The following is a 101,658-nucleotide window of genomic DNA, read 5'->3' as shown; positions in this document are numbered from 1 at the left end:
GAGGAGGGCAGATGACTGAGGGATATTGTCTGATGATTTGCCCACCTGCATAGAAGAGAATATATCAGAACAGTGAAAAAAAAAAAAAAAACAAAGTTGAGAGAGAAACCTGACAAGCTCATCTGAGACCCTGGATGTGTCATCCTGAAACCAGCCCTACCCTGAATTTACCAGTTACACAAGCCAATAAACTCTCGTATGCTCGGACTACTTTGAGTTGGTTTCTGTCACTAGCCACAGGAAGTGTGCTGGCTAATACGCTAGAGTCAGGGAGTATAGACACAGTGTTAACCTATTCCATATTGGAAATATTTTAATTTTCAAATCTACAACTATTTTGGTAATACCAAAGGGCTTATCTAAAATTACATTTTCGTACTACGTCATACCTTAAACATTGTGTAACTTGTTAAAGTAATTTGGCCTTTTTATGATGTTGGTCCATAAACTTGCATTTTTTTTTTTTTTTTGAGCCCAAGCCATTATTTCCATCTGTCACCAGTAATCCATGACACTTTTGTTGCCTCGCAGCTGGCAGCTGCCACAGAAAATATCAATTCTAAACTGCCGCCTCCTTTGGGAGTTTGCTCACTTGGAAAGAAACTCAACAGGGCAAACCTTGGCAGCTCTCTTTCCTGCGTTTGGCTTAACCATAAGGAAAACCCTAACACATAGGAAGCACTCAATAATTATTTATTGAATAAATGAGATGAAACCCAGGAGACAATTAAAAAAAAAAACAACAATGAGGATTTTATTTCAGCAGCTAAATTCAGCATCCATCCATGAATTTAGGGAATTTATTCAGTTTGGCAAATCTTAAGTACTGTGGGTGAAGTGTGTGGTTACAGTAACAGAGGTCAGATCCCGGAATGTTTAAGCCTTAGGCAGGCACAGCCGGGACACCTGAGTTGCACACACCCCCACCCGTGGGCTTTGTCAGGTGGTAGGTGAGCTATGAATGTTCAGCCAGGGCTACTTATCTCTGACCCAACTTTACCTCCTCAGCTGTCCAAGTGGATTAGTGTATGTATTGTCTTGGCTCCTAGCCGAAGCTGGCTTAGATGTGTATTTCTGAAATGTTTATGGCCAGTGAGATTCCTGCCTGAGTGGTGCTAAGCACATTATTTTGCTGAGATATCCCTAATGGAATATGAATTCCCATGAAAAATAAGCTCAGGGAGACCTGTTCATTCCAGTAGGAATACTAGAAGAATCCCTTCATACATTGTGGTTTTCTTTGTGTTTCTGGCTTTTTTTTTAAATTGGCCTTGTTAAGAAGGAAATAATTAGTCTCCTGGTAGATTCATCTCCCCCCCCCCCCCCCCACAAGCAAACTTATTTAACCTGCAAATACAAGTGTCCTTCGGCTACCTGAGTCTAAAAAGTATATACTTTCAAGAATGAACCCTTCGGGGAAAAAAATCCATAAAATTGCAAATTTTGTATATTCCAGCTATAGCTTGCGAATCCTTTCTGGTCATTCTGGGCATTCATAGAACTGAAAAGTATGTCTCGTGCTTTGAATCAATAATCTATTTTTGAGGAATTTTGGTGAATTGATACTGTAAGAAGGTCACAACACCTTAAATAGTCTGCTTTTTTTGTTGTTCTGTTTCCTTTGGGTAATTCCTTTAAATATCCTAAGGTTCTGATGCTCAGCAGACTTGATGAAGTAACTAAGTCTCTCAATGTCTAGAAACGTGAAACATATCCTATACTCTTTTGGAGTTTTTATTGAGTGACATAGGTGTAATGATTCATATAGTAAACCCTCAATATCTGTAGTTAGTCCTAGTTCTTTACTCAAGCAGATTAGACAAGTGGCCATGTTAGAGGGATTTTCTGTAAATACCACACCAACACAACCAAACTCACGTAGCTCTCTGCTGACATTTATAACAAAAGATAATCCTGCAGATCTGTTTCTGCACATTGGATTTTTGTGTGAGTTTTGGAAGAACACAATTTCACCTCCCTTTAAGCGGTTGAGAAATAAACAGAATCACATTGCTTATTATGGAAACACACAAGTTCCAGTTTGCCAAAATAAAGTGTCTATGACACATACCTGGGAGGTTTTGGCATGCCCTAAAGACGCTGTTTGCCTTCTGTCATTATACATTTACCAAATGATTGTGAGTTTTGAATAATGCAGCGGGCACTCCCATTTGGGCATGGAAAGCTTTGGGAATGTAAACTAAAAAAACAAAAGTAGTATTTTATATTGATATGACTATTACAAGATAGAAGTCAGTTCCTTTTTAAAACCTAAAGTCACATAATACCAAGGATGATGACGAAAAAAAGTTCAAAGTGTTTAAGAGCAAAAAAAAAAAAACCCAAAAACCTTTAGGGGCACACAGGTGGGTCAGTCGGTTAAGCATCTCAGCTAGTGAGACTAGCTCAAACTCAGCTAGTGAGTTTGAGCCCTGCATTGGACTCTGTGCTGAGTCTGGAGCCTGCTTCAGATTCTGGCTCCTTGTCTCTCTGCCCCTCCTTGACTCATGTACTGTCTCTCTCTCTCAAATATAAACATTTAAAAATTAAAAAAAAAAAAATAGCACTTACCTTAACATTTTTTTTAATAAATAAAACTATATAAAAAATATTTTTCAAAACCTGTTAGAAGTTGCTGACTCAATCAGCTCTCCCGAATAACTGAATCAAATCTGAGGCGTGGGGGATTGTCAAAGCCCTCTGCTTCCCTCCTCTCAGCCGTATTCTGGGTTTTGTGTCATTGACCCAAACCCTCTTTTAAACTTTCTTGTTCCTTCCATGTGTTCCGTTCTGGAAAAATCCAAACCATCCAGTCTGACCAAGCAACGCTCTATTAGTAGAATGTAAAGCTCCACCTTAGGCAGTAACTAAAGCCTCTGAAATTGTGGTTCCTCTGCCCTTTTGGACATTCCTTATTCTTACCTTCCTTGACCTGCCTCGGGCCAGTGGCTCACTCCGGACAATTCATTTTAGACACGCCTCCCTGGCTGGTGCTCCCTAGGATAGGTTGGAGCTGTGCACAGTGTCTGAAGGTGAGAGATGTTCTGGTCCCCAACCTGACCCCGAGGACCAGCAGGACCAGAAGGTCAGCCACTAGTGGTCGGCAGGCCAGTCCTGCCTAGCTCTTTTGGAAATTCCACTTCTGCTCTTAGTGGTTTCTGAATGAGCCCTTTCAGGCTCTCCGCGAGGGATAGATTCAGACCCTCCCTTGTGAACGGAAGGCCAAAGAAATCTCCGTATTTAACAACAACAAAAAACAAAATAAATAGAAATGTCTTTAAAATATTCTTAATGTGTCAGAAAGAGCTAAACACTATTCCAACTGGCGTTTAGTATAGGTTGATGAAACTCACTTAAAAATTGTTTAATCACTGAATTTCTTTATAATTTTTTATTCGCCACGCTCTTATAAAGCACCAAATGGCAAAAGAGACTTTGTCCTGTGCACGCACACCCTCATTATTCCTCTCCCCCAGTTTTTTAATATGATAAGGCCTTAGAAGTTATGTCATCCAAAGCAAACCTTCTTAGTAAGAGAAAATGCATTTTCTGCTCGTGGATGTGTCTGCAAGCCAAGGAGAGAGACCTGAGAAGACACCAAACTTGCCAATACCTTAATTTCAGCTTCCTAGTCTCCAAACTGAGAAAATAAGTGTCTGTTGTTGAAGCCACCTGATCTGTGGTGTTTTATTATGTCAGCTCTGGCAAGCTAGTACAGTATGTATACCAATAATTGGACTCCTATGTATGTAAACACGAGAATTGAAAGTATATAACCGCACAAAAGATGTGCACATAAATGTTCAAAGCAGCATTATTCATAACAGACCAAACCCCAAATATCCATCACGTGATGAATAGATAAAATGCGTCATCTATATACAAGGAAATATTATTCAGTAATTAAAAAGAATGTAATACCGGTAAGCGTTACAACATGGATGAATCTTAAAAACAGTATGCTAAATGAAAGAAACAAGACGCGAAAAGCCGCATATAGCATGATTCCATGTAAATGCAATGTCCAGAAAAGGCACAACTATGGTAACAGAAGGCCATTGTCAGAGATTGGAAATAGGAAGAAATGAAAAGTGATAGCTGATGAATTCTTTTAAGGGTGTTGAACACGGTTTGGAATTAGCAGTGATGGTTGCATCACTAAAACCCACTGAATTATATGTTTAAAAAGATAATTTTATGGCATGTGAGTTATATTGCAGTAAAAAATCCAAAATGTCTCATCTAATTATAAGTTTATTATAAATCTTATTTATTATCCATCCAATATGTCACACAGAAAGGAGGTAAATAGGCAAAGTTCAAAAACATGGTCAAATACAGGGTTTGCATTTTAGCAACAGGAAGCTCAACTTCTTTTTTTTTTTTTTCCCTTTTTATTGTGGTGTAAAATCAGAATTACAAATAAGTTTCAGCAATAGCACACAGATTCCCCACAAACATCTTTCACCCAGATTTCACAAATGTTAACATTGTATCGTATTTGTTTTATTCTTTTTTCTTTGCATTTATATATATAGTAGTATAATATAATGATAGCTAACATAAACAAAAATATAACATATATAACATACTGTATAATAATATTACACACACACACACACACTTTTTCTAAATTGTTTGAGAATAAGTTGTAGATATGATGCCCCTTTATTCCTAACTACTTCAGTGTATATTTCCTAAAAATAAGAGCATTCTTTTTTTTTTTTTAATTTTTAATGTTTATTTATTTTCGAGAGAGAGACAGAGCATGAGCAGGGGAGGGGCAGAGAGAGAGGGAGACACAGAATCTGAAGCAGGCTTCAGGCTCTGAGCTGTCAGCACAGGGCCTGATGCGGGGCTTGAACATGAATTGTGAGATCATAACCTGAGTTGAAGTTGGACACTCAACCAACTGAGCCACCCAGGCACCCCACTTTTAGATAACTACAAAGTCAGGAAATTATCATCGATACAATATTACTGTCTAATCAACAGATGTTATTCAGATCTTTCTGATTATCTGCATAATGTCCTTTACAGTGAGAGAAGATCCTAGAACATGTACTGCCTTTGGTTCCATCTTTTCAGTCTCCATCAGTGGGGACACAGTTCCTCTGTCTTTTTCGTGTTTCCTTCGCGATTAAATTGAGATTAGGCATTTGTGGCACAGAAGTCTCAGCGTATTATATCAGGAAACACTTTATATCAATTCGTTATCTATCTGATGACTTTAGCATTGATCCCTGGCTAGAGAGGTCTGCCAGTTTCCTCCACGGTAGGGTAACTACTTTTCCCTTGGTAGTGAAGAACATTGTAAGGAGCTACATATCACAAGCCACCTCACCTTCCAGGTGAGGGTGAGGGTGCTGAGGAGCTGTTTCTGCTCTCGCCAGCTTCCTTCTCCTCTGCACTGTCCCAGCCTTTGCCTGAGCTCTCTGCCCTGTGGGTGGGTCATCCTCAGGATCCAGCTGCTTCCCAGCCCTGATCACTAAGGACACTTCCTGGACTGTGTTGTGATTGGTCCTTTTCTAAATGCTTACACGATGGTCAGCAGGCTGCATACTTCTTGGGGGCAGGATTGGGTTTTACACACATTTGTGTCTTGGAATGTGTTAAAGTGTGGGGTTTTTTTCAATGAAGGAGCTCCTAGGTGAGAAGAGATCCAGTGAAAATGATTTGCTTAGGTTTTAACGGTTTTGTCACTTCACTGGGCCTTTAGACTTAACTGGGTAAATGACATGTAAAAAGAAGCCCTTTTGAAAGATAAAAATAAAGATGTAAATCCGTCTTGCTTCAAAATCAAACAATTTACTTCTGGAAGAGACCTAGGTAACCAGATATTCCAATCCTGGTAATTTATAAGAGAAATTTGAGGCCTCCTGCACAGCTTAGTTAAGCGTCTGACTCTTGATTTCAGCTCAGGTCCTGATCTCATGGTTTGTGAGCTCGAGCTCTGAGTCGGGTTCTGTGCTAAGGATGTGGAATCTGCTTGGGATTCTCTCTCTCTCTGTCACTCTCTCTGTGCCCTTTCCCAGCTCTCTCTCTCTCTCTCTCTCAAAATAAATAAACTTAAAAATATTTTTTAAAGATTCCCCAAGATGAAGGTGAGCTGGGACCAAAACTCAGATCCCTGCCCAGGACTCCTTCAGAGGGCTAAATTACTTTTAGTCTTGGTCTAGTGCTTACACACACAAAGTAGAGTGAACAAATTTCCTGACCTTGGCAAATTAAGTGTGCTCCATTCATTTCTTTTTTAAAAAAAATTTTTTTTAAATGTTTTTTATTTATTTTTGGGACAGACAGAGACAGAGCATGAACGGGGGAGGGGCAGAGAGAGAGGGAGACACAGAATCAGAAACAGGCTCCAGGCTCCGAGCCATCAGCCCAGAGCCTGATGCGGGGCTCGAACTCACGGACCGCGAGATCGTGACCTGGCTGAAGTCGGACGCTTAACCGACTGCGCCACCCAGGCGCCCCCATTCATTTCTTTTTATTGAGGTAAAATTCATATAACATAAAATTAACTATTAATCATTTTATTTATTTATTTATTTATTTATTTAATTTTATTTGAGAGAGATAGAGAGTGAGGGAGAGGGACAGAGGGAGAAAGAGAGAGAATCTCAAGCAGTCTCCACACTCAGTGCCGAGGCTGACACAGGGCTCCCTCCAAGTCCCTGAGATCATGACCTGAGCTGAAATCAAGTCAGACAGTCAACCGACTTGAGCTACTTAGGTGCCCCACTATTAACCGTTTTAAAGTATACAATTCAACAGCTTTTGTCGCATTAGATTTTGTCGCATTTAAAAAGTTTTAATCTCACATGCGATATTCCGTGTAAATCCTCCTCTTAAACTCCAGACAGAGTTATTTTCAGAGGCAGGGTGGGTGAAAGTTTGTGCAGAGAAGGATAAAAGCAGTCCTTCCCGACTTCACCTCCTGTCCCCCCACCCCCACCCCGTCCCCCGACCCAAAAACTCCAGCAAGGGAGATGCTTAGTGAACTTTTTAGTGGAAACTTGCCAAGGGCAACAAATAAATCACTCCTTCAAGTGTCCTATGTGATGGCCAAAGTTTTTGCTGTCTTTTTATTTTCCCTGTTATGCTTTGGGTACAAAACAAACAAACAAACAAGAATCAAAAATCAAAAAACGGGGCGAAAAAGTCCAGCAGCTGTGATGCCAATTTTGGTTTGACTCATCATCCCACTGAAAAGAGCAAGGTCATGACTATTTAGGAACCCCTGCAGAGGTTGGGGTGGTGGGCTTGTCACGGGTCTGACTCTCACCCAACCTTTGCAGCCTGAGTGGCTCCACCTCTCACATGGGTCTTTCCCCACATTTCCAGCCCACTGTGCGTCCTCTATTCTGGAGCTTGCTTTGGGGGGCAACTCATCTGGCTTCAAGGCAAAGCCTTGAGTTTCTTGAGTGGTCTTTTTATAAACCTTGTTCGGTCTCTTCAATCTGACTGAAGACCCTTTATATATAAAATCTCTATGTATTGTGCCTGGGTGGCTCAGTCGGTCTGTCCGACTTTGGCTCAAGTCATGATCCCGAGATTTTGAGCCCCGTGTGGGGCTCCGTGCTGACAGCTCGGAGCCTGGAGCCAGCTTCAGATTCGGTGTCTCCCTCTGGCTCTCTGCCCCTCCCCACTCGCACTCTGTCCCTCTTTCAAAAATAAACGTTAAAAAATTTGACATCTCTTTTGTATTTACTGCTTTTCTTTAATTTGAGAAATACGTGTTAGGATACATCTGAAGTTCTTTCCCCATGCATGCCATTTGTCAGTCCCGTGTGGCACCTGAAGTTTAAATCCACATGGCTCTCCCTCCCTCTGAGGAGTAAATCTGAATAGGAAAGATAAATAAGATACATTTATTTGACAAATGTTTTTTTTTGAGCTTGCCTGAGGGTGCGTGCAGGGATCCAAAGGCAAATTAGACAAGCTTTTGGCACTCAGGGACTTACAGTGTGGTGAGAATTGTTACTTTGGGCTCACAGTAGCGCTCATTCACTGAATTTAACTGAGCGATCCCTAGGAGATGTTTGAAATTCTCATTTAGATCAGGGGAAGTGTGGTCTTATAAGACATCCTCAGGAAAAGGTAAACCTAAGAATTATTTCAGTGTCTTCTCTTATGAACAATTCCTTGAAGGATAAAAAAAACCAACACTAATTAATTGGTGGAAGGGGGTAGGAGTCAATAAAAGGATGTTTTAGTTACATACAGATTGGAACTCTAATCCAAATGAACACATCTAGGGGCACCTGGATGGCTCAGTTACTTAAGTGTCTGGCTCTTGATTTTAGCTCAGGTCATGATCTTAGGGTTGTGAGATCAAGAAGAAGTCATGAAAATAAAATATGAGGAAAGAACACATCATTTAATGTGTTCATCACTCTACTATGGAATATTAGCAAGGCTTGCCTTTAACCGTAATATGTGGTTATAGTATTAAAGTCAAAGTGTGGGTGGCACTGGGCTGCCCCCTTCTCTCCAAGAACTTCCCACCGAGCCCACAAGGGTAGATTCTTGATTCTTCTAAGTCTTGTTTCTGTTTTTTGGTGCTACCCTATCATCAAGGCTGACTGGTCCAGAGCTGAATCCTGAGGGAAGAAGGGACAGTCAGTTTCTCGTTGATCTAGAACCATTTGAGGCAGCAAGCACTTTATGCAGAAAATCTCTGCCTGTGTTTGTGCTCAGCGAGGTTCCCAGAGATGCTCTGTCTCTGCCCTCTCAAAGCCTGGTGTCCCTCTTTCCCTGCATTTAGCAGATGCTCCTGGGTTCTCCCACAAGTGCCTCCACCCTTTGGTTTTTTTGCTTAAACTCTCTCTGTCTTCTCCCCCCCCCCAGCTCCCCACCGCCCCCCCGCCCCGGCCTTTTTTTTTGGTCACTTGCAACCAGAGGAAACTCAATTTAACATAAAACAACACACATGTCTAATGCGATGTTAGTTTAGTGCTAACGTGGAATTTATGGTTTATGGTAAAATGAAGATCACAGAGTCATGTTCTGCCTAATTCTGTCCTTTCTGGAGTACAAAAACTCTAAATAGCTACAACCGAAGTATTTAGAATTACTCGAAGGTGAAGTTGAAGCAGTGTGTTAGAAAATGATTTAAGGAATTTGTAAGAAAATGTAGGACCTGTTAAATACTAAACTTTTTTTTTTTTTTTGGTAAAGAATGTCTGTCTTTCTGTTAGACTTCCTTCCTTTTAGAAGCCCAGCATCACACGGGAGACTATTTTGAACCGTCCCTGCAAGTTACCATTCAGTTTCTTCTAACCCAATAAGAGCCTTCTTTTTGATTAAGCACCAGATAAGAGTGTTATGCTGACCCACTCAGGATGTAAAAGTCCTAAGTCATTAGATGGCAGTGAGGTTTTAAAAACATTTGAACAGCAGGAAATAGAGCAGAACTCTCACCAACACATGCAGACTACAGTAGCAGCCGCAAAGTATGTGGTATCCTGCTCTGCCACTTTCGTTGGGCTGGATGATGTTGTCTCACAGACCCACTTGTCTCTGGAAGAACTTAATAGGTGCAAATTGTTTAGTATGGAGGAGGGCAGCGTAATTATCCCCAGGGACTCTACAACGTCTCAAGTACAGATGAAAGCGACAATCTCGGTTTGGTCTAACACTCAGGGTGTTTCCCATTAAACTAAAATCTTAGTAAGCACCTCTGGTTTCTTCTTCATGATTTCTCTCATGAAAACAAACTGAACGGTTCTGTCCTTCCCTTTCTTTTGGAAACAGCAATATCTCGCTGTACCTGAAAATCTCCATTCAGATTTGTCTGATCTCTTTCGTGCCCCTAAAGAAACGGCCTAAAAGTGGGGGCAGTGTTGGTTAAGTTAGATGTGAGTGTTTTCTTTCCTTTTTTTTTTTTTTTTTTTTTTTGAGAATGAGAGAGAGAAAGAGGAGAGGGGAGGGGCAGAAAGAGAGGGGGATCTACACAGGGTTCAATCCCACGACCCTGGGATCATGACCAGAGCTGAAATCAAGAGGTGGACACTTAACTGACTGAGCCACCCAGGCACCCTGGCTTCTGGTCTTGCATGTGTGTATCTGTGTAGACACATGCATGTGTATTTTGATATCATCGTACCTTATCACATCCAAAAATTATGCTATCTACAGTCTTTCTAAATATGTAGATGGGAAACCATAATTAACCATGTCTAAATTATGTATATGTAGTTATAACTGTTGGAGTCACTATTTTGGTATTCTTTCTTTGAAGTCCCATTTCTTTTTCTCACACTAATGTCCTAAGTCCCCATGACATATATTGGACATCATATATCTAATGAAAGAACCAAGGTGGAAAGACGGTGGAAATGCCGTTCTGAAAATCCAGAGAACCACTCGGTATGCCCGCGATGACCCGAGTAGACAAACACTTCATTACTAGGAAGGGGATTATGTCCGTCCCTCCTTATCCTCAGCCTGTGGTTCTGTCAGAAACTGCGAAATGTAAGCCAAGCATACTAGATTAGCTTTCTGCCTGGTTAATACATTATCTTCATTTCTAGAGAAGCATGTAAGCAAATGTGTCTCCCTCTTCCGGAACTTAATATATATGGATAGCCTGAAAATTCTCATTCCGGACTGCAACAAACATTTACATTTCATATGAATAAATGAAGATGTCATCTCTTGAGCTATTTATCTCCTTATCATCCCCATAAACCAGGATTTTTCCAAAGGGTTTTGTAAAAAATAAACTCTTGGGGATCTTTTCCTTCTTTCCATTATTTAGGAATGGAAAAGGTACCTATCTTACTCTTTCTGTCAGCCTCAACCCACAGACTGTGAAAACACATCAGTCACTTAATTTACACTTCTAAAGGAAAACAAGACACACACACACACACACACACACACATACATAACCTAACAAAGCAAACTCTATGGTTCTCAGATCATCGTACTTTTCTAAATAAAGTTTACGGGTTTGTATCTCAACTGCTATACTGAAATCCCTAAAACCCCAAGGTGACAAAGCAAAAGAAAGGGACCTGTGCTCTTGGAATCTGCAGCGTTCATGGGGGAGCCTGGTCGTGGCTCTGCAAGGAACATTTCCACGTTCCCCAAAGAGCAAAGTTAACTTCTTGAGCAGCCCTTATTTCTGCCCCTTCTTCTTGAAATATGTCCCACAAAGGCATAGGAAGAGATTGTGGTTTGCAGTCAAGCAGGCCTGGATTCCGCTTGTTCCTCAGAACCTTGCCCGTGAGGCCTTGACCAGTTCTGTCCGCATATGCTTCTTCCTTAGATGGATATAGCTCCCCGGATGGTGGCAGAATGGTCAGCAATCGTGACTGTTCCTGGTGGAACAGAGATTACCAAAGTGACATCCTGAGAAATTTAACATTGACTCTCCCTCATTCCACACAATCCTGAGACTTGAGTCATTTTTTTTCAGAAGATAGTAGCAGTGGGGAGGGCATCCTACCCCAGCAATCCTCATCTGTGTTGTGACACAGAGAAATGCCTTGTGATGTGAATGGGTATTCTGTCTCAGGGAGGCTGGAGGGCCTCAGGCTGCCCAAGGGCAGGGCCTATTTTTCTTATCTTTTCACTCTGGTGTCTGTATCAATATTCTCATTTCCATGCCAGGTGTGGCTGTGGTTGTGGGCCTGTAGGAAATGCTACACACAGCTCTTAGACTAGGGTAGACAGCAGTCTGGAGAGTAGTAGACAGTACTTATTCACGACGAATATCTGTAACCCCTGTGATTCAAAAATCCTTCTCAGGTCCATAAGGGGACACGTACGAGGGCAATCGCCAGGGCAGGTGCGATACAGGTGCCCACCCCTGGGGGTGGGTGCTAGGCGTGGGAGGTGTCCACCGTGAAGTCCAACGTAACAGCTTAGATGTAGACACAGCAAGACCGTGCTCAGGGAATAAAGGAAGAAAACAAATGAGATCTACATGATGTCACTTACACAAACTGAACATTCAGGAGTACGAAATAACTATACATTTTATAATAACACAGGAGACAAAATAATACACATTAAACACTCAGAACTGTTGTCTGTGGGAAGTGGGAATAGGAGAGGAGAGTGAAGGAAAAAGGAAGGGATGGATGAATGGATGGAGGATAGGGAATAGATTGGTAGATGGATGAATGAATGAAGGAGATAGATGGATGAATGAATGAATGAATGAATGAGTTGGGGCCCTGCGCAGAGGAATTGGGGATATGATTGCCTTAGCCCTTTGCTTTTGTATTCCTAAATAAAAAATAATTATCATTTTCTAGTGTGTGACTTTTTTCTTTTTTTTGATGTTTATTTTTTTTTTTTGAGAGAGAGACAGAGACAGAACATGAGTGGGGAAGGAGCAGAGAAAGAGGCAGGCACAAAATCCGAGGCAGGCTCCAAGCTCTGAGCTGTCAGCACAGACCCGTACACGGGGCTCAGACTCATGAATGGCCAGATCATGACCTCAGCCGAAGTCAGATGCTTAACTGACTAAGCCACCCAGGCACCCCTATCATTTTCTACGTGTGTAACTTTTGAAAACTTGGGAAGCAACTGTTCTGGGCAGTGCAAACATTTCCTTAGAAGCCCCCAAAAGTAGCAATTAATAGGAATTTAACAAAAGCTAGATGTCAAAACTTGGAGAGAAAAAATGTGCACATAACCTGTTTTTCCCATTATAATTACAGAAGGATGATTTGTAAAGACAGGCCATTACACTGAATTAACATGTAAAGTCACTAAATATATTATATGTATAGTTTTAAAGAAATGCAAATGATATTGAAAGAAGATCATTAGGTAACCTAGGGGGTGTAAACTTGGAGGATTCACACCACTTCCTGAGAATTGTAGGGAATAGTAGGGGCAGTATTTTCCCTTAGCCCTGTTCTGCTTGCCTTACCCCTGCCAAAAATGAGAGCCTGTTAGACCCTTCTGATTTCCACGCCCCCCCCCCCCCCCCCCCCCGTCCCCTGCCTGGTCAAAAGTATCTGGGAACTGTGTCTACAATGATTTTGAAACCAGTTTGGTTTGTCTTGAAGGTGGCTCTCCAGCTGGACGCTAGGGAAGAAGGGGGTTGGGTAGGATTCAGAGAAACGCTGATAAGTGGGAAGGACTTTGCAGGTGTAGGGAGCAGCGTGATTGAGGGCATGGAGGTAGGAATGGGGAGGACCAACACAGGAGCCTGTCTAGACATGGAGAAACTGTGCCCTGATCCCTGCACAGCTGTGAGGTTCACCAGGCCCAGGCCTCCCATTGCAGCTCAGACCCGACAGCTACAGGTGATCCCATGAGGGGAGCTGTCTTGTGCTGGGTGGGCCTGGAGCCAGTAGCTGCTCACTGAAATCTCATAGATTAAAATAAAAAGCCCATCACTGCCAAGGGTGGTTTTCATTTCCACTGGATACTTCTTAACTTCCCTCTGGCAGTGCTACCCATCTCTAGGTGAGAGCCTGTCTCTGCCAGGTTCTACTTATTTGTTCCCTTCTGGTTCTTTCTTTCTTTCTAAGATTTTATTTTTAAGTAATCTCCACACCCAGTGTGGGGTTCAAGCTCACAACCCGAGATCAAAAGTTGCACACTCTACCGACTGAGCCAGCCAGTTAGGCGCCCCTGTTCCCTTCCATTTCTTTTCAAAAATGAACCTCTGATGTGTTTCAAAATTTTTTTTAACTTTATTTATTTTTGATAGAGAGAGACACAGAGCATGAGTGGGAGAGGGGCAGAGAGAGAGGGAGACACAGAATCTGAAGCAGGCTCCAGGCTCTGAGCTGTCAGCACAGAGCCCGACACGGGGCTCGAACTCATAAAGTGCCAAGATCCGTGACCTGAGCCCAAGTCGGCCGCTCAACCGACTGAGCCACCCAGGTGCGCCCCTCTGGTGTGTTTCAAACCTGGGGACCTTTGTGTTTCTGTGGTCTCTAATATACCCGTCTAATGTGCTGCGAAAGGAAGTGACTAGTTGTCAGACAGGAGGAGCAATTTCTCAGTTCCCAAAAGATTGCGATGGATAGCACCAAATGCCAATGGTTTAAATAAAAATCCTAAATACTTTGAATAATTTTCATCAGTTTTGTTGAGACATAACTCACGTACCATACAATTCACCCATCTTAAGTGTGTAATTCCAATGGTTTTTAGTGTATGTCATTTTTAATATTTTTAAATTGTGGTAAAAATATATATATGACAAACCTTGGCATTCTTTTCTATTTTTTATTAAAATTCCAGTTAAAAACATACAGTGTACTATTAGTTTCCGGGTGTAGAATTTAGTGGTTCATCACTTAAATATAATACCCAGTGCTCATCACAAGTACCCTCCTTAATTCCCATCCTCTTTTTCATCTATCCCCCCACCCTCCTCTGGTAACCATCAGTTTGTTTAAAGTTAAGAGCCTGTTTCTTGGTTTGCCTCTCTGTCTTTCTTTTCCCTTTGCTCATTTGTTGTTGTTGTTGTTGTTTTTTTTAAATTTCACATCTGAGCGAGATCAGTGATGTTTGTCTCTCTCTCACCGACTTACTTTGCTTAGCGTAATATTCTCTAGCTCCATCCGTGTCATTGCAAATGGCAAGAGTTCATACGTTTTGATGGCTGAGTCGTATTCTATCGTATATGTATACCACAACTTCTTTACCCATTCGTCAGTCGATGAACATTTGGGCTCTTTCCAGTATTTGGCTATGGTTAATAATGCTGCTGTAAACATCAAGGTGCATGTACCCCTTCGAATTAGTACTTTTGTATCCTTTGAGTAAATACTTACTAGTGCAATTGCTGGATCGGAGAGTAGTTTTGTTTTTAACTTTTTAAGGAACTTCCATGCTTACAAACCTTGGCATTTTAAGGATACAATTCAGGGCCATTAGTTACATTCGTGATGTTATTGCAATCCTCACCTCAATCTATTTCCAAACTCTTTCACTGCCCCCAAACATGACTCTATAGAATATCACTGTACTATAGTTAGGCATAGATGGAAAGAGTTTTGTTGGTAAAAGAGGGTGTTGGACATCATCATCCTCTGCTGGTGGATCCCCGTGGCAGGTATCCTGACCACCCACTGCTGTCTGTTTTCACCTGGGTGGGGAGCTGGCAGCTTGGTGGTTCAATCCCATTGTTACCTCAGGCTCCCCGCTGCTTTGCTCATCTCCAAGCCTGAAGGTTGGTCAGCTGGAGAGTTTTGTTTTCTCTTTCGGAGAGATCTCAGGGACTGAGGAAATGTCACCAGGCCTGTGGGCCAGAGGACTTCAGACATAAGCCTTGCATTTTGCACATGTTTGTGCAACCATGTCCTTCAACTCCATTCCCCACTCCTATGTCCACCTCCCCCAGGCGGACTATTTTCATGTGTTTAGTATACTCTATTTTGTTTTATGTATTTTTGTTTTATGTAATTGTAGAATGCCTACAGTTATTTTGTACTCCTGCATTTTTAACTGTGTAAGTTAGATATCTAAGTCTGGACCTAGATAAAGGGATAAGGTTTCCCTTCATTGTTTCTAGATTATCACTGAAACTGGCCTTTCCCCCACATATCCTCCCGGACACACCTCCTTGACTTACATGAAGGAAAAATATACACGTGTCTCTTTGCTGATACTCTGACCTTCAACTGGATGTCTTTTGTGCACAGTATGTAGCTTCTAAGAGAAACTGCATTCCCTGGTTCCTGTCTTTTTAATTCTAAGTCACTATTCCAGAAGTTCTGTGTCCCTTTAGGGTTCCTAGTTGTAAGCACAGAGGCTGATTCTGACGGCAGAAAATGAAGGTACTGAAGACGTACCAATCGCTCACAGAATCGTGGGATGGCTAGGGGTCAAAAGAAGCTACATGCCAAGGGCCCCGGAACATGTCTGGGAAGGTCATTATTGCTGCCAAGAAAGAGTTGATGTTGTAGCTGCCGTCCCCCACCAACACTGTGTATAAGCTGATGCTCTGTCCCAGCTGCCTTCGGAAATTGGGTAGAACTACTAGAACAAATCTGCCACATTTCTATTGCTTTGGGTCAAATTCTGGGCCAGCGCATCTGCTTGGCCAAACCTAGGCCTGCAAAAGAAATGGCTGGCTGGCTTTTTTAGCATCTATAGAGTGGAAGGCAGACCCTGTGTCTTGCTGAGACTTCAATGGTGAGTTCTCCAAACATAAGAAGACAGTTCAGAGGGTGAGTGGGAAAAAAGTTACAGGTGTTCCCTACCGGCAGGAAACCTCTGGCGTTCTGTACGGGTCTGAGTCACAGCTTAATTTTACACAGTTTCGAAGAATAATGTAGACTGGAGTTTGTCGGTCTCCCTTTCCTCCTGTTCTGAAAATGAAAAGATATCCTCGGGCACTTTCTTTTAGAAAGTTTGTTTATTGAGGCAGAAATTCTCACTGCAAAACTTCACGGTATTTTTTTTTTTTTCAAATTTACACTGTTGTGGTTGGAATATATCTATGTATTTCATAGGTGCAAGTGTTTTTCATAGTAAGCTTAACTGAAGCTTCTCTCCAAGATTCTAATCATCTTTTTATTCTGAGCTAATATTTACAGCTTTGTAATTCTTTTTTTTTTTTTTTTTTTTTACTTATTTTGAGAGAGAGAGAGAGGGAACGCGTGTGCGTGGGCAGGTGGGGGAGGGGCAGAGAGCGAGGGAGAGAAAGAGAGAGAGAATCCCAAGCAGGCTCTGCACCAACAGTGTGGGGCTTGAACTCAAGGACCACAAGATCATGACCTGAGCTGTCATCAAGAGTTGGACCCTTAACTAACTGAGCCACCCAGGTGCCCCACCTTTGTAATTTTCAAAGTTTGTTTTCTATTGCCATTCGTTTTTTAAGCTGGCACTGTTACATTTTTTTTTTAAGTTTATTTATTTATTTTGAGAGAGAGGGAGCACAAACAGGGAAGGGGCAGAGAGAGAGGGAGAGAGAGGATCCCAGGCAGCTCTGAGCTGTCAATGAGGAGGCTCAATCCCATGAACTGTGAAATCACAACCTGAGCTGAAATCAAGAGTCAGATGTTTAACCGACTGAGTCACCTAGGCACTCCTAGATTTTCTTTTAAAAAGTGTATAGCTTATATTACTATAAGGTAGAAAAAGAGAAAAAATAAGTCATCGCAAGAACAAAATACAGAAAAAAAATATACTGTTGTTTTTGTAATGAAATCCTAGTAACCTAGTAACAAGGAGTTTTGTTAGTGAAACCTCAGTGTATTTAGATTGTTTTATGTCCCAGGTAAATAGGAAAATCATAATTCTTGTCTGTTAATAGCTAGTCTATATTTGATTACTAGTTGGAAGTTTCACTCTTTTTATTCTGTGAATTTTCAAAATGTTAGTTGACTTCACTGATACCCTATTTTTCTGGCATCTTTAATAAGTAATGGCCTTTGAGCTGTCATTGCTGCTTCATACCAAAGGTACCTCTCACTATTTCCTGTGGCTTTATGCTGAAAGGTACTATATTTACTTAATGATTTTATATCCTATTGCTGTCCCCCAAGTCCCAGTCAAATCGGTGAGAGAGACTCAGTGTAGGAACTAGGTGCTTACCTTTCACGAGACAATTGTCAATTACAAAGCAGATTGGATTCCAGACCTAAAGATTGTCTTAGAGTAGATGTTTTCAGTAAGATAACAGGCACCAGTGAAAGAGAACACTGTTGGGGGGAAGGGGGAGGAGGTGATTTGTGCAATTTCCTTTAAAATTTTTAGAAATTCATGGTCTAGGGTGCTGCTGAAGCCTGTTCTTGTCTCTTGCTAGGATAGGCAAACATCTGTGACCTCTCCAAGTCAGAGGATGCAGAAAGAAGCCAGAGCAGTAGGGGAAGGGAAGGCCAGCCAGATGGTGGAGGCATGGAAAGGAGGGTCAGAGTAAGGGTGAGGGTTGGGGTGCTAATTAGCTTTTCTTGCCTTGCCAGCAGTCTGTGGCAAGCAGATGACTGCACCCTTAATACTACCCTTTTTCTGGCCAGCAGGCAGCAGGGGTTGATACTGTGGTTACGCAGAGAGTGTGTTTTTTTTTTTCCCTCTTCAAAACGTGGAAGTGGTGGAGAGACATACAAAGCGAAAATCTTGGTTTAAGTATTGTAAGATCTCAGGATAAGAGATCTTGTCTCTTTCCATCTTTTGCAAGATGCCCATTAACCGCGTGCCCATTCCTATTTTGATAATATTAACTGGAAGCGATGTATTCTTTATATTATAAAAATCAATGCGAACCAAACTGTGCTTGGATATCTAAAAAACAATCAATAAAATGACAAAAACGGGCTATGACATCTAAACGCAACTCAACCCTAGAGAGAGGTCGGCTTACAGATAATTATAAAAATACTCAGTAGAGGGGCGCCTGGGTGGCGCAGTCGGTTAAGCGTCCGACTTCAGCCAGGTCACGATCTCGCGGTCCGTGAGTTCGAGCCCCGCGTCAGGCTCTGGGCTGACGGCTCGGAGCCTGGAGCCTGTTTCCGATTCTGTGTCTCCCTCTCTCTCTGCCCCTCCCCCGTTCATGCTCTGTCTCTCTCTGTCCCAAAAATAAAAAAAAAAAAAAAAAAAAATGTTGAAAAAAAATACTCAGTAGAGCACATGTCAGAAGTACATTGGCCTTTCTTTACACACGCTGTCAGTTTCTGTGGGGTGGGAACTGTGTCTGATTATTTTGTAATGTCTCTAGAGCTGGCCATACTGGTATTCACTGAAAGTTTACGAAATGGAGTCAGATTCTAGTAAGGCAGTCACTACACGTACTATGCAATATTTGTACGGTTATTGACTCTATGCCAAGATAAATATTAGTATGCATGACAATGGAAAACAGTTAACATTTTGAAAATGCAGTGTTGTTACAGGCACACATTTTTCTCAGTACTGGTATGATGTTTTATATGCTAAGTTGATGGGAAGCTTTTAAAGTTGGGAAGTAAAAATTCTAATTATCTGTTTTTGTAGAGGAAGGGAAGGGGATAAATATTTCCTTAGCACCGAATATGTACCAGATACACTGTGTGCACATTAACGTATTGAATTCTATCAACAACCCTGTAAGGCAGTTCTTTCTCTGGGTTTTACAAATGAGGAAATGGAGGTTCACAGATGTTAAGTAACTCGCTAGAGGTCACATAGTGTATGACTGTGCAGGATTCACACTTGGGTATTCCTGATTCTAAAGCCTGTGCTGTCCTGACTTTATGTTACCTGAACCCTAATAGATCTCCATTGGTCCCCCAAATATTTTCAGTTTTATTTGTCCAGTGATCGGTCAAATCGGCCTCTGAAGCATTCTCCGTGCTCTTTCTCTCCTCCAGTTCCAATGAAAGAAAGAGATTTGCCATTCAGGTCTTTGACTGGTCAGTCTCCTAACTCAGATCATTTGGGGAGCATTAAGAGACAAATGGGAAGTGAAATGGTGTGTTTCTGGTGATCTAGAACAGAGCACTAATTCTGATTATGACATACAGTGCTGTGATTCCCTTCCACCAAATTTCCAAACTGTCACATTCACTTGTACTTGTTAATATATGACACATGTATCTTATTCTTGTATTTGATTTTTGCCCTATTGGCTGAACGTCTTTTAGATGTAGCAACATGTCTGATATTAACCAGAGTCCACTTGGGGTGGGTTATGTATCTATGGTTCTCTTTCTCAATGCTTAGCATGCAACTCTCAATTTTTAAAATATGCATTTTTGATCAAGTAGTTCATTTCCTGCAATTTCTTCATCAACAATCGTAACCAAATTTGGAGGAAGCATTTGAGATGACATAGTAAACCTGAAACTGAAATAGGCCGTTGGTATTGAAAGAGAAAAAGCTTTCCATTATATGTTATTATTTATCACATAGCACTATTTTACCAATAATGGATAGTCATTTAAATAGATGTTAGGATCACATTCTTACTTTCAGACAAGAATAATAAAAAACTAAGTTTTCCAAATAGAATTCTTATAAAGTCTTCAAATAATTGTTTTGAGAAGTTTTATGAGTATCTCTTGACTCATGACTATGAAAGTCCTTTGCTCAAAGGAAGTATACAGAAGTATCTCTTAGATAAGGTGGACTCATGAAGTATAAGAGAGTGGTGAAGGCCAGGGTCCTAAGAGCATCCTTATCGTATGTCTCTACTCCACTATGGATGCCCGTGGACAGGAAAGTAACAGTATTTCCTCATCTGCAGTGTCCCCCAAGGACATTCTTCTGCTTTAAAGAGTCTTACGATTTGGTTGAAATGACAAACCAAAAAGCAATATGCTAGGTTCCAAATGAGTGCTGTAGGGATAATGCCACAGGAGTTCATAGGAGGAATGACATTTTCAATATTTTAGGGTGAAGCAGACATTTTGGATTCATTTTACTTGTAAAAATAAAATTGCTGGGCTCACCCCCTGTGACTTGCCGTTTCCCTGTGACAGTTGAGACCTCTTTTCTCCATTCCTCACTTTGAGATCAACGCAGATGAAATCCCTTAAAGGAAGTGTAAATGACAAAAACGAAGAGGTTAAGATTAGAGAAGTGAAACCAATTTCTTTTGAATGACAACAGGTTTCTGAAAACCTCGTGAGGTAGCTGATTCAAGTCACCACAGGGTGATTTTTCCAAGTGAATGTTACAACGGAACTTGTCTACAGTCATGGCTGTCATGGCGGGTTGTCTGACCCAGTAGCTTCGGGTAGGTAATCGTGTACTTGCTTATATGGTTCTGCGTGTAACTCAAGAGCCCCAGCGAGACTAAGGGCAGGAGCTGTGTGCTATACTTTCTCTCTGTTGCCCACAACAATGTCTCATAACTTTGAACTCTTTTTGAATAAACCTAAAATGCTCTCCTGCTCCCTCCAATCTAAAAAAGCCCCTTAGAAACAAAGGCTTTCTGTCTTTCTCCACCACAGCCATTTGGGAATCACAGTTTTTACAAAGCCTGTTTGGCCGAGAAAATTTAAGACAAATTTTAAGTCGAGTCAAATTTTAAAATATGTATTATTAAACCTGTAGGTATTTTTTTTTTGCTTTTGAAATATAAAATATGATATTATAATATTAAATATCCTTTATAAGTCACAAAGCGACCCCAGTTTCTGATAACTCCCTTTTTCCTCCCTTCTCATCCCCTTCCTTCTTAAAAATTGCTTCTCTACTTTTAGTGAACTAAACTGACGGTGTGCCTTCAGTTGTTTAGAAAGTTGTTATATTGGGGCGCCTGGGTGGCTCAGTTGGTTAGGCGTCTGACTTCGGCCCAGGTCATGATCTCATGGTCCGTGAGTTTGAGCCCCGTGTCGGGCTCTGTGCTGACAGCTCAGAGCCTGGAGCCTGTTTCAGATTCTGTGTCTCCCTCTCTCTCTGCCCCTCCCCTGCTCATGCTCTGTCTCTGTCTGTCTCAAAAATAAACATTAAAAAAATTTAAAAAAAAAAAAAAGTTGTTATATTATTAAAAGAATTTAGGGGTACCTGGGTGACTCAGTCCATTAAGCATCCGACTCAGCTTGGGTCATGATCTCATGGTTTGTGGGTTTGATTGAACCCCCTAGGTCGGCTTTGCGCTGACAGTGCGGAGCCTGCTTGGGATTCTCTCTCTCTTCCTCTCTCTCTCCCTCTCTGCCCCTCCCCCACTCCCACTCTCTCTCAAAATAAATAAACTTAAAAAAACAAAAAGGATTTTGGTCCCTGGATTACTAGAGATCGGTATTTGTATGTGATCAATAGAATGATCAGTGACAAAATATATAATCTTACAAAGTAAAAAGAATGTAGTAGTGAAAAGTAGAAACTATTTTTTCGGATTTCTTTCTTTTTTCTTTACGAAATTCTCAGTTTTGTAGTATCCATGTTCCAACATATTCCGATCTTTCTAAGACAAAAATGGCAGCAATTCTTTTCTTTCTTTCTTTTTTTTTACTTTTTAGTTTATTTATTTATTTTGAGAGAGAGACAGAGTGGGGGCAGGGTGGAGAGCAAGGGAGAGCGAGTCCCAAGCAGGCTCTGTGCTCAGCACTTCAGCCGCCGTTCTTTTCAAGTCACAGCTTTCAGCCCGAACACCTCTGCCTTCATTACTCAAATACATCTTTTGTTTTATTATTTAAAAATGTTTATGGGGCGCCTGCGTGGCTCAGTCGGTTGAGCGTCCGACTTCAGCTCAGGTCACGATCTCTCTCGCGGTCCGTGAGTTCGAGCCCCGCGTCGGGCTCTGGGCTGATGGCTCACAGCCTAGAGCCTGCTTCCGATTCTGTGTCTCCCTCTCTCTCTCTGCCCCTCCCCTGTTCATGCTCTGTCTCTCTCTGTCTCAAAAATAAATTAAAAAATGTTAAAAAAATGTTTAATTGAAGTATAATTAGCAATTATATTAGTTCAAATGCACCTTTGAAATCTCATCAAGTCATTGTTTTTAAAAAATTAAATAACCCAAAATAAATAAATAAATAAACCAAAAATGGCTGTGTCCACTTTCTAATTCCTGAAGAAATCACACAGATTGTATAGCATGGGTGTGCAAAATGAAGAATTCACAGAAAATTTGAAATTCAAGCAACAAATAAGGTGGAAACTTGTCTACTTACAGAAAAAGGTAGAAAGTGCATCTCAGGAGTTTTAAAATCTAAACTAAAAGAGACCAGAATATGTTTTTTTTAAGTTTTGGTAAAATTAACATACAGTGAAATGAACATCTTAAGTGTACAATTTAGTGATTTAGTGAGCTTTGACAACTGTGTCCATGCACCCGTGAATGTATCATTCCAGAAAGTTCCTTAATTCTCCCTTCCAATCAATTCTCACCACCTTGGACATCCACTGTCCTGATTTCTTTTTACAAAGATTCCAATTATTTGTTCTTGGATTTCATATAAATGAATCACATAAAATGTACTTTTTCTTTGCTCACTATAATGTTCGTGAGATTCACCCGCATGGTTGAACGTATCTGTGGCTCATTCTTTCTCATTGCTGAATAGTACTTATACCATGATTCACTTGTCTATTCTCTTGATGGGCATTTGGATGGTTTCCAGTTTGGTCTGTTTTAAATAACACTAGCATAAACTTCTTCCACAAGTCTTTCAGTAGAAATGTGCTTTCATTTGTCTTAAGAGTAGAATTGCTGGCCTGCAGGGTAGGTACATTTTTTGTTTAAGTTTATTTATTTGAGAGAGAGAGGGGAGGGGCAGAGAGAGGGAGGGAGAGAATCACAGGCAGGGTCCACACTGCCAGTACAGAGCCCAACATGGGGCTCGAACTCAAGAACCATGAGGTCATGGCCTGAGCTGAAATTAAGAGTCAGATGCTTAATTGACGGAGCCACCCAGGTGCCTCTAGCATCATCTAACTTTATGGAAAAATTCCTGAAAAATTGGTGCATAAAGCTAATTTTTTTGTAAATCAAATCACTTACTGAAATAAGTCTTCCCGTACTTTAATGTCTAGCTCAAATTCTCTTTTTCTACAATGTCCTCTCATGCTGTCCTGGCCTGCGGGGATTTATTCATTCCCCAGATTTTAGCATTCCCAGTGATATGACACTTATCATCAACACCACTCCCTTGGACCTCTGTCTTTCACAGCTTGATTGATTGACCTATTTAATCCATGTATATATTTCATTTCTACACACACGATACCTTTATTGAGGGATCGAATCACATTTCACACTTAAAAAATTTCTTTCGGGTGCTTGGGTGGCTCAGTCGGTTGAGTGTCGGACCTCAGCTCAGGTCATGATATCGTGGTTTGTGGGTTCGAGCCCTGCCTCGGGCTCTGGGCTGGCAGCTCAGAGCCTGGAGCCTGCTCCAGATTCTGTGTCTCCTTCTCTCTCTGCCTCTTCTCTGCTTGCACTCTATCTCACTCTGTCTCTCAAAAGTAAATGTAAAAAAAATTTTTTTTCTTTCATAGGATGCAGCATAGTGCCTTGCACACAAGAGTTGCTCGATAAAATTTCCTGCTTAATTGGCTTTCTATCTTAGTTTTGCCTTAGGCAAGGTGTCGATGCAGTTTAAGTAATTTACTTGTTTTAATTATATGGCAATTTCCCCAATTTTCCATTTTTGTTGACTACTGGAAGCCAGGCCTAAAGATAATTGTTGACTAAAATCTGGTTCCTTTACCACCTTACTAATTCCTAGTTTAAAGCACCCTTTGCATATTGTGGTTTGAAATAAAAAGCACACCGTAGGAGATTAGGGAGTCCGTCTGGGGTTTCCCTCTAATTCTCCCTGGGGCCTGTGGTTTGCCATTTACAGGTCTCCACAAACTACCGGATTCATCTTCCAGTCCCTGGAGGCTGACATGCTTCCAAGCCCAGCTCGGAGATCGTCTGTTTGCTCATAGTGACTTCCTCCCCAGCACAGAGGACTGTCTGGCTCTCGGTGTGCCTGCACTCCTTTGTCCATGCCTCTTTGTCAGTATCTGACACGTTGAGGCAGAATTTATTTCTGTTTGCCTGTCCATGACTGGCCTGTGGAGCTCCTCAGAGCAGGAATCATGTACCTCAGTGGCCTGTGCTCTGCATGTAGTAAGTCCTCCACGAATGTTTGATGAAGAATTGCATGGATTAATGGGTAGATGAAAATGGCTTTTTAGGTATCCTAAACCTTTAAGAGTTTCTATTGTATGTATGCACGTATGTACATAAGCTGTTCGCCCACTGTGGGGCTTGAACTCATAGCCTTAAGATAGACAAGCTCTGCTGACTGAGCAAGCCAGGCACCCCTGTATTTTAACATTTTTTTTTTTTTTTTTTTTTTTAAATTTTTTTTTTTTTTCAACATTTTTTATTTATTTTTGGGACAGAGAGAGACAGAGCATGAACGGGGGAGGGGCAGAGAGAGAGGGAGACACAGAATCGGAAACAGGCTCCAGGCTCCGAGCCATCAGCCCAGAGCCTGACGCGGGGCTCGAACTCACGGACCGCGAGATCGTGACCTGGCTGAAGTCGGACGCTTAACCGACTGCGCCACCCAGGCGCCCCTAACATTTTTTAAAATATGCAGACCTTTAAAGAATTTTATCCAGAAAAGGACTATTTAGGTTGATTCTCTTACTCTCCCTTCGTGAGGTAGACACATATTGGTTTTTTTTTTTTTTATTTTATGTTTTTATTTATTTTTGAGACAGAGACAGAGCATGAGCAGGGGAGGGGCAGAGAGAGAGGGAGACACAGAATCCTAAGCAGGCTCCATGCTCTGAGTTGTCAACACAGAGCCCGACACGGGGCTCCAACTCACAGACTGCGAGATCATGACCTGAGCTGAAGTCAGACGCTCAACTGACTGAGCCCCCCAGGTGCCCCGACACATATTGTTTTTGTTCGTCCAGCATCCCTTGCCCAGCATCCCTTCATCACTTTTCGGGACATACTCCTCATTCTTCTTGGAATCCCATCCCACGTGGTTTGGTGAGGGTAGCCTTGACTCCAGACTCTCCCTGACCCCTGCCTATCATCGTGGTGGGTTTTGGCCTAGGCCTCACCAATCAAAGGATATAGTAATTGTTTCAGGGCTGAGCAAGTGACCCAAACAAGCAAATCTGTTTTCCTGAGATTAGCTATATTGGGACATACTAGACGAACTTAGGTGTGGAGTGGCCCAGAAGCCAGCTTTTCCACCTTGTAGAGAGAGCTTGTGTTGGATAAAACCTACAGGTGGAGAAAAGCAGTGTAAAGAGATGTGGAGGACCATTCTGATGATCAGGATTGCAATCTTCTAATGGTGTGGACCAGTTTATATTTATATTTCAATCACATTCATGTTTAATATCTCTCAGATTTTTCATTTTTCCTGTCTTCCCTGAGATTGATTCCAAATCTAAGGAGATTCTTTACAGCTTTTGGGAAAGCCATCTACTTTTTGGATTTACTCAGTTTCCAAGCTGTGCTGGCCTTTTCCAGATGTGATTTCTTGTGGCTCCTGAGTATGTTGTCCTCTGTCACTTCTGTCCTCAAGGCTTCTGCTGAGTTGTGCACAGTTCCACCATGCTTCCGGCGGCCCGTTCATCCGGGTCAGTCTGCAGCTTTCCTCTCTCATTCTCTCATTTCAATCTGTTGGCCTCTCTTAGCTCCTCTACATCCTTCTTTTATGGAAAAAGGGAAGGTGTGTTAGGATTCTCCAAAGAAATAGAGTTTTTGTTCTTTTCTGAGGGCAATTTTATTTTATTTTTATTACTGATTTTTTTAATTTAATTTTTTTAAATTTACATCCAAGTTAGTTAGCATATAGTGCAACAATGATTTCAGGAGCAGATTCCTTAATGCCCCTTACCCACTTAGCCCATCCCCTGCCCACGACCCCTCCAGTAACTCTCTGTTTGTTCTCCATATTTATGAGTCTCTTCTGTTTTGTCCCCCTCCCTGTTTTTATATTATTTTTGTTTCCCTTCCCTTATGTTCATCTGTTTTGTCTCTTAAAATCCTCATGAGTGAAGTCGTATGATATTTGTCTTTCCCTGACAAATTTCGCTTAGCATAATACCCTCTAGTTCCATCCACGTAGTTGCAAATGGCAAGATTTCATTCTTTTTGATTATAGAGTAATACTCCATTATATATATATACCACATCTTCTTTATCCATTTACCCATCGATAGACATTTGGACTCTTTCCATACTTTGGCTTTCATGTGTCGGTTGGCCATCTGGAAGTCTTTTTTGGAGAAGTGTCTATTCATATCTTTTGCCCATTTCTTCACTGGATTATTTGTTTTGTGGGTGTTAAGTTTGATAAGTTCTTTATAGATTTTGGATACTAACCCTTTATCTGATATATCGTTTGCAAATATCTTCTCCCATTCTGTTGGTTGCCTTTTAGTTTTGCAGATTGTTTCCTTCGCTGTGCAGAAGCTTTTAATTTTGATGAGGTCCCAGCAGTTCATTTTTGCTTTTGTTCCCCTTCCCTCCGGAGATGTGTTGAGTAAGAAGTTGCTGCGGCCAAGATCAAAGAGGTTTTTGCCTGCTTTCTCCTCGAGGATTTTGATGGCTTCCTGCCTTACATTTAGGTCTTTCATCCATTTTGAGTTTATTTTTGTGTATGGTGTAAAAAAGTGGTCCAGGTTCATTCTTCTGCATGTCGCTGTCCAGTTTTCCCAACACCACTTGCTGACGAGACTGTCTTTATTCCATTGGATATTCTTTCCTGCTTTGTCAAAGATTAGTTGGCCATATGTTTGTGGGTCCACTTCTGGGATATCTATTCTGCTCCATTGTTCTGAGTGTCTGTTCTTGTGCCAGTACCACAGTGTCTTGATGATTACAGCTTTGTAGTATAGCTTGAAGTCTGGGATCGTGATGCCTCCTGCTTTGGTTTTCTTTTTCAAGATCGCTTTGGCTATTCGGGGTCTTTCTGGTTCCATTCAAATTTTAGGATTGTTTGTTCTAGCTCTGTGAAGAATGCTGGTGTTATTTTGATAGGGATTGCATTGAATATGTAGATTGCTTTGGGTAGTATTGACATGTTAACAATATTTGTTCTTTCTATCCAGGAGCATGGAATCTTTTTCCATTTTTTTGTGTCTCCTTCAATTTCTTTCATAAGACTTCTATAGTTTTCAGTGTATAGATTTTTCACCTCTTTGGTTAGATTCATTCCTAGGTATTTTATGGTTTTTGGTGCAATTGTAAATGGGATCGATTCTTTGATTTATCTTTCTGTTGCTTCATTGTTGGTGAATAGGAATGCAACTGATTCCAAAGAAATAGATTCAACAGGATATGTATATATAGACAAATTTATTTTAAGGAATTGGCTCATGTGAATAGGGAGGTTAACCAAGTCCAAAACCTGTAGGGTATGTTGGCAAGCCAGGAGAGTCAGGAAAAAGCTACTGGGGCTGAGAAGGTTGGGATGGGAAGATGGAATGGATGGGACTGGCTCAGCCAGACTACCTTACTTTTCAAATCTTTTCCTATACCTATATCAAAATTATTAAACTTAAAAGCTGAAAATGGTGTGATTGTCTTTCATCCTGGTTTTACAATGCCATCTTGAGAAGAATGGTACCCCAGAATTGTGGTAATGAACACACTAACATCTGGTTGAAAATTCATTCTTTTATTTTAGAATATCAACTATGCAAATATTGTATTTTCATTTTTCCTCTGCTTTCTTGAACTCAACCGTGGGGTCTGGAAACAAAGATGTTTTAGGTGAGAAACGTCTCACGTGATGAATACATTTAAATGTTATTGTGTAGGGATAAAACCATCTATAAAGATAAATATACTGGCTGACTGGAGATGGATCATGAAAAAGGAAAGCCCTTAACTTTTGAGTAGTGTCAGTTCCAATCAGACCACAAACAGCTGAACTATGTGTAAACTCTATACTTTGACTCCAGTCTTTATTGTTATTATTATTATTTTTTACTCTTAATGGTAAAGATGCAGAATATAGTGTGAGGGAGCATATCTTGGTAGGCTTTTAAAAATTTTTTTAAAAAATCAGATACATAAATACTAGCTTATTAAATGGCTTTAAAGATATTCTTTAGTGTTATGACCGTATTTTGGCATAAAGTAAAACTGAAATGCAAGTGTGAAGATTGGTTTCTTTTTTTAAAATATTTATTTATTTTAGAGAGAGACAGACAGACAGAGCACGAGTAGGGGAGAGGTAGAGAGAGAGAGGGAGACACAGAATCTCAAGCAGGCTCTAGGCTCGGAGCTGTCTGCACATAGCCTGATGTGGGGCTCAAACTCATGAACCATGAGATCATGACCTGATTGGAAGTCAGATGCTTAACAGACTGAGCCACCCAGGGGCCATTGGTTTCTCTCTTTGATCAACTCATGCGTTTTCAGGAAAATGGAACCACGGAGTTAAAATAACTGTGCCATTTCTACTATTGCCAAATTATCCAGATCTTAACAATTTGGAAAACAGTTTTGAGTCATATGTAAATGTCATGCAGCTTTGCTAAGAGAAGAATGCTATTGAAGATGATAAAGACACCTTTATAACTATTTAGGTTCTTTTTATTAATATTGTTATTTTTGTTTATTTATTTATTTTGAGACAGAGAGAACTTGAGCAGGGGAGGGGCAGAGGGAGAGCAAGGATCCCAAGCAGCCTCTCACCCCAGCAGGGAGTCCAACATGGGGCTCAAGGTCAGGACTGTGAGGTCATGACCTGAGCCAAAATCAACAGCTGGTTGCTTAAGGGACTGAGCCACCCAGGTGCCCCTTAGTCTCTTTTTAAAACACAAAAATCAAAATCAGAGTTTGAAGGGATTCTGGATAGTCATTCAACCGTCTGAAACCTGACTTATTGTTATGCTTTTATGGTAACTGGAAAAAATATTAACTTTGCAAAGTGTATTAAACAGAAACAATGTGGCCTGGAGGAACACCATGTATTTGTATCTTCTTGCATTCTTTCAGCAAACATATATTGAGGGGATACCACCCAGCAATATGTTTCTTCATTGCACCCTGCAGTCCTAGCTAGTCCATTTGTTTGCACTGTATGCTCAGCTAACTGCCAGCTGTCACTCCTCTCCCCTGGGACGTAAGTGGGGTACTGCAAGCTTTCAGTATCTCCTTCCCTTCTTCCTGCCTCCCCACCTCCATCCTAGTCTGGGCCCCTTCTGTCCAGGTAGGACAGGTGTCCTGTATTTTTCTGTCCCAGATCCAAATGTCATACAGAAAGTAGGGCAAATGTCAAATAAGCTGTGTCTATGTTGTCTAGTAGGTCTGTGCAGTGGAAGGAGTATTGAAGAGGGAAAGAATGTCGCGGCAACTTGAGGCTTGGTGGCGATATGTATGGCCTAACCAGCAATGTGAACATGTGCCATGACAAGAAAGTAAAGATTTATAAAAACAAGGCAGAGTATTTGAAAATACGATTATCCTGGTAAATGTGAAAGCACTGTCACCAAAAACATAGTATTTGTTACTTCTGTTCTAATTAATTGGGAAACACATCGGCAGTGATGGGATTACAGGAATTATTTAAGAGGGCTGAACAGCCTCTTATTATGAAAGAGCAGGGGGAAGGCACTCCAGGTACAGGGTTAGGCATGGGAATAGTCAAGAGAGTAAGGCAAATGTACATTTAGTAAAGTTCTTGACCAAATGTTTGCAGAATTGGTTCATTTTATGGCTAAGAGATTTTCCATTTTTTAAAAATTGCTTTTGGTTGGAGACATAGAATTACTACTAGGAAGAATTACTAGTCATTTCATATTATATGTTTACAATTTAATCTCTACGAACCTCCTGGAATGTAGAAATCATTCCAATTTTTCTATGAGGAAACCAAGGAATAACTTCCATTGTTACACAGCAATCAATGGCAAATCCTTAATTGACTCCAATGTATTTGTCGTTCAGACAAAAGGACACAATCTGAGTCTCCTAAAAAGAATCTAAAATTGAAAGATTCTATCAGGAGAAAGCTTCATGAGCGTGCCTGGGTGGCTCAGTCAGTTAAGGGTCTGACTCTTATTTTTTTTTTTTAACATTTATTCATTTTTGAGACAGAGAGAGACAGAGCATGAATGGGGGAGGGTCAGAGAGAGGGAGACACAGAATCTGAAACAGGCTCCAGGCTCTGAGCTGTCAGCACAGAGCCCAAGGCGGGCCTCCAACTCCCCAAACTCACCAACCGCGAGATCATGACCTGAGCTGTCGTGGGAGGCTTAGCCTACTGAGCCACCTAGGCGCCCCTAAAATACAAGCTTTTCAATTCTTTCTCAGCCAGGTTAAGGAAAGGCATTTTAGGTAACAGGGCAGGAAATAGAACCATTGGTAAGGACAGTATCATCATTCAGGGTGCCCAGAAATCCCCCCAGGGTGATGATGCAGCCTGGTGCCCTTCACTACTTGTTATGTACGTAACTTAATATTTAAAGAACATCCTGGTCTTCATTTCTACCATTATTAAGGCAGCTAAGCTGTAATTACTCTACAGATGTGAGGTGGCCTAGGTTATAGTTAAGGGCTAGGCTCTGGGGTCAGCAGAAACTGCCTGGGTGCAAACGTTGTCCTGTCACTTGCTGGGCAGCCTTGAGGAATTTCGTCTGTTAAACGTGAATTTTCAAACGAAAACAATCCCCATACCACAGAGCGTCTGCGTGGACGGATCAGTGCAGGGCACAGTAAAAGCCAATGAAAGTTCGCCTCAAGGTAAAAGCTTTTCAAAGGGATTAACGGGACATTTGATTAGAACTAGCTGACAATTACATTTTAGAGGGATCCCTTTTTCAAGCAAAAAGTCGTTTCTACCTAAATTTGCACAAGCTTCTATTTTGATGCCATCGGACTTTAGTGAAGCAAGATAATTCACAGCTTGTGCTATTTACTTCTTGCGAGGTGGTTTTGATTTTATAAACCCTTTAATTGTTCAGAAACCAACCGATCAGGGACGGACCATCAGATCAGCACTGGTAGCAAATGACTCCAAGGTCAGGGTTTCTGGCTTTTGTGCGGTCTCTGTCGCTTCAAGACACGCGTACGTCGACTTGACTGGGAGGAGGTGTTTGGATACACCGTTTTCCGTCCCAGAGAAAAATAAAGGCTTGCATTTGGCACCGGCACGTAGCGGGCTTTGAACCTCAGACAGCAGAGCCCATTACGTAACTCCACGGCTGCCGGGGATAAAGTTACAACGTCTGCGACTGTCCCGGCCTCCACGAGTTGTGCGAGCGGCTGTTACGGCCGTTTATGTTTGAATTTCCCTGAACCGCTGGGTGTGGGCTGCGGCGCTGGCCCGCCCCGGAAAACCTCCGGGCTCCTTCCCGCCACCCGCAGGCCCAGCCCCTCCGGGGGTCCCCGCGGGGTGGTGGGAAGGCCCGGCCGGCGCTGGGCCCTGGGCCGCCCGGCGAGCAGTCCTCGGCGCCCCGCTCCACCGCCCTCAGTCCGTCCCCAGCCACGCCCAGCCCCGCGCGCCAAGCTGACGGTTGCCCGAGGCCCAGATTTTGAATTTACAGGCCCAGCCCCCGAACCCCGGAGCGCGCCGCCGGCTCCCCATTGGCCGGCGACGGTCACGTGGAGGTGCCGGCGCGCGCCGGCCATGTTGGAGAGTGCGGCGCCACTGCCCGCGCCACCTCCGCCCCCCGCCGCCCTCCTCCCTCCCCACCCCCCCCGCCCGCCGCTCCGCGCCGCCTGAGAGGAAACAAAGTGCTGCGGGCGGGAGACTCGGTGGCGGCGGCGGCGCGCGGACCCAGCTCGGCCCCTCCCGGTCACCCTCGCCCCAAATCTTCCGGAGTGTGTGTGAGTGTGTGTGCGTGTTTTCTTAAAAGGGCATTTTACGATTGATTGATTGGCAGTCTTCCCCCTTTGCCCTTTGTGCCGTAACCCGGCTCCTGCCAACCCAGGTGCTTCTCCCTTCCCACGCCGGCTTCTCCGCGGGCGCGGGTCGTCGGTTTGTGCCTTCGGATCATCGCTTCGCCCTCTGCAGCTCCCTACGCGTCCCGTGCTGCCCGCGGCTTCCCCGCTCTGCTCTGCCCGCCAGCCGCCCCGCCGCCCGCCATGGCGACCGCGACCCCCGTGCCGCCGCGGTCGGGTAGCCGCACCGGCGGCCCCGCTACGCCGCTGAGCCCCACGCGGCTGTCGCGGCTGCAGGAGAAGGAGGAGCTGCGCGAGCTCAACGACCGCCTGGCCGTGTACATCGACAAGGTGCGCAGCCTGGAGACAGAGAACAGCGCGCTGCAGCTGCAGGTGACGGAGCGTGAGGAGGTGCGCGGACGCGAGCTCACCGGCCTCAAGGCGCTCTACGAGACCGAGCTGGCGGACGCGCGACGCGCGCTCGACGACACGGCCCGCGAGCGCGCCAAGCTGCAGATCGAGCTGGGCAAGTTCAAAGCCGAGCACGACCAGCTGCTCCTCAAGTGAGTGCTCGTCTGGGGGCCGCATTAGCTCACGCGAGGGGCGGGGGGCGCAGCCCCAGGGCGGGAAGACCGGGGCCGAGTGCCCACGCCCTTTGGAAGGAGAAAGAATACAGTGTTTCTTAGCGGGGAGAGGGGTCGCGGAGGAGGGTTCGAGTTGTAGCGACGGTGTGACCGAGAGATGCACATTTCCGACTGCCCGCTCTTTAGCAGGGCCGGGTGGAGCGCGCACCTGAGGCCGCCAAGGTGGATTGGCCACCTTCGGACCTCGAACCCCGAGATCCAGAAGGGTTCTCCGACCGGGAATGCCCGGCGGGCCCCAGGTGTGGGGAGGTGGCGTCTGGGCGCGCGCTCCAATGCGCGTTCCTGTTTCCGGCCGGGCCAGAGACAAAGCGGCTGGTGGGTTTGCGGCGCAGGGATGGCTGGCCGGGAAGATGGGCTGCCCGCCTCAAGAATGAATGAGCTGTGCGCGGGCGGAGAGAGGAAGGGGAGGGACCTGCCTCCAGCGTCCGGGTCTCCCGGGGGTGGGTCCCGCTTTGGCGCGCTCAGTCTGGGCCCTGTGACATCTTGCAATCGTTCTACGCCTGTCTTGGGCGGGGTCTGAACTGAGCGCCTCTGCCGGCCCAGGCCGAGTTGGGGTTTTAAGCTCTTTAGCTTTCTCTAGGGAAAGGTGCCGTTTCTAAGAAGATAGTCGCGGGTCCCCTTGGGTGCTGAAAGCTGGGGTTTTGGATGGCGTGACCACCGTTCTCTGATTCGTGGACCACATTACTCACCGCCTCCCCCCCTCTCCCCCCCCAGCAGCAGTCTCCTTCCCCGAGCTTTTGCACCCCCTTAATGTAGTCAGTTGGTCTTTCTGGTAATGGAGAGACCTTTTCAGCGCCCGCGTCTGTCGTTGTAATTAATGACAGGCCAGGGCAGGTGTAAGGGTTGTTGTGTAAACGTGAAGTGCTGTGGCGAGTTTGTAATTATTCCACCTAAGGAGGTCTGAGTTTTCAGACCAGGGCACTAGGATAAACTAGCAAGCCTTTGCTGAGCCTACCTTGACTTTCTGGTGAGCAAAAGGGCATACTTGTAATCAATCAGTAGGCAACTAGGGTTGATGTCATGCTTTAGATATTTGCTAAATTTGCTTCCAGAACTCGGTCTCCATCCTCCATTGTTCATTGAAATTTCTGGAGATGCTTGACTCCGACTTTGACTCTGTTTGCCCGTGAATGTCTTTCTGTCTGTGTGAATGCTCCTGTCTCTCTCTTTTGTATGCGTGAATCTACCCCTCCCCCTTATTAATATTTGAAAAATGGTTCATAAAAAGTGTGTGCACTTGATAAAAAAAAAATAGGCTGACTTCTGGTGAAAGACTGTTGACAATCTATTGTCTATTTCCAGGAGGCAGTCGTGTTTAGCTCTTTTTGTGTTTATTTATTTGGGTGTTTAGTTTCGAAACTCAATAATAAGCTTATTTTTCTGTTTCTTGGATTTACCAACCTTTGGAGGCATCTTTTGAAATGGGTCATTGCCCTCACATTACTGTCCAATTTTTGTTACTGAATTTCTTCAAATCCTAGATGCCGATTTGCTATAAAATGCACCACTAAGAAAAAAATGTCAGGACCAGCTATGTAGGATCCATTCTGTTGGGCCCATATTTGTTTCAGAGATGTTAAAATGTGACAGATTAAGCATCTGTTATGTGCCAGTCACTGTTGTATGTTGAGAGACTACAGAGATTGTTTTAAAGAAATAAATTATTGCCCTTGTGTTGCTGAGTTGGGTACTGTAGGGGAGATACCTGACAAGCACATAAAGGTCTTATTTCATCTAGTCTGAGGCATTTCGATGTTGATGCTTTTGTAATCTTTTCAGAAGTTAACTACCGAAGGTTTTTAATACAGTAACAAGACTGCCACCTGGCTGACTGTAGTTTTAAAATGCTGCCTATGGAGGGGGAGGGGGAAATAGAGGAAGCCAGTCAAAAGATACATACAGTTACAAGATAAAGTAGTAGGAATGTCATGTATAACAGGATGTCTATAGGTCATCATGTGATATATAGGAAAGTTAAGAGGTAAAATCCTAACAGTTCTCATCACAAGGAGAAATTTTTTTCCTTTTTTCTTTTTGTATCTATGTGAGAAGATGTATGTTAACTGAACCTATTGTGTTAATCATTTCTCAGTATATGTAAATCAAACAATTTGCTGTACACCATGAGCTTACACAGTGATGTGTGTCAGTTATTTGTCAATTAAAGTATAAAAACATGCGGGGCACCTGGGTGGCTCAGTCGGTTAAGCGTCCAACTTTGGCTCAGGTCTTGCTCTCACGGTTCATGGGTTTGAGCCCCATGTTGGGCTCTGTGCTGACAGCTGAGAGCCTGGAGCCTGGTTCAGATTCTGTCTCCCTCTCTCTGCCCCTCCCCCACTTGTGTCCTGTCTCTCAAAAATAAACATTAAAAAAAGTGGAAAAAAATGCTGTGTGTGGATTGTAAGATGCATACTAGTTTTAGCAAGATTAAAAAGTAAAATATACATGTATTAGAATCAATAAATTAACGTATGTGATATAATTTTACATAATAACAGGTGCCAGGGTAATAAAGATAAAATAGGGTGAAGGGATGGTGTGGTTAAGGAGTTTTGCTCCTAAATGGGCTTTCATTTTTCTTGTTGACTAAAGAAGTCTTTCTGAAAATATGTAATCATAATATCTATTACATGAGTATTATTTTTTTCCCTGAAGCTTTCTGGGCTTAAGATGTGCTGTGTGTAGGGGCACCTGGGTGGTTCATTCGGTTGAGCGACCGACTTGGCTCAGGTTATGATCTCGAGGTCTGTGAGTTCGAGCCCCGTGTCACACTCTGTGCTGACAGCTCAGAGACCAGAGCCTGCTTTGGATTCTGTGTCTTCCTCTCTCTCTGCCCCTCCCCCGCTCATGCTCTGTCAAAAATTAAAAAAAAAAAAATTAAAAAAAATTTAAAAAAATGTGCTGTGTGTAGCTGACATCCTAGAAATTGACCTGATTTTGACCCACTGTCCTAGATCACATACTTTCCTTTCCTTGGTTTCTTCCCTCATTTTGTTGGCGAACATCCTCAAGCAACTGACTCAGAAAAGATGGCAGGATGTAAACTTCCTTTTTTTTTTTTTTTTTTTTTTTTTTTAAGTTTATTGGTAGAAAGAGAGTACAAACAGGAATAGGGCAGAGTGAGGAGAATCCCAAGCAGACTCTTTGCTGTCAGCACCCTGAGTGGGACTTTATCTCAGGAACTGTGAGATCATGACTTGAGCCTGAATCCATAGTTGGTCGCTTAATCACCGAGCCCCTGCAGGTTCACCAGGATTTAAACTTTCTGAGTCCCATGTGTCTGAAAATAACTTTGTTTTGTCATGCTTGGTTAGTAGTTGGGTTAGGTATAGAATATTGGTTCTAACCTTTTTCCTCAGAACTTGGGAATTATGATATTGCTCCCTTGTCTTCTAGTGGCCTGTGTTGTAGTATCTGTCTGATGTCAGTCACAGTTATTTTCTTTTGGTAATTGCTTTTGGTTTTCTTCTTTGGAAGCTTTGGAATTTTCTTTTATCCTGATTTTCTGTTTTTTTTTTTTTTTTTTTTTTTTTTATTTATTTTTGGGACAGAGAGACACAGAGCATGAACGGGGGAGGGGCAGAGAGAAAGGGAGACACAGATTTGGAAACAGGCTCCAGGCTCCGAGCTGTCAGCACAGAGCCCGACGCGGGGCTCGAACTCACAGACCGCGAGATCGCGACCTGGCTGAAGTCGGCCGCTCAACCGACTGCGCCACCCAGGCGCCCCTATCCTGATTTTCTGAAATTGGATGGCGATGAGTCTAGGAAAGGATATTTCTGTTATGCATCCCACCTGTTACAAGTGGTTTCTTTCTATTTAAAGTCTTGAACTTTATTTAGCTCTGGGAAATTTATTTTATTCCAAATCTTTCTGTTCCTTGTTTTCTTTCTTTTTTCTGGTTGGGATGTTAACCACTTTTGTCTCTTGTCTCTTTTTTTTCTTTTTCCATTCTGGGAAATTACTTTGATTCTTCTCTAGTTGAGTAGTGACTTTTTATTTAATTACTTAATTTATTTTTCAGTAGTGACATTTTAAAGACTGAAGTCATGCTTTTAATTCCAAGAAATTTTTTTGTACAGATATTTCTCTTTTATTCAATTTGTTTCTATTTTATTTATTTTTTAATTTTTTTTTAACATTTATTTTTTGAGAGAGAGAGACAGAGTGTGAGCAGGGGAGGGGCAGAGAGAGACAAGGAGACACAGAATCTGAGCAGGTTCCAGGCTCCGAGCTGTCAGCGCAGAGCCCAATGCGGGGCTCGAACTCACAAGCTGTGAGATCATGACCCGAGCCAGAGTCAGATGCTTAACTGACTGAGCCACCCAGGCGCCCCAATTTGTTTCTATTTTAAGGATGTATTATTTTCTTTAATCTGTCTGAAGGTAATATTTAGGATTTTCTTTTTAAAATACTTTTCACTGGATGATCTCTTTTTTCCTCCCTGTTCAGTTGTTCTTTTTGTTTGGATTGGGTTTTTTCTTGCAAGTGATTTTTGTCACATGTGTGATCCTTCTCGCTTGTCAACATTTACAAATGAGTTGGTTGAGCATTAGTGCTTTAGTTGTTTAGTTTAGGTAGCTCCTTCGCTGGCTTTTCTAATGGAAGAACACATTAGGACCTCTTTATATCTCATTGGGATGTGCTGTGGACTAACTTGTCGGAAAGCCTGCAGTTAGGCTAAGGGATGCTGAGGAGAATCAGATATAAAGCTGTTTCGTGAGTTTATGCCCCCATTTTAAGTCTCCCTCACTTTCCCCTGTAGTCCTTATGTGCATATTTTGTGATATGTACTTTTATCTGCTTTTCATCGTTTTTTAGAAGTTCATTGGAATGTTTAATGATCCTTCTCCCATTCTCTTTGGTGCGACAGGTTTATTTATTTTTTTAAAATGTTGATATATTTTTGAGAGAGAGCTAGAGGGCACAAGCGCGGGGGAGGGGCAGAGAGAAGGGAAGACAGGATCTGAAGTGGCTGGTTGTGAGCTGACAGCAGAGAGCTGAGTGTGTCTTTAACTCCTGAACTGTGAGATCAGAACTGAATTGGAGTTGGATGCTTAACCGACTGAGCCACCCAGGTGCCCCGATACAAGTTTATTTTATGTGGCATATTTAACTGCCTTTTTATTAGGGTCTAGTGGGTAGACTAATGCTGCCTGTATGTAGTAATTCTTGGAAATCTTGGGAATAATTTAATTTTGAACAATAGTTGCAGTATAATTTGTAAGATGTAAAGCAAGAAATTGTTTTTGTCTATTTGGGTCCATTTAGCTCTTTTATTTAAGAATAATTTTCTGCTTTTAATTTTTTTTCAGAGTTAAGAGTCTTTGTAAGTTAGTATATCATGTAAGTGGATTTAAAAAATCATAGATTCCGAAATTACTTAGTCCCTTTTTGCTTCCTCAGTACACAATGTACCTAAAGACAGAATAATTCTTGGAGGTGCTTGGTCCTGCTGGAGAGAATTTGACATCCGCTTCCATCCATGTGGTCTCTCATAGGAACACATCTCAGATTTAAGATACAGCTACTCTGATTCAGTCCAAACCTAATTATATGTCATTGGAAGCTGTTTTGGTGAACAGTTTCCAAGAATGATGATGAGTGCCATCAGTCAACACTTGAAACAAAAAAGTAAAGGAAGATTGACATTTCAGAATTTCAGTGTTAACTCATTATACAGGAAAGGTAGATAGATGTAAGAGAAAAGTAAGTTTGTTGGTCAATTGTTCAATAACTAATTTTATGGATGCATACTTTTTTTTTTTTTCGTTTGCTGATACAGGTCCACAGTTTTTTATGTAAAATCCTTAAGGCCAGGTGTGTTATAGAAGTAAAAACAATTTCAATTTTAAGGTAATATGCATGTACCATATAGAATACCCCCAGTGGGGTCTGGGGTGGCACTCCATTGTGAAACATGTTTCTGCAAGGAAAGATATTAATAGTTATAGTCAGTGGAGAAAGACAACTAAAAATAGCCTCATATCCATTTAGGTCAGGTTTTGCCACCAAATGAATTAATGAAAATTTTAGGTTTTAGAAACTCTGGAAGTGCATGTAAGAGAGTATGGATTTGTGTTTTTAAATTAACTGCTTCAAAAAAATAAAAAAAAATTTTTTTAGTGTTTTATTTATTTTTGAAGGAGAGAGGGAGACAGACCATGAGTGGGGGAGGATCAGGGAGGGGGAGGCGCAGAATCCGAAGCAGGCTCCAAGCTCCGAGCTGTCAGCACAGAGCCTGATGCGGGGCTCGAACCCACAAACCATGAGATCCTGACCTGAGCCGAAGTTGGACGCTTAACCAACTGAGCCACCCAGGTGCCCCCCCAATTTTTTTTTAATGTTTATTTATTTTTGAGAGAGAGATAGAGTGCGAGTGGGGAGGGGCAGAGAGAGAGGGAGACGCAGAATCGGAAGCAGGCTCCAGGCTCTGAGCTGTCAGCACATAGCCCGACTAGGGTCTTGAACCTGTGAACCGTGAGATCATCACCTGAGCTGAAGTCGGACGCTTAACTGACTGAGCCATCCAGACGCCCCTAAATTAACTGCTTTTATTAAATTCACCTGATTCATCAGGTTCTAAAAGTTGTCTTTTATTCCCCATTTGGCTTATGGTAATATTAAAGCTTGAAAAGCTGCAAAATGAACTCTTAAGTTTCTGTTTTTGAGGGTTAGGAATTAATTAGGAAAGTGGTGATGGGTGCTCACTGGTATATAACAAATATAATGGATGCTGTAGGATTGTTTGAGCAAGCCAATTTTACTGTCCTTTCATTCAGAAATTTTTGTTCTATGTTTATTTTTGAGAGCAAGAGAGACAGAGCGTGAGCAGGGGAGGGGCAGAGAGAGAGGGAGACACAAAATGTGAAGCAGGCTCCAAGCTCCGAGCTGCCAGCACAGAGCCTGACGTGGGGCTCAAACTCATGGAATGTGAGATTGTGTCCTGAGCTGAAGCTGGATGCTCAACCGACTGAGCCACCCAGGAGACCCATACTGTCTTGGCATTTAAAAGGAGTTACAAAGGATGTCCCACGAAACATAGTTTAATGTTTTATAGGTGTTAGGCCTTAAAGCCAGTGTTTTCAAGTTAATTTTTGAGATACTGTACAGAATTTAATTACTTAAAGCATAAATTCATGCCTTTTCAAAACAAGTGGTGCTTTTTAAATATAATTTTAGGAAAATTTTTTTTCTCCAACAGTATAGTGTTGGGTTTCTTCATGGCATATATGCACCATAAGATTTGTAGACTTCTTCTGTCACCATTCCCAAGCATCATTACTTTCAGGAAAATGGGTTTGAGACTGAGGGATCAAGCCTATTTTTGTATTCCTTTGGGGGAAATAACTTTCTTTTGATTTTGCTTTAGTAAGGAAACTTCTTTTTTTTTTAATTTTATTTATTTTTTGTTTCCTTATTTTTTTAATGTCTTATTTTATTATTTATTTTTGAGACAGAGCATGAGCAGGGGAGGGGCAGAGAGAGAGGGAGACACGGAATCTGAAGCAGGATCCAGGCTCTGAGCTGTCAGCACAGAGCCTGACGCGGGGCTCGAACTCACGGACTGTGAGATCATGACCTGAGCCGAAGTCGGAGGCTCAACCGACTGAGCCACCCAGGCGCCCCTAGTAAGGAAACTTCTAATGGGAAATTTGGATTTGCGTGTGTTGTAATTAAAAAATGCAGGGGCGCCTGGGTGGCGCAGTCGGTTAAGCGTCCGACTTCAGCCAGGTCACGATCTCGCGGTCCGTGAGTTCGAGCCCCGCGTCGGGCTCTGGGCTGATGGCTCGGAGCCTGGAGCCTGTTTCCGATTCTGTGTCTCCCTCTCTCTCTGCCCCTCCCCCGTTCATGCTCTGTCTCTCTCTGTCCCAAAAATAAATAAAAAACGTTGAAAAAAAAAATTTTAAAAAAAAATTAAAAAAATTGCATACAGGTACTTATGTGCTACTAACAAGTATGTTGGGACACTGTCAACCACAATAGCATGAGGTTGGGTAGTATCGAGCAAGGGTACTTCACAAAGTTGCAACTTCTTAGTTTTTTTGTGGCTCGGGTACTTGAATTCTTTGAGCCTGTGCTTCCTCATCTGTATAATTGAGATAAGGAGTAAGTAGTAGTGTTGTGAATCTCAGCAAGAATGAAGACACTTACATCATTTTTTAGCCTCTTATTTACTTGTGTCATAATAATGGATGAATTTTTATCCAGTAATAGTTGGATAAAATATTGCTGATAATTTACTAAGGAAAGTTGCTAACATTTTAGCACTTTTAAAGAGTACTGAAATGTAAATATGATGAAATAATTTTTCCTGTTACTTTCCTAGTGGTGAAAGGGGTTGGGATTTACTATAAATTTGGACTTAGTGCATATATATACTTCCTTTGTTGGCTTTCTACCTATTTTAGTCACAGAATGACATTTGGGGAAGGTGCACAGACTAAACAACATCAGCAGGGTTGTTCTAACATTCGTATTCAGTTTTCAAACCTAAAATAATACATGCTAACCTGCTTTAGGGAATTTTCTTTGGACATAGGATGATTAGTTTAAAAACGAAAACCTTCATCACATGTATTGCCTTGTCTTTCGATTATGTCCTAATTTTGCTCTGGTAGAAGCAAGTTGACCGCAACACCCCGGCCTTAATATAAGAGCTAGAAAACTGCATGCTAAACTTAATTTTCAGGGAAATACTTGGAAGGACGAAACCCCTAGAATTGGTGTCAAAATCTAGGAAGCAGATCCTAGGTAATTAAACTGTCATAACACTTCCTTCCTATGCTTTCAAAGGATGTCTGGTAGAGCAGGATATCTTTTAGAGTTGTTGGAATTTAATCCTTAGGTTTAATCCTATAAACTAGGTAATCTTTTAGTGTACCCAGATTCAAGAAAGTAAACACAGCATGAAAGATAAAGCAGTAAAAAAATATGCTGTTGATTTTTTTTTTTTAATTTTAATGTTTATTTTTGAAGACAGAACGTGAGTGGGGGAGGGACAGAGAGAGAGGGAGGGAGACACAGAATCTGAAAAGGCTCCAGGCTCTGAGCTGTCAACACAGAGCCCGATCCCGGGCTCGAACCCACGATCTGTGAGATCATGACATGGGTGAAGTTGGTTGCCCAACCAACTGAGCCACCCAGGTGCCCCGATTCTTCCCACCCGCCCCCCCCGCCAGCACAATCTATTAATGTTTGTCCTTTAATTTGTTCAGATGACATCACCTCTGGTATGTCTGAGTTAGAGATCTTGAGAATTTTGTATCTTCAGTGTAGGTCTGTTCCATGCACAAATAGTGAGATTGAGGCTGAGGCATTACTTGAGTGATGGGAGCGTAACTGAAGTTCCCAGTTATTATTGGGGTCTAAGGAAGTTTCCTAATCAGGGTTTTTAACTTCTTTTTTTCACTGTACTTCTGTGATAAGGGATTGTGTGTTGGCTATTATATTTTGGGAATTAAAAAAAAAAAAGCTTTCTTATTACACAAAAATTATGTTTGTTATGGGAAATTAAAAAATACAGGTAAACACCAAGAAGAAAGTAAAAATCATCCTTAGTTCCGTAAAAAAGAACTCTGAAGTTTTCCTATTAATAAGCATATTGTTAACAAAAAATGATTCCTGTTAAATACTGATATGTAACCTTTTTTCATGCAGCGCTGTTTTGTGATTATCTTCTCACATCAGCTAATGTACTATACTATCATTTAACACATTTTAAAGCTACACTGATAACTTTTATTGGTCACTTAGCTTGCTGTGACCAAGCATGTGTACTTCTCAGTGACTGTGTGTCCCCAGTTTCTCCAAGATGGTTAGAGGGCCATGTTTATCTTTTCTTGCTGACAGTTAACAGGTTTTTTCCTCTGGTTAACTTAATGGTTAAATGTTAACTAATTGACTGGTTAACTGTTAATCACTGGATGAAGAAATGACAATTTTGCCAATTTTTGATGCTACCAGCAACAGATGAGTGTCTGAGGAATTTATTTTAATTTTGGAATCTTTCTAGTTCTTGATCATTTTTATATTGTTAGGGTCATATTGCTGGTATAAAGGCATAAAATGATTGAAACTTAGGTTATAATCTTAGGTTTCTGCTGATATTTTTGGTGTATGACTAGATGATAAATGACGTTTTCCTTAGCTAATCTGTTTAGTTGGTCCTTTTTAAATATAATTTTTTGCCTTCACTGCATCTACATTTATTAATCACAGATCAAATCAGAGCCCTTTTGGTGCTGGAAGGGGTCTTGGATCATGCCGTCTAACCAACTTGATTTGTGGATGCAGAAACTGAGAGCTAGATTAAAGTACTTATCAAAGATACAGGACAGAAGGTGCTAAGATTCTTTTCGCGCTTAACATGTTTGCCACGCACTCTGCTAGATGCACTGTCTTTTAAGCTGTGTGATAACCCTGTTTGATGAGTGAGGAAACTTCAGGCTAAGAGAATTTAGCAGATTAGTGGTAGAGCTAGACTAGGTCTGAGCTCTGTGTTACAGCGTTGTCAGAGAGTTTTTACATGGATCATTTATTTATTCATTTTTAAGTAAGCTCTATGGCCAACTTTGGGCTTGAACTCAACTCCAAGATAGAGTTGCACGCTCTACCGTCTGAACCAGCCAGCCTCCCATCCCCCCGTGTCATTTCTTGTAATCCTTACATCATTGCTGTTTTGCAGGTGTGATTTTGGTTTCTCTGTCTGAAGCAGGCTCTCCATGCACTATCATTGGGTTGGGACTTGAAATCTTACATAGGACGGCTGATTTTCAGGTCCATTTGGTTGTTACTTTTGCAAATGGTACTGGATGTGTGTTTTTCACAGTGATAGTTCATAGCTCCCTGGAGGTGATTGTGGATTTGTCAGGAGGGTGCAGTAATGGAAGCAGCTGTTGGAAATACCGAGGGCTTCGTTCGCTCATGAGGAAAGGGTGAAGATGAATTACTGAAAAAGACTTCTTTTATCTTCCTTCTTAGAAAGCTACTTTCCTACTTTATGCCTTAATAATAATTTTAAGAGGAATTAACGTCTCTTAAGTCTTTAATACTCATGAGAGAAATATTGTTTTTTTGAATTATTTTTTTGAGAAATGTTCTTTTCATTTTTTATTCAGCACACATTTGTGGAAATAATACTATATGCCAGGGCTTGAACCAGATGCCGCGAATAGATGGGACGCTCAGTTCTTGTTACCAAGTTGTTGACAGTCTCATGGGCAAAGCAGAAAACAAACACTATGCTATTGTGAACTGTTAATGTGGTATATTAATACAGTGTAATAAGTGTTATGATAGCAGTATCTACATGGTGCTGTGGAAGAAAAGACTAAGGCAGACAGGAGCCTTCTGAAGTTTTGAAAGACATCGCCAGGGAACTGGGCTGAGTGTTGGGAGGTAAGTAACTAGGAGTTGGCTGGAAAGCATTAGAAGAGGGTGGTTACCCAAATGGCAGTTAGTTTCCTCTAACTAGACCTGCACGCGTGCGTGTGTGCATGTGTGTGTGTGTGTGTGTGTGTACATACCTACGCATGCACGTATGTGGTAGAGGGCGGTTGGATTTTAGGAAGTGAGCCTCAAGAATTTCAGGTAGAAAAGTGACATGAACAGAAGAACGGTCTGGCCATTCTGTGGAGGAAACAAAGAGTACAGATAAAACCCAGGTAAGAACACTTGAGGCAGGCCCTGAGTTCAGGTAGGCAGTGGGAAAGGATAGAAAGTGGATTTAAGAGACACTAAGCATGGGAGAGTCAGGAGAAGAGTTGAGGGTGACCCTGCTTCCATGCATGGGTGCCTGGGGGAAGTGTTGCTTTTAGACCTTGATGGATAGGTGACTGGTTTAGAGAACCTACTCAGGTTAGTGTGAATTAGTGGTGTTTGTTGGACTTCTAGGTGGAGATGTCACATGGCAATCTAGAGTACTTGCCTGGAGCTCTATGGAGAGACTTTGAATGGAGATACAGTTGCAGGAGCAGGGCTGATATTTGGGGATAAAGACAAAAGAGAGGAGGGGCAAGGACGTGGAAAACATCTTCATATGAGGACTGGGTAGAAAAAGGAAAAGTGGAGATGTTGAGCAATAGCCATAGAAACAGGACAAGAGTTGAGTCATGGGACAGAGATTTATAAAGCAATGCTAGGACAGTTTTGGTTAGATAAGTCCTAAAAGTTACTTATTACATTTGGTGGCTGGCAGATTATTGTTGATTGTGAGGAGTGCGTAATGCTAGTAACTTTGGCAGTGGGATCAAAGCCATGGACTATAATGAAGGAAGGAGTGGGAAGAAAGATTGTGATTACTTGTATAAGAATGTTGGCTGTGAAGAGAAGACATTTTTAAAGTTTTATTTAAAGTAGATTCTCAGGGCACCTGCGTGGCTCAGTTGGTTAAGCGTCCACCTTCGGCTCAGGTCATGATCTCATGGTTCGTGAGTTCAAGTCCCGCATCGGGCTCTGTGCTGACAGCTCAGAGCCCGGAGCCTGCTTCATATTCTTGTGTCTGCCCCTCTCTTGCTTGCACGCGCTCTCAGAAATAAAATAATAAAAACATCGAAAAAAGAAAAAAATAGATTCTCATTTCAACTTTGTATCACAAAACATTGGATAGGAGACCAGAACACTTACCCTTTAAGATAATGCACTTAACCCACTTTGCCTAAAACACTTTAGTAACTTCTAGGATAAAGACTAAGACTCTCAGTATTGCCTAAATGCAGGGTGACCATATAATTTAGCATCCAAACAGGGATGCTTTTGTGTGTGAAAGAGGGAGGTATAAATTATGCTGGGACAACTGGCATGAATGGAACTTGCCCTTTGCAAACTGGGACAAGATGGTCATCCTACCTCAGACTTCTCTGCATGAGCTGGCTGCTTTCTGACTCCAGCTGTATCTCCCAGCATACTTGGTCTTGCTCTCTCTCCTCACTCTGAAGTCCTTTATTCAACCTTGTTTACTACGCTCCCTGTTAATAGGTCCTTTGCAAAAGTGATTTCCTTGTCTGGACTTCTCTTGTCCTTGGGTTAACGTCTCATCTCTCTGATGTCCACTGCATCCATTTTTTAGGGAAGTCCTTCCTGACTATCAGATGTTTTCAATTTGAGTCTTGGGAAACAAGGAAAAAACAAAACAAAGCAAAAAACAACCCAGGACTATACAGCAGTGTGTATGTGTGTACATAATTTAAGGACTCCAAGGATTCTCCCAAGGCTTTTCATAAAAAGAAATTACCTTCAACTATTTTCACTGCTCATTTGGAATTTTTACCTAAATGACATTATTGACTTTGTGCTTTGAAAGATGGGGAATTGAGTTCTTCATTGTGTTCTCCATAACACATTTTCTTCCTGTGACTGGCCTCGTACATTCTATTTTGGACCGGTTTAGATCAGTTTTTTGGTATTTAAAGTATTAATTTAGTGTGGTGCTACAGATGCTTCTTTAACACCAATTAGCTCATATTTGGCTTTTAAATCGAGAAATGATATTACTGTAATTGGAGGTTGTATTGCTTTATATGTGACTTTTCCTAGTAAAGGAACCAGAAGGTCAAGAGTAGAATTTAGAGGTAGAGAAAGCCTTCAGTTGCACTTTCAGCTCTATGTTATTTTAGTTTTATTATTTTTTAATTGAAGTGTAGTTGACACACTGTTACATTAGGTTCAGGTATACAACATAGTGATTCCATACTTGTATACTTACACTGTGCTCACCACAAGTGTAGCTGCCGTCTGTTAAGGTATGACTCTACTTGAATACCATCGTACAACTCTGTTACAACACCACTGACTGTATTCCCTGTACTGTGCCTTTATCCTTGTGACTTACTCATTAGGTAACTGGAAGCCTGTATTTTCCTCTCCCCGTCAACTATTTTGCCCATGCCCCTCCCCTCTGGCGACCGTCTGTTTGTTCTCTGCATTTATGAGTCTTTCTGCTTTTCACATTTTTCTGAAGAAGATTGAACATGAGTGCTGCTCCCAGGATTCCCTCTCCCAAACAGGTACATTCCCTTTGGTATGTTCAGAGCTCTACTTCTTTCTGTCTCATCTCAATTCCCGCAAGCCTGCATGACCACTCTTGTGCATTTATAAGTATCTCTTGAGGTAGTTACAGCCACACAACTCTCTGCCTGGGTTGTCCAAGTCATTTCCTGAGGTACTAGTTTTATATTAGTATTGCTAGTGCTCTTTTTACAAAACTGCATAGGTTTTGAGAGGATTGTTCCAACTTTATTTTTCCATTTGATCTGTTAGTGGAAGGGTTTTCAGGAGCACATATGTTGTGTTATGGCAGAAATGCCTGGACGTACTACGGACATAATCTCCCACAGAACTCAGTAGTCCTTAGTTTTTCTTCCCTATACCATCTTTTGTTTACTTACGGAAATGGCATTTTTTCCCACTTAATTTTATCTAATTATATAGAAAGACTTGATACTAACTCTTAAAACATCAAGTCATTTGGAATCATGAGTTTTGTTTTTTTTTTTTAAATTAGCTTTATGTTATTGAAGAAATAACATTTGGAGGCTTATGCTCTTCTCTATGGCTAGTTATGTCACATCAGCATTGATAGTTTGGCTATAGAATTCTAAGTTGTAAAGCACATTTCCTAGGATTTTGAAGTCATGCTTTATAGTTTTCTAGCTTTTGTTGTTGCTAAGAAGCACTATGAGTGAAAAATTTAAAAGCCTACAGTATCCTTTTTTGGTCCAGTTCTGAAGTTTCTTAAGAATGTCCCTTGGTGTGCATCTCTTTTCCTTCCATTGTGCTGGTCATGTGGTGATAGTTTTTCAGTCTGGAAATTCATGTTCTTCAGTCCTTGGCAACTTTAAAAAATTATTTGAGGTGACGAGTGGCTCTGTTGGTTGACATCTGACCCTTGATCTTGGCTCAGGTCATGATCTCATGGTTTGTAGGATTGAGCCCCACATGGGCCTCTGGCACTAACAATGCGGAGCCTGCTTGGGATTCTCTCTCTCTCTCTCTCTCTCTCTCTCTCTCTCAAAATAAATATATAAACAACACATTCTTTTATTCATGGTTTTCTCATATTTTATACTTTCTGAGACCCATGTGATTCAGATGTTGGACTTCTTAAATTCTTAGTTTTCTCATTTAAAACTTTTTTTCCTCTGGTATATATTCTCCATTTTACCTTCCAGTTTTTGCTGTCCTGTTTTAAATTTCTAATACCTTCTTTTTACTGTCTCGATGTTTCCTTATAGTATCTTGATCTTGTTTACATTTTGTAGGTGCAGTACTTCCTCTTACCTTTTAAGAAGTCTCTTTTCCTTCACAGTTTTTGTTTGCTCCAAGTTAATTTCTTTTTCTATTTATTTAGGTCTTTGTGTCTCACTGCAGGAAATGGAATCCACTAGATATTTTAAGCAGAAAAGAAAACGATATGGGATGCAGGTGGTTAGAAAAAATTATTAAAAGTGTTAGAGAGCTGGAATGATGGCTAGAACACTGTAGATTCTGGGAGCTTTTATGTCTCAGGCACCATTGAAGCCACCGAATTAAAAAAAAAACAACAAAATAGTTTATAGCTACAGTTCAGGACCAGGAAGCTGCCACTGCTGTTGCTGCAAACACCTGCCCCATGACACCTAGCAAACTGGAGATGGACATTGGGACACTGTTTTGGAAAAACTTCAGACCAGAAAAACGTCACGTACCAATGTCTCTTACCAATATAGGTGCAAAAATTCCTGACCAAATACTAGCAAACCAAACCTACCAACATGTAAAAGGACTATATACTATCTCCATATGGATTTTTTTACTTTTTTGTTTTGTTTTGTTTTTTAAAGTAGGCTCCATGCCCAGCGTGGGCCCCAATGCAGGGCTTGAACTCGCAACCCTGAGATCAAGACCTGAGCTGGTGCTTAGGTACCCTGACCCCACCCGGGTCCCCCGATCACGTGGGTTTTATATTGGGAATGCAAGGTTGGTTCAGTCTGTGAAAGTCTGTAATGTAATAAACCATATTAATAGAATGAAGGGCAAAAACCCTCTCACTAGATGCATAAGAAATATTTGACAAAGTACACTGCTCTTGTAAAAATATTTGAATGAGGAATAAAAGGGAGCTTCTTAACCTGATGAAGAGTATCTATGAAAAATTTATGGCTAATATACTGGATGGTCAAGACTGGCTGCTTTCTTCCTAAGACCAGGAACAAGACAAGGTCGCCCACTCTCACTATTTGTTAACATTATCAGTGTACCGGGCGTTCTAGCCAGGGCGATTAGGCAAGAAAAAGAAGTGGTAAAACTGTTTCTATTTGCAGGTGCCATGGTTTCATAGGAGATCCTAAGGAATTTAATAAAAAAAACAAAAGCAAAACTCTTGAGAGCTAGTAAGTTCAACAAAGTTTACGACATGGGAGCAATATACAGAACTCAAGTATATTTCTGTACATTAGCCATGAAGAATGAACAGTCTAAAAATGAAGGTAAGAAAACTCCATTTTTAGCAGCATCAGAGGGAATGAATTACATAGGAATAAATTGAACAGAAGTATAAGACTTATACACTTAAAACTGTAAGTGAAGACCTACATAAATGGAAAGATATCCCATGTTTCTGGATTGGAAGATGTTAAGGTGGCATTTCTCCTCAAATTGACCTGCAGATTCAGTGCAATCTCTATCAAAGTCACAGCTGCCTTTTTGCATATGTTGACAAGTTAAGCCTAAAATTCATACAGAAATTTGTGGTACCCAGAGTAGCCAAAACAATCTTGACAAAAAACAAAATCGGAGGATTCAGTTTCTGATTTTAAATTTCACTCCAAAGCTCCATTAATGTGTGTTATTGACATAAGGACAGGAAAACTTCAGGTTTTAATGATTGGTTTTCAGCAGGAAAATTGCCACAAGGACCAAGAAGGTGGTCCTGTGGTACTTCCTTCTTCCATACTCCTTATAGGTGCGTTAGAGTTCCTGATTTTCCTCCCATATCCTAGCTTCTAGGCATTCTGGAAAATGTAATTTTTACCTTTCCAGTTGAGGAAAGCACAACTAGGAGGATGGAACAGACGTTGGGTGAGTTAATCCACGTGAGAGTTTTTCTCAGTTGTCTGATGACTGTTGTATGTCCCTTTATATTCAGAAGTGTTTCTCAGAAGCTGATAGAAAGCTGTGTGCATAAGTGGGGCTTCTTGACCAAGCTTCCCGGGGGTGATAGGGTAGGATCACGTCACTGGGAATACCCACTGTCATGTTTTCAAGTTTTCCTTAGGCTTTGCTGCCCAGCCTGCTGTAAGCTGAGAGAGGCTGAGAGTGGGTTTGGTGTCTGGAGAGTCCACTGAGCTCCCCTACCCTCTGTGTGGTACTGGTGCCTTCAGGTGTGTTGTGTAACTATCAGGTCTAGGAATCTGCCCCACTCTCCTCAGAGAGGAGATCTTTCATCTTTGCCATGGTGGATGAGGGTCCATTGACCCAGGAGTGTGGTATGGAGTGGTTATTTGCTTTGCTTTGTAATGGATTGTCAGCTAGTTGTACTTCGGAGTTACCAAGGTATCTCTTGTTATCAACAACATCTGCAGTATAAAGTAGGTTACTTCTCAGATATCCCTGTGCCTGGCTTAGGATTCAGCACTCTTGTGTTGGCTAAGCTCATTTTCACTTATCCATCCATGTTCAGCTTCCAAGATTTTGTCATTTTCCCTTTGCCTTCCTTTGTCATTGTGAATTTGTGCCTTTGCTTGTTTTAGTTGGGTTTCTGGAGTCATGTGTAATGTGATGTTTTAACCCAGAAGTTTCGGGAGTCCTGTTTAATGTGACATTTTTTTTTTTTTTAATTTTTTTTTTTCAATGTTTTTTATTTATTTTTGGGACAGAGAGAGACAGAGCATGAACGGGGGAGGGGCAGAGAGAGAGGGAGACACAGAATCGGAAACAGGCTCCAGGCTCTGGGCCATCAGCCCAGAGCCTGACGCGGGGCTCGAACTCACGGACCGCGAGATCGTGACCTGGCTGAAGTCGGACGCTTAACCGACTGCGCCACCCAGGCGCCCCTTAATGTGACATTTTTACCCTGAAGTTGTATCATGTACTCTTGGAGCGCTGTGTATCAAGAAGGCTGCCGACAAATTTGATGTGTTAAGACAATTCTATGATTGATTGATTCCCTCATGAGAGTGGAGTCTCTTTGTGGACAGGGTTAGTGTCTGACTTTGTTTCCTGTTGTATCAGTACATTTTTCCAGTACCCTCTAGGCTCTCCTAAGATAATTATTGACTTAATGATTACCATTTTTTCAGGAGGCTATTTTCCTACAAGATTGGGTGGTGTGAAACCCATAGAGGAGCAGTAAAGTAACTAGTCATACTAGTAATTTCTAACTTGTTTTTCTGATTTAATTTCCTTCAAAGTATTGATTACCTCTGCCATATATAAATGTGTTTACTGTGTGGCTCTACCTACCAGAAAGTACCTTCCATAAGAGCAGGGACTTGTTATATTTTGTTCACTGCTGGTTTCCAAGCCCTCTGATAAATGGTCAGGCACACAGTGGCGGTTACTGGTTTTTTTTTTTTTTTTTCCTTAATAGGTCATTTTTTGTTAGGATTTAAGGTCTAAGTCTGTGCTATAAGCAAGCACAGAAGTAACTAAGTGAATTTCTTTCGTTCGAAGAAATAGATGTGAGGTCCAGTCTGAGTCTTATTTGGTATTTTTCCTAATTATAATCTAATTTCAATTAGGTTTTGCCTGATTGTGATTGGATTGCTGCTAATTTGTTGACTGCTCAGCTTATTGAATAACAAGCAGAATTTTACTCCCACAAAAAAATATTAATTTCAACCTTTGGGCTTGTATAGAAGCATCTTAGTCCTTTTACTTGTGCCAGAGGAGACCCTCGTTAATGGAAATTGTGATCATATGACTTTCTAGAGATTTTGTGTATTACATTGAGCTTAACTGCAGAGAAATTCATTTATTTTCCTCAGTAAAACTACTGTTGATCACATTCCTTTTTCCTTTGGAAAGGAAGATACTTTGGGGACAGAATTGAAGCTGGTGAATGAATATTGGAACAAATGCTTATTTAATAGCGTTTTGAGTACATTGTTATTTGAAATAGATTAGTTTAAAGATAAGGTTTGTGTTTGGGTATATTAATAATCTTTACCTTAAATTCAGAGGGAAGTTTATTTTTTCTTAAAAAGCCTAGACCATGGTTAGATGGTAAAGGCCATGTTCATTTTGAACTCCATGTGTGAAGAGAGCCTCAGAAGTTGCACTGATAGTCACTTGAATAATTGCTGTCGTGTGGAGTGGTGTCCAGCTGCCATCAGACAACTGTGAGAAGAAGCTTACGGTGTATCCCAGCACAGGGCGCAAACAGCTGGCCATACTTGGCCTGGCTGTCCGTGTAGAGTAGGTCTCTTCTGGGGGATTTAAAATCCTTGCTTTGTGGTTATGTTAGAAATAACGGTTTATATAGAATGGTTTCTGTTAGGTTATCTGGCTGTAGGTGAAAAACGAAATAGCTTTTCCATTTCACCCTCTGTCATTTATTTGTTTTTTCTAAATAAGAATGGTCCTGAAGTGAAATGTTAGTGCTGAGTGCTGAGTTAAGAAAGGCAGCTGGACAGAGAAGGGGTGTCATTGGCATGGATTTCTTGTGTTCATTTTTCATTTTCTTTTATCATCTTATTTCCATCTAGGGTATCACGATACGTGCATTAGGGAAAATTTTCAATCTGTTTGTTGTGTCTGTTCTTCAAAAAAAATATTTTAATGTTTTTATTTTTGAGAGAGAGACAGAGTGCAAGCAGACAGGGGCAGAGAGAGAGAGAGAGAGAGAGAGAGAGAGAGAGAGAGAGAGAGAGAGACTCTAAAGCAGGCTCCAGGCTGTTAACACAGAGCTCACTGTGGGGCTTGAACCCATGAACCCTGAGGTCATGACCTGAGCCAAAGTCAGACACTTAACCCACTGAGCCACTCAGGTGCCTCGAGCGTCTATTTTTCTATAAGATGAACCTGACAATCTTTAAGCGCTTCTCCCAATTGCTAAGAAGTGATCTAAGAAACCAGAGAGTTGCATAGTATTTTGCTGTAGAATATTGAGTGGATTTTAAAACTGACTTGAGAGTGGTCTATTTTTGGTTTCCTTACACTATTCTTTTGCCTGACCTGTTAAAGTAGTAATAAAAAAACCCTACATACTTGTATTTCTATTTTTTATTTAGAAGCATGAATATTCCTGGTCTGGTTTTTTGTGTTGTTTTTGTTGTTTGTCAAATTTAGAGCTTTTACAATTCTATATTCTTAAGTCTCTCAGTATTTATTGAACACAAATTTTTGCCCTTGTCCATGCTTGGTTATATGCAGCATAATAATCTTTGGTGAATTTCATGGAAGTGACATTTAATATCCAGAAACTTTATTTATTTACTTACTTTCTTACATACATACAGAAACTACATACCTTTCTAGGTATGTAATTATTAGAACAACTGAGAGACCATCTATAATTTGGGTCTCTTATTTTGAATTGCTTAATGGAACTCTTTGTACCCATATATACTCTATATATGAAAATCAAAGAACAAGGGCACAAGGGCTTTTTTGAGAAAATACATTGAAAATTATGGCACTTGTGACAGAAGGAAACCAAACCAAAGCAAAGCATGTGTATAGTTCCTATCCTGAAAACTAACACAGATTCTTTGTTCACAGATACATTGTAGGTGATACAGAGAAGCTGAGCTCCAGGGTGGGTGCTTGGCTGGCTGGGTCAGTAGAGCATGTGACTTAATCTCAGGGTCTTGAGTTCAAACCTCATGTGGAGCTTACTTAAAATTAAAAAAAAAAAAAAAAAAAGTTGAGCTCCAAGATTTTTTTGTAGTTGTGCTACTGGCCAAACTAGACAATTCATTTAGCTGAGCATTTGTGATACAAACTGACCTGTGTGACCAACAAAATGTTAACAGAAGGGCAGTAATTTGCCATTGTCTAATTAAACTGTTGTGTAATGAGTTTCAGATTATGTTCTAAGTGTGTGTCCCTCTAAATTTACTTCTTGGTTTCTGTTTTACACTAGTTCTTTGTTCCTGTTTAAGTGGTTAATTATATTAATTCATTTTCAAATAGTTACTGTCATATGCTTATTAGGTCTTCAGTCACTTTCTGTGTGTTCTGTGTATGTAGTATGACTTTATTTAAAAAGTCCTCGGGGCACCTGGGTGGCTCAGTCGGTTAAGCGGCCGACTTCGGCTCAGGTCATGATCTCGCGGTCCGTGAGTTCGAGCCCCGCGTCGGGCTCTGTGCTGACAGCTCGAAGCCTGGAACCTGTTTCAGATTCTGTGTGTCCCTCTCTCTGACCCTCCCCCGTTCATGCTCTGTCTCTCTCTGTCTCAAAAATAAATAAATGTTAAAAAAAAATTAAAAAGTCCTCTACATTTATTACCTAGTAATGATGTATTTCCCCTAAGAGCTACCTTGAACATTCATTTTCTAGTGATTCTGTAATTGAGTGCATTTTATTTTTTAAATAAAAAACTTTTTTTTAAGTTTATATATTTGTTTTGAGAGAGAGAGAGTGTGAGCTTGAACCAAAGAAGGGGAGAGAGAGAAAGAATCCTAAGCAGGTTCTATGTTTGCACAGAGCCCGACGTGGGGCTCAAGCTCACGAATCATGAGATCATGACCTGAGCCAAAATCAAGAGTTGAATGCTTAACCAACTGAGCCACCCAGGCACACCTCAAGTGCATTTTTGAATCTCCCGTTTCTTTATTGGTGGAGGTTGTCGGAGTTGGGTTCACTTAGACAAAATGAAGGATACTTGGATAGGAGACTTAAATCTTCCAAATGGAAAGGGTAGTGCAGACATCGAAGCAAGTTCAAGCACTGAGTTCCAGAGCCAGTAATTCAGTGCAGAAGCTAGGTTTGAAATTATGATCCTAAGACAAGTCAAGGTCAAAGAGGTGGTAGGATGAAAAACCAAGATGGTGAAAGCCGTGAAGTACAGTGGTGTTGCTGGTAAGTAGAAGGTGATCAGGAATAATTCTGAAAGTGGCAAGTAAGCAGTTGCATTCAGGTTAGTCAGATAGACCCTAGGAGATTGTAGGGCTGGTTCCCAAAAGTTAATGGTACTAGGTTCTCTTGGGAAAGTATATCCATGCTGTATCATTGAAACTATGTCTGTTACTCTTGAGCCATTGCTATAGGATATTAACAGGAATGTAGGTGTCTCCTGTCAAGCTGATTATTTAATGGTCATATATTTGATTGGACCTGGTTACTTGTTACGCCTGGTGAAATTCAAGTTTTCTTGAAATGAAAGCTTTCGTTTTATTCATATTATTTTTATTAAGGGAAGCAATTTTTTTTAAAGTTTATTTTATTTATTTAGAGAGAGAATGAACTGGCAGGGTAGGGGCAGAGAGAGAATTCCAAGCAGGCTCTGTGCCGTCCGTGCACAGCCCAACATGGGGCTCGATCTTAGGAACCATGAGATCATGACCTGAGCTGAAATCAAGAATCGGACGCTTACCTGAGTGAGCCACCCAGGTGCCCCTGAGGGAAGCAGTGCTTAATTACGATGGAGTGTCAACTACATTTTGTAAAGGTTTTCTGGGCTGCATTTGGAGTTTCGGTTCATCTGTAAGCATCTGGTAAACGAGTATGTTTTCTGACTTAATATTTAGCAGTGTGCATATTTCTAGTGGTAGATTCACATGCTGAATGAATGTAAATGAAAACACAGGAAAGTCTCCTTATCTGGAGGTGGGGAATAACTTAGGGTAGGTCAGCAACTATGAAGAGATCCAGTTAGGAAGTACTGTCAAAGAGGGGCGTCTGGGTGGCTCATTGGTTAAGTGTCCAACTTGAGCTCAGGTCATGATCTCAATGGTTCATGGGTTCGAGCCCCGTGTTGAGTTCTGCGCTGACAGCTCAGAACCTGGAGCCTCCTTTGGATTCTGTGTCTCCCTATCTCTCTGCCCCTCCCTCACCCACACTCTGTCTTTCTCTCTCAAAAATAAACAACAGTAAAATATTGTCAACGAAAAATGCCCACCATGCCCTTAAGCGATAGCTTCTGGTAACTTTGGTCTCCTGTCTCAGTTGCTATTTGTTCCGGGGTAGCGTCAGATGCTACTCTATGCTTAGGTGGTGGCTATAGTCAATTAATGTGTTATGTTTTAGGATGTCAGTTCCACGGGTTTTTGTAATTTGACCAAGCACTGATAATTAGATCAAGACTTCCTGTGTCCTTTGTAATGAGTGAAAAATAATAATGCAGTTAGAAAACTGTCACAAGATTATGTGCTTTCTGCACAGCTCCCATGTGTCCTTGGTATTGGCAGCTCATGTGCCATGTAAAACTCATTGATTCATAGCTTATTAGATGGAAAATTGCATGTGATCTTAATAATTTTCTTATGATACATCCAGCCTAGGAAATTGGCAAGGGGATAGGGAGGGCCTCTGGTGATGTGAATTGTAGAGATGATAGAAGTATCACAGTTATTTTTTCCTTCTAGGAAAAAACATGGTATTTTTATATGGCGGGAAAAAGCAGAGTGAGTTTTTCTGGGGACTGTATGGGGGAATTTCTTTTAAGAATTACCAAAACAGTCATTATCTACAGATTGTGTAGAAGTTAGAGGGTCGTAAGTCATGGCCCTTGCCCTGAAAGAGTTTCAGTCTGTTGAAGTAGCCGAGTACATCCACAAATACGGGTTTGTATGGAAAGGGTAATATAAGATGGGTGCAAGGTGCAGTTATTTAACTCTCTTCCTTTTCCATCTTGTACCCGGGCACATAAAGTTTTTATTTGTAATTTTAAGCACATTTTCAACTTCTGATTTCTTTTCTGCCTAATTACTAATGTGACAGAGCTTTAAGAAAGAATTCGTAATGGAATAATTTATATTTTTACAGATTGGCAATGGTATAAGCAGCTAAGAACTTGACACCAAGTTTCAGCTGGTACCATTGGGTGGCTCAAGGTACCACACATCAGTATATCCTCCTCTCATCCATCCGCTTTACTCCACCACTCTTTGGTCTTATTTGGTCTTGATTGTTGTTGAAGAATTCACCAAATTCTAGTCCTGTACTAGTGCACCATCTTACTTTTGACTTCTTGGATTTTCTGTACTTTTCAAGATGTTGCATGGTTTCTATCACACTGTAACATTCTGAATTTGGAAATGTGCATGTTTCATTATCCATTAAATCAGTGAAATCAAATAGAACATGCCATAGCCTATAAAATGGGTGTGATTTTTAAAATTCAGTATCCTTTCTGGCACAAAAACAGACACACAGACCAGTGGAATAGAATAGAGACTCCAGAATTGGACCCACAAAAGTATGGCCAACTCATCTTTGACAAAGCAGGAAAGAATATCCAATGGAAAACAGACAGTCTCTTTAACAAATGGTGCTGGGAGAACTGGACAGCAACATGCAGAAGAATGAAACTAGACCACTTTCTCACACCATTCACAAAAATAAACTCAAAATGGATAAAGGACCTGAATGTGAGACAGGAAACCATCAAAACCCTAGAGGAGAAAACAGGAAAAGACCTCTCTGACCTCAGCCATAGCAATTTCTTACTTGACACATCCCCAAAGGCAAGGGAATTAAAAGCAAAAATGAACTATTGGGACCTCATGAAGATAAAAAGCTTCTGCACAGCAAAGGAAACAACCAACAAAACTAAAAGGCAACCAATGGAATGGGAAAAGATATTTGCAAATGACATAGCGGACAAAGAGCTAGTACCCAAAATCTATAAAGAGGTCACCAAACTCCACATCCGAAAAACAAATGATCCAGTGAAAAATGGGCAGAAGACATGAATAGACACTTCTCTAAAGAAGACATCCGGATGGCCAACAGGCACATGAAAAGATGCTCAACGTCGCTCCTCATCAGAAAAATACAAATCAAAACCACACTCAGATACCACCTCACGCCAGTCAGAGTGGCTAAAATGAACAAATCAGGAGACTATAGATGCTGGCGAGGATGTGGAGAAACGGGAACCCTCTTGCACTGTTGGTGGGAATACAAACTGGTGCAGCTACTCTGGAAAACAGTGTGGAGGTTCCTCAAAACATTAAAAATAGACCTACCCTATGACCCAGCAATAGCACTGCTAGGAATTTACCCAAGGGATACAGGAGTACTGATGCCTAGGGGCACTTGTACCCCAATGTTTATAGCAGCACTCTCAACAATAGCCAAATTATGGAAAGAGCCTAAATGTCCATCAACTGATGAATGGATAAATTGTGGTTTATATACACAATGGAGTACTACGTGGCAATGAGAAAGAATGAAATAGGGCCCTTTGTAGCAACATGGATGGAACTGGAGAGTGTGATGCTAAGTGAAATAAGCCATACAGAGAAAGACAGATAACCATATGTTTTCACTCTTATGTGGATCCTGAGAAACTTAACAGAAACCCATGGGGGAGGGGAAGGAAAAAAAAAAAAAGAGGGAGGGAGGCAAACCATAAGAGACTCTTAAAAATTGAGAACAATCTGAGGGTTGATGGGTGGGGGGGGGGTAGGTGATGGGTATTGAGAAGGGCACCTGTTGGGATGAGCATTGGGTGTTGTATGGAAACCAATTTGACAATAAATTTCATATTAAAAAATTCAGTATCCTTTCTGGTAGACCGTTTGGTTTCTGGGAAGCACAGGTTCTCTTTCTTGCCAAGAGGTACCACATTTGGAAGCACTACATAATGATCTGAGATTTAAATATTAGATACTGGTACCTAATAGTACCTAATAAGATACTGTGAGTATACAACCCACACTCAGTTCTGGTCCTTCTAGCAACCTGGCCTGGGCCACGTGCCTGTGAAAGACAGGCTTTCCTTCTCCCAATCCAAAGCACCCCCCCCCCCCAAAACACACACACTGGATACTGGGGGGTGGGGAGATACTTGGGGCTTGGGCCTGCCTCTAGCCAGACCTCACAGGCTCCTACTTGGCCAGACTTCTAAACATCAGCTTGCAGTGCCCCACCCCTGCTCCCTGGTTGTCCTTGGGGTCCCTTGCCCCTTGGGACAAGGCAGTCCCCCACCACACAGGCCCCATAGGATAAGGCACATGGCAGGGAGGGCTGGCCTCACAGGCTGTGACCCCAGACTACAGACCTGGTCAGTTACCGGGTAAGACCCCTTCCCTGCCCAGGCAGGGGCAGACCCCGCCCTTCTCAAGACTCAGTCTTTCAGAACCTGTGGCCAATTTCTGCCCATTGCCCCCACCCCCAGCCTGAATCTTACCAAGGCCCTCTCTGCCCCCACCCAACCCCAGGCCCCAAATGTGGGCTCAATCTGTAGCCCCTTAATTTATTCACTCACTCAGCAATAAATAAGCCACGTGTTGTGCGCACACACACACACACACACAAAGATAGTGTAGTAGAATTTTTTGTGATTGTTAAGCAAGCCAGTATTTTTTGTGAATATTGTATATAATCTGTAAAATATGAGTTTGTTTTAAATCATGTTTTATGATGTGTTTCTGCCCAGCTCTGCTCATTTATGTGGGACAGAACTCCTCACGAACACTGATTCTGTTCTAATGAATTTCTGCTTTAGAACCCAGCCATTGTATGAACTAAGCATTTTTGTTTTAAATTAATGACTGTATGGGATTGCTTTTTAACAACTAATTTTTCCCCTCTCCTGAACAAGACATCAGTGAAAGGATGCCATCTTGTGGTTTGTTAAAAATACAGAATTTAGGAAGAAAGTTACTGGGAAAGAACTGCTGAGATTTTATATATATAGTTGTTCTATGATACCAAACGAGTAAGAGATGAATACTTTGGACAGGTTTTTTTTTTTTCCCATTTTATTTGAGTAGTAAAAGATTAATTTAAAAATTCCTGTTAACTAAGGATTCCTCTTCTAGACCATTCTCAAACATCAGTTGTAGAAATGTTCTTCTACAATAGCAGTTTAATTAAGAATTGTTACTGAGAATTTTGGTCTTGAGGCTTTCCTGGTGCCACTAATTAATAATTATTGTTTGGAATGAAAAAAATACTTTCCTTTAAAATATAATTATTTGACAAAATATATCAAAAGGAGCCTTAATTCTATAATATAGAACTTCATTTAATGAAAAGTGATGTAATTTAGAAGACAGAGAAACTTCACATCTCATTTTGGAGGGTTAATAGTATAAACTGAAATAGTATTTCCTCGAGATATTAGGGAAGCTGTTATTTCTAAGTTAGGGAAATCTTAAAATCACCTCTGTAAGAAATGGAAAGTGTTTGCAAGCCTGGGATCAGTTAGTTCTTATGTAATATTGAGGGAGTGTCTGCATAAAATAAAACAGAAACAGACTCAGATATAGAGACTAATATGGTTACCAGGGGGATGGGGGTTGGGTAAAATAGGTGACGGGGATTAAGAGGTACAAACTTGAGTTATAAGTAAGCCATGGGGATATGTACAGTACAGTATAGGGAATGTGCTCAATAATAATGTAACAACTTTCTATGGTGACAGATGATGATAGATGATAACTGCATGTATCATGGTAATAAGTATTTTGTAAATGAATATAAATGTCAAAATCATTGTGTTGAGCACCAGAAACTAATACATTGTGTATCAACTATACTTCAAATAAAAGTAAATTAAAAGATTTCTATATGATGTATTTTCAGGTCATAAAACTGCTTTTTAAAATAATTTCATTTTCATTTATTTAATCTCATTGTATATCTTGATTTATGTGTCCTGTGGGTCTTGGATTTAATGCTAATTTTATTTTATTTATTTATTTTAGCGTTTTATTCATTTTTGAGAGACAGAGGCAGAGTGCAAGTGGGGGAGGGGCAGAGAGAGGGAGACGCAGAATCCAAAGCAGGCTCCAGGCTCGGAGCTGTCAGCACAGAGCCCAATGCGGAGCTCAAACCCATGGACTCTGAGATTATGACCTGAGCCGTAGTCGGCCGCTTCACCGACTGAACCACCCAGGCGCCCCATATTAATTGTATTTTAAAATAATACTTTTCTGCTTCTTCAAAAACATCTTCTCTTATTGAAATATGTAGTGTCTCCTTATAGAACAAGAAGGGCATATGTTCTTAGTGACAGCCAAGATTCTGGAACAATGGCCTTATGGACTTCTTTTTTGACCTAGAATCATTAGTAATCATGGAAGGAAAGGCATTGAAAGAGAATGTTGTTATCCACCAGAGTTGTAGATGCAGTGCTCCTGAATTGCTCATCTAATTTTAGTAGATTATGGCAGCCTTCATTTAAACTGCATCTTCTTTTGTTTGCCCTTCAGCAAGGAGGGGGAAGGCTTCAAGTCAGGGGTATAATTTAGTATCTTGTACCTTTAAATGTCTTACAGTTATGCTAAGAAGGAATCGGATCTTAATGGAGCCCAGATCAAACTTCGAGAATATGAAGCAGCATTGAATTCTAAAGATGCAGCTCTGGCCACTGCACTTGGTGACAAAAAAAGTTTAGAGGCAGATTTGGAGGATCTGAAGGATCAGATTGCCCAGGTAAGGCAAACTCTGCCTTTGAACCATATTGGGAGTTTAGTTGCCCCATCCGACGCGGTTGATTGATTGAGTTTTGAATTAAATTTGAAAATATTTTTTGTTTTTAAAATTTATCATGATTTTTTTTTGTGGCTTACCTGAAAGATAGTCTTAACACAGCTGACATACAAAGTATCTTCGCTTCTCAGTCATTGCACTTGTGGGTCATGCAGATCTTACTGGTGCTCTTCGTTTTTGTTGTGCTTATGCTTATTTTTGCTCTCAAAACCTCTTTCATTATTGCACCAAACTGTAAGATCGGAAAAGAAAAACTCATACCACTGCTCCACACTCAGGAAACAAATGAAAGTAGTGGCAAATCATCGGTATGTGTCTATTACTCGTTGGCAGTTACCAGATCTGAGAGGTTTTGGTGTGGCGTTCTGGGTGGGACCAGCAGTTGACTACACAGTTCTGTGATAAAGGTTGTAATAAGAGACTCGCATGTATTGGTAAAAGAGAAGATAAAGATAAGAGATACGGAAGTTTTAAGACTTGATTAGATTCAGTCCATAGGTGTCTATTAAATTCATTACTAAATAATCGCTGTGTGATTTTCATCAATTTTTTTCCCTTATATTAGTTGGAAGCCTCCTTAGCTGCTGCCAAGAAACAGTTAGCAGATGAAACTTTACTTAAAGTGGATTTAGAGAATCGCTGTCAGAGCCTTACTGAGGACCTGGAGTTTCGTAAAAACATGTATGAGGAGGTAACTGTATAGTTTTATTTTTGTAAGAAATGGGGGGATCCTCAAAGATTTGTTCTAACCATATATATACATATATATACACATATATATGTATATATGTATATATATATATGTGTATATATATACACATAAAGTTGGAGGGGTTTTATAGATGAATTATTCAAGGTACTGCTGCTGAAATGTTGTATGTAAGAACTCAAACTCTTAAGATAAACAGGATTTCACTTTATCTGATTCATAGAGGCTTGGTCATAGCAGTTAATATCAACCTGTTTAAGCATTTGTATTAGTTATCTGTTGCTTTGTTAATAAGTTACTCTAAAATTTACCAACTTTAAACCACAGATCTCTGTTATGTCACAGTTTCTGAAGGTCAGGAATCTGAGAGCTGCTTAACTGCCTTGTTATTAGAGTCTCTCATGAGGCTGCCATCAGGCTTTCATCCTGGACGGAGGAACCGCTTCTGAGCTTATGCACAGGTTGCTGGCATGAAGAGTCACTTCATCTTGGGCTTTTCCATGGGGCTCCTCATGATGAGAGAGAAAGAGAGAATGCAAGACAGAAGCCTCACTATCTGCTATAACCTTTCTAATCCCACAGAGTGATGTATCATCACTCTCTTACCACACAGACCAACCATGATGCACTGTGGGATTCTACAAGGGTGTGACTGTCAGGAGGCAGCAATCAAGGTTGGGGATCATCTTGAAGGCAGGCTGCCCACAGCATTTACAGTTATATATGTATATTTTAAAATATCGTTTACAAGCCTTGACTTCTGTGGTCAAGCCTTGGTTGGGGAAGGTAGAAGCTGTTGCCAAAAAACAAGTAATAAAATTGAAGAGAACGGGGAATGTACGTATATTTCCTCAAAATTGAAGAGGATTGGAATGAACCCAGGGTATATGGAACCTGCAATTAAATACTTCATGATTTTAGAGGTAATATAATTTTTGAAAACTGTTAACAGTGATGTCAAAAATGGGGAATTAGTGTAGAACTTAAAATTTTTTGTTAATTGGTGAAAAAAATAATAAAATAGAGATTTGACTATTTTTGTAACTACATGCTATTAAAACATACAGGTATGGGGGGCACAGTGCACTTACTGGGCAAACAGACTTTGGACAACTCTTGAGTCATTTATTTAAAAGTGAAATACCAATACTTGCTATGTTTTTCTAAGAGTGGTGACCATCGAAGTGGAATATTTTGTGTAGTTCCTTGTAAAGATTATAGTGAATGCTGTCATTTAATTGTTAACTACAGCTTTGCTTTATAAATGGAGATATTTTTATATTAAGTTGACTTACATTATTGTTTGTTTTGATAAAATTGCCCATGGCGTATCATTACTTAGTTTTTATGCTGTGTGTGGACCCCTGCATCTTTAAACCAAGAATAGGGTATTTTTTTTTCCTTTGCAAGTCACGGATTCTACATAAAATAATAAATGAAAAATGGCACCAACAAAAAGTAGTATTTTGGGGGTTGCATAGCATCTTTGAATATTTTGGGTTTTGCCTTTTATGAGAGAATGAATGTAAAATATTCATGTTTTTAACAGAGGATATAATACTTTTCAATAAATATACTTAAGTTCCTTACTATGAACAGTTAAGGATTAGGAGGCGAGAAAGAGGAAGATGAAAAACAGGAAGAGGAGGAAAGGAGGTAGACAAAGGGCAAAATCAGTAGGTGTTTAGTATTTGTTGAACTAAAAACCTTTCATTTGCGTGTTTTCATGATTTAAGTGTCATTTGCTTCATCAAGTTTATGTCAGCCCTGGGAGACAGAACTGGAATTTGAACCCTGGTTTTCAGATTCTGTCAAGCGCATTTTCCTCTGCAATGAACATTTAAAAGGAAGATGAGGAAATGCATAGGGAACCACGTGCAGGAAGAGGACACAAAAACAAATGTCGGTGGGTTATATCCCCCTCTTGTGGCCTCTTGAATTACTGCCATTAAAGACAGCTCTTTTGTATTTCCAGCGCTAGAAGCTGGAATGGAGGTTTTATTCTGGGACTTGTCTTTCTAGGCATCCTAGTTTTGGATACTTCTTTATAACATAAAGTGAAGGATTATGCCTACTATTTCTGATCTTAAATAGTGAATGATCATATGTACTTGAGAGAGTAAAGTAATATTGTTAATGTTTTTTTCTTTTAACGTTTATTTCTTTTTAGTAGAGAGAGAGAGAGAGCGAGCAAGCATGTGAGCAGGGAGGGGAGAGAGAGAGAGAGTGAGAATCCCAAGCAGGCCCTGCACTGTGAGCACAGAGCCTCATGTGGGTCTGGAACTCACAAACCATGAGATTGTGACCTGAGTTGGACGCTTAACTGACCGAGCCACCAAGGTGCCCCATTGTTAGTACAGTTTCATATCAGTTGATATTCATGCCTTAGCACCAGCTGTTAAAATAAGTCACATAAATTAGCTTGCATCTTAGTATGTTTAAGTAGATAGTTTTATTATACATAAATCTTATAAAGTTGCCCCGATTGGCAAGTTTAACTTTTCACGTGGATTTTTTCTAGAGATGTCCTGAGGATCATCATTACACCAGTGTAGAAAAACAGATGGTAATCAGTGCACATAGTTAATCCATGGTTGTATGGTACTTTTGTAAGTCTTCACGCCGTTCCTGGTCTTGAGAGAAGTATATAGCTATGCCACTGAAAAGAAACACAAAATTCTTAGGGCTATCGTTTCTGTCATTAGTTCCATCTCACAAATCTCCTTTGCAAGCAAAGGCAAAAGCGAGGTCTTTTCACCTGCCCGCTGTAGGAGAGACAAAGGGAGGTTAGCGTGTAACACTTCAAGTGGCCCCGATGTTGCTTGGACTGGTACTAGTGCAGCCGTGGTAGGTAACTTGGTTTCGTGTAATTTTTTTCCCCCAGGAGATTAACGAGACCAGGAGGAAGCATGAAACTCGCTTGGTGGAGGTGGATTCTGGACGTCAGATTGAGTATGAGTACAAGCTGGCTCAGGCCCTTCACGAGATGCGAGAGCAACACGATGCCCAAGTGAAGCTGTACAAGGAGGAGCTGGAGCAGACTTACCATGCCAAAGTGAGCGGTCTCCTGTGAGCACGGGCTTGAGTCCTGAGAACCCTGTCATCAGGCACCCTGAAGAACATGACTTAATGGTTGCCTTGTTCTAGTTTTCCTAAATGAGTTCCCCTAGTCTCTATGAAAATAGAAAATGGACTTAAAAAGTTTTTTTTAACATTTATTCATTTTTGAGAGACACAGTGTATGAGTGGGGGAGGGCCAGAGAGAGGGAGACACAGATCCGAAGCAGGCTCTGGGCTCTGAGCTGTCAGCCCAGAGCCCGATGCAGGGCTTGAACTCATGGACCACGAGATCATGACCCGAGCCAAAGTCGGCCACTTAACCGACTGAGCCACTGAGGCGCCTCGAAAATGGACTTTTTAAAAAAGTTTTCTATAACGTAAATGATACTAGAAATTATTGAAAGAAAGTAGGGTTATTTCACCCATATCAGGGGTAAGGGTTTCTTAGTAGAGGTGAGTTGTGTCTTAATAGTTAAACCCAAGCCTTCTGAAAATACTTCCCTCCCCGTGGCCGGTACTAATCATGCTGTCCTACATGTGCATTTAACAGCGAATGAATGTCAGACGGCACCTCGTTCTGACTTGCATGGCATCATTGTGCATTGGTTGCGACCACCACAACTCAAGCTTTTTTGAACAGAGGCTAAATGGAAAGTGTGATATTTCTTCCTCTGCCGCCATTATTCATCTAAAAATACTATATAAACTTTCCACTTGTGTTAGCAGATCATGCAAAAATCTTTAACACCAATGAGTGTAGGCTTTCCTCATAAATGATTTTATCCCAGTGTGTGAAATGTAAATGATTTGATTAAAAAGAGTTAGTGGAAGACTTAGAAAAATTAAGGTCATCGAAATGTTGAATATAATTTCTGTTGAATGGCCTCAAACTGTTGATGTTGCTTTGAATTCATTTCTGAAGTAGTCATTGGCTAGTGAAAGGGAGGGATCTTTGAAACCTTACATTGAATTGTCTGATACTCCATACTAGGCATTGTGCTGGGCAGTGAAGGAGCCAAAGTATAACGTAGGTTTCGTCCGTCACATAGACTGTGTCCCCAGAGGGAGCCAACAGACTAACAACGTCCAGAAAAATGTGTCTGAGGCACACGCAGAACTGAATGTTATGGGCATTTGGAGAAATAGGATGTTTCTGTCTAAGGGGCTATATTTTGCTTCTGAAAGGAAGTGTTCTACTTGGTGGGAAATAATCTATAAGTTAGTACTCTCTGCTTTTGGCTTTATCCTTTTTTTTTTTTTTTTTTTTAAGTTTATTTATTTTGAGAGAATCCCAAGCAGGCTCCACACTGTCAACTTGGAGCCACATGTGGGGCTGGAACTCACGAACGGTGAGATCATGACCTGAGCCGAGAGATCAAGAGTCGGACAGTTAACCGACTGGGCCTCCCAGGCGCCCCTGGCTTTATCTTCTCTAATTAGATTTGGTGGGTTAGAGATATGTGATGTTTATTTTTCTACAGACATCACCCACAATTAAGTTGCTAGTACCCAGTCTCCTCATTAGCAGTATTACCTAACACATTAGAAATACTCAGGTGAAGTATGTAAGTAATAAACTTTGGGGAGAGAACCTCATGTATTACCATCATTAAGCTCATATGTTGGGAATTGAACCTAAAGTCAGAAAGACGTGTAAGATAATTCATACCACGTCAGCAAACTTCATGATGCTTTTCCTGTTTCATCAGCCAGTTACTAGTAGGGCTTAGGTTTGAACTGACATGCCTTGAGATGAATCATACTTCCTCATTTGTTTGCTCTAAGTCACTAGATAAGGCTGACTCTTGTTTGTTCTTCTTTTAGCTGGAGAATGCCAGACTGTCCTCAGAGATGAATACTTCTACTGTCAACAGTGCCAGGGAAGAGCTGATGGAAAGTCGTATGAGAATTGAGAGCCTTTCGTCTCAGCTTTCCAATCTACAGAAAGAGGTTAGTAAGTGTCTTCTTCCAAGAATAATGTAAACTGCTCTTGAAGGCCACCTTGACCACTGTCGTTCACCTGCTTGGCTCAGTCTGATGTCATTGTGCAGAGAGCATCGTAGTTTTCTACACTCTTGTGTCACAGGGCTTTCCTGGTTTGTTCATTTTGCACTACATAAACGTCCCCTGGGTAGGACTGTTATTCCTAAATTAATAGATTACCCAGAACTAAAGAGGTTTCCCTTAGGAAGTGACATGCTGATTTATTTCTAGGGCTTACCCCTTGGACCCAGATTTTCTGAATCATCTAGCAGCCTCATCCTTTGTCTTCACATTTGGAAGCCATGATAAGAAAAACATGCAAAAATTCTTTGTGAGTGGTAAATGCTTTGTGATTTTGGACAGATTCTCTCAGTGTTTGAACTACGTAATAATTAGGGTCATCAGATGTAGCATTAGTTGCCTATTAAGAATTTAGCAACTGATTCATTCATCAGTACACCTAAGTTGCAAATGATGACATTGCTGGTTGTGCTGACGAAGTGCCTCCCAGTTGTGATGGGGCCCTGAAGGTGCATCTCCAGGCGGTGCGGACGCTGCTCGAAACCGGTCTCAGTGCACGGGTGGTGTTGATGTGGACACAAAGTACACAAGCGACCACTTAAGTATGCAGAATGCTTTGATAATCTGCCGCTCACCTTAATTACTTGGGAAGTAACTTCAGCCTCCGTTTCCTGTCAGGGAGGAAATTTTTGTTGTTTTAAATTTTCCCCATAAGAATAAACTCTATCCTTGATCAAGTTTTCCTTCCATTTTATTTTATTTTATTTTATTTTAATTTTAATTTTAATTTTTATTTTTATTTTTATTTTTATTTTGTTATTTTTAGTAAAATGTTTTTCTGATTATAAAACTGAAGACTTTTTTTTGCAAGAATTTAGAAAACAAGGTAAACAGTGAGTTACATAAAATGGGGTAATGTAAAAAAAAAAAAAAGGGGGGGGGGCGTCTGGGTGGCTCAGTGGGTAGAGCATCTGACTTTGGCTCAGGTCATGATCTCGCGGTCTGTGAGTTCGAGCCCTTCATCGGGCCCTGTGCTGACAGCTCAGAGCCTGGAGCCTGCTTCTGATTCTGTGTCTGCCTCTCTCTCTGCCCCTCCCCTGCTTATGCTTTATCTCTCTCACTCTCAAAAATGAATACATGTTAAAAAAAAAATATTTAAAAAAAAAAAGAAAGAAAGAAACTTGTACATTGCCTATTTTGTGTACTTTATTATTCATGACATAATTTAAAAAATTATTTTAGACCTATTTTGTCCTGACAGTATTTTGAAGTTTTCATGTAGCAATAGGACTAGAAGGATCTTTGAGTTCACTCAGTCCGCACATAATCTTAGGCCAAAGGCAGAGAAGTGATTGAGTTCACTCAGTCTGACACAGATCTAGGTGAGTTTAAATACTTGCCCAAGAGGCTGCAGGCTGATAGATGGGTTTTTCTCCTAGTTCCCTGTTTTTCCTTTTACCCCTCGTACTCTTTAAAGATAATCTTTTTTTCCTTTGCACCATCTTAAGAGCTACCTTTCCAAAAAAAATAGGCTTCTGTGTTCCTACTATGTCTTGACATTTACTATTTTTCTCCATTTAATAAATCATACTCTAGTCATCCCCTTTCTCTGAATTTCACATGGCCCCTACACTTTTTTTTCTTGGCAGCTGCATATTCCACTTAGTTATGCTAGGTATAGATGTTTTACAGACAGAGGCACAGACTTGCCTCTTAAATAGTGATAGGTTGTGAAACTTGGTAGCCACCTTTCCTGACTCAGGCTCAGGGCTGTTTCCCTCTTGGCTTCTTAGTTATACTCCTGTCCTTGACAGTTTTTTGTTAACTTCTGGTTAATGGTCTTTAAACAGTGTTAGGCGGGGCCCTGGGGGTTTCCAGGAGCTAACTCCTTACGAAATAGGAGAGATGCACCTCCTTCAGCCAGAATAGTTTTAAATTTCTTTGACTTTGGGGAGCTGCAGGAGGCGGGGTGTCCTTCCTCTATTCATTACTGGTATCAGATTTTATGGTAAGTAATATATCTTGAGGAGTGTCTTCATTAGTTCATAAACTTTAGCCTCTTAGAAAGAGAAGCAAAAAGCCACCCCTCCCAGTATTTCCCATTGTGTATTTTAACTGCATTTGTTGTTGGGCCATACCTGTTTCCTCATGCTGCCTCTTAGGCCATACAGTTTCCTTTTGGTTATTTGACTTATGCTAGTGAGGTACTTCTTAAACTTGATTTAAAATTGACATAGCCTTGGGGCACCTGGCTGGCTCAGGCGGTAGAGCATGAGACTCTTGATCTCAGGATTGGAAATTTGAGCCCACGTTGGGTGTAGAGATTGCTTAAACATAAAAAAAATAATAATACTAAAAAAATAAAATTGACATAGCCTTTAAAATGCTGACTTAAAATATTTTTAAATAACATAGATACGATAGTAGTAGTCTGTTTTGAAATTAGGAATTTCATATATTGCTTACAGCATTTATTTTATTTCTGTCTAGTTTTTTAGTGGCCAAATTAATTGGTTGATCACAGTCTGTCTGGCTTGCAGAAGACTCTCCATTAGCACTTTGAAAGCACCTCTAAGTTTTTTTTTTTTCTTTCTTTCTAACATTCAGACTCTGGAAGCTTCTATTGTAGCTAGACCCTAATAAACTAGTACAATTATGTTACATACTATTAAAACAAACAAACAAACAAACAAACAAACAAAATACCAGCAGAAGTCAGCTATAAAGTATTTTAGAGTGAGGGGTAGGATCATATATGTAGATAATCTGGTTTGACTTCTTCATTTTTTAAATGTGGATACTGGTTTAGTGAGGTTAGTTACAGCTTGCCCAGAGTTTCGAAGGTACGTAATGGCAGACTTGCAAGAAGAATCTAGGTCTGTCTCTCATGTTGTATTCTTTGTGTTTGCCTACACGACAGGTGTTGTGTAGCTATTTAAAATATCATTTATTTCGGGGGCGCCTGGGTGGCGCAGTCGGTTAAGCGTCCGACTTCAGCCAGGTCACGATCTTGCGGTCCGTGAGTTCGAGCCCCGCGTCAGGCTCTGGGCTGACGGCTTGGAGCCTGTTTCCGATTCTGTGTCTCCCTCTCTCTCTGCCCCTCCCCCGTTCATGCTCTGTCTCTCTCCCAAAAATAAATAAAAAACGTTGAAAAAAAAAAATTTAAAAAATAAAATATCATTTATTTCTAAGGGTGCCTAGTGGCTTGGTTGAGTATCCAACTCTTGATTTTGGCTCACATCATGATCCTGGGATTGTGGGATCGAACCCTGCATCATGTTTCATGCTGAGCTTGGAACTTCCTTGAGATTCTCTGTTTCTCTCACTCTCTATCTCTGTCTCTCTCCCTCTGTCCCTCAACTCCACTTGTGCTCTCTCTCTCTCTCTCTCAAATTAAAAAAATATATATACAATTTATTTCTAAATGATTCAGAGTAACTTTAAAACTTTTTTATACCTTGATTTTGTTTTTTCCCCACTTATATAGCTCTGTAATATCAGAAGCAGAAAAGTAGAGACATTTTTAGGTTTACAAATCTGGGCTCAGAGGTTACCTCTGAATCTTGGGTACTTCATGCCTTTCATCAACTCCTTTAATGTTTGTTTATTTTGCAAGAGAATGAGAGAGAGCGTGGGCAGGGGAGGGAAAGAGATAGAGTTCCAAGCAGGCTCCTCACTGTTAGTACAGAGCCTGACACGGGGCTCAAACCCAGAAACCGTGAGATCATGACCAGACCCAAAACAAAGAATTGGATGCTTAACCAGTTGAGCCACCCAGGCGCACCTGCAAATGCAGTTTAAGTGCAAGTTTTCGAGGTAGGGATTATGTTTAGTATCACTCTTAAGATGAATGCCTGCTTCTGATATGGACTGTCAGATGCTGCTCTGGATTTTAATTAATTATTTTTTAAATAACCTTTTTATTTTGGCATAATTCTGGATTTACAGAAAAGTTAGAAAGGTAGTACAGGCAGTTCCCCTGTCTCCCTCAACCAGTTTTCCCCCATTGTAAGCATCTTATATTATCATGGTATATTTGTCAAAATGAAAGCGCTGCTGTTGGTACAGTACTACTAACTAGACCGCAGACTATTTGGATTTTATCACATTTTCTATTGCACTTGTTTTCCTTCTCCAGGGTACCACCTGTCTCCCTAGTCTCATCAGGCCTGTGACAGTTTCTTAGGCTTTCCTTGTTTTTTATGACCTTGAGAGTGTTGAGAAGAACTGGCCACTTACCGTGTATACTGTCTCCCAATCTGGGTTTGTGTGGTGTTTTTCTCATGATTAGACTGGGGTTCTGGGTTTTAAGTGCCTTTCTTGTCTCATCATGTCAGGGGTCACATGACATCATTGGTGATACTGACCTTCATCACTGGTTAAGGTAGTGTTTGCCAGGTTTCTCCACTGTCATTACCATTTCTTTCTTTTTATACTCTGTTCTTGGAAAGCAACCCACTAAGTCCAGCCCACTCTTGAGGGTTAAGGGATGGGAAATAAGCTCTCCATCCTGAAGGGGTATCTACATTTATTAAGTGGAATTCCCTAGTAAAGATGTGTCTCTTCTTTTTAAAATTTATTTATATTTTATTCATTCATTTTGTTTGTTTATATTAGTATGGACTCATGGATATTTATTTTATCTTTTGGGTTAATCCAATTCTACATTCCTTTATTGGCTTAGATGGTCCCAGCTTTGGCTATTAGGAGTTCTGTCAGATTGCCTATCATGTTCCCCCCCCCCCCCCCCCCCCGCTTTTAAGCACTTCTTTACTTTCTAGTACTGTAAGATACTCCAGGTTCATCTTGTATTTTCCCTGCACTAGCCCTAGAATCAGACATTTCTCCATGGAGCCTTGGTTCTTTTTATTAGAGAATAGTATATAGAAATGATGATCTGGACACTGAGTGTCTCACTGGTCTGGGGGTGTCATTGCTTCTAGGCCCTCTTGTGGATGGAGCTAGCTAACATAGGTATTATGTTATAATGTATAATGTATTTCTGTCCACTTGTATTTATATTAAACAAAACCCAAGTTAATATAGATGTTTCTGACTAACCCCATCCCACAGGGTTCATTTTAGGCTTTCTTGTTTGCTTGTCTATAACTTTTCTCTTTGAGAGTAAAAAACCTAGTTTCTCCCATCCTGTTTACTTATTTGTTCAACCCAAGTATAGATGTAAAGCACTTTGAAAAATTTTAACCCATACCCCTGTGAGAAACACATAAACCGATTAAAGGGTAGTGTTTCTGCACAGTGTAGATCCTCTTGATTTTTAGCCTTCTAGGTTTAATTTTTGCACGATACATGCCCTTTGGATTCTGCTCTGATGCAGCTACTTATGATTCTAAGGGTGTGAACTATCTATCAGGCTTTTTGAGTTGATGACCTTTGTCATTTTTTGAGGTTACTGAGATGAATTCTGTCTTGGAGAAATGCAGAAGAATAATAACCTAGTGAGCCACAAGGTTCTCAGATGAACTTTCTGACTTAGGCTGTGTGATTTCTCATTTTTTAAAATACCAAATGCAAAGTTTTATGCTTAAAATAGTATCTTACAAACCACACTATATTGTACAGTCTTTGTATGCTGCCTGATCATGAGAGCGCAGCAGTCCTAAAGGGACACTGTCCCTGGGAGTTACCAGAATCCCTTTCTGTGGTTTCTGCATAATTCCAGCAGTTCTCCAAAGCATACTTTCACCCTTAGGTTTCTTTTGTCAGTGAGTTTCCTACCTTTTTCGTTCTTTACCACTGAGTTTCCTATCTTTTTTGTTCTTTACTTTTGTTAATTTATACTTTTGAGTGAAAAGGTTTGTAGGGGAGCCAGACTTGACTTTTACTAAAACCACAACTTTTAAAATTTTGTTTTATTTGGCCAAATACAGAAAAATTATATGTATGTTTATGACATACTGCATTTGAAGAATTTACCTCTTTTTAAAGTCTTTTAACAAGTCAAAACTTCCCAAGGGCTGTATTTTGTATTTGAGAGATTTTGGTTTTTAATTTTTTTTTAAGTTTACTTATTTTGAGAGATAGAGAATGTAAGTGGGAAGGGACTGAGAAAGAGGGAGATCATATATCTATCGATCTTAACAAAAAATACTCAAGCAGTCTTCTTATTTTATGTTTTGAGAGAGCCAGCCTGAGTGGGGGAGGGGCAGAGGAAGAGGGATAGAATCTTTTATTCATTTATTTATTTTTGAAAATTTTTAGCTTTGTTTTCCCATCCAGGAAATGGTTTAAGATAGGTGCTTTGTGCTAATGTTGAAACATTCCTAGAAAGTAATTGTGTTCCCTTGACTCTGAAGTCTAGAGCATGTTTGGAGAGGATTCAAGAGTTGGAGGACTTGCTCGCTAAAGAAAGAGACAACTCTAGGCGCATGCTGTCTGACAAAGAGCGAGAGATGGCGGAAATAAGGGATCAGATGCAGCAACAGCTCAATGATTATGAACAACTTCTTGATGTAAAGTTAGCCCTGGACATGGAAATCAGTGCTTATAGGAAGCTCTTAGAGGGCGAAGAGGAGAGGTAAGTAACTTCAGTGTCACTCTGCCCCATACTTTTTGTCCTTCCCCTTTTTATTTAAGAGTAGTAAATAGGATTGAGCTTTTGCAAAAATTTTATTTTAACATTTAAGGCAACCTTAAATATTTTAAGGAGTTGGACACACTAACCAACTGAGCCACCCAGATGTCCCTGTTACTATTATTTTAAGTGCAGGACTGTGTCAAGATGCAGAGTCTTTTACTTGAGATTTTAAATATTTTGATTAATATGTTGTAAAATACTACATTTGCTGAAAGAGACCTTTATGCTTATTTTTCAAATATGGTTAGTGTATAAATCCTTTGATACCTGTTCTTAGAAAAAAGTTTCAAAGCGTAAGTGTCTGATTTAGAATGAAAAGCCAGGGCGCCTGGGTGGCTTAGTCGGTTAAACATCCGACTTCAGCCCAGGTCATGGTCTCACAGATTGTGACTTCTGGCCCCGCGTCGGGCTCTGTGCTGACAGCTCAGAGCCTGGAGCCTGCTTTGGATTCTATGTGTCCATCTTTCTCTGCCCGTCTCCTGCTCATGTTTTGTCTCTCAAAAATAAATAAATGTTAAAAAAAAAAAAATTTAGAATGAGAAGCCATTTAGTTTCAGTGTTACATACATTGTAGTAGGTGGGTTGGTTCCTCTCCCCATGTTTTCCAGACTTCCTGCATAACGATTACATTCTGTTCCTAGGGAAAAACATTCCGATATTATTTTTTAAAGAACATTATCTAGCACAAAGACTTTCGTCTTAGTTAAGATGTATATCAGCCTTGTTCAGCAGATCTTCAGTGATGTTTTGCTTTAGAAATGCATGTGCAGGATATTAATACCGTTTTTACTAAAGTTGGAAGTGCATAATTGTCTCATAAATGGATTATTTTTCCCCTGTAGATTGAAGCTCTCTCCAAGCCCTTCTTCTCGTGTGACAGTGTCCCGAGCATCCTCAAGTAGGAGCGTGCGCACGACCAGAGGGAAGCGGAAGAGAGTTGACGTAGAAGAGTCCGAGGCGAGCAGTAGCGTCAGCATCTCTCATTCCGCCTCGGCCACTGGCAATGTCTGCATCGAAGAGATCGATGTTGATGGGAAATTTATCCGCTTGAAGAACACTTCTGAACAGGTGAAAAACAGATTCCCCCTTTTTTTCTAGGAAGGCTTTGCTGATTGGTAGACTATTTTGCATTGCTAATAATTCCTCAGCCTTTATTTGGATTCAGTAGTCTTCACAGAATAAGAGTTGCCCTCCTCTATTTTTTACTTAAATTCACGAAGTGAAATACATATTGAAATAGGAGGAGGAAGAGGAGAGGGTACACTTAGTGATTTAAAGATGTCCTTCCTTAGCCTTTCTGTACAGAGCCACAGCTTTTTCTCACCCTTGGCCATTCTCTCACAGTGGCCTTCCTAAGGATGAGTTGTTGTTACACCCTTCCCTAGCCAGATTGGTGGAAAAGTTGGAGTGGGAGTGTGAAAATGGGAGATATTTTTTCACAGCCGTTAACATCAGAAAAGGAAGGAAATGTGAGGCTAGAGTCACATATATGCAGGGAGTATTTTGCTCTTTAAATGAATAAATGAATAAAAACTCATGATTTAATTTATATGAAGAATTGTATGGAGCCCTATCTTGAAATTATTTGTTTAAAATTTAAACAAAATATTCATAGCAGGGAATTGTGAGGTTTTGAGCTGGGGTTTTTGAGAGCTCAGAAGTGAAGTTCCTTCCTGGCTAGGCATCATGGAGCTGGAGGCCATGAAGGGGTGTGTGCGATGATGCTGGATGGCAGGCCTGGGGGTTCCGTGGGGGGTGCAGTGGGATGAATGTCACTTCCTGAAGCATTGTTCAGGAATTGTCAAATGTTGTTTGTGAAAACCACTCCTTTTCTCACCAGAGCTATTGAAGCTGCCGTGTGTGTGTGTGTGTGTGTGTGTGTGTGTGTGTGTGTGTGTGTATGAATACATAATTTGGATGGGCAAAGGAAAGCTAGTAGTTCACATACTAAAAGAGAACGGGCTCTATGCCCTCTTAGTCACGACTTCAAAACCTGAAGAAAAAGAGTAGCCTCTGCTGCTCCATTATTGTAGTTTGGCTGTTTTTCAGAAGGCCTGATAGCCCTGTGTTGAGTTATTCTACAGCTGGCTCTCAGCCTGGTTTATTCCTGGCTTTGAGTTAGAGATGGATATAGATCAGTCCAGCTAATTGCTTTAAATACCCTGCACCTTTTCTCGGGTGTCAGGCAGCCCTGGGTAGCTTGGGGGCCCGTGGTGATAGACCTCACTTGGGACTGGCTCATTGCATCACTGACCCTTTTTCAGCCCCTCATACTTTGAGGTAAGGGAGTTAAATGTGGGCAGAAGTGGTATAGGTGCAAAAGATAAAGGACACATTTTCTTCCATCTGTTTTTAAGTTTATGTGTCTGTATTTTTTTAAAGCTTAAATTAATCAAATGTTAGATGTTTATAATCGTGATTATGGCCGCTAGATTGTGTTGTAAATTTCACAGACCCACCTGACCTAGCAGTGACTATGAACCATTTAGTTTGGTTCACATTCCTTTTATTCCAGTTTTGTCTTCTTTAAAATAAAGTACCTTAATATTAAAACTGTAACACTATTGAAGTTACTACTCTGCTAAATGACAAAACCATGTTTTCTTTTTATAGTAGGAAAATAGATTCCTAGGAAGACTCCATAGAGCCTTCTTAGTTTAACTGCCTGTGTAAGTTCATTTATATGGTTATCTATCGCTTTCTGTATATTTGATGTGACCTTGTTTTACTCTTTTTGTGAATAGGATCAGCCAATGGGAGGCTGGGAAATGATCAGAAAAATTGGAGACACATCAGTCAGTTATAAATATACCTCAAGATATGTGCTGAAGGCAGGCCAGACTGTTACAGTAAGTGAATTTAATCATCATTTAATTTAACTTCAGTGTCTTAAATAACAGTTAAAGTAATTCAAGAAAATTTTTGGCTTCAAGGGAAGCATTTTAGAAGTGGCCTTTAAAACATCTTTGACATTATTAGGGAATTACAAGTACTATTAAAGATTTTTAAAATCCTATTTTATTGAGAGTGGTAATTGACTATTAAAAGTGAAAGTATTGACCTGTGAATAATCTTTATTTTGTCTACTCCAGTAGATATAAAACAGCTGTCTCTTGACATTATTGTAGCCAGTCTGATTCAGGAGATACTGCTTAGCATAAAGAACTATTAGGATAATCTTTTAATGCTAAGGTATGCCTTAAAATGACAGTTGTCTGCCTTGGGTGACTGACCTTCAGCATCATTTGGGTAGTGCTGTGGTGTGCAGGCCCCACCTCACCCGTAGTCACCATCTCTGGTGTTGGATTAGGGACCTGTGGTTTGAACAATAGTCATTAAGTGATAGATCCTAGAAAGAATCACTTTTTTTTTGAAGTTTATTTACTTAGAGAGAGGGAGAGAAAAAGAGCGTGTACGCGTGTGAGTGGCAGAGGAAGGGAGACAGAGAATCCCAAGCAGGCTCTGCGCTGTCAGCACGGAGCCCGACATGGGCTCGAGCTCGCAAACTATGAGGTCGTGACCTGAGCTGAAACCAAGAGTCAGACGCTTAACTGACTGAGCCACCTAGGTGCCCCCAGAATCACTTTTTTAAACATAATATTTTAGCGAGGGTAACGTGGTTTTTACATACATAGTGTTTACATTTCTAGATTTGCAGAGAGATGGGCTTTTTGTGTCACTCTGTATTTTGAGTTCTAAGTGGTTCACTGACCGTTGGCTGTGCTCTGAAACATCACATCTTTAATAGTTACTAAATGTCATTAGCATACTTTCTATAGAAGTAGCATCATTGAGCAAACACAAAATTTCTTTATTTTTCTTAGTAGATTTTGTAAATTGTTAACTTTGATAAACATGTGAAAATGGTTCATATTTTCGTTCTTGAAGGATATAGAAGTAACTTTTATCAATTTCTTTTAAAAAATACTAAACACATATTTTTAAATTTATGATTGATACACATTTAGTGTTTAAGATCAGAGGCTCAAACTAGTTAGGACTTTTCTTTTAAAAAGTGTCCTAGAGCTTGATACCACATTGGGAAAATATGAGATGCTAATTTTGTAATAATGGGTAAAAAATGGAAACAAATATTCTAACCACACTATCTTTTCTTCTCATTAGTCATTACTATAGTGAGAGAAAATTGTTCAGTCCTCTTACATGTCTTTTGGAGGTTGCATAATGTGGTGGAGAGAATCTGACATTTTAATTCAGAAGATTTCAGAGTTGAGTGTGCTCTCTGTCTCTGTAAAGTAATGTGAAACCATCATGCCAATCATAGGCTTTTTCCATTAGATATAGTTCCTCAGGGACCAAATAGATAAATATACTATAGGTCTAGTGGAGCTCAATTATCATATAAAATAATGTGATTTTTTTTTTTTTTTTTTTTTTTTTTTTAAAGTAGCTAGCCTTAAATATGATAAGAAGCTCTTTGGAACATAGTAGTGATAAGTAATCGTCCTGTAAAATTGTACTAGGCAATAGCAAAGATTAATTTAAAGCTCTAGAACACAAAGTACTTAATTTAAAATTTTCTTGTAGCCACATTAAAGTAAAAAAGATGTGAAATTAACTTCAGTGTTATATCTTATTTAATCCAGTATATCCAGAATACTATTCTTTCAACATGTGAACACTATAAAAAATTATTAAGTCAGATATTTTACCTTTTTTTTTTTTTGGAATTTATTTTTTTATTTTTTATTTTTTTTTCACGTTTATTCATTTTTGAGACAGAGACAGAGCATGAACAGGGGAGGGGTAGAGAGAGAAGGAGACACAGAATCTGAAACAGGCTCCAGGCTCTGAGCTGTCAGCACAGAGCCCGACACGGGGCTCAAACTCACAAGCCGTGAGATCATGACCTGAGCTGAAGTTGGACGCCTGACTGACTGAGCCACCCAGGCACCCCAGACTCTGGGACATTTTAGATTTAGATTAAATTACCCAGTAAGGTTACTGACATTTTGTGATTATTAACAACACTAAACCAACTATATGATTCCATACGGACTAGTGAAAATGTCTTGCTTGAAATGAGGAAAACATTAACATTCCACAAACCTGACAGCCCAGTTCCAGTTCATTTTTTGTTTTACCCCAGTAAATGCTCCTTGTCCGTTTCCAGCTATAATGCTGACGAAAGATCTTGAAGCTTCAGGTGAGCATCTACAGAGGATGGGCTCCCTCCTAGTTAGTAATTCATAGATTTTCCTCCCCATTTAAAAAGATGTCTGCCTGTATGATCTCCAGTCTTCATTTTGCCATCATGTAGCCATTTATATTGTAAAATAATTTATGGGGGTGTAAGACTTTCCTTTCTATTTTCATACACTCTTTCAGAAGTATCAAGATTGGTGGTGGTGTCCCTACAGATGGAGTTTGTGGAGCTGGAGTGATTTGTCCCTGGCTCAGAGCCAGAGTTTCTGACTCACATTTTCTCCGCTCTACCAATACTCTTTTGCCTATAAAATACATTGAAAATATGGCCGAATTTCCATGCTTATTAGGAGGGAATGTAATTTTTTTGGTTTTGCCTATTTCAGTAGCATTCCTGTTTATCAGTGAGTAATGGGTGATTTGTTCCTTTCCTGTTTTCTTTTTGGAGTTCAGTATCAGACACTCCTGACGTATTGTGACAGAGCCCCTAGTTGGAGACCTACTAGTTTATATTAGAATATTCTAGGTGGGCTGTCTGCTGCAGAAGTTTTGAGAGAAGTTAGCGGTATCTCTTCACGTCCTGCTCTAGGCAGCTGGAGGCTACTCTTGGAGCTGGTCACAGGGCTCCACCCCGAAAGAATTGCTCATAAAACCCGTAGGGTAACAGTAGCGACAGTGAGAGCTGAGCCTTGCCGAGCGAGCCAGCCCCTCTGTGCGGGTAGAGTAATCCCATGCGTTACAGGTTTCACTTCTGTCATTTCATGCCTAATGAGAGTAAGGTCACTTGCACACATTCAGCTGACATGTTGAGAGGCTAGGAGGTGAATGTGGACAACGTCCCCTCAGATCCATATGCGTCACCATTCATATTTATTGGTTGGGGAAGCCGAGGCCTAGAAAGGTTCTCCTGGATGCACAGCTAGTCATACAGCAGGTCTCTGAACCTGGGACTCAGTTCTGAGAGTTAGAATCTGTTCTCTTATAAAGTATCCAAGTCTCTTGGTTACTTTGCTGTCGTTGGGATGTGGGAGAGCTGGGATCTGGATCGACTGATGTCCTTTCTCTTTTCTAGATTTGGGCTGCAAATGCTGGCGTCACAGCCAGTCCTCCCACTGACCTCATCTGGAAGAACCAGAACTCTTGGGGCACTGGTGAAGATGTGAAGGTGATATTGAAAAATTCTCAGGGAGAGGTAAGGCCATTTTGTCAGCACTACCACAGTGTATGTTCCCCTTGAAAGTTCATTGTGCAAGACTATTTCTCTTCAGAAATCACATTGAAATGGGAAGTAGTTGATTGCTTACACCAGACCAAGGCCGCTCAGTAAATCCAAGCGAAGCTGACTTCAGATTTTAGGAGTGAAGTAGGAATGTATTGTGGACACTGAACATACAGGACAGTAGTTCTGTCTCCACTGCCACTGGCTTTGTGACTTTCGGCAAGTTCCTTTACTTTAGTCTTCTCATTTTACAGTGGAGATGATAAAGACAAGTAATATAATTGTGATGGTATTAATGGGAGGAATACAATATAAATGAGATAATCATTGGGAAATGCTTGCAACAGCATCTGGCCTCTGGTGACTGCTTATGTTTTCACCTTGTTGCTAGCTCAGAGTGTTTGTGAAACTGTGAGTTTGAAGACCTTTGAGTGTACATCTGCTTGATATTTCTATTTTTAACATGTCTGTTCTAGATTCTTATCAAAGAACCTTACCTACCCGTGCTGCCAGGTAAAGACACCCCTACCATATGTGCACGTGCACGCCCACCCAAGAAGTGGGAGTCTGCGGAGGAAGGAGAGGTTGCAGGCCAACTCGTAGCAGCCCCTTAGGGCTTCCTTCTCCGCTGCTGTAATGCGAGTGCAGACCTCTCACCCGTACGGGGCTTGTCCGGTTGGCCTGTTTCATTACAGTAATCAGCACAGCACATTGAGGGTGAGGACCTATGGTGAATTTTCTTGGCACGTAATTCAGTAAGAATTTACTGGATAAAAAAATTTTTTAAATTAAACGTGGGCCTTCCCTTGAGTTCAGAGAAATAAAGTAACACGTTTGCAATGCGGGTGTGGGGTGTTTGCATCAGGAGCCCCGTGCCGTGCCACCTTCCCGTCTGTCTCTCACTGCACACATGCGCTGGTGTTGGGACTGCTCTTCACATGAATTCACGGTCTGCTGGATGAAGAGTGCCCTTGATCTCAGACTGAGAGTGGTTCTGATTGACCGTAGACCTCAGTACGGTCGTGTGAGATTTCAGGGCACGCGTGAAGAATTCCCCTCCAGGTCCTTGGCTAGCTTCTCGGGTGGGGGAGTAGTTGACACTTGCTGTTGCTCACTCCGTCTTCAAGGTGTTGGATCTTGTCCGCAGGAGAAAGAAGAGGCTTCTTGCCGTCAGCACTTTGGAAGCTTTCCCAGGGTCGCTGGGGCCGCCACCCAAGTGCTGCATTCCCCCGACACCTGACGTGGGCAGCACACGTGACACTCTCACAGTGTTGCCGAAAGTGGCGATTTGCTCAGGTTGAAAAGCACCGTTAGAAGGGGCCCTGGCAGATGAGATGGGCTTTTGTGAACCATGGAAATCCAGTCATCACCTGTGTACCATTCTTTTCTCTGTGAAAGCCTATCTAGTTAGAGGTGGTCTTATGGGAAGGTATTTGGAATGTAGCAGTTTAAAGCCCACAAGATAGAGTGACATGTGAACAAAGCAGATCCCGTGACTGGGGTCAGGCTTGAAGGTGGTATTACAGCGACGTTTCGATAAAGCTGACTGAAGCTTTGGTTTCCCTGCAGAACTTAAACCATTGAGTATTAGATTATTTGCTTGGTCGGTTTTGTTCTTTTAACAAACTTCTGTCTTCTGCTTGCTAGGCTCTATTTAAAGTGACTTTTGTCAAATGAGGAAAGTAGGATGAATACAGTTTCTATTTTTGCGGTTGCCAGCCAAGTAAATTTGGTATTTATTCGTTAATTCTGAAACCGTGTTTATTAGTAAATTCCAGACCATATTTGTAACAATCCATAATCACTACCATAAAGACCATTTTTCTGTGAGTTTGTAGGTAATAAGTCAGTTTATTTTTTTACATATATTTTCTTCTTGCCTGAGGCATTGGAAATGTCAGAAAACCCACTTAAACCAACCCTCCTGGGAATATCTGGGCTCACACACCCAGAAATCTAGCAGTAGTGGACTTGATCCAGGAGTTCACTCACTGTCACCAAGGATCTTCTTTGTCTGTTTGCTGAGCGTCTCTGTGGTTGATGTGGGATGGGTGCTGGAGTTCCTGGAAGTGCATCATTCCTGGTTGGCTTTTTGTGGGAAAGAGCCTCTTTCCCTGTGACATTCCCATCCTGGGCTTTACTCTCCTCGTACCAGCATGGCTCACAGGCTCCCTTCTAACCCAGTTCCTGGAGTCAGGAGGACAGAGCTTGAGTATTCTCTCTCTAGCAGCTTGATCCCCTCTGCTCCTTGTGACTCATTTGTCCCATCTCCACGGGAAAGATGGGTACCCAGGTGAAATTGGGGACTGTCACTGAGAAATGAGGGAGGAGGTGCTAGATGATTAAAAACACCAAGTGTTGACATGTTAAAATGTTCTTCTGTGAGGGAAATAAGAAATAAAAAAGTCTCTACCTTCTGGAATATAGTCATAACTGAAGCTTTTATATATGTGAATGATTGCTTGTCTGTACAGAGATACCATAGTTTAATAGCTCCTCCATCGAAAAACAGCCCTGTAACATTTGCTGATTTCTGTGCTGTGGATATCCCATACTGTCACTGTGGTGTTTCCGGGATATCCGCATGTCATGACTGAGCACAGTTGGCAGAGGTGAGCGCATCAGCTGGTACTGGCTGGCTTCAGTGCATGCCTGAATAGCGTACCTTTGTGTGTGCAAGGCTTAACAGGGACAGACTCCTAATACATTTTATAGAGAGGCCATTTATATGTGTCTTTCAGGGCACTTGATAGGGTTGGATGAGAGGAACTTTTTGGATAAAGACACTTACTAGCGCCTTGACTAATAATTTCCTGGGCCCAAACCTTCCAACGATTTTTGGTTCTAAATGTGTTTTATGATTTTTCTATCAATTTTTAGACATTATTTAGTACACTGATTTTCTATACAGGCCTTCTGCATTGGACTATTTGGTTTTTAAATGTCATCACATGAAAGGTGCTTAACAGCAGGCTTATATTAAAAATAACTAAAGGGGCACCTGGGTGTCTCAGTTGGTTAAGCGTCCAACTTCAACTCAGGTCATGATCTCACAATTCGTGGGGTGGAGCCCTGTGTCAGTGACAGCTCAGAGCCTTGGAGCCTGCTTTGGATTCTGTGTCTCCCTCTCTCTGTCCCTCCCCTGCTCATGCTCTGTCTCTCTCTCAAAAATAAATAATAAAACATTAAAAAAAAAAAAAAGGTAGTTAATGTGAGGGGCACCTGGGTGGCTCAGTTAGTTAAGTGTCCAGCTCTTGATTTCCGCTCAGGTCATGATCTCATGGGTTTGTGAGATTGAGCCCCGCATTGAGCTCTGTGCCGAGAGTGCAGAGCCTGGTTAGGATTCTGTCTCTCCCTCTCTCTCGGCCCCTCTCCCACATGTGTTCATGCCCATCCTCTCTCATTCTCTCCCTAAAAATAAACATTTTTAAAAAAAAGTAGTTCAGGGGCGCCTGGGTGGCTCAGTCGGTTAAACGTCCAACTTCGGCTCATGTCATGATCTCACAGTTTGTGGGTTCGAGCCCTGCATGAGGCTCTGTGCTGACAGCTCAGAGCCTGGAGCCTGTTTCATATTCTGTGTCTCCCTCTCTCACTCTGACCCACCCCTGTTCATGCTCTGTCTCTCTCTGTCTCAAAAATCAGTAAACGTTAAAAAAAAATTTTTTTTAAATAAAAAAATAAAAATAAAAAGTAGTTCAGGTGAATTAACTTATAATTAACTTAGTTGGGCAAGTTCCTGCTTACGGAGTTTCACATTTGAGGAAAATAACGTCACATGCTTTAAGAATGTCTGCAAGATGAGGTGTATACACTTGTCACGTGCTGCCTGAGCTGGAATGTGAGAATTCTGTAGCAGGGTTTCTTTGACTTTTCTTGCCTCGTTTTAGGATGAATTGTGGAAGGCTGGGTACTCTGAGCACTTTTTGAGAATTCTTCTTCTATTTTGTATGCCGCCATCCCCCAATTGATATCTGACTTCAAAGAATTAGAATTGATGTAAGGCTCACATGCTTTTTTGTTAGTGCTGATTTGGTCAGAGCACGCTGATGTTTGTGAAGTGGCTGTTCGTGTACCTGAGCACTGACCTCACAGAGTTGAAGTTTCCAGCTGAGACTCTCACAATGGTCCGTCTTCCTTGGCCGTGTAACGTAAGGAAAATTCCCCACAAAACACTAGTGTACTACCTTGCTTCATTTATGAGATACATCCCTGGACATAAATTTAAAGTTGAACTCTGATTTGTGAGACAACCTTCTTTGGTTTTCTTTCTCTGCTATTTTAAACGAGCTGGTTGTGTGTTAAATTACAGATAAGCTTTTACTGATGGAATTTTAGCATCTTTGTCTGTGGAGTTATCCTTCTTGAGTGACCTTAGGACTTGGTACAGAATAAAATGAGATGCTCTGCAGCAGGCTGTAGGATACTTATTTACTTGCTGCCAGATCGTCAGGTTAGCCTCTTGCTCACACACAAATACTGCTGTGCTGTGCAAGTCAGCATTCTCCACAGGAGAGGCATCTGTACTTCTGCCTTTCAGGAGAAAATGGAAACGGTGAATGATGAAACTATTTTCTGTGCAGAATACATTGGAGCTTCACTGGTGTGTTATTAGTAAATGGCGCTCATCTGTCTTGGTTCCATCTCCTGAGAGGAAAGTTGTTGAAGGTGGACTGTTGCCACCATGTTGCCTGCGATCACAGCATTTGGCCTTCAGCTTCATTTAATTCAGAGTTTCTTTAGTGCCTTCTTTTTGCGAGGAGCCAGGACCTCGAAGCTGCATTCATGTTGAGTGTTACAAAGAGTCTCGTGTGCCAGATAGTTCAGAGTTCTTAGTAAGCGAATGGGATCAGAAGCATTGGCATCTTTGCAGCCGGTATTTCAAATTGGATACTGGTAGCTCCTCTGTGGGGAATATTGAAAATCTAACAGCTGCTACTAGTCGTGTAAAATATCCTGTTCACTAGCTAAAGCTATTGATGAAGCACTTTTTTCTTTTTTAGAAAATAATCCCTGATGCAGGAAAGGTGCTGTTTCTAAAAGTTAAGCAAAGATAAGTTCCCTCTCCCCAACTGCCTTTGCGATAGTTGTGACGTTGACTTAAAAGTTACTCTTGTTTTCAGGAGGTTGCTCAAAGAAGTACAGTCTTTAAAACAACCATACCTGAAGAAGAGGAGGAGGAGGAAGCGGCACCTGAAGTGGTTGTTGAGGAAGAGATTTTCCACCAGCAGGTATCACTTTAATATATTTATTTAAAATTTTATTGAAAGAATTACACAGAAACCAAAATCAGCAGTGGATTTGGTCTTTTTCCCTATTACTTGAACCAGATGAGTGATTTGCCACCTGGGGTTTGTTTTTCCCGAGGGGACATTCAAGGTAGTACGTTAGAGAGTGTTAGAAGAAAATGATAGCACTTCTTTAAAACAATTTTTTTCTCCTTATATCCAATTTCAGTTTTTATCATGTTTCATAATGTACATAATATGCAGGACATATTGTGTATCACTTATAAATAAGTATATATGGGTTGGAATGCATGCTCAAAATTATTTACTGGAGAGTTCTGTGATAGAGGTTTATTTTAGATCACTAATTAGAGTATCTGCATATAAACTTAAAAAAGCCATAGTAATATTCTACTGCAGTGGGAAACAAAAATTCTTGCTATATTAAATTCCAAGGGGCGCCTGGATGGCTCAGTCGGTTAAACTATATTAAATTCCAAATCATCTAATTATAAGATAGATTTTAGCTGATGCTTGGGCTTTTGAGAGCCCTTGAAATAAACTCCAAATTTGATTTTAATTAATTAAATTGGAATTATTAATAAGTAATAAGCCTTCAGTTTATAGTCTCAAGCTGTTTGAGTCAGGTGATTAATCAAAATTCCTACCCTTATCCTTATAAGACTTTGTTTCTATGTTTCCAGCTTTATAAGTCGGTTCATTTTGCTTCATTGGCCCCAGTCCTACTCCGAATAAACATTCTCTTAGGTGGTTAACCCCCAGGGTTGAGAACCACTTGATGTGGGTTGTATGAGGTAGAACGAACTTTGGGATACTTCCTAATACATTTTGTTTTTTTAAAAAAAATTTTTTTTTTTTTCAATGCTTTTTTATTTATTTTTGGGACAGAGAGAGACAGAGCATGAACGGGGGAGGGGCAGAGAGAGAGGGAGACACAGAATCGGAAACAGGCTCCAGGCTCCGAGCCATCAGCCCAGAGCCTGACGCGGGGCTCGAACTCACGGACCGCGAGATCGTGACCTGGCTGAAGTCGGACGCTTAACCGACTGCGCCACCCAGGCGCCCCTCCTAATACATTTTGGAGGGCTGTTCAAGAACAGCTACTTTAGCCTTAACTTCCACAAGAAACCAGGACAAGATCCATTTCCTGCCCCCAGTGGGAAGCATTATAATGAGTGGAAGTAAAATAACAATGTAAGAGATCTCTCAAGGTGGCAGAGAAGTGGCTCAGAGTATGATTTGTAGCAGGTCAGATGCCGGAGAAGACTGTCTAGGCCACCAGAATTGTTGAGAAGATCCCTGGGAAGTATGCTTGTCCAGTAATTTGAAAGTTGGGCAGTTATTTGGGTGTCAGAAGACCCACAGTGGTGTTTGCATTACCTGTTGGCTGCATTAATGTACACCCCAAAACATAAGTGACTTAGAACAAGTGTTTCTTACTTGCCTTGATTCTGTGGTTTGACTGGGCTCAGCTGGGCAAGTCTTTTGCTCCATGTGATGGAGAGAAAGTTAATGACACAGTTGTATTCAGCTGGGATCTTGGCTGGGGCTGGAATTTTCTCCTTGTTTCTCTCCACGTTGCTTTATCTTTTTTTGTTTTTTAAGTTTATTTATTTATTTTGGGAGAGACTGAGATAGTGTGAGTTGGGGAGGGGCAGAGAGAGTGGGAGACAGAATCCCAAGCAGACTCCACATTGTCAGCACAGAGCCCGATGCGGGGCTTGAACCCACGAAACCGTGAGATCATGCATGACCTGAGCTGAAACCAAGAGTCGGACACTTAACCAACTGAGCCACCCAGGCGCCCCCACGTTGTTTTATCTTTTGGTAGTTTGGTTGAAATCTTGTTTATAACATGGCAGCTGTCTTCCATAAGGGGGAGAAAGAGAGCACCAGATCTCTTAAAGGCTAGGCCCATATTCTCTTAGACAAAGTGAGTCTGTAGGCCATCTTCAGCTGTAGGCAAGGGCAAATAGTCCTCAGCTCTGATGGGGAGGAGTGAGGCAGAGAACCTGTGGTGATCTTCTGTTCACCACAAAGGGCGTGTCAGGATGTCAGTGTTAGGTGTATCTATCCAGTTGTATCGTAGGATACACGTCATACATAGATGAAATGGGAAGCTTTGGTGGTAAGTGTGCAGTCTGGGCTGCCTGGGCAGAGAGCTTCTGCACACGTTGGAGCCAAGGAGACGCTAATACTAATCTGCAGTTGACTCCAGAAGGGAGATTACAGAGACATTGAGGGACTGTGAATGGAGGTTCATTAAGACCTAGTGACTGAACTTGAGAGGGGAGAGAAGGAGAAGAAGGCAGATGTGTGAGGTGTTTAGCTTTGGTGATCAGAGTAGATAATGATGTCAAGTTTTAAAAGAGGGAAGATGGAAGGGTAGATATTTTGAATTCTCATTAGAGAATGGGTCCAGTGGCCTTTCGAATTGATAAGGGTTTTTTGGTGGCCTTCAAGAAACCAATTTCAGCCCAGTCTAGTGGTGAGTGACAGGTCCGACTGTGTGGTTTTAAGGAATTAGTGCGTGGTGAAAGACAAGAACAGAGAGAGCCATGTTGACTTCACGTCCGAGGACGATGCCGGAGCCTGTGCTTTGGGATGTGCAAGCAGAGGACCCAGCCGGCTGGGCTCCCTGATGTGGTTGTTCACAATGGAGCCTGCTGACCTCCTGTTTCCGGTTACAAAAGAAGGTTCTTTATTGAATAGTGATTTTCAGCCTTAGCTGCATATCATTAATTACTTAGGGAGTTTTAAAATTATATATAAATAGATATACTTCCCCACTTAAATGAGAAATTCTTATCTAGAGACCCAGATCAGAATTTTTTTTTTTAAAGCTCTTCAGGATCTGAATGTGCAGCTGGAGTTTAGTGTCACTGTTGTGGAATTTGTTGGAAGAAGTTTATAAGAGGAGGTTAAAAATGAGAAAATGATAAAGTTTCATTTGAAGTTAGGTAATACGGTTTTGTCCTATCTCTGCCTTATTTTAAAGTGCTGTCCTCCATTTTCTTAGCACTGATTTTTCTTTCTACTTCTCCTCGTCAGGGAACCCCAAGAGCATCCAATAGAAGCTGTGCAATTATGTAAACTTCTCAAGTCAACGGTCTTCCTCAACACAAAGAAATACGGTAATCCTTACCAACATGCAGTGCAGAGCCTTCTCAGAAGCACAGAATATTTTTATATTTCCTTTATGTGAATTTTTAAGCTGCGAATCTGATGGCCTTAATTTCCTTTTTTGACACTGAAAAAGTTTTGTAAAAGAAACCATATCCATACACTTTGTTGCAAGATGTGAATTATTGACACTGAACTAACTGTGTACTGTTTGGAAAGGCTTCCTCAAATTTTTTGACATTTTTTTGTATGTGTGTTTTTTTAAGTTCTTACAAGAAGGGGACGGGAGGGTAAATAAACCACTGTGTGTCTGGGTATAATTTGAAGATTGCTCCATCTAGATTAGCAATCTGCTCTTGATTACTCTCTGCTATATATAACGGTGCTGTGAGGGGGGGGGCATTTTTCAATATATCAAACTTTTGTACTGAATTTTTTTGTAATAAACAATCAAGGCTACAAAAAATTTTTTTTAATAGAAAAGAGAAATTTTGTAAGAAGGCAATATTAACCTAATCATCATGTAAGCACTCTTGGATGAAGGATTCCACAAAACTTTGTTTTATGGTTACTTCTCTTAGATTCTTAATTCATGCGGGGATAGCGGGTGGGAGGGACGGGTTTCTCTTAAAATGCATTAGCTGTGTTTTTAAAGATAGTGTAACTTGCTTTAATTTCCTATGATACATTAACAAATAAAAGCTGTTTTAATATTAACTGGTCTCTTTTAACTTTAAAAACCTGATTTGGGGGGAAGAAAAGTATTGTTTTACTTGTGCTTTTCATAAAAATAATTTGGCTTCTTGTTTAACGTAGATGTTTCTTAGGGTGCCTGGATGGCTCAGTCGGTTGAGCATCTGACTCTTGATATCGGCTCAGGTCATGATCCCAGGGTCGTGGGACTGAGCCTCGAATTGGGCTCCATCCTGAGCGCTCTCTCTCTCTCTCTCTCTCTTTCTCTCTCTCTCTGCCTCTCCTCCACTCGCACTTGCTCGCTCTCAAAAAAAAAATTAAAATAAAAAATTAAATAAACTAGGTGTTTCTTTAAGCTTTGATAATGAGGAAACCACAAACCACTCTGAGGTCTTTACCCCTCCTCCCCCTTTCAGTACTCTGTCTTCATCAATAGCAGTAATAACAAAAATAAAAGTAATAATAGGGGCACCTGGGTGGCTCAGTTGGTTAAGCTTCCGACTTCGACTCAGGTCGTGATCTCATGGTTCTTGAGTTTGAGCCCCGTGTCGGGGTCTATGCTGACCGCTCAGAGCCTGCTTGGGATTCTGTGTCTCCCTCTCTGTCTCTGCTCCTCCCCGACTGTGCGCTCGTGCTCTCTCTCTCGCTCTCTCTCTCTCTCTCTCTCTCAGAAATGAATAAACATTAAAAAAAATAATAGTAGCTTATGTTTTGGGGTCAGATACCGTGCTCAGTGCTTTATATTTTTTAGCTTATTAACAATTAGACCTTTCAAAATCTCCTTTAATAGGAAAGTCAAGTGGGAACAGGGACAGTGGCAGAAGACACTGAGGAAGATATTCCTTTTAAAGGGAGAAGAGGGAGAGAATACTCTTCTAGAATCTAGTTTTACCGACTTATAAAAGAGAGAAAAGATACCATAACCGTACCTGTTAGAGGATTAAGGTATGAGCGATGTGACAGGCAGGCCATGGGCTTATGGGGTGGCTTTGTCATGTGTAGTGGTAATCTAGGGTGTCGTTCGTTAGGGGTTTGGGCCAGTTTTGTCTTGCGATTGCTTTCTCCAAGTGTGTTCATCTTGTGGGAAGTGGAATGCCTGCACCATCCGTCGAACGAACAGATGATAAATTTCGGAAGCCAGCCCGGAGTCAGTGTTTGGTTTTCCCTTAAAATATTCCTGCAGTAAGCTGCGCAAAGACTCCCGGCTTTCACTGGAAATAACTCACAAAGTCTCAGAATTACTGTGCTCTGCAGATTTACTGCATACGCTGGTGCCATCACAGACACAAGATAAATGCCGGGCAAGATACGGTGTCAGGTGAAGCAGATAAAATGATAACTTCTCAGCACAGATTTGTCTTCACAATGAGCGTGGCACTGCAGTGTGCAGACTCGGCTTTGACAGATTTTGCCACAAGATGGGGTTCTTGTCATCAAAATACACTCAGGGTACTTTCCTGCTGGGTAAGTCAGGTTCTAGAAACCAGCCCTTTTTAGTAGGTGGGCACTAAGAATCGACGGCCGTGACACGGAAGAGTAGTAGGTACTCCGGCGACGTAGACGCACGTCTGGTGATGTAGGGGGAAAATCCGGGACCCTGTACCCACGCGGTTTGGTGCCCTGGGTGTGTTGCAAAAAGCAGAAGCTGGTGGCGTTCACTTAGTCTGACAAAGGTGAAATTACAGGTTCTCTGAAAACGAGCTGCACGTGTATCTGTTCCCACGGAGCAGGAGAGGCAGAGGGCCCGAGCACCTGCCTCCTGTGTATGCTCTGCGTCTCCACATCCACGGAGCTTTGGGATACATTTCTGGATTACTGACCTGTTTTACACCCAGCATGAGGTTTCCCCTCCGCTTTCTCTTTGGTTTTCTGGTCTCACCCCTATGTTTGGACAGGGATTTTTTTTTTTTTTTTTTCATTTCTCTTGTGGGTAGGTCTCCTCTCTGTTCTTCACTAAGAAAATTCTGGATGCTCCTATTTTGTTGAATATGATCTCTTTCCTGTTTGCTGTTCTTCCCTTCTGGGGTTTCTTTGAGATTTTTTATCGAACCCATTCTCTTTCATATCTTGTAGATTTCTCTGTGTTGTATTCTCAGTAATTTCTTTCTATTTATCTCTGTATTTTTTATCCTGCTCATTGAGTTTGTAATTTATATACTTTTCATTTCTGGAATTTGATTTTTTTTCAAATTCAGCTCTTCACTATAGTTCTTTTCTTCTTTTAAAGGTCATTTTAGGCATACTTGTATGGTTTCTAACATATTTTCCTGAGTTCTTATGGAGAGCCTAATTTGGTTTGCCAAAATGGTTTGAGAGCCAAAAATGGTTTGCTTCCTCGTGGGGTTTTTAGATTGTGAACTTCCCTTCAGCAGGTGTTTATTCTGTGAGTGGTTTGTGTGCCTAACATACAGGGTAGTTTGGTGCTTTTCTGTTCCAGCTCCCCAATGATGATAGTGGATTGGACCTTTGTTGCTGTTTTCTCATCTGGTGGTAGTGAAAAAAAATCCACTTGGATGCTGGTGCATGGGTATTCTTTATTTCTCACAGGTAACTTCCACATGCTCCCCCTCGGTCTGCATCAGAAGTTTGCCATTGGGGTGCCTGGGTGGCTCAGTCATTTGAGTGTGCGACTCTTGATTTTGGCTCAGATCACGATCCCAGGGTCATGGGATTAAGACCCTTGTCTGCTCTGCGCAGAGTGTGAAGCCTGCTTGGGATTCTTTCTCCCCACCTCCCCACCCCTCACCGATGCGTGCACACGTTTTCACTCTAGCAAAAAAAAAAAAAAAGTTTGCCTTTGCTCTGGGTCTTTGGGCTTGCTGTAATGGGAGGTGTGGGAGCATTTTATGGTTCTGAACCTTCTGCAACCAGCTCCCTTTTGGGTAGGTCCTGCCCTTGGACGGAGTCGTGCCCTGTTTCCTACCCCCACCCCTCAGCCTCCATCCTTTCTGAAAGTTTCCAGTTCACACTCTGAATTCTTGTTCCTTTATGGCACCTGGGCATTTTTGGTTCTCATTTTAAGCTTGGCTCTCTATTAAAACAAAGATTTAATTACAGGTTATCAATTTTATAGTGATAGAAGGAGCCCCTCCTTGTTAGTTATTTCCTCATCACACACCAATACAAGCATGTGCACATCGATTTGCCTGTGTGTATGTGTACGTATTTTAAGAGAGATGCTGATTCTAAATCATGTTCCCTTTGGTTTCAGTTTCTCACCCACCATCCCTTTCATGGAATCTTAAATTACAAAGAAACTTATTTGAATGCCCTTTCTTTTCCCGGCCAAATCACATGGAGAACAGAATGACTTGGGCCCCCTGAAGCAATGTTCTGGTATTTCCACGTAGTTACCTAGGAAAGCCCAGAATTCTGAAACTGGGAACACTCCTTCCCTCCCTTGCCAGAAGGAAAAAAAGGCACAGAAGGACATAATATTTAGTATTCTGTGTTTCTGCCATTTGTCTGTCTTACTAGGGAGACTTTCAGAACCAAACTGATGGCAGCGAGGAAAATATTTAGGCAAAACACAAGTAAAGCTCACAGGAGTTGTTTTCAAGGTGTTGTGGAGGGAGCTTCATGTGAGCACGCTGAACGGGAAGAATAGTTAATCAGTGGGGAATGGATGCAGCTTGGCTGATCTGGAGGGTCATGCAAAGAGAAGGGCAGAGGATCATCGTGGAGGCTGACCAGTCACCAGTTGGCCCTGGAGACCGGCACCGGACCTAGAGTGCGAACCCGCACCCCTTCTCTCATTTCTCTTACATATTTGTCTTCACTTTTAACAGCACAGTAAATTCTGTCTTTTGCTGACTTTTCACCAGAGGCTAAAATGCACCTCTCAGTTCCAGGAGACAGCGGTTCAGTAGCTTAAGTAACGTTACAACGATAAAGCACATATCCACCCAGATTTATTATGTGAGTGCTTCCTCCACCAATCTGAACTGGAATTCTCAGTTTAAGTGTCAGCCAAGTTTGCTCTCAGAGAAACACAGCTTTTGTTCCATTTCAGGAGTTTTTATACCTCCTTTGGCTTTGTAGTGCTTCAAATGGGCCCCGGTGTGTGGAGCCTAATGGTTTCTCTGAAAATTTCTTATACCATTTTCTTAAACATTGCTGTTGGTTTATTTGATTTAGAATAAGAAAATCCTCACTTGCCTTCTTAAAAATGTTTACTATCTTTGAGAGAGAGAATGCAAGCAGGGGAGGGACAGAGAGAGGGGGACAGAAGATCCAAAGCAGGCTCCATGCTGACAGCAGCCAGCCTGATGTATGTGGGGCTTGAACTCACGAACCATGAGATCATGACCTAAACCAAAATCAGATGTTCAACTGACTGAGCCACCCATGTGCCCCCACTTGCCTTTTAAGCCTCCTTTCATGATAAACTCAGCCCTCAGAGTGGGTGTCCTAATCCTCTTGGCCCTGTCACATCCACCAGGCTTCACTTTCCCCACACATCCAGCATTGGGGGCAGATCTCCCCATGGAACTGTAATAGAGTGGAGGTACGTACACCAGTATTTCTTTCTCCTCAGTGTTTATGATACACTGGGGAATTATTTTCAAAGGGTCTAGTTTGTTGAATACACCAGAGTCTTTTTTTTAAAATTTATTTTAATGTTTATTATTTATTTATTTATTGAGAGACCAAGCACGTGAGCTGGGGAGGGGCAGAGAGAGGGAGACAGAAACTAAAGCAGGCTCCAGGCTCTGAATTGTCAGCACAGAGCCCCAAACAGGGCTCGAACCCGTGAACTGTAAGCTCATGACTTGAGCTGAAGCTGGACGATTAACCGGCTGAGCCACCCAGGTGCCCCCATCGGAGTGTTTCCATAACTGCCTTCCATATAGGCCTGTGTGCCAGGACTTACCTTAAGCTCCCAGTGTTAGCTAGAGTGTCCACAGTGTCACCAGAGGGACACGGGTGCCCTGTGCTGAGTTGGTCTCATCTGGCAGAGGCGGGCTTTCTAGTTTAGTGGCTGAGCGTGGTCTTCAGAGGGCTTGTTCATTGTCTCACTTCCCCGAAGTCTGAATCCCAGAACGCTTCTTTTCTTTTCCCTTCTTTTTCTCCAGGCTCTCCATTTGAGCCAGGGAGAGTCCCAGCTCACACCACCCTTCACCAAAGGCTACTTTGTGGCCCAGCTGTTGGCCAATGGAACATTGTCTTCCCAAGCCTGGGATTGTGAAACCACCCAGCCTTCCTTCCTCTTTGCTGCTACCTCCCCCCCACTCCTTTGTTACCTTCCAGCCAGTGTCAAGAGGGGACTGAACCCAGGCTAAATGTGGAGCCAAAATTTTCCTATGATTCATTTTCTCAGTTGCTCTTTTCTTTTAAGTCTTTCTCCTGCTGAGAGAAAAACTGGAAATTTGAACCTTAGAAAAAAGGAGCTGAAAAGTCTTGATTAAGTGCCTGTTGTGTAATCATCCCTCTACTGGCACAGAGGGGATGGTGGGTCTGGCCTGGACTCAGCTGCAGCTGCGGGCCACCAGGAACAGTGCTTAGGTTTATAATATGGGAGGGGTCCTTGGGTGGGGAAGGAAAGGTTTGGACACAGAGAGGCATGTTTGGGAGGCTCAGGGTGGCCTCCTGCCAGAAGTTCCTACAGGAGCCTGAAGCAGCGCCCCTGGCTGTGTCATGCACCTGGGAGACTCTAGGGACACAACTAAGAGAAAACAGGAGGGACAGGGTTCTGGAAATGCAGTGTGGCACATCAAAGATTTCCTTACTTAAAAAAAATTATATTTTTGTTTTTTTAATTAAAAAAATACTTACTTTTGACAGAGATACAGAGCATGAGTGGGGAGGGGCAGAGAGAGAGGGAGACACAGAATCGGAAGCAGGCTCCAGGCTCCGAGCTGTCAGCACAGAGCCCGACGTGGGGCTCGAACTCACAGACTGAGAGATCATGACCTGAGCCGAAGGCAGACGCTCAACCGCCTGAGCCACCCAGGGGCCCCTATTTTTTTTAATTAAAAATTTTTATTGTTTATTTTTGCTAATGGGGGAGGGGCAGAGAGAGAGAGACAAAATCCCAACCAGGCTCCAGGCTCTGTTCTGTCAGCACAGAGCCGGACTTGGGGTTCGAACCCACAAACCATGAGATCATGACCTGAGCTGAAATCGGATGCTTAAACGACTGAGCCACCCAGGTGCCCCTTTTGACGGTTACTTTTGAGAGAGAGAGAGCAGAAGCAGGGGAAGGGCGGAGAGAGGGAGACCCAGAATCCAAAGCAGGCTCCAGACCCAGAGCTGTCAGTGCAGATCCCAGTGCGGGGCTCACCGTGGGGCTCCACCTCCTGGACCTGGAAGTCATGACCTGAGCTGAAGTCAAACGCTTAACCGACTGACCCATCCAGGCACCCCTAAAGGTTTCCTAACTTAAAGTTTGCTGTACCACACTGGGTAAGGGGTATCCTTGCTTTGCAGACTGGCTGTCTTGCCTAGAGGTGAAGTCATTTATTCACTCATTCATTCCTTCAGCAACCATACCCCGGGGAATTTGCGTTTGCCTGGCGGCCACCGTCAAACAAAGCTTCTGGAATACGGAGCTGAGAGATCCAGTGGTTTTCTGAAAAACTCGTTCTGTTCACACAGGCCTGTATCCGACAGCTCTGCCTACTTTATCCCCAGCAGCTGTCAGAAAATAATTTACACAGCCGGTTTACAAATGAAAACCGTGCTATTCGTTGTCCAGAATGAACGGGAACAGTTCCAGCTGTCAGATAATCCCCACATCCCTAGTTCAAATCTCTGTTGCGAATGTTCCTCAAATTAATGGCGAATGTAGTAAATATTACTGGCGTGGTGCAGTTTAGCAAGCGCTTTCACGTATGTATTCCGACCCGATTTGTGCCTCTCAGCCTGTAAAGCCGTGGCTTGGTCGGGACAGGCGGGCTGACTGCTCTCCAGGAGGCTCGCCCCCGCTCGCCCCTACCCCCCCGCCCCTCCCCCACTACGACGCGCCCCTCCCCCACTACGACGCGCCCCTCCCCCACTACGACGCGCCCCTCCCCCTGCCATGCCTTCCTGGCTCCTCCCCCCCGGCCTCTGCCTCGTTCTGTTCTCCGGGGTCGGAACCACGGCGGGCGCGCGCTGCCCGCGCGCCGCCCTTCCCGGAGCCGGAGCGGGCCGCCTCCCCTGCAGGATGCATTTTTCCTGCCGTCAGGGAGGTAATGAAGTGTTGTGATGTAAAAGTCACCTCTGGGGGATAGTCACCATTAGGTAAGCTAAACAGAGGTGGTGGAGACGCAACAAGTCCTGCAGAGCAGGCCGGCCTCGGTGAGGCAACGTGTTACTAATATATCTGGGAACTGTGGGCTGTGTCCCGGGGCGGGAACAAGCACCCCCAGTCCTGCTAGCGGGTGGTGGACGGCCTGTGAGTAACGGGAATGATTGCAACTGGTGGTGATTCAGCTCTGATTAGTAAGGAGGTGAAAAAAAAAATAGTGGTGTTGTTTTTTTGTTACATGATAGAGAATTAACCATTGTGTAAACCATGCCCCGTGCGGTCCTGGGTTATGTTCCAAGTTTGTACTTCCCCACATGGGTGGGCCTTCTCCTCAGACGGGCTGTAAATAGAAAAGGCAGCATTTTTTTCACCTTTGAACCAGCTTTGGGAATGGAAACCCCTGGAGACTGCAGCACTTAGTGACAAGAAGTCGCCGTCCCAGAAAGTGTGGTCGAGAGAAAGCTGATATTCCTGCTTCTCAATTTGCTTATCCGCAAACCGAGACCAAAAATCCTGTTGCAAAAGAGTGTTGTTGATGGGCATATTAGATCCCGAGGAAAGATCACGCCAAGACAGTAGGTCTAAATATATAAATAGTGATTTGTTTAACTGTATTTATTTATTTGCAGAGAGAGCGAGCATGAACGGGGCAGAGAGAGAGAGAGAGAGAGAGAGAGGGAGAGAGAGAGAATCCCAAGCAGGCTCTACACCGTTAGGCAGAGCCCGATGCTGGGCCCGAACAAACGAGCCAGGGGATCATGACCTGAGCCGAAACCGAGAGTCGGACACTTAACCGAATGAGCCCCCCAGGTGCCCCCGATAGGTAGTCATTTAAAGCGAATGGTTACTTCAGAATTTTTGACAAGGGGTGTCGGCAAGTAGGGTGAGGTTCTCATCGCGCGGCTGTTCGTGTCTGGAAGTCTCCGTGTGAGAACAGTGCAGGTCAGAGCTGACGTTTCTCCCCGTCGGCTGAGTGCTCAGGCAAGGAATGCCTCTGAGAATGCCGGAAGCATCCCACACACTTCGCTCACTTGGTGAATAGATGTTAACCCCACAGACGTCTCGTGAGCGCTCGAAGAGTGCCAAGCTGCGCCCTAGGCCCCGGGAAGGCAGTGTTGCGCGCAGAGAAATCTTGCCCTGACGCCGATGGGGCTGCAGCTCCGGGAGGGCATCAGCCGAACAATCGCACAGAAACGTCCCCGCACCGCCGTGGGACGGCACCACACAGCTGGCTTCGAGACGCCTGGTCTCCCATGGGAGATGGCCATTGGGAAAACACGTCCGGTGGGAAGCCGGGTTTCAAAGACGGGTTCTCGCCACCTTGGAAGAGCTCCCCTGCCCACACCTTCACAGTCACGACAGGCGTGATTTTCACTGTGTTCAAGTTCTTTGGCTTCGTGCGTAGTAGGGTTACTGGAGCCTGTTGGAAATGGTGGCCGCCGCCTCGCACAGCATTACCTAAGGGGACATCGGGTGGTCCCGAAGGGCCGTTTCACTCTAACCTGGGTCAGTCCAACTGCCAGTCAGGGCTCCCTTGTGCAGATGGAGGCGGAACAGTGAAGAGCGGTCAGATCCCCAGGGGGGTATCCGCACCAGCCACGGCCTGCGTCTCGGCCCCTCTCCCGGGTGCTCTTGGACCTGAAATCGACAGGCACCGATTCAAGGGTGTAGGTCAATCATTGTTATCATGGGAGGCGAACGTGCCCACGTCTGTCAGGTCCTTCACCCAGCCCCCGAGAGGAATTCAGAACCGTCCTGGGGCTCTCTGAGACTAGACTCTGCCCTCTGTCACTGATGGGGTTTGGGCTGGAACCTGGAAGCACCTGGAAATTGGGAGTTTTGGGGATCGAAGCCTGCCCAAAGATAGGCTTTGTGAATCACTCACGTAGAGAAACCCATACCTGAAAGGGGATCATTCCCCACCCCCCAACATTGCCACCCCCCCAGCCAGGTGCAGACAGGTGTGTAAAAGCAACATCAAATCAGGGATAGCATAGCAACATCGGCTTTTTTCTTTGAAAAGCGAATATTAGATGACTACTTCCCAGTCAGAAGCTTTGGAAAGTGCACTCCGAGTTTTCCGTTTTAGACAAATGTCGGCTCTCCCCTGCCGTGGTCCCCACTGTACCGATTTGTTCCAAATCATTTAAACATGGAGTCCCGTGGCTCGCCTCCCCCGTGCAGAGGTGCGGCGTCCCTGTCAGATCCGTCTCCATTTCTACTGGAAGAAGACATTGTGAGCTCTGTCAACACTTGTGACAGGTTGGCCACAGTGGCACCTTTGTTGCTTAAAACCAAAGAGGACAGTGATGGTCCAGGTGCCCCATGTGCTCAGGGCTCAAATGGGACCACGGAGAGGATTTCTGGAGCATGTTTGGCAGTCACTTGTGAGTTTTCCGTCAAGACCCAAACGCTGAGAAAATCTTTTCGCTCGTGCCAATTGGCCATCCTTCCCTCTCAGTGCTTTCCCGGCGCACAGGGCCTTCGCGCTGCTGGAAAGTCGTGTCTGCGCTCTGCACAAAAGCTGCCTGCCGACCTGCTGTGCGTGATCCACGGGGCTGAGATGACAGGGTCTTGTCTCGCTTGATGTTGGCTGTGGGTGGATTTCAGGTTTTCATTTAAGTAAAGAATAGTTTAAGCCTTCAGCTGGGAGAGGGGGTTAATGTGTCCGTGGGCGAAGCCTCGGGGGTTCTTTTTTTTTTTTTTTTTTTTTTTAATTTTTTTTTCAACGTTTTTAATTTATTTTTGGGACAGAGAGAGACAGAGCATGAACAGGGGAGGGGCAGAGAGAGAGGGAGACACAGAATCGGAAACAGGCTCCAGGCTCCGAGCCATCAGCCCAGAGCCTGATGCAGGGCTCGAACTCACGGACCGCGAGATCATGACCTGGCTGAAGTCGGACGCTTAACTGACTACGCCACCCAGGCGCCCCATCCTCGGGGGTTCTAATGCAGCAGGTGATCCACCAGCATAGCCCTCTCCCCTCCACACCCCCACCCCCCCCAGGTGGCCAGAAGTAACTGTGGCTCTTTGGCAGCTCTTTGCCAAAATGCTTGGTGGAGGTTGGGAAACACTGAATTGTGAAATTTAAGGCAAAGCGACGGGGTGCTCTTGTCGTCTTTGACACGTGCGTCCTAAGTGACAGGAACGAGAGCAGACCTCATTTAATGGGCGGCCAGAGGGTGCCGGGCTATTCTGAACCAATCTGTTGGTCAGCGTGCTACCTTCGACAGGCTCGGTAGCCGATGCTCAATGACTTGGGATAGTTTCAGTGGAGAGACAAGAGTTCACTGATGCTGTGTCTGTGGGGGGAAGCCAGGAGGCTGACAGGATTCCAGGAGGCTTTGTGTGAAGGGCCTGCTCACTTCCAAGAAACAACGGGCAGAGCAGGAAATGTGGACATACGTGCTACTCGTTAAATGACTTGTTCATATGGCAGATTGTCCCCATCTGAGGGTGCGTGACCCCTGTTATGTTCACAGGAGCCACCAGGAGGTTGTGGAGACAGATGTATCCTCTCCTTATCTCTGATCCCCTGACCCCCGAGGTGCCTGTGGCCACTTCTTCCCCCGAATCCTCTCTGGATTCACTGTTGATTCTCACACTTGCTGCCTCATTCTTTTTCCTCCTCACGCAACCTGATTCCAGGCACTTTTTCCTTGAGTGATGCTCATTGTGGCCACATGGAGCTGTCGTTAGGAGTGTGGGACGGGAGGAGAGGAGATGATGGGGTTTCAGAAGACTTCACCTTGATTTTGATAAATGAAAGGAGGTGGCCTATCCCCAGATTTAAAGCAAGGCAACGGGCAAGAGCACCCCGTTGCCTTGCTTTAAATCTCACAATTCAGTGTTCCCCAACCTCCGCCCACACCCACATGCTTCAGGGAGAACCTGTGAGAATCAGGGCTTCAGGGGAACCTGTGGCGATTTCTGTTTCCAGAGTGTGGTGGGTGGCTTCAGTTCAGCAGGACTGTCTGGTCAGTGACAGCCTCACCAGCACTGTGCAATCTCAGCAGGATGTGTCTTTGGGGTGTTTTTTTTTTTTTTTTTTTTAAGTTTATTTGAGAGAGAGAGTACAAGCAGGGAAGGGGCAGAGAGAGAGAGAGAGAGAGAGAGAGAGAGGGAAAGAGAAAATGCCAAGCAGACTCTGAGCTATTAGCACAGAACCCAGTGTGGGGCTCAAACTCACGAACTGTGAGATCACGAGCTGAGCTGAAATCAAGAGCTGGCCTCTTAACCGACTGAGTCGCCTGGGTGGCCCAGGTCATGTGGTTTTTAGGTCAGTAGCTCTGAGGCTGGTTGGCTTCTATCCACGATGGGAAGAAAAGCATCATTCTGGCACAGACCTGGAGGCCCCTTCTCTGACCTTCTCCTGGCAATCAGTGCACAGGCTGTTCACGGTCTGTGCTGTCGAACCTGATGTAGTTTCGCTTCAGCAGGGCAAACACCAAAATAGTCAGCATTGGCCACGTATAGCATCTCTAAGGACAGTCACCAACTTTGAGCCTGTAGCCTCTAGTTAAAATGCACTGCTGCTTTCTCACCGTTGCATGCTGTTCATGCAAGCCTCTGACTCCTATTGTGTTAGCTGCAGCCCAGGCTCTCTCCTCAGCTTCCTGGTCTCAGCTTTCAGACAGCGCTGGTGTCAGGCTGGGCCCAGCTTGCTCTATTTTATTTAATTTATTTTATTTTATTTTATTTTATTTTTTTAATTTTTTTATATTTTATCTTATTTTATTTTATTTATTTTATTTTATATTTTATTTTATCTTATTTTTATTTATTTTATTTTATTTTATTTTATTATTTTATTTTATTATTTTTAATTTTTTAATTTAATTTAATTTTTTATTTTATTTTATTTTATTTTAATTTTTTATTTGTTTAAGTTTATTATTTTATATTTTATTTTATTTATTTATTTTATTTATTTTATTTTATTTTATTATTTTATATTTTATTTTATTTTATTATTTTATATTTTATTTTATTTTATTTTATTTTTTTATTTGTTCATTTTATTTAAGTTTATTTATTTATTTTGAGAGACAGACAGAGACAGTGAGAGAGAAGGAGGGAAAGGAGAGACAGAATCCCAAGCAGGCTCCGAGCTGTCACCACATTGCTGGACACAGGGGCTCGATCCCATGAACTGTGAGATCATG

General features: G+C 41.9%; 1 protein-coding gene and 1 long non-coding RNA gene across 2 annotated transcripts; one reads left to right on the top strand and one right to left on the bottom strand.

Annotated features, from left to right (window-relative positions):
• Positions 1 to 10,920: 10,920 nt before the first annotated feature.
• On the bottom strand, positions 10,921 to 15,105 carry LOC131516469 (uncharacterized). The gene is made up of 2 exons (XR_009264098.1): positions 14,760 to 15,105; positions 10,921 to 11,902 (listed from the first exon to the last, which is right to left on the bottom strand). It is a non-coding gene; the product is annotated as an uncharacterized LOC131516469 (long non-coding RNA).
• Positions 15,106 to 32,069: 16,964 nt separating this feature from the next.
• Positions 32,070 to 88,807, top strand: LMNB1 (lamin B1). The gene is made up of 11 exons (XM_058737520.1): positions 32,070 to 32,775; positions 61,231 to 61,387; positions 62,010 to 62,135; positions 65,038 to 65,208; positions 67,038 to 67,163; positions 73,535 to 73,755; positions 74,658 to 74,883; positions 76,560 to 76,664; positions 80,054 to 80,173; positions 85,321 to 85,428; positions 88,498 to 88,807. The coding sequence occupies exons 1-11, from the start codon at positions 32,417 to 32,419 to the stop codon at positions 88,537 to 88,539; spliced, it is 1,761 nt and encodes a 586-aa protein (XP_058593503.1). The 5' UTR covers positions 32,070 to 32,416; the 3' UTR covers positions 88,540 to 88,807.
• Positions 88,808 to 101,658: the final 12,851 nt, after the last annotated feature.

The sequence above is a fragment of the Neofelis nebulosa genome, chromosome 1 (assembly GCF_028018385.1).
Source record: "Neofelis nebulosa isolate mNeoNeb1 chromosome 1, mNeoNeb1.pri, whole genome shotgun sequence".
Lineage (NCBI taxonomy): Eukaryota > Metazoa > Chordata > Mammalia > Carnivora > Felidae > Neofelis > Neofelis nebulosa.
This window is presented reverse-complemented; position numbering and strand designations above follow the sequence as displayed.

Excerpts from the sequence above, each read along its gene's own strand:
- LMNB1 (XM_058737520.1), top strand. The coding sequence starts at position 32,417 with ATGGCGACCGCGACCCCCGTGCCGCCGCGGTCGGGTAGCCGCACCGGC. Across the intron at positions 74,884-76,559 it reads TGAAGAACACTTCTGAACAG|GATCAGCCAATGGGAGGCTG; the intron begins GTGAAAAACAGA and ends TTTTGTGAATAG. Across the intron at positions 85,429-88,497 it reads AAGAGATTTTCCACCAGCAG|GGAACCCCAAGAGCATCCAA; the intron begins GTATCACTTTAA and ends TCTCCTCGTCAG.